The sequence below is a fragment of the Lynx canadensis genome, chromosome A2 (assembly GCF_007474595.2).
Source record: "Lynx canadensis isolate LIC74 chromosome A2, mLynCan4.pri.v2, whole genome shotgun sequence".
Classification (NCBI taxonomy): domain Eukaryota; kingdom Metazoa; phylum Chordata; class Mammalia; order Carnivora; family Felidae; genus Lynx; species Lynx canadensis.
The window spans coordinates 1045366-1167261 of record NC_044304.2 but is presented as its reverse complement, the minus strand read 5'-3'; the positions used below and the strand labels follow the sequence as shown (position 1 = coordinate 1167261).

The 121896-nt window shown below is 61.8% G+C and overlaps 5 protein-coding genes and 1 long non-coding RNA gene across 15 annotated transcripts in view; 4 read left to right on the top strand and 2 right to left on the bottom strand.

Moving 5' to 3' along the window:
• The first annotated feature begins 290 nt into the window (after positions 1-290).
• AP3D1 (adaptor related protein complex 3 subunit delta 1) lies at positions 291-33772 on the top strand. 4 transcript variants are annotated; one of them, XM_030335809.1, is made up of 30 exons: positions 292-427; positions 12417-12512; positions 13105-13185; positions 14569-14649; positions 16596-16703; positions 18147-18276; positions 19166-19305; positions 19452-19525; positions 20545-20594; positions 21786-21835; positions 22156-22204; positions 23157-23302; positions 23388-23536; positions 23608-23838; positions 24297-24528; positions 25617-25762; positions 26118-26259; positions 27767-27838; positions 28540-28615; positions 29052-29254; positions 29492-29565; positions 29648-29828; positions 30120-30185; positions 30520-30636; positions 31474-31617; positions 31998-32046; positions 32430-32617; positions 32829-32920; positions 33030-33115; positions 33652-33772. In XM_030335809.1, exons 1-30 carry the CDS (start codon positions 332-334, stop codon positions 33687-33689), a joined length of 3387 nt encoding a protein of 1128 aa, XP_030191669.1. In that variant the 5' UTR covers positions 292-331; the 3' UTR covers positions 33690-33772. The 4 variants fall into 4 exon arrangements, with proteins under 4 accessions (XP_030191673.1, XP_030191676.1, XP_030191669.1 ...); XM_030335807.1 differs by having other exon boundaries at positions 31471-31617; XM_030335813.1 differs by lacking the exons at positions 32829-32920; positions 33030-33115; positions 33652-33772 and having other exon boundaries at positions 291-427; positions 31471-31561; positions 32430-32522.
• A 5125-nt stretch (positions 33773-38897) lies between these two features.
• IZUMO4 (IZUMO family member 4) lies at positions 38898-41918 on the bottom strand. 6 transcript variants are annotated; one of them, XM_030336347.1, is made up of 10 exons: positions 41693-41918; positions 41498-41581; positions 41337-41408; positions 40696-40721; positions 40520-40596; positions 40289-40336; positions 40192-40206; positions 39817-39834; positions 39551-39565; positions 38898-39224 (listed from the first exon to the last, which is right to left on the bottom strand). In XM_030336347.1, the coding sequence occupies exons 1-10, from the start codon at positions 41901-41903 to the stop codon at positions 39134-39136; spliced, it is 657 nt and encodes a 218-aa protein (XP_030192207.1). In that variant the 5' UTR covers positions 41904-41918; the 3' UTR covers positions 38898-39133. The 6 variants fall into 6 exon arrangements, 3 of the variants coding, with proteins under 3 accessions (XP_030192207.1, XP_030192178.1, XP_030192186.1); XM_030336318.1 differs by having other exon boundaries at positions 40125-40336; positions 40520-40721; positions 41498-41578; positions 41689-41918; XM_030336326.1 differs by having other exon boundaries at positions 39132-39224; positions 40192-40336; positions 40520-40721; positions 41498-41578; positions 41689-41918.
• A 4538-nt stretch (positions 41919-46456) lies between these two features.
• Positions 46457-57594, top strand: MOB3A (MOB kinase activator 3A). Its single transcript, XM_030336713.2, is given in 6 exon segments — positions 46457-47177; positions 51707-51989; positions 51991-52022; positions 52025-52252; positions 54976-55178; positions 56442-57594. Coding segments are annotated over 5 exon segments (651 nt in total). The 5' UTR covers positions 46457-47177; positions 51707-51831; the 3' UTR covers positions 56472-57594.
• LOC115528553 lies at positions 53686-71327 on the bottom strand. The gene is made up of 3 exons (XR_003973294.1): positions 71318-71327; positions 70245-70252; positions 53686-53811 (listed from the first exon to the last, which is right to left on the bottom strand). It is a non-coding gene; the product is annotated as an uncharacterized LOC115528553 (long non-coding RNA).
• Positions 71328-73679: 2352 nt separating this feature from the next.
• On the top strand, positions 73680-85609 carry MKNK2 (MAPK interacting serine/threonine kinase 2). Of its 2 annotated transcripts, XM_030336160.1 has the most exons (13): positions 73680-73815; positions 77063-77150; positions 77257-77358; positions 77437-77534; positions 79520-79599; positions 79925-79998; positions 80278-80382; positions 80499-80554; positions 80658-80753; positions 81197-81391; positions 82084-82248; positions 83019-83062; positions 83383-85609. In XM_030336160.1, the coding sequence occupies exons 1-13, from the start codon at positions 73765-73767 to the stop codon at positions 83615-83617; spliced, it is 1389 nt and encodes a 462-aa protein (XP_030192020.1). In that variant the 5' UTR covers positions 73680-73764; the 3' UTR covers positions 83618-85609. The 2 variants fall into 2 exon arrangements, with proteins under 2 accessions (XP_030192020.1, XP_030192021.1); XM_030336161.1 differs by lacking the exon at positions 81197-81391.
• Positions 85610-104872: 19263 nt separating this feature from the next.
• Positions 104873-121896, top strand: part of BTBD2 (BTB domain containing 2) — a 19305-nt gene continuing 2281 nt past the window's right edge. Inside the window, 8 exon segments of the mRNA XM_030336065.1 lie at positions 104873-105131; positions 105134-105202; positions 105205-105319; positions 114633-114752; positions 118126-118282; positions 119403-119508; positions 119606-119803; positions 121679-121871. Of these exon segments, the coding sequence (XP_030191925.1) occupies positions 104888-105131; positions 105134-105202; positions 105205-105319; positions 114633-114752; positions 118126-118282; positions 119403-119508; positions 119606-119803; positions 121679-121871 (1202 nt within the window). The 5' untranslated portion in view covers positions 104873-104887.

Below are 121896 nucleotides of genomic sequence, written 5' to 3'. Positions count from 1 at the left end.
CGGGGCCCTTGGGGGAGGCGGGGCTTCCGGGGGCGGGTCGCCGGGCCTGGGCTCCTGTCGTCAGCTGACCCGCCGCCATCTTGTCCGCCATTTGCCAGCGGCGCGGCGCGGAGCCGGAGGGGAGCGGGAGTGCGAGCGCGGCCTGCGGAGCGGGTCGCCGCCGCCGCCGCCGCCGCCGCCCCGCGGACAGCCGCCGACCTGGCCTGGGAGCCCGCGCCACCGCGGCAGCCGGCAGCGCAGCGCTCCGCGGGCGGCAGGCGCGGCCCCCGGGCCCCCGCACGGTGCCCTGCCGCGGGCCTCCCGGGGCTCGAGCCCGGCGGCGTCCGCCGCGATGGCCCTCAAGATGGTCAAGGGCAGCATCGACCGCATGTTCGACAAGAACCTGCAGGACCTGGTGCGCGGCATCCGCAACCACAAAGAGGACGAGGTGAGCCGGCGCGCCGCACGGGGCCGGCCTGGCTCTGCCCGACCCCGACGCCAGTACCACCCGGGACCCCGACTCCGGCCTCCTGCTCGCCCCCGAGGCCTCGAGCCCCGCCTGCTTGCGACCCGGGCCGCCGCTCGCCTCTTTCTCCCTGAGCCTCAGTTTACCCCTGACAGACGCGAGCCGCGATTCTCAGGACCTCCCGTACCTCCCGTGTGTGTCGGATCACCTGGGGGCCCTGCCGCTGGGTGCCCCCCCCCCCCCCCCCCGTAGTCTCAGTTTACCCTCTGGGCGATGGAAGCCCGCCTCCCCGTCGCCGCAGGTGGCCCGGGAAGAGACTTTGGAGGGCTCTAACTCCGCTCCAGGCCTCTAGACTCCTGGTTGGGGGGCCCTCCTCTCCGCGGGTCGCTCCCGGAGGAACCCATAATGGGATTGGTACGCGTCCGGGTGGCCCTCTGGGGCCCGGTCCGGGAATCGGGCCTTGCCTCCTGGGCCCGCGTCCCCGGGAAGGTGGAGCCGCCCCTCTCAGGGAGGGAGGGGAGCCCGCGGGAGCCCTGACTCAAAATAAGGAAGCCGCTGGGGGGTCCTGGAATGGGGAAGCCGGCTTCAACCAGAAAGCCGAAAGTCGGGGCGAGGAAAAGGCTGTCCACAAGTAAAATCGTAACCGTGGGCCCCGTTTCCTTCCCTGCACCCCTCCCCCCAGCCAGTGACCTAGATTTGAGAGGAACGGGGACGGTCAGTGGCCACCAGGCCGCCGGCTTCCTTGAGGAGGTGTCAGCCCACACTTGGCACAGGGGGTCAGGAAGACGCACCCCGCTTTCCCAGGTGGAGGGGGAGGCTGCCCGGTGGCGGGCGGTTGTTGCGTGCGGTGCGGGTCCCACGGGTCCCACTGCCCGACGCCATCCGCCCTCCTCACAATGGCGCCGGGGAAGTCGGGCACGCCAGGGTGGGAAGTGCAGGGAAGGGAGGGAATTTGCCCGAGGCACCCGCAGCCCCCGGGCCGAGTTCCTGCCGCCGGTGCACTTTTTCAGAACGGGCGTGACCTCGCTGGGCAGTCATTTGCAGCCTCCTATCCTTCCTTGGCTATCCCTGGTTTTGCACCGTTAGCCGCTCCCGCTCGCAGGGGTGGTTCCGGTGCGCGTCTCACTGGGTGCTGGCCTTCAGGTTCGGTGACGGGAGAGGGGCCGGTTGGCCTGGGTTTTGTCCCTCCCAGCTGGGAGGGGCCGAGTGAATCTGCAACCTGTTCACCCCGCACGTTTCTTTTGTGCTCTGGTTCTCCTCCTGATTTCCCTGGGTTAGCGGATGTTGCTGGGCCGCCTGTTCTGGGATTGCGAGGAGGCACCGAGGCCGCTCCAGTTCGGGCGCCCGGTGTTTGGGGGAAGCACGCTGTCCCCGGGCAGTTCCCTGAGCCGTGGTTGATTCATTGAGAATCGCTGGCACCTTTCCGCGGGCTTGGAGCCCTTTCCACGGGGATGCTGGAGGGGGAAGAGTCTTCGAAGGCCGGTGTCTGTGTGGGTCCTGCCCTCCACCTGTGGGCGATTCCCAGAGGACGTGGTGTCTTGGCCCCCCCGGTTTCCTCGTCAACAGATCGGGGTGACCTGGAGGCTGGTTGCTGGGGCGTTCTCCAGTCGCCTCGCCGCTCGGCCGCTTCTGCACCCTCTGGCTGCGCTGGGTCCTCGCCTGCTTCCCCACCGCACCCCGGTGAGGACTCGACACTAGGCGCTTTCTCCGCGGCAGTTTAGCACACTCCAGAGTTGGCTTGATAATAGGTTTTAGCCGAAATCTTCGGTGCGGCATCCTACAAATGAGGCTCGACGGGGCCTTGAAAGGCCACGTGGAAACGCAGCGTGATCTGTGGTGATTCAGTCGTGTTGTTGGACATCGGGAGGCTTGCGTCCAAGTTCTCGGGCTTATTGACTGGGTGACGAGGGAAGTGCCTCTGATACAAAGTGGGGGTGACAGCGTCTGGGTGGCTCCGTCCGTTAAGCGTCCGACTTCGGCTAAGGTCGTGATCTCGAGGTCCATGGGTTCGAGCCCTGCATCGGGTCCAGCTCTGTGCTGACAGCTGGGAGCCTGGAGCCCGCTTCGGATCGTGTGTCTCCCTCTCTCTCTGCCCCTCTCCCGCTTGCACTCTGTGTCTCTCTCAAAACAAATAAGCATGAAAAAAACATTTTTGAGTCGGGTGACAGCCACCCCCTTCAAGTGCTTCTGAGGATGCCGTGGGTGACGTAATGCGGGTTTACACCGGGTCACCCATGAAGCTGTCTACTTGGCTATTTCCAGACCTCGGCCTCTGACCCCTTAGTGGGTTGTGAATTCAATTTAACGAGTTATGTTGAAAAAGAAGCTAGTGGGGCGCCTGGGTGGCGCAGTCGGTTAAGCGTCCGACTTCAGCCAGGTCACGATCTCGCGGTCCATGAGTTCGAGCCCCGCGTCAGGCTCTGGGCTGATGGCTCAGAGCCTGGAGCCTGTTTCCCATTCTGTGTCTCCCTCTCTGTCTGCCCCTCCCCCGTTCATGCTCTGTCTCTCTCTGTCCCAAAAATAAATAAACGTTGAAAAAAAAATTTAAAAAAAAAAAAAGAAAAAGAAAAAGAAGCTAGAAAATCCCAGTCCTGTGTGCACATAGAGTAACTGCTGTTCATTGAAGCCTATTTCAGCTAAGTGTGTGCATGCACGTGTATTGGGTTACTACGGAAACACGTTGCTCAAAATGAGTCCAAAAAGTTTGAAAACAATGGTCGAATTCATATGTGTCTGGGGTGCTTAGTTTATTTTTAATCCTTAAGATACAGCACGAATAATGTTGGCAGGGAGGGCAAAATCCACTTATGGATATCCTTGCTTCTAAACTTTGGATATGACGGGGGGGGGACCCCAAATGACTTCTAAAGTTTGTGTTTAAATTTTTTTTAATGTTGATTGTGAGAGAGAGAGAGCAGGAGTGGGCAGGGAGAGAGGGAGAGAAAAAAGCCTAAGGACTTAGGCTCTGCACTGTCGGTTCAAAGCCCGACGTGGGACTCAAACCTACAGTGAGGTCATGACCTGAGCCAAAGTTGGATGCTTAACCAAGTGAGCCACCCAGGCACCCCTAAGTTATTCTTCTGGGTACTCTTCATATTTGGGGGAAAGCTGCTTTTCAATCTTTTTAGGTTGTAAAATCACACCCATACTTTTAAAAATATACTCGATGTTTATTAAAGAAACGGGGGAATGCTCCTTCCCTGTAAATCAGTTTGGAGTATGTGTTTTGAGTGTTTTTTCTGTGCTGAGAAATGATGGGCATTTCCGAGTGTTGAGATTTCGTTCTGCATCCTGGGCGCCTGGCCACGCCCAGTGGTGGAGCGGTGACTCTTGATCTCAGAGTTGTGAGTTTGAGCCCCACTTGGGTGTAGAGATTACTTGAAAAAAAGGTTCTGTTGGGGGCGCCCGGGTGGCTCAGTTGGTTGAGTGTCTGACTTCGGCTTAGGTCATGATCTAACGGTTCATGAGTTCAAGCCCCACATCGGGCTCACTGCTGTCAGCACAGAGCCTGCTTTGGACCCTCTGTCCCCTCCCTCTCTCTGCCCCTCCCCTGCTCATTCCCTCTCCCTCCCTCTCTCTCAAAAATAAACAAACATTAAAAAAAAAAAAAGGTTCCGTGTGCATCTTGCTTGTAGTGTCGTGGTCCTTACTGACTGCTTCCCAGGATGTAGTATATGAAGACGCCCCACGGTATTTTTAACATCTCCCTAGTCTGGATGTGCTTTAGTTTATTTGCTTGCCCCCCCCCCCCCCATTGAAGTGGCTTCACATTGTTAGGCACAGGCCCTGATTGGATCCACTAGTATCTGAGTAGTAGTGTTCTGGCTTGGGTATAAACATTTCCAAACCATTTAACTGGTGTTTCAGAACTTCAAAAATTCAGTTTGTGTAGAGTAATATTTTGAAATGAGACGTAACCTAGGATTAAGATTGAGCTGTAGGGGCCTGGGGACTCCTGTCGGTTGAGCGTCTGACTTCAGCTCAGGTCGTGATCTCACAGTTTGTGGGTTCGAGCCCCGCGTCAGGCTCTGTGCTGACAGCTGGGAGCCTGGAGCCTGCTTCCAATTCTGTGTGTGTCTCTCTCTCTCTCTGCCCCTCCCCCGTTCACCCTGTGTCTCTCTCTCTCTCTCAAAAATAAATAAACATTAAAAAAAAAAAAGGCTGGGGCGCCTGGGTGGCTCAGTCGGTTAAGCGGCCGACTTGGGCCCAGGTCATGGTCTCACGGTCCGTGAGTTCGAGCCCCGCATCGGGCTCTGTGCTGACAGCTCAGAGTCCGGAGTCTGTTTCAGATTCTGTGTCTCCCGTTCTCTGACCCTCCCCCGTTCATGCTCTGTCTCTCTCTGTCTCAAAAATAAGTAAACGTTAAAAAAAAAAAAAAAAAAAAAAAGGCTGAACTGTATGCAAGAGCTCATATTCTGTTGTTTCTCATCTCAAAAATGGCAGTTTCCTGGGGTTCAGCCCAGGAGGTTTGTGGGACCCGTCAGGCTGTGAGGTGCATGTAGAACCAAGATGGGATCTGGTCTTGGGACTGTTGTTGAAGCACGTATCTCGTCTGACCCAGGGCAGGCACTCCGTTTGTGAGAAATCCTTTTGTTTTAATGACTTGTAGGGAGAATAAAGATACGAAGTTTGAACTGAGTTCTTTTCCTGTTCTTTCTTTAAAAAAAAATTTTTTTTTTGATGTTTGTTTATTTTGGGGGGGTGGGGGAGAGAACAAGTGGGAGAGGCCCAGAGAGCAAGGGAGACACAGAATCCAAAGCAGGGTCCGGGCTCTGAGCTGTCAGCACAGAGCCCGACACGGAGCTCGAACCGACAAGCCATGAGATCATGAACTGAGCTGCAGTTGGATGCGTAACCGACGGAGCCACCCAGGTGCCCCAGTTTTTTTCCTTTTCTTTAATAACATTGGTCATTACCCTAAATCAGGATCTCTCCCTCGGCACTGCTGACATTCAGGACTGGATCATTTTCTGGGGGGGCTGGCCCAGACTCTGTGGGGGTTGAGCAGCATCTCTGGCCCCGCCCACTCGAGGCCAGGAGCACCCTCAGTCTGACAACCACAGATGTCCCCAGACATTGCCCAGGAGAATCTCTGACCCAAACTGATAAGAAAAATCTCCCTGAATTCCCTAACGTTCTTCCCTTTTTCCGGGCACCCTGTGTTTCCCACATTGTCACCATGTTGTTGGACCTTGTGGTATTGTGATACAGGAGATCGGAGCTCCTGGGTGGCTCAGTCGGTTGAGCGTCCGACTTCAGCTCAGGTCATAATCTTGTGGTTTGTGGGTTCGAGCCCCGCGTTGGGTTCTGTGCTGACAGCTTGGAGCCTGGAGCCTGCTTCGGATTCTGTGTCTCCCCCCCTCTCTCTCTGCCCCTCCCCTGCTTGCATGCTGTGTGCAACTCTCTCTCTCTCTCAAAAATAAACGTTAAACAAAATTTAATTAAAAAAAAGGAAATATATATTTTGGTCCTCATCCCTGGCTCTAGGCAGAGCTTCTAAAATCTTTGTAATTTCGTAAGCAATAAAAGTACTGGGAACATCCTCGTTTATTTTTTGGTCTCTGACCCTGTTCCTGACCCTGAGCTCCTAGATCTCTCGGCATTTCCTGGGTGACAGGAGTGACTTTCGTCCTAATGAGATGACTTGGTGGCTCCTGGGTGGGCCATCTTCTGGGAGGGGAGATGGGCCAGGGATTGAATTAACGACCTATCCCGCCTGGGTGACGACGCCTCTGCAAACCTCTCCAGACTGTGTGTTGGGGGAGGGTCTTGGTGAAAGCATCCCCGTGCTGGGAGGGCGACGCGGCGGCTGGCCCACTCCTACACTCGGGACCCTCCTGGAGCCCTCCCTGTGTGTGTCTGTCGTTTGTCACACCCTCTGTTACGTACTCGACTGGTAGACGTGACCGTGACCCGGCCACGACCGGGTGCTTCCCTGGGTTCCCTGTGCCGCTTTGGCACCTTAGCCGGGCCCGAGAGGAAGGGGTCATTCAGAGCGCGGGTGACCACGTGGACGGGGTCTGTACTGACCAGGCGGTGTGGCCACCTGACGGCGTCACAGCCGGGTCCGGGTCGTGCGGGGACCCGCCCTGCGTGTGGCAGTAGAGGAAGACTGTTCGCGGGCAGACGCAGAGGGTGTGCTTTCCAGATTTGCTTTGCTCCTCATCCTCGTAAGTTGCGGGGTGATGGCACAGAGCACGTTACGCGGTTCAGTTAACGTAATTGCCTGAAGTTCTTTGAGTGAACTCTTTGCTGGTGAGTTATCACCTCAACTCGTATCCCTGCCCGGCGCTTGCTTCTGCCTGCACCGAGCTCCCTGCCGCCGGCTTCTGGCCGCTGCTCCGGCTGATCTCGGCTCAGGTCATGGTGTCGTGGTTGTGAGATCGAGCTCTGTGTCAGGCTCCACCCTGAGCGTGGATCCTGCTTGAGATTCTCTCTCTCCCTCTCTGCCTCTCTCTGTCTCTCTGTCGCCAAAAGAACGGTGCATAGCTGTCAGCACAATGTCACTTTGGGACATTTCCGTCACACCCAAAAGAAACCTGTGTGCATCTACAGGTACTTCCCCACCCCCTCCCCCAGCCTCCTGGATCTGCTTCTGTCTTCACGGATTTGCATCAAAGCGTTTTGAATAGCGTTCCTGCCCCTTAGGTGGACCTTGGTGCCCCTTGGTCGTCTGTCCTGTGTGAGAGCCGAGGGTGACGCGGGCCATGAAGGTGACAGGAATGACCATGATTGGCTGCCAGGCACCACCTGTTGTGTGTGCAGGGTTGGGGGGGGGGTGCTGGGGGCTGGCTGTGGGGGAGGGGAGAGGGGTGGGGCTGGGAGGCTGCCGGAGTCACACTGTCTCCAGCTACTGGGACTGAGTGGGTCTGGGGCGTCGCGGGAGGCCTTCCCCGAGGTTGCCGCGGCTCCTCTTGGCCGCAGGGGCGTTGGAGCCCGTCCAGGGCAGAACGCTAGCGTGGCGTCCTGAGTTGTTGCTGACACGCGAGTGTGGTCGGTAGAACAGCTTCCTTCGTTTCCCAACCGACTTTTCCTACGTTTTGGGGTTAAAACGTATCGAAATGATGGTGATGGTGGTCAGCACCCTGGTTGTTCTTCATAAGGCGGAGAAAGTCGTCCCCACCCTGTCCCAGTTGTCGTGAGGACTTGACATTTTCTGCTCTGAGAAACTCGAGTGGCTCGGAACACTGATTTACACTCCGGCGGAGCATCCCGTGCATGCCAGGCTCTGGGGGTCTCAGCCAGTAAGGGGCCCGGGGCTCACGCTCGTGGACAGGGTGGTGTGGGCTCCAAGACCCTGAGCCGGGGAGCCAGTGGGGCCCGCGGACAGAGCTGACGTGTTTGGGACAGTCCAGAGAACCTTGTGAAAACGTCAAGGGCTGGAGCAAGTGTGCTGCCCCCTCAGCAGGTGAACTGATGGACGAACTGGTCCACGCAGGTGACAGACAGACCGTGGCCCATCCGGCACTAAAAACGGGCCATCGAGCCGCACAGAGACACGGAGGAGCCTCAGACGCACAGCACTGGGTGACAGAAGCCAGGCTGAGGAGGCGACACACGGGGTGGTTCCAAGTCCAGGATGTTCTGGACAAGGCAGGACCACGGAGGCACGGCTGCCGGGGTGGGGGAGGGTGAATGGGAGGAGCACAGGAATTTCGGGGCCGTGGGTCTACTCCGGACGACACCGTGGTGGTGGGCAGGTGTCCGTGACATTCGTCCGAACCCACGGGGTGTGCCGCACCAGGAGTGACCTCGTGTCCGCTGTGGACCGTGGTTCGTCACGTTCGGTGCTGGGTGGGGATGTCGATAATGGGGCCAGCAGTGCGTTTATGGGGAGAAAGTGCTGCAGGGAATCCTGCTAGGTGGCCAGGGTCGAAATGGCTGCTTATAATAGACCTGAGGAGTCCTGTAGAAGGGAAGTTTGTGTCCTTTGTTCGAAATTAAATTCTCTGGCGAAGAAGGTGCAGAGAGGGCATCGTCCATTTCAGTGCTTGGTTTGCTGTTTGAGAGTCCGAATCATGCTCGCCCCTCCGATTTCTTTCTTTTTTTACTAAACGTCAAGGATACGTAGCTATTCGTACCTTAGGCTTTAAGCTCTTTCTAACGTATGTTTTTATTTATTATTATTTTTTTTTTAATTTTTTTTTTAACGTTTATTTATTTTTTGAGACAGAGAGAGACAGAGCATGAACGGGAGGGGCAGAGAGAGAGGGAGACACAGAACCTGAAACAGGCTCCAGGCTCCGAGCCGTCAGCACAGAGCCCGATGCGGGGCTCAAACCCATAGACGGCGAGATCATGACCTGAGCCGAAGTCCAACGCTTAACCGACCGAGCCACCCAGGCGCCCCTAACGTATGTTTTTAGTAGCGTTGTCTGGACGCAGATCCCGATCCGCCCGCCCACCCTGACCAGGCTGTTCCTTGTTAGTGATGTTGCGTGTGTGTAAATGAGAGATTAACGTGGCCACGGGGCTCCGCTTTCCTTCCTTCGGCTTGCCGCGACCCCGTTCGAGGTCAGTACTGAATCCTCCTGCGTGAGCACGTGCTCTCCGGTCCTTCGTCACCTCCCTGCCTTTCCCAGGTGCGCGGGCCGCGAGCCAGGCGCCTCCTCTGTACCCACAGCTCCAGTTCAAGCAGGCTCACGTGTCCCTCCCCCCGGGAGTGCCCCGAGGTGCGGGGACAGATGTCATCGGCCTGGCCGGTTCAGCCAGTGCAGCACGTGGCTCTTGATCTGCGAGTTGGAGCCCCACGTTGGGCGTGGAGATTACCTAAGTAAAGAAATAAATAAAGATGTTCTCCTCATTTTCAGCTTTTGGCCGTTTGACCTGGGGATGCGTGGGCGCGGTTTTCTTTCGGTTTCCTGTTGGTTGGTGCTGAACTTCTTGAACCTGTACGTGTACATCTCTCACTACGTGTGGGGGAGTTTCAGCCGTTCTCGTTTCAGATGTGTTCTCTGTCCCACCCTTCCTTTCCTGGGACACCGGTTACGTGCCTGTCCTGCCGCGCGCTCTCGTCCCACAGACCTGGGGCTCTGCCTCTCTTTTCTCGAACTTTTCTCCCCTTCAGACCGGACGGTTACTATTGTCGCACCTTCAAATGCGCTGACTTCTCTCTCCAGCTCCCGTTTGCCCTTCAGTCCGTTCCGTGCATTCTTTGTTTCAGAAATTATCTTTCTAGAACCTCCGCTGGCTTATTTTATACCACATGTGTTTGCTGAGATCTGTCCTCCTCCTCTTCTTTGTGAGCGCCTCCTTTTTTCTGGTTCCTGGGAGCACGGTCATAGTGGCCGAGTTGAAACCTTCGTGTGCTAATCCCATCCTTTGGGCTACCTCAAGGCCAGTGTGCGTGGATCGTCTCTTTTTCTTGGGTACGGGTAACATGGTCCTGTTTCTTGTTTTGAGTAGCTTCAGACCGAATCCTGGACGTTGTGACTGACACGTTTTTGGAGGCTCCAGACTGTGTTATCTTCTCTGAGGCGTGTTGATTGGGGGGCAGGGTTACTTTAAGGGGCAGTTAGCTTGTTGTCTGGGCTGAGACTCCAGCTCTGCCCTCCTCGCTGTGGGCAGGGGGCCGGTGCAGTGTGTTCGTTTCTTTTTGCTTTAGCTGGAACGTGCCGTGCGTGCCTAGCTCTGGGGTCAGCCTCGGATTTGGGCTGAGTTTCTATGTTAGCGTGTGGGCAGCGTCACCCCCCCCACCAGTCCCCCTCCCCCTGGGATTTCCTTCCTTGAGTGGCAGCTGCCCTGTGTTCTGGTTCTGGAAGCCAGGAGCCCCAGGCCTTGGCTGCTCTGTGGGGTGCTTGAGATAAAAGCCAGGAGAGACATTCCCCGGTGCTTTTGTCTCCAGATAGTCGTTTTAAAGCCGTACCTGGGGGAGCCTGGGACTGATGGGAGCTCCGTGGACGGCGGCAGAAGTGGACTCCGCCTGGCTCTCCCGAAAGCTGGGGCGGGGAGGTCCCTAGACTGTGTGCAAACGCGTCAGCAGCAGCAGAACATTGGAGTTCGTGCTTGGGGGCCGTCACGAGTCCTGCCACTGCACGGTCAGCCCCCCCCCGTTCTTGAGTGCGCACCTGGGAGCGCTGCCGGGCCATCACCTGGCCCTGTCTTTCGTGCGTAAGCGTGAGTCCCCCCACACTTGTCACTGTCTGCCTGTCCTTTCCATTTCGTTCATTTGTTCATTCAAAGTAGGCTCCGCACCCAGTGTGGGGCTTGATCTCTCGACCCTGGGATCAAGAGTTGGATGCCACCCATTCAGCCAGACAGCCCCCTATTTTTTCCCCTTTTAAATGGTTAACGGTCATGATCCAGGATGCAGGAAGGGCCATCTGCGTGCAGGGACAGCAAGTGAAGATTCCCAAGTGGGATTTAGTAACTGGAAGCCTGTTGGAAGGATACAGTGACACCTGCTCCATTGCACCAACTCTCTCGTGAAATATTCATGCTCTTCCCTGGCTGACAGAGGGCTCCGATGGCTCCTGTCCCCAGGAGCCCGTGCTTCAGGCAGAGGAGCGTCTCGGGGCCGAGCGGGGTGTGGCCTCGGGGGACGGGAGTGCAGGGTGCACGGCCAGCATACAGGACACTTGGAGCAGGAGTCCGCCATGGGCTTGCCACCCTGGTCTCTCGGGATGCGGTCACCCTGGGGACGGCATCCAGGGGCTGACCACTGAGTCCTGCCGGCAGGTGCCCAACTGGGCACATCCTAGCGGTGGTTGCTGTTGGCCATATAACAGACGGGAGGCTCCTCGTGCTACATGGAGTGCTGGGCACGTGCGGGGCTGGGGCACTGACCCGACAAACTCGTTCGGAGCCCTGCGGTGGCCACTCGCTTCGTGGCACCTCTCTGAGGCCTCTTCGGGGCAGGGGTGAAAGGAGCCTTGCACCCCCCCCCCCCCCCCGAGGGGCACGCCAGTGGCTCTTGACTTCGTGTGTCAGTACTGCTTCGGGTCAAGCCCGGTTGAGTGGTAGACGTGCTGAATCAGCAAGGAAACCCAAGGGAATCCTCAAACCATGTCCCTACAACCCCTGCGGCGTGACTCCTGGAGTTGAAAAAGTGGGCAATTTGCAAGTGTCCATCCTTCAAACACATAAACACGAGGTGGCCTACGTGTGTGGGGGGGAGACAGAGCAAGGCACAGACCCTGTGCTACCGTGGGCACGAGCCCCGACATGGTGCCCGTTGAGAGAAGCCAGCGGGCGCCACGGAGACGCCCAGACGAGCTCGCTGCCGCCAGGGCAGGACCGGACGGGAGAGCTGGGTGTCGAGCAGCCGGCGTCAGCGGGTGGACGGCGGGACCTGGGGGTTACTTCCGGGCCTTGTGCGAGTCTCAGTGCGAGCTGTTAAAACTAGAGGACCCCGTGTCTTAATGTTGTTCTGTGTTGAAGTTCTTTTTTAACTTTTAAAGCGTGGCGACACAGAAAACCACCGCTAGGGGGCGCCTGGACGGCTCAATGAGAAGAGGGCATAGGATTCTTGGTCTCGGGGCTGTGAGTTAAGCCCCGCGTTGAGTGCAGACAGTGCTTAAAAAGAAAGAGAAGGGAAACGTCAGCTGTGCACACAAGTTGCGAAAATGGAATAACGTGTTGCGGCACCTGCTTCCGTGGCAGGGAGTCCGGCTCTCACCGTCGTCCTGTCCTCTCAGGACTGAGGGACCCCCGGGCGTCTTGCCGAAGCGGCTTCTTTAAGTGCCAGCTCTATTAGACGCTCGCGTGCGGTCCGAGTCACCCGTGCGGTTTCTCGCCGGTGCGTTCAGGAGTCGGGCCGCCGTCACCGCAGTGAGCTTCAGAGCACTGTGTCAGCCCAGCCCCCCTCCCCAGCCCCCGACACCCACCAGCCTGCTTCCTGTGTGTGTGGATGTGCCTGCTCGGGGTGTTTCACGGCAGCGGAATCGCACGGCGGGCGGCCTCTTGCGTTTGCCTGCCTTCTTGACCGTTGTAGACGCTTGCGATTTTCCAACGCTGTCTGCTTCCCTCGTAGGCAAAGTATATCTCTCAGTGCATTGATGAAATCAAGCAAGAGCTGAAGCAAGACAACATTGCAGTAAAAGCCAACGCGGTCTGCAAGCTGACCTACGTAAGTACCGCGGACCGTTTGCTCGGGCGGAGCCCCCCCAACCCCGACGCCGTCAGGCTGGTTGTAGACTCCACCATCCCTCCATCCGTCCTTCTGTCCACCCGTTTATCCGTCCACCGTCCGCTTCTACCCGCCTGCCAGACATGGACACCGTCAGCTCCAGGGGCCGGCCTTGGCACAAAGCTGAGGGAAGGCACGCCGCGACGACCCTGGGGCTCGGGGCGTGGCGGGCCCCGCCTGGCCTGGGCCAGGCCCCCCTCTTCTGGCCCCTCTGCTGGTCAGAAGGGAGGTGGAAGGCTTGCCAGGGGCGCCTCGTCGCTTTGGGGGTGTGGGGAATTTTAACCAGTACTCCTGGACGCGAGTATTTCAACCACAGGCCCTCATCCTGTGTTTGTGATTAACGTGGTCCTGTGGTTTTCAATGGGAAGGCAAGCCCGTCAGAAGAAGAAATGAAATGCCCCGGGGTGTGTGCGTGGAGAGGCCCGCCTGTTCGGGAAGCGTGTGGCGGTCCTATAGGAGCTGAGACAATGTTGGACGTCGGGGCTCAAGCCTCGGCGTGTGAGTGAAAATCACTGCGCCTGTCTCTTAACAGTTACAAATGTTGGGCTATGACATCAGCTGGGCTGCCTTCAACATCATAGAAGTGATGAGCGCCTCCAAGTTCACGTTCAAGGTGAGGCGGGCGAGCTTGCTTTGAGACCCGAACCGCGTGGTGGCGGAGGGTGAGGGTGTCCGTGGCCGGGGGCCACGCAGAAACAGAGTGTGGGACACGAGCGGCCTGTTCCAATCACACCTCCACGCCTCAAACATGACCAGCTCACGTTTGTCACGTTATTTGTTAACGCCATTTGCGTGATTTCCTTTTTCAACTTTGAGGAATGTCAGTGAAATGATGGGTCCGTAGGATTATGTCTGCGTATCTTATTTTTAGTGTTTATTTTTGAGAGAAAGCGTGTGCACGGGGGAGGGGCGGGGGGGGCGGGGGGGGCGGGGGGGGGGGGGGGGGCGGGGGGGGGGGGGGGGGGCGGGCAGTGGATCCGAAGCAGGCTCTGAGCTGACAGCAGCCAGCCAGATGCGGGGCTCAAACCCATGACCGTGAGATCATGACCTCAGTTGAAGCCAGATGCTCGACTGACTCAGCCACCCCGGCGCCCTGTATTTTTTAACGCCAGTGAAGATAAACGTGTGACCGTCCAAAAAACGAGAAAGCGCTGACGGTCTTGCACAGAGGCCACCGCTTGTCACCTGGCCCCAGGGCCTCGTGGTCCTTTCTGAGCGTTTTCCTTCACCTCGCAGGGGTCCGGCTTGTGAGGGATCTGGAGCGCTGCCTCCTCACTCGATACCATAACTCGTAAATATTCTGAAAAACGATCGGCCGTCTGTGTGGCCCAGTTGAGGGCATTCCGTAGTTTTCCTGGGGTCTCACCAGCCGGGCAGCTGAGACCATTTCCAGGTCCCCCGGGCCTCGCGCCCGCCTAAGGGTCACTGCCTGGCTCAGCCCCGCGCTCCCTCTGAAGGACACCGTCATCCTGCCCACGGGTTACTCTCGGTGAAGAAACAAAATGTTGTGTTGCCAAAATCGGGAGGCGCCCTGCACGTGTTCGAGAGCATCTCGTCCGTGTGCCAGTGTGACGTAGGTGTCTGCGTCAGCCTGGCAGAGGGACCCGAGTGCTAGGAAAACCCAGTGCTTGTGATGACTTACGGATTCGAGCGTCAAGGGCGCTCCTGGCTGCCCAGGAGGCTGTCAGGACACGTGCTGGGGAGAGGACCGGCTGGTCTGGCCTGGTCTGGCGGACCTCATGAGAACTTGCATCTCAAAGGCCGGGTCTGGAACTCAGGAGCAGTTTCCTCCTCCCCCTCCTCCTCCTCCTCCTCCTCCTCCTCCTCCTAGAATGACTTTCTGGCACCCGCCCACCAGTGTTCCCGCGGCCAGCTGCAGGCTGTCACTGCCCGACCAGGGGGCTGCTTGGCACAGAGCTCGGGGGGCGGCCTGGGGGCTTCTGCCCAGGGCGCCCGGCCCCTGCCTCGTGTGTGACGCCCTGTGTCTGACTCACAGCGGATCGGCTACCTCGCTGCTTCCCAGTGCTTTCACGAGGGGACCGACGTCATCATGCTGACGACGAACCAGATCCGCAAGGTAGGCCGTCCTTGGCCCTCACCGAGTGCCCTCGAGTCACCCCGTCCCCGTAGTGTCCTCCACGCTGGCTTTTCTGCTGCTCCGAACGAGCGGCGAGTCGAAAGCAGCGAGGCCCACAAGCTCTCGCTGTCGTGACCCCCTTCGCAAGCCCACGGCTCGTGAATGTGGCCGCGGCATCGGCAGGAGACGCCCAGGAGTGGTGTGGCGGGCCCGTCTCCCTGCCCTCGGGCAGTGGCGAGGCTGGAGGTTGCCAGACGTCCCCCTTTCCTGCCCCAGTGGGGGGGGGGCCTCTGGGAGTTGGAGGGCTGTCTCAGGCCCCTGTCCCTCTGGGAGTGCTCCTCGGGGCTGCACGCCCTTCCCGCGGGGGCCTCCCTGCCCGCGGGCCCTTTTAGTCACACTGCGTACACATCTCAGTCGTGTGTAAGTTTTTGTGTCTTAGTCTCGAAGATCACCGAGTGGTAACTTTCTTCCTCGGCCTCAGAGCTTCGAGCGTCTTTTGTGCAGTAGTGAGGGGGTGTCAGGGAGAGGCAGAGCTCACCGGCGGTGGGGTTTGCGGGCCGGACCCCGTGAGTTGCGGTCGCCCTCGCGGGGGCACCCGGTGACCCGGGCCGGGCTTCTGGCCGGGGTGTGTGTGGGCGCTTGGCGTGGGCCAGGCCACTGGTCTGAGCACGCGAGCCCGTGGTCGTGAGGAGGTAGCGGTGGTCAGGTTGCATGGCGGAAGCGGACGCCACGGGGCCTCGAGGGGCAAGCCCAGCTGGGAGCGGCCACTGGGGGAGCCTACGGGGGGGGGGGGGGGCTCCGGCTGCTTGGAGCGCCAGGCGCCAGCCCGCCCGCCCGGCGAGAACGGTCTCTGGCCCAGTGCCAGGGCGCAGCCATGCCCCCACCCACCCCTTTGTAAGGACCTCCGATCAGACATCTCCGCGTGGACATGTGCTAGAGGCGGGTCGCTTAGGTCTCTGCTGTCAGCACAGAGCCCGACATGGGGCCTGATCTCACAAACCCATGAGATCACAACCTGGGCTGAAATGAAGAGTTGGACATTGAACCGACTGAGCCCCCCCATGTGTGTCATTTAAATAAACCCGTGACTTCTGAAACACGGCTTCCGCAGACCGGCCCCACCCCCGTCCCCTCGGCTGGGTCTCCTCCCACTTAATGGTGACGCAGGCGTCCTCCCCAGAAACTTCTATCTCTGAAAAGCCCCGCGTAAGTCTCGCTGAAGTAGGAGCCTGGCCGTCCAGGGCCTGGGCTCCCCCTTGGTTCCGTCCCGTCAGCCTGGGCTGGAGTGGGTTTCCGAAGTTGGCCTCTTCAGGTTGTCCCCACAGTCTGGAAGGTCAACTCCTAAAATGCTTCTTAGTCTGTTTTTACCACGTATAGATGGGGTTTGGGGGGTTCCTTAGGAAAGCATCCCCAGGGCAGGTTTCTGGCACAGACGATGCTTCCCTGGCGTGGAGGCCGGGCCCTTCTGCGCTGTGTAACCAGAGGCCTCTGGCGGCTGCCCGCCCGAAACACGAGCCTTGGGCCGTAGGTGCCGTGCCTTTGGGCGGGGCCGGAGGAGTGGCCCCTGGTTCTGCTCTGGGGACCCCCGCCGCAGGCCTGGGGGGCGGTTAGGGGCGGTCAGGGCCGGCCGGACGTGCCTTCCCCTCACGTCGGGGAACACGAACAGGCGGGCAGCTCGCGAGCCGGGCACTGGTACAGGCTCGGCCCCGCCTGTGGTCACGGCCCTGGGACGCCGGGCTGTGTCTGTGCGGAGGGCGGTGCCCGCCGTGGGCCTCTGTGCCCAGCGGGGCGGGGACGGCTCTCCCACCGTCCCAGCTCTTCGGGGACAGTCCCAGAATGGGCTGCTGCTTGCTACTCCTCAGACAGGCACAGCCCCAGACTGCGGGCCGGGAGCCCGTGATGCCCGGGTGGCACCTGCCCGCTGACCCTCCTCCTTCCCTTTCCAGGACCTGAGCAGCCCCAGCCAGTACGACACTGGCGTTGCACTGACTGGCCTGTCCTGTTTTGTTACCCCAGATCTTGCCAGAGACTTGGCCAACGACATCATGACACTGGTGAGTTTGCGAGAGTACCCGACCCCCCTTGGCCTTTGCCCCGTGACGTGACTTGGTCCGTCCAGGTGCCTGGAAAATGGAGGTTAACCGTCACACCAGGGACACTCGGGCACGTGGGAGTGGGCCGGGTTCCCCCGGAAGACACGGGGAACCGGGTTGCCGTGTCCCCCACCCCCTCACAGCCCCGGGCTCCGGCTGTGTCCACCCTCACATCCCTTCGTCACCTTCTTTCACCGGCCCTGCCCGGGGCCCGGGGCGAGCGCCCACGTCTTCCGGCGCGTCCCTGCCACTTAGCGCCTCCCTGCCCGGTGGTGGCCGTGGCGGTTGTGGCATCAGGCCCCGCACGTGGCTAGCGTGGTTCTTCCGGCTCCACCCCTGATGCCGTGTTCTCCTCTGGCCACAACTTGACTTCCGGTGGTTCGGTCCACCTGAAGGGCCAGGACCCCACCCAGGGCTCCTCTCTAGGCTGTCGGAGCATCTTTCCAAAACGCAGATGTCCTCTTAGAAATCGTGGTCCTCAGGGGCACCAGCCGTACACCTGAATCTTCAGCTAATTGGGAGGCCTTTTCCCATCCGGTTTTATCTGGGCAGAGCAGAAGGGCGGCTGCGTTCCCCCCGGACGGGTCCATCCGCCCAGGTCAGCCTGTTTGCCGTGTGGATGGATCAGTCTCAGCCTGTGGTCTCAGACTGTGTGTGCCAGCAGCTTCTAGAACGGGGGCCGGTGCGCCTCGGCCCTGCCCCATGCAGCTGGCCCGGTCGTAACTGACTTTGCCCACACTCGGCCCCGCCCACTCGTTCACATCGTGTCCCTGGTGGCTCTCGAGAGCCGGAGCAAGAGTTCTGCCCTTCCGGCCCAGACGGTGCTGGGTCGTGGGGCTGGGAGCTCTCTCGGGGCAAGGTCGCCAGGGCCCATGCGCGTCGCAGGCAGGAGGCCTTTCTGGCCAGAGCAGAGTCCCGAAAGGACGAGAGTCCGAGACGGTCACGTGTGGAGGGGGCCCTGCTGTGGGAACGGGCCTCGGCAGCTGGAGGCTCGTGAGGCAGAGGCTTGCTTTCCAGTTCAGGGCCCCGTCCCTCTGTCTGTCCCTCATCGGGTTCCAGCCAGTGTATGACAAGGGTCTCAGCCTCCGGAGGGCGGACCTGGGGTCACAGGCACAGGGAAGCAGGTTTCAGTTCTGTCCACGACACTATCATGTGACCCCTGGGCTGGGGGCAGTGGAGCAGGTGAGCAGGCCTGGCTTGGAGGCCAGAAACCAGATGAGCTGGAGAGAGGGCTTTCCTTCGGGTGATGGAGGGGAGACTCGGGCAGATGCAGGACAGGTGAGCAGGACAGGTGAGCTGGGTGGGTGCGGGGAGGGCGACAGGGGCAGCGGGGGAGGTGAGCAGGGCCGGCGCCGGGAGAGTAGCGGTGTGGCGGGGAGGCTGACCGGACCTGTGTCCCTGCAGATGTCGCACACCAAGCCGTACATTCGGAAGAAGGCTGTCCTGATCATGTACAAGGTGTTCCTGAAGTACCCCGAGTCCCTACGCCCCGCGTTCCCCCGCCTGAAGGAGAAGCTGGAGGACCCCGATCCCGGTTTGTCGAGTGGCGAGGGGGTGGCTGGGGGCGCAGGGCTCCGTGGCATCTGTGAGCCCCTGGTGCAGGAAGCTGCAGGGAAAGCGTTGAAGGGGCACTGGGTCCCGGTCTCGCGTCCTGGGATCTCTCCAGACAGCGCCTCCTTCCCTTCTGGCACCTGCTTCCCGCGCTCTGGCCTGGAACCCGCCATTTCTCCAAGGAGCCTGGCCCCGTTTGTTGGTGTGGGGTTTAGGCGCCGAGCTCTGGGTGCTGCGTGTCCCCTTGCCGCCGGGCTGCCCTTTTTCCAGCCTCTCAGTAGACCCCCGCCGTCCCCACACTGCGGAGTGCCCGCTGTCTGTTCACACCTTAGCGCTCATGACTTGATGCCGGTGTCTTGGCCCCGGTCCCCACCACGGGGCTCGTGCCTACTTGTCCTCTACAAATCCTTCCCTCGTTGAGGACTCCCCAGGCTGAGCGGTGTCAGGTGGCTTCTGTGACACAAGGCAGGTCCCAGCTTGTCTCTCGGGAGAGCCTGCCTTGTCTTCAGGAGAATCACAGGCCGTGGAAAGTTTTGTCAGGAAAGTAGGAGCGAGGCGGCAGGCGTGGTGGGTGTCCTGAGCCCGGAGTTCCTTGGGACCTGCAGGGGAGCAGCCCACAGACTCAGGCGACGGGCCGTGTCTGTTGCCTTGGCCTTGGCCGCTGGGAGCCTAACCCTGACGTGACTCGTACTTCAACCCGGCCCACAGGTGATGGGCAGTGTGCCAGGCACAGAGCAGGGCTCCCTGCGCTTGGGGGGACCAGCCTGAGGAGGACGCCCCTCCTCGAGAAGGCTGTACCTCCCCGTGTTGTTGAGACTCTTAACTGCTGCAGAGGGACTCCCTTGCTGATGGAACACCCCCTTATTTCACAGGGGTCCAGTCGGCCGCAGTCAACGTCATCTGTGAACTGGCCAGGCGTAACCCCAAAAACTACCTTTCCCTTGCCCCCCTGTTCTTCAAGCTGATGACCTCCTCAACCAACAACTGGGTCCTCATCAAGATTATCAAACTGGCAAGTATCCCTCCTGACCTTCCCTTCCTCGCCACACAAAACGGCCCCGGCGTGTCCTAGGAGTCCCCTGGGCATGTGGGCGCGGGTCGGAGTCCGCACGGTTCTGTTCCTGCCACGAGTGACCCCCCGGCTTCTGTCGTCCCTAGTTTGGTGCTCTGACCCCCTTGGAGCCACGGTTGGGCAAGAAGCTGATCGAGCCTCTCACCAACCTGATCCACAGGTGAGCCCTCGACCCCCACGTGACCTCGTCTGCGGTATGCAGCCCTGTGCCCCCTCTGGGCCCTCGGGGGGACCCGGGGAGAGTCTTGGTGGCAAGAAGCAAACACACGCCATGGGACTTGGCTCCGGACCGTGAGCTGTGCCACCGAGGCTCGTGCCGGCCCTCCCGGGACACTGGGGGCTGTGAATCCGTTTTGGAAACAGCACCAGTGAAAACAAAAGGAGGGAAGACCCCTAGCTCACCAGTAGGCCCTGGCCGTCTGGCTGGGTCTCTGGCTAGTTCCGGAATGTTGCAAGAGCTCCCACTCCACTCTGGGTGCCTGTGCTTGAATCACGGACACTGAGTGGCAGATGGCACCAGAGATCTCTCCAGGGGACCTGGGAGGATGGGCGGCGGGAGGAACGGGGGTTTTGCGGCCACGTCAGACCTAGCGCCACATGCCCTGCGTGAGGCCTTGGGCTCAGAGCATCTTTGGTTTTAAACGACAGGCATCTTTGCTTGTGGTGCGGCTCTGTGGTCTTCAGAGGGGATTAACAGGAAGCCATGAGTCTCGTGACGATGGTGTGGACGGGCTGATGGCCCCTGTTCTCTGGGACAGGTGGCGGCCACGCTGTCAGGTTTAGGTGACTCGGGATCAAGAGCATCACCTCGGAGGATGTCAGAGTGGAGTAGACGCACCTGGTGCCTGCCCTTGGGTGTCACCCTGGGCCGTACTGGACGCCCCCAGGGGTAGCACTGGGGCCACGGACGTCTGTGCTGTGCCCACCTGTGTGTGGGCCCCTGAGGCGGGGCAGGGGGCCGTCCCAGGTCCGGAGAGACATTTAGGGCAGGTGGCATTCCCTCACGGACATCACAAAACGGGCTCTGGGGACATCAGAGGTCACCGCCGGCGGTTAGAAAGGGAGGCTAGTGTCCCCCCGGGGACTGCCGCGGACCCAGGCGACGGGGGCGTGCGGGGCCACCAGGCCTGCCTCCGCCTCGGGCCTCCCAGTCCTCACCCTCTGCTCTTCCTCCGCCAGCACATCCGCCATGTCTCTTCTGTACGAGTGCGTGAACACCGTCATCGCAGGTGAGGGGCCCGCCCTCCCCCATCGGGACCCCCGGGGGCCACAACTGGCCGTGGGACACATGCGCCCCGGGCCCCTGCCCGCCTCCGGCCTCCAGTGCCGCGTCCTGCCGCCCTCGGCCATGCACCTCCCCTGCCAGCAAGACTCTCCTTCCTGAGTATTCTAGAGCGAGGCTCCGGCCCCGTGCCGTCCCCCGTGAACTCTCGAGCATAGAACCTACCACGGGAAGGTTTCACAGGGCGGGATCGGAAGGCGCTTCCCTGGCTGGAGTCCGGCTGCGGGCCACACAGAGCGCTGGGGGGTGCGTCTGCCCCTCCACCTGCTGTGTTTGGCGGAGCCAGAGTCGCCCCCAGGCCGGCTGGCCGTGTCCTAGTTTGCCGTCTGGGTCACTTGTTCCTGGATGTAGTGGCCCATGGGTTCACCTGCTCTCTGCCTGATTATCTGGCCAAAGCTTTTGGGAAGGCAGCCTTCCGGTCCCTCCTCACAGCCCCGGGGACAGCCTGAAATTCATTCACAGGAGGCTGGCCCGGGGTCCGCACTTTGTGATTGGAACTGCGTGGGCCGTGGGTGTTCAGAGGCTCAGTGACGCTAGTAGAAAGGGAGGGCGGGCGGGTGGGCATTGGGGCAGGCTGGCACCCAGAGGCAGCCAACGCAGAACGTGGAGAGGTTTCTCTGTGTCTGGAGGGGTCGATGGGGGAAACCGAGGTGTGGCAGGATCAGAGCTATCCTTGGTGACGGGCAGGAGATCGGGAAGGAGTAGGCCAGGGCGGGCCTGGCACGTTGCAGGGTCGTGGGTCTCAGGTGGGGGTGGAGCAGGCTCTGGAAATTTCCCTGGACGGGGGGTGCCTGCCTCGGGGCTCTCTGTGTTCTTCGCCACAGAGACCCAGCGCCCAGGTTCTCACCGGGGGTCGGTCAGCAGGCGCCTCTGCCGGGCTCGGGCGGAGACCCCAGACCCCAGGAGGGGAGGAGGTCCTTGGCGCAAACCTCGTGTCTGCACAGACAGCCCCGGGACACGAGCCCCCTGCGGGCAAGGGCGGCGGGAGCCCCGGAGTCAGGTTCCAAACGCGGTCTCATAAGTCGGCCTGTCCTGGGAGAGTGCCAGGCGTGCCCGTGCTGTGTGGCGCCCCGACAACGCCCCCAGAGGACGTGGGGTGAGGACCGGCGAGTCCCTGAGACGAGGTTTTCTGTTTCAGTGCTCATCTCCCTGTCCTCCGGCATGCCGAACCACAGCGCCAGCATCCAGGTACGCCCCCCCACCCCCCTGACTATCCCGACGCGTCGTGCCCTGCGCCAGGCCCTGTGCAGCGCGCGTCTATGGAGTTGACAAGGGAGCAAGGGGAACACACGTTCGTGCCCCTGGAGTGTGTACGTGGGCGGTCCCCAAACTATGTCCCTGTTGGAGCCCACAGGCCGCCCTCCTGCCGCGTGGAGTGGAGCCGGGTGTCCCCCTGCCCCTCCTGGTCCCAGGACCTGTGAGCGGGACCAGGGCGCGAGGCAGGCCTGGGGTCATGGGATTCACTGTTGTCTCAAGAGGCGTGACCACTGTCGCCTTCCCCTCTGCAGCTCTGTGTCCAGAAATTGAGGATATTGATAGAAGACTCCGACCAGAACTGTGAGTTCCTCTCTGTACCTGCACCCGGAGCCTGTGTGGCGCTGGGGCTCTCGATCCCGCACGAGCACAGGCGCTGGGACTCTTCCAGTGTGCGCGGGGTGCCGCGGGCTTCGGCAGCGTTTTAAAGAAGCCAGTCTTTCTCTGCTTGGCCGCAGCCCCTGCCCGCTGCCCTCGTGCGCCGCCGTCTCAGTGTGTGACTCAGTGGTGACGGCCCCTCCCGCGTTCAGCTGGCGGAGTTTGAGACTGTGGGTCGTGTGCCCACGCCCCTGGGGAGGTGCGACCCGGGCGAGGTCCCCGAGCCCCAGTTCCAGCGTGGAGCTGAGGGGGCTGCTGGGGAGACGCAGTCGGGGGGTCAGAGGAGAGCTGCAGGATGAGGCCCGGACGGCACTGATGTCTCCTGCCTGAGGCCTCCCCGGGACCGTCCAGGGGGGCTGGCTCCCCCGTTGGCCTTGCTCGTGCGCCTGCGTGTTCTGTAGACGTGCTCCATCAGGGCTTCTGGCCTGTCACGCGCCCCGGAGCCCGGACCGGAGCGTCAGGGGCTCCTGAGGGCCCGGGAGCACTGGCTCCACGTTTTCAGTCCAGATCTGTTGGCAGCAGGGGCTGCCGGACCTGTCCCGCGAAGGGCCAGACAGGGCCCGGTCGCCCCCACCGTCGTGACCATGGGCCACGTGCTCACGCGAGGCTTTTACAGAAACAGGCTCTGTTGGGACCTGGCCCGTGGAGGCCCGCGCTTCACTGCCCTGCTTCGGCGACCCCGTGTGTGGGTTGCTCAGGGGGAGACAGTGGCGCCCGGCGTGCGGGAGGTCACCTGGCCTGCAGCGCCCACTGTTGAGGACACCCGGGGGCCAGCGTGCGGCCCGTCCTGGCGGCGTCCACGTCGTCGCTGTCTCCGCACAGGCCCCGAGGGCTGTGAAGGTGCGTCCGTGCTAACGATGTCTCGCCGTCTCCGCAGTGAAATACCTGGGCCTGCTGGCCATGTCCAAGATCCTCAGGACGCACCCCAAGTCCGTGCAGGCCCACAAGGACCTCGTCCTGCAGTGTCTGGACGACAAGGACGAGTCCATCCGCCTGCGGGCCCTCGACCTCCTGTACGGAATGGTGTGTGCCCCGCCCCGGTCTGTGCTCCCCGCTCCCCACACCCGTCCCCGGGCTCCGCCCTCACCGGCTCCTCCCCTCCCCCCAGGTGTCCAAGAAGAACCTGGTGGAGATCGTCAAAAAGCTGATGAGCCACGTGGACAAGGCCGAGGGCACGACCTACCGCGACGAGCTGCTCACCAAGATCATCGACATCTGCAGCCAGTGCAACTATCAGCACATCACCAACTTCCAGTGGTCCGTGCCCCACAGCCCCGGGGGGGCGGGCGCCGGCGCGGGGCGCGCTCCTCAAGGGCTCCCTCCCGCAGGTACATCAGCGTCCTGGTGGAGCTGACCCGGCTGGAAGGCACCCGCCACGGCCACCTCATCGCCGCGCAGATGCTGGACGTGGCCATCCGCGTGAAGGCCATCCGCAAGTTCGCCGTGTCGCAGATGTCCGCGCTGCTCGACAGCGCCCACCTGGTGGCCAGCAGCACCCAGCGCAACGGCATCTGCGAGGTGCTCTACGCGGCCGCCTGGATCTGCGGGGAGTTCTCCGAGTGAGTGCGCTCCCCAGGGAGAGGCGTGCCGGTCGACCCGCGTCCCCGGTTCCCTGGCGGCTGCCCCAGGGCCCCCTTCCTGGGCCGCTGTCTCTGGGGACAGCGCGGCTTTAAGTGCACGTTTCCGACCACGAACCCCAGCGAGGAGCCGGTCACGGCGTGGCCCGGGGTGACGGGGTTTGTCTCCAGTGTCCTCTCCTCCCTGCCCATCGCAGCCGCGGATGTTCTGTCGCTGCAACGATGCTGTCGAGCTGGTTTTGTTTTCTTTTCGTTTTTTTTTTTGTTTTGTTTTTTTTGTTTTTTTTGTTTTTTTGTGCCGCTACTCCGTCGTCGTCCCGTCGTTGCTGTGGCTTCTTCCCTAGAGTCCTGTCCATCTGCCCTGGTGCCTGGGGATGGGGGAGCGCCCACGTGACCCCTGTGGCGGGGCGGCCCGCTCATCAGGCCCTTCTTGTCCGCAGGCACCTGCAGGAGCCCCAGCAGACCCTCGAGGCCATGCTGCGGCCTAAAGTCACTACCCTACCCGGCCACATCCAGGCCGTGTACGTGCAGAACGTGGTCAAGCTCTACGCGTCCATCCTGCAGCAGAAGGAGCAGGCGGCGGAGGCGGAGGCGGCCCAGGACGTCACCCAGCTCATGGTGGAGCGGCTGCCCCAGTTTGTGCAGAGCGCGGACCTGGAGGTCCAGGAGCGGGTGAGCGTTCCTCGGGGGTCTGCCTCCGGAAGAGCCTGTGTCTCTCGTTTGTGGCCGGCTTCGCCTTTCCCAGAGGGCATCTTGGGGAAATCTGCTTTCCGGGGCTCCCTCCCGGCCCCGGGGATGTGGGCGGGTTCTGGGCCCCCGCGGCGGGGGAGGCCCCGGTTGGTCCTCCGCGGGTGGAGTGCAGCGAGAAGGGGGCAGGTCGTGAGAGAAAGAACGAGTGGGAGGTGCCGGCCTGCAAGGGAAGTATCGGAATCAAGCCGGTTGGCAGCAGGTTCCTGGGTGGGGTGGCGGGTGGCCGGGGACCGGGCTGCTTGCTGCGGGGAGACTGGTCTGGCACGTGCTGCATACGGCAGGCGGGTGGGAGGGAGCTCGGGGTGGCCGTTTCTGGTGCCCCGGGGGCAGCGGAGGGCTCTCAGTTATCCAGACCTCACAGAAGCGTTCAGTGCCCCGGCCTCGAGCCCTGCGTCAGGCTGGGAGCCGCACTCGAGCCGAGTCCCAGGTCGGAGTCCGCAGAGGACGGGCAGCACGGCGGCGCCCGGTGCCTCCTGGAAGCTGCCGTTTCGGGTTGTGTGGGTCTCGGAGGACGGTGCTGTCTCTGCTTGTGACTCCGTCTTGTTTGGGGGCCCGTTTCAGTCTTTGTCTCCTGCAGACTGACATGGCGGCCAGGGCTGGTATCTTCCTCCCTGGGTGCTTCTTTGCGGCCCGTGGCTTCTCTCGGTGCCTTTGGTGTATACGTACGCACGTGTGTGTTTTCTTAACGTTTATTTGTTTTGAGAGAGCGCATGCGCACAGCAGAGGGGCGCAGAGAGAGAGGGGACAGAGGATGTAAAGCAGGCTCTATGTGGACAGCAGATAGCCCGATGTGGGGCTTGAACTCACCAGCCTTGAGATCAGGGCCTGAGCTGAAACTGGACACTTAACCGAGCCCACTCTTGTGCTGCTCTCGGTGCCTTCTAGACGTTCTCAGTAGGGTCAGACGAGAGGCAGCCACTCTCCTGGGCTGGGCAATGCATTAGGGTGCTAAGTGGCCTACAGGGCCAGTCCTCCGTGACCAAACTGTGACTCCCCTGTGGTCTCCTCAGGCGTCCTGCGTCTTGCAGCTGGTCAAGCACATCCAGAAGCTTCAGGCCAAGGACGTGCCGGTAGCAGAAGAAGTGAGTGCCCTCTTTGCTGGAGAGCTGAACCCAGTGGCTCCCAAGGCGCAGAAGAAGGTTCCAGTTCCTGAAGGGTGAGCTGCGCGGCCTGTCAGAGGACATGGGCCTGGATGGCAGGAAGAGCAGTGAGAGAACCACAGTGGGGTCTTGACTGGTGTCCCTGTCCCAGCTGCCGCCCCCCGGAAGTAGACGGGGCAGCCCTTGCCTACAGATACCGGGTATGATGAGCCGGCACGGGGTCCCCAGAACACAAGGAGGGTCACGAGGGGCCCGTAGACTTTCACTGGGCAGCCATGATCTCAAGTGGTGGCCTAGCTTTTGCGTCCTCGTCTCCGAGAGGACAGGGGTGTCCCTGTCTCATCTGCCCCATGAGCGTGCGAGGCTGGCACTCGGGCTGGAGCTGCCTTGTGACCTCCCTGCATCTTATAGCCTGGACCTGGACGCTTGGATCAATGAGCCACCCTCGGACAGCGAGTCTGAGGACGAGAAGCCCAAGGCCATCTTCCACGACGAGGAGCAGCGCCATGCCAAGCAGCGGCAGCCGGAGGCAGAGGAGGAGGAGCTGGCCCGGGTGAGCACCGGGTGCGGGGAGGCCGGGCTTTGTTCCCACTGGGGCCTCCGGGGCGGACGGCCTCGCTCAGAGCAGACCCTGGACCCTGAGCCCCCAGGTGGCTGAGCACGTTCCTGTCCTGTCCGATCTGAGCTTTGTCCCAGTACCCTCAGGGGAGCACTGAGCCAACCTGGGAGGTCTGGGTTGGGTTTTGTGTAAATGAGAAGTGGTTTCTCTTAAGACCTGAGCTTCTCAGAGAGAGTCATGGGGCCTGGTTTGGCATGCAGGGGGTTTCTCTCGTGCCTTCCGGGTAGAGGGTTTTATTGTCTTTTATTTAAAAAAAAACTTTTTTTAATGGTTATCTCGGGGGTAGAGAGAGAGCGAGTGCATGTGCTCATGTGCGTGAGCGGGGGAGGGCAGAGAGAAAGGGAGGCACAGACTCCGAAGCAGCTCCAGGCTCTGAGCTGTCAGCACAGAGCCCGACGTAGGGCTCGAACTCCCAGACCGTGATATCGTGAGCTGAGCCAAAGTTGGACGCTTAACCGACTGAGCCACCCAGGCCGTGCCCTTGGAAGATTTTATTTTACTTTAAAAAATGTTTTTTCTTGGGGCGCCTGGGTGGCTCAGTCGGTTAAACGTCCGACTTCGGCTCAGGTCACGATCTCGCGGTCCGTGAGTTCGAGCCCCGCATCAGGCTCTGGGCTGACGGCTCAGAACCTGGAGCCTGCTTCCGATTCAGTGTCTCCCTCACTCTCTGCCCCTCCCCCATTCACGCTCTGTCTCTCTCTCTGTCTCGAAAATAAATAAAGGTTAAAAAAAAAAAGTTTCTTCTTAATGTTTACCATCCAGCTGGGAGAGAGAGACTGGGACAGTGTGAGTGGGGGAGGGGCAGAGAGAGAGAGAGAGAGAGAGAGAGAGACAGAATCTGAAACAGGTTCCAGGCTCTGAGCTGTCAGCACAGAGCCTGACACGGGGCTCGAACTCATGAATTGTGAGATTGTGAGCTGAGCCGAAGTCAGATGCTCAATGCACTGAGCCCTGCAGGCGCCCCTCCGGTGGAGGGTTTTATAACAACACGCAGCATTCAGACAGCTCAGGAAAGTCCAGAGATACTGCATGCCCTCAGCTCCCACCACACCATGCCTTATCATCCTGAAATAAGGGGTCCCCTCGTGGCCTGTCCTGCTCTCCTCCTGCCCATCTGCAGGCTGAGCCTTCAGGCAGTGTGATCTGACCCCCAGCTCAGCTCTTCTTTGTGACTGAGCGACCTCAGACAGCTCACCCAACCTCTCTGAGCTCACATCCTTGAAACAGAAGGCCATCTCCACATCCAGGGGTCTTTTCTGAGCTCTTGCTGTCCCCCCACTTGTTCCTGCTGCGGTCTCCCTATTGGTCAAGGGCCACCAGTAAAGTACTGGGGCATTCCGGGCCCGCCTGGGGCCTGGAACATGGACGCGGTCCGTGCCTGGAAGGGAGGGTCTGTTCCACGTGCATTCACTGACTTGCGCTTCGAATCCTGTCCCTGCAGCGTCGAGAAGCCCGGAAGCAGGAACAGGCTAACAACCCTTTCTACATCAAAAGTTCCCCATCTCCCCAAAAGGTGAGGCTGGCCCCAAGTCGTCCTTGAGAGACACTCCCCTCCCCCCGAGCCCCACAGCGCCCCCATCCGCTCTCGGGAGGACACCAGGGGCCCCCAGCTCCAGGCCCGTGTTTGGTTGTCACAGTAGGTCCACGTGGCCCAACTGCCAGGTGGGTCTGAGCACCAAGGCCTGGGAGCAGGTGTGGATGTGGGGTGTTCCACATGACTAGAATGTTCTAGATCTTAATCCAGGTGGTGCCTGCTGCCTTCCTCCGTGTCCTCCCCCCGCTGGGCTCCCCCTGGTAGACGCGGCTCCATGCGGGTGCTCCGTTGCCCTCCACTGGGGATTGCCGGGTCACCTCGTGGCTCCGCTCAACTTTCTGAGGGGCCGAGGTGGCCCACACCCGGCGTGCACCCTCACCAGCGCCTGTGATGTCTGACTTTGATTTTAGCGCTCGCGGGGGGTTCGGGCTGCACTGCTTTTCTAACTCGAAGCAGGTGACCCAGACAGAAAGCCGTGCCTCGGCCCTGTGCCTGTTGGTGCTGACGGACCGTTCCCCAGTCTTTAGGGGGCTGTGCTCCCCAGGATGCCCCGTCGCATTTGCAGGGGTCCCGCACACCGCCGGCTGCGTGCGTGTGTCATCCTGGGCCGTGGCCCCACCTCAGGCGTCTCCGGCTGTCCGTGTGTCCTGCCCGGTAACGCTCACTGCTTGCTTCTCCAGCGGTACCAGGACATGCCCGGAGTGGAACATATCCCCGTGGTGCAGATAGACCTCTCGGTGCCCCTGAAAGTGCCAGGCAAGTATTTGCACAGGCGGCGTGAGCCCCGGGAACCCATGAGCGAGGGGGTGGGGGCCCGAGTCTGGGTCCCGAATGCTGCCGAGGGCCAGCCTTACCAGCCCCGGACCTGCCCCCTCCTGCGTCCTTGGCTGGAGTAGGTTCCAGGTTGGAGGGTGAGTGGTGGGGTACACGCCAAGGGCCCCAGCCTCTCCATGCTGGCGCCGCCTCGTTTCTCCCCGGACCCTGCCGCGCCCCCACCCCCCACCCCACCCCCGCGCCTCTGCCTGCTCCGGGCAGCCACGGTGGCAGCCCCTGTGAGCTCCCTCGCCCCCTTTTAGCGCAGACCACGGTGGGCCGTGGGCCGCTCGCCCTGCTGAGCCCCCAGGGGCCACCCTCCCGCACGTGGCTCTCGGGGCCAGGGCGGCGCTGAGCACCGTGGGGCGCACGCCTGCAGGGATGCCCGTGTCGGACCAGTACGTGAAGCTGCAGGAGGAGAGGGAGCACCGGCAGAGGCTGGAGAAGGACAGGAGGCGGAGGAAGAAGAAGGACAAGGACAAGAGGGGCAAGCCGCGGCGCCACAGCTCGCTGCACACAGAGAGCGACGAGGACATCGCCCCGGCGCAGCGGGTGGACATCGTCACCGAGGAGATGCCTGAGGTCGGCCCGCTGGGGCCACGACGGGCGGGGAGCGGGTTCCCTCCACGGGCAGGTATCCCGCGGGCACCACCGCCGCTCCGGGGCCACGCTCGGGCGGGCCTTCCCGTCACTGGTGTTCTCGGGGGGCCCCTGGCGTCCCGACCTCTTGCCTGCGGAGTGCCCGTGGGGGCGGGGGGCTTCGCAGACTCCGGGGGGCTCGGGCCAGACGGACTGGATGCGCTTTATCTCTCCCCTCAGAACGCTCTCCCCAGCGACGAGGACGACAAAGACCCCAACGACCCTTACAGGGCCCTGGACGTCGACCTGGACAGGTAAGCACGGGGGCGGAGCCGGGCCGTCCTGTTTCCTGTGACCCCGTCAAGTGCTCGCCATGACGCACCCACCTGCCCCCAGGCCCCTGGCCGACAGCGAGAGGCTGCCCGTCCAGAAACACAGAAACGCCGAGACTACCAAGTCCCCCGAAAAGGAGGACGTCCCTGTCGTGGAGAAGAAGATCAAAAAGCCCAGGAAGAAAGAGAAGAAGCACAGAGAGAAAGAGCGAGAGAAGAAGGAGAAGAGGAAGGAGGAGAAGGAGGTGGGCGCGGGCAGCCGGGTGCAGGGACCCCGCAGCCCCCCCACGCTGAACGCCACATCGCCCCGCGCCGGCCCGCGTGGCCACGGCGGGGCAGGTCCGGGGGTCGTGCCGGTGGGCGGCCGTCTGGGGCTGCCCGCCGTGGCGCCGGTAGGGCGGGAGGTGCCGCCGGTCTCCCCGTGCGCGGGTCCCCGCGGAGCCGGAGCAGCCGCGTCCGGTCAGGGCGGCGCCGCCCGTGCTCCTCTGGAGCCTGCGTTGCTGCCTCACCGAAGGCACGTCTTCCTGTGGTTCCAGGGCGAGGACTTCGATTTCTGGCTGTCCACCGCCCCGCTGCCCGCCGCGGCCCCGGCCCCGGCCCCGGTAAGAGCCCGGTGGCCTGTGCCGGCCCCACCCGGTCCTCCGCTGGAGACACGGGTGCACGTCCGGGCTGTCCGCCCCAAGGTTGCGTGGGCGCACAGACCGGCGAGGTTGGGGCCGGCCCAGCCGGTGGCTGGAGGAACGGCCCCCGGCCCCGCCTGCAGCCCCTCGGCCGGGCCCGGCCGCCTCTCCACCCTGGCGGCCTTGCGCTTCGGTGCCGACCGGATGCCCTGTGTGCTGAGGGAGGCCGGGCCGGGATGTGGGGCTGGGGGCGCAGAGGACACCCTGTCCCGGGTGCCAGTTGCCTCCTCGAGCCCCGCCGCCCGGCTTCCTGCAGGGAGAGCCTGGAGCGAACACTGTCACCGCTGCCCCTGAGGGAGGGGGCGAGGAGCCCAGGAGAGAGGAGCGAGGCGACGAGGACGAGGACGGAGACAATGAGCGGGACCCCGAGAAGGTGAGGGCGCGTGCCTTGGCTGCCCTCGTGGGGTGGCCGCGTGGCTGTGCAGGAGAGGGTCGTTCCCGAATCCCACGAACGGGGGTCATTGGGGTCCTGGTGGCGGCTTCTCGTTTTTGCGTCTTATTCGGTAGTAACTCACCTACGGGAAGTCGCACCTTTTCACAGTCTGTGGTTCAGGGGTGTTCACCATGTTGTGTTACCATCACCAGTACCTAATTCCAGAACATTCCCTCTCCCCAAAAGAAACCACGTCCCCACCCGCGGTCACCCCCCACCCCCCTCCCCAGCCCTGGCCCCCACGAGCTCCTTTCCTGTCCCCGGATGAAACTGTTCTGGACATTTCACACACGCGGACTCACATCCCGCGTGGCCCTCGTGTCTGGTCCCCTCCCTGAGCGTCGTGTGTTCGGGGTCCGTCCTCGGGCAGTGGGTGCGGACGCCTTGTTTCTGCTTGCGGCCGAGGGACGTGCGCGTGTGCGGTGGACAGGTGCGTGTCCGTTGACCCACTGAAGTTTTCACCTCTTGGCTGTCGTGAGTCGTGTTCCTGCGAGCGTGTGTGTGCGGGTTTTGGCGTGGACGTGTGTTCTCGTGCCTGCACTGAGGAGCTGCCGGGCCACGTGTCCACGTGTGGGTTCTGGCTGGTCTCCCTGTGCGTTTTCACCCGTCGGCGGTGAGCCGCTAGGTCCTCTCGCCTGCTCCCCGCGGACCCGGGGGTTGCTGGTCTGTGCGCTCTGCCGGGCGGGCTGCCGAGTGGCCTCGGTGCGTGTCGTGCCTCGCTGGGCGGCGGCGGCCAGAGAGCGCCGAGGGTTGAGCCTGGTGTCTCTGCTCCAGAAGCCTTCAAAGCACAAGAAGAAGAAGCCCAAGAAGGAGAAGGAGGAGAGAGCCAAGGACAAGAAGAAACCCAAGAAGCAGCAGCCTCCAGGTGAAGAGGCGGCAGAGCCCGTGGAGAACGGCGCGCTCGCTGACGAGCCTCTCCCGGTGAGGGGTACTTCACTTCGCCCCCCGCGGGCCGAGGCGCCCCCACGGCCCGCCGAGGCCATCGACGCAGGTACAGACCCGGGCCGAGTCTAGGAGCCCGCGTCTGCGGGCCGGCGGGCAGTGGGGCCTCGGTGGGCGCGGGCGGGTGACCCCGGGGCTGTGGGCGTCGGGGGTGGCGCTCTCGTGTGGCGGGACGTCCCCGAGGTGCAGGCGTGCGCTGCCCGGGACCCCCGGGGGCTCCCCGCACCCCGCTTCTCGTCGGTCCCGACGTTCCCACTGGAGCACTTGGCAGCTGGCGACGGGCCCGGCCCGGCCCGTGAGCCGCCGCCGCCGCCCTCGGGTTCTCGCCGGCCGAAGCTGAGCGTTTTCCTCTCTTCCAGCCCATGTCCAGCTTACTGCCTCCTGGCCGAGAACTCCTACATCAAGATGGTGAGTGCTGTGGGCGTTGCAGGGGGCTGGGGCGGCCTTGGGCTCCTTTTCTCCGGGGCGTGAGGAGGGACGCGGTAGGGCCTCGGGGGCAGTGAGCGAGCCTTTCTAGGGAGAGAGGCGCACGTGGGTGCTTGCCGCCACGCTGGGCCCGCGGGGCCGGCTGGCTGTGGGGGCCCCGAGGGCCGACGTGATGGCCAGCGGCTCTCAGAGAAAGGGCGGGGAGCGGCCCGGGACCACGGATGGACCCCGAGTGGTTTCCCTCGCGTGAGGGTTCGAGTACTTTCCCCTCTCGGACGCGTCGTACGTTCCCACGGCGGGGTTGCCGGCACTCCCGGGCCCCCTTGTGCGGGCCCCGGAGGCTGAGGCCGGGCCTTGCCCTGCAGACCTACGACATCCAGGGCAGCCTGCAGAAGGACGCCAGGTCACCGTGTCCATCGTCCTGGAGAATCAAGAGCAGCAGCTTCCTGAAGGGCATGGAGTTCAAACGTGCTGGACCTCGCTCAACACCAGCTGGCCACGGCCAGAGGGCTCCTCCGTCCACGACGGCGTCCCCGTGCCTTTCCAATTGCCCCCCAGGTACGTGGGCCGTCAGGCAGGGCCGTCGGGGCTCCCGCCGACCCAGGTCCTCTCGGTCCCAGGAGCCCCCTTTCCTCCCGTCACCTGCTTCCCGACCGGGGTGGGCAACGCTGAGGACAGGCCCCGTGGCGGGGGCAGTGCCGGACCCCAGCTGGGCAGCGCCCCGTGCCGCTCTCGGGACCCACTCTTTGTCCCCTTGTCCTCTTCCAGGCATCTCCAACGAGGCCCAGTTTGTATTCACCATTCAGAGTATCGTCATGGCCCAGAAGCTCAAGGGGACCCTGTCCTTCATTGCAAGGTAACGGGGCTGGAGGCGGGCCCAGAGCCCACGGACGCGTCCCACGCTCCGCGGGCCCAGAGCACCCGGCCCCCTGCGCCCTCCTCACCCCGTGCGCCCACTCCCACAGAAAGATGAAGGGTCGACCCACGAGAAGCTGGACTTCAAGCTGCACTTCAGCTGTACCTCGTACTTGGTCACGACGCCCTGCTACAGGTGCGTGGTGCCCACCTCCCTCCTGCTTCCGTTCGTCGCGCAGTTAGCCTGCAGACACCCTTGGTCTGCCATTGGCGCAGAAGGTTGGCTCCGGCGAGCGTCCGCCAGCCCGGGCCAGTGGCAGATACACGCCTCGTGACCCAGGCGGCAGACGGGTTCTCTCCTGGTGCCAGAGGCCAGAGGCCGCGACGGAGGGTCGGCAGGGCTAGCTGCTTTTGGTGCCACGCTTGTTGGCGTGCAGATGCCGTCTTCTCCGCGTGTCCTCACACGGTCGTCCCTCTGCGTGTCTGCGTCCTGGTCTCCTCTTTTTGGAAGGACGTTGGTCTTACTGGCTTAGGACCCTGTTTCCAAATACAGTCACGTCCTGAGGTCCAGGGGTCGGGAGTCACATAGGAATTTGGGGGGACGCGGGTCAGCCCGTGACATCGTACAGGGCCGTCAGAGACCTCGAGCCGCAGGCACACGAAGGGAGGTATCACGCCTGGGGCTGGGGGCCCACCGGTCATCAGCCTCCCTGTCCTGTGTCCTTCTCACAGTGACGCCTTTGCCAAGTTGCTGGAGTCTGGGGACCTGAGCATGAGCTCAATCAAAGTCGACGGCATTAGTATGTCCTTCCAGAACCTTCTAGCAAAGATCTGTTTTCATCATCATTTTTCCGGTAAGGCCTCCGACGTGGCCGGCGGATGGGGCGGCTTCACGCGTGCGCGGTCGGCCCTCTGCCCCCGGCGGGCCGGCCCGGGCCTCAGCCTGCGCCCTCTGTTGCAGTGGTGGAGAGAGTGGACTCGTGCGCCTCCATGTACAGCCGCTCCATCCAGGGCCACCACGTCTGCCTCCTGGTGAAGAAGGTGAGCCCCGGCCCCCCGTGCTCTCGAGGCCCCGGGGCTTCTTGGGTTTCGGCGTCTCGCTGAGCTCAGCCCGCCTGTTTCGCTGAGGGCTCGTGAGCCTGCCTCCGAGAGGAGGCCGGCCACCCGCTTCCCCGGCCTGGTCTTGGCGTCAGGCCTGGCAGCCCACCCGTCGGAGTCGGGAGGGGTGCCCAGTCCTGGGGCGCCTCCTCACCCGGTCCTCGGGCTCTCCAGGGGAGCCGTCTGGGCCTGGGGGCGGCCTCGGTGAAAGTTTCCATCGGGCGGCGTCGGGTCCTTTCCTCGGCAGCCGTGGGTCCTCGGTCCACGAGCCACGTCTCGGGACGGCCGCGGTGGCGTACGGTCCCTCTGCCCGAGGCGCCGAGTCCGCGTGGGTTGTCTTCCGTGGGTCTCTTCCGTGGCGCCCAGTGGGTCCCAGCGGCACCTTCCTTCGCTCCTGATGGTGACACTTTGTGTCTTTTCTCGTTATTCTTGGCCGTCCTGGCGGGAGGTTTATCGTTTTTCTTGATTTTTTTCAAAGGTAAATTTAAAAGCTACCCTTTTAGGAACTTTGTTTTTTTAAGGCAATGAATAAATTTTGTTCAGTTTTGTTCTGTCCCTCCTTTTTTCTGCCTGCTTTGGGCTTATTTTCTGTTTTGCATGTTTGTTCAGGTAGGAGCTGAGGTTTTCCTTCTTCGTGAAGACTTTAATGCTTCGTTTTCCTTGAAGCCGTGCTTTAGCTGAACGCCACGGGCGTTTAAATGTTTCGTGTTTATGTCTAAACGGTTCTAACGTTTTCTGATTCCTGCTCCCAGGTCCTGTAGAGTGCACGGGTCACTTAGAAGCGTGTTGTTTGGTTTCCCGTGTTTGGATGGCTTTTTGCTTCGGATTTGTAGCATGCTGCCACCGTGGTTGGGGGACACGCCGCTTCTGATTTCGGTCCTTTGAAAGCATTGAGATTTGCGTTCTGGCCCTGGACGTGGTCATTCGTGGCAGGGGTGGCACTCGCGGATGCGTGGAGGCAGGGAGTGTTCTGCCGGTGGAGCGGGCCCCGCTGGTGGTGGTCTCAGTTCTTCTGGGCCCTTGGAGTCTGTGTTGCCGGCGGCTGCCTGAGTGGGTGGTGTGAGGTTAGTGACAGTCAGGTTGTCTGTCCCCCCGGAGCTGTCGGGTTCGCTCTGTGTGTCTGCTGTTAGGTGTGTGGACCGAGAAAGTCGTGGCGTCTTGACATGTGCACCTGTTTGTTTATCCGCGTCGACCTCCTTCTTTATCTCGGGTTGTTTTCTCTGCTGCGAAGTTCTCCGGTCTGATGTTGGACAAAAAGCCACTCTCGCTTTCTCACGATGGGTGCTGACGCGTGTGTCTTCTTGAGCGCATCCTTCCTGTGTTGGAAGGCGTTCTCACGGGTGGGTGCCGTCATCCCACTGACGACCCCGGGTCTCCTCCTCCGTCTGGTCTTCCGCTTCTCCCCTGTCCTCCCTCTCCTGCACACGCCATGCCACCCGCTCCACACCTGCCTCCAGCCGCTTCTGGGACAGGCCTGGGGGCCGCGGAGCCTCGTCCAGAGCTAGTTTTGCTGGGCGCGTTAGCTTGGCGGATCTTTGTCTCAGTGCTTTAAAATCACGCCGCTTCTGGGGTGCCTTGGCGGGCTCAGTCAGTGGATGGTGTGGCTTGATCTCGGGGCTCTAGAGTTGAAGCCCCACGCTGGGTGTAGAGAGGACTCACTTTTTTTAATATTTATTTTTGAGAGAGAGAGACAGAGCGTGAACAGGGGAAGGGCAGAGAGAGGCAAAGAGAGACACGGAATCTCTCCAGGCTCCAGGCTCCAAGCTGTCAGCACAGAGCGTGACCAGGGGCTTGAACTTGTGAAGCACGAGATCCTGGCCTGAGCCAAAGTCGGACGCTTAACCAACTGAGCCACTCCGGTGCCTCGAGAGGACTTAAAAGTAAAATCTTCCAGAAGATCGTCACACTGCCTCGTTTCACAGTCACAGTTTCTGGACGAGAGCTGCACCCCGTTACTCTTGTCACAGGGAGGCGCTGTCTCCTCTCCAGGTTTTTCTTCGTTGTCAGCCTCCAGCAGGTCACAGCGTGTCTGGCGCGGACTTCTCCGGGTCTGTCAGGAGTGTGCTACGCCTCTTGAGTGTTTGCAAAATTCTGGAAGTTTCCCGCTGTTACTTAAGTCCTTTCTTAGCGCCGGGTTCTTCTTACAGCAGGGCCTGCCTGGCCCCGCCCTCTGCCGTGCTAGCCATTCTGCCCGTGGGCCCACCCGTGGGTGTCTTGTTTTGACGACTGTGTATTCCAGGTCTGGAACGTCCGCCGGGCGTTCTCGAGATCTTGCCTGTCTTGGCTGGGATGTTCCGTCTTCCTGTTGGGTTCAACAGTGCTCCTGACTGCGTGTTGGGGGGGTCTTACAGTAGGGACTTACAAGCCTGTGTCCTGTCGGAAGATGCCGCGTCCTCCTCGTCCTGGCCTGGCTGTTGGCTGCCTTTTCCACAGAGCTGAGCTGGGGTCTCCCGGGTCTCTGGGTGCTGAGTAACCGGGGCCTTGTTAGTCCCGCGGGGGACACGGCATGGGCTGCAGGTGCCTGACCTCTGGTCCCAGCGACCATCTGTCTCTGCGACCTTTGTCCCGCTTGTCGGAGCTGCCGCACGTGGCACCGACCCTGGGACCAGGGGGACAGCGGCTCGCGGACACGTTTACAGGCCGCTTTCCCCGAGGCCCCCCAGCCAGAAGGCGGACCGTCGCTCACGTACCCCACTTTGGCAAGCGGTTGCCCAGATTGGGGTTCTCCGGTCCCGGCCTCGGTGGGGGCGTTGGGGGGGGGGGCCTCCGGGGCACCTCCCTTGTCTGGATTCGCGAAGCACCAGCACCGAGGGAGGTGGTGACAGACACAAACGGCACATTCGGCCACGAGGCGGCCTCTGGGCGTCGCGTTCCACACCCTCCACAGTCCTGACGGCCATTCCCTTTTCCAGGGGAGAAGTCCGTGTCGGTGGACGGGAAGTGCAGCGACGCAACGCTGCTGAGCAACCTGCTGGCGGAGATGAAAGCGACGCTGGCCGAGTGCTGAGCCCGGCCCCCCGCCCCCACCCCGGCCCCCGCTCGCGTCGCGAGGTGACACGCTGTGCTGACGCGTCTTGTCGGCGTTCCTACTTTGCCTCTTCCCATCTCTTCAGCGAGGAGCCCCGAGGCTGCCCGAGGAGCCGGCTGCGGTGCCCGGTGGACCGTGCGGGGTGGCGCGCCCTGATCCCGCGAGGCCACCCGAGTGCCCCACGGCCCCCACACTCCCTGCCTGGGGGCGCCTGCTCACCCTCCTCCCTCGCGGCCGCGGGCCGGGACACCCGGTGGCCCCAGGGCCGTGCAGGCTGCTGTCGTGTTCCCCGCGTCCCACCCACGTGTTCATGCGTTGCAACGGCTGCCACCCGGGGTGGGGTCTAGTCGGGATCCCTGACGGAGTGGGGCCTGGACCTTGTTGGTTTACATTTCTTTCCTGTCCAGTGAAATGTGTCTCGGTCGGTGGTGTTTGGCGAGTGGTGGGGACTGTTTGGGATTCCAGGTCCCTCCTGTCGCCGAACGCTCCCCAGGCTTTGTCCCACACCGTGCCCGCAGCTGCGGGGAAGGCCCGGTCCTGGGGGGGGCCCCGGCCCCTGGAATGCACCTCACGGGGCGGGGCGGGGCAAGGGGACCCCGGACCACCCCGTCAGAGATGATGGTCCTCAATGACGTAACTTCCTTTTGACGAACACTGTCACTTTAGCATGTAGGGTAATCTATTACAGAATCCTGTGCAGTGATTCCAGAACCTCAGAACTGTATGATGTGTTCGATAAGAATTGATTTGCTATCGACATTCCCAGATAAAAGAGAGAGAGACATATCACGCTGCTGTAATGATTTTGTGTCGAGATGATCCAATAAACTTGTAACACAGACATTTGTCTGTTGCACCTCCTGTCTGTGCCGGTGTGCACAGCCGGTAACAAGAGGGACTCCGGACCATCCTCGAGCCGCCTGGGGCACCCTCGGGAGGTCACACAGCGTGCTGGGGATCCCTGTCCCCACCTGCGAGTGCGCCCTTTCCTTCGTGATGGAGGTGAGGTCATCCCCACACACGGGCCAAGCCCCAGCAGGGAGCCACGACCCCACCCACGGGAGGTCCACCAGCATCGCGGACCGCACCCTCCTTTCCCTTCCCAGGGAACCCCACTAGCGGCGGGTGTGTAGGCGAGCAGCAGAAGCAGGTGCTGGAAGGCAGGCCCTGCCCGTGCTTCAATTTGCCACGTTGCCACTGCCTTTACTGGCGCCACGTGGCCAAGGGACAATTCAGGACCAGTAAGGCTGGGTCAGCAGACAGAAAGCCGTCCGACCCCTACGTGGACCCGGTGCCGGGCAGCCCCCGCCTTCCACCAGCTTCTCTTCCCGATAATCACCCGCCCGAGCCAGACCCCTCGCGGGTCCCTCCGCTCCCTCACCAGCACTGGGGCAGCAGAGGCCACATTGACGCCTTGAGGCCATTGTTGCCCGGTAAGACCACCGGCCTGCACGGCCTGCCAGAGTGGTGTTCCCCGCCCACCCGGCCCTGCGGACTCTTCTGACCTCCGTGTACCTGCTCCTGGCAGGACTAGTCCCCGACTTCTCGTCTGCCAGGCCCATCAAGCCATTTACCGTGGGTCTCGTAACGCACACGAGTGTTTGCGAAAGGGAACGACGTGCTAGGGACGCTTCCTGTGCTCCTTCGGCTGAGGTTCAGCCCGGCGTGGCGAGTCGAGAGCACCCGCTCGCGCCAAAGGCTTGGGTCCGTCAAGCCTGCCCGGCTGTGTTGAGACGGGTTGCGGTACAATTCGTATGGAAATCCCGGGGCCGTCAGCCCTGCCCCGGTGCCCATGACCAGGATGTGCCTTTCCTGGGGACCCAGCCCTGGTTGCCCCAACACGGATACTCTGTGATGAGAAACAGGGACGTTTAATCATTGCCTCTAATAGCTCTGCGGCTCCGCCCAGCGGTGATGCACTCTATATACAAAGCCACGCGCCCTTCCCGGCCCCGGTCCCAGCCTCTGATGGCAGTGCAGGGACTCAAGGCAGCAGTGAGCCTGCTCCGTGGGGTCAGGCTGGGGCGGTCCAGCTGAGTCCTGGCTCCACCTCGAGGCTAGGGCCAGTCTGGCGATGGCCGGTGGCCGTCAGTGCTGTGTCAGGCACTCGGAAGCATTTTCCAGAGTCAAGTTGGCCAGGTGTGGGGGCTCAAGACATGTGAAGCTTGGTGACATCAGACTGTTGGGGAGACATGGGTGCCCTCAGCTCTTCTCTCCCTGCTCCACCTCCTCCCCCCCCCTCCCCCAAACCAAGGTCTTTGCTACGGGCCTGGGGCATGTGACAGGGCTGCAGACAACCCTCAGAGCTCAACTTGGAGGTCTTGTGGCCTGTACCCATCCCCTAAACAGCATCGGGGTGGAGCCCAACTCTCTTGCAAGGGGCTGCAAAAAGGGGGTGGGAGGCTGCGGCAAGCTGGCCATTGGGTTTTGATCTCTGGCTTAGGCTCAACCCTGCCTACAGAGTCCACCCGGGTCCTCAGAGCCTCCCTCCTTTGCGCCACTCACAAAGCTGGAGCGGTTCTGTGCGTCCAGGAGAGGGGAGGAAGGTCCGATGTTTATTCGAAGTGGTCACTTGGGTGTGGTTGCAGGGGTGACGTCCAGCTTGTCCCAGGTGCAGAGAGAGCCCTGCCGGCTGTGTCTCCCTAGCCAGCCCCTCCCCGTCCATCCCTGACTTAGAGGCCCCCATGCCACCCCTTTCCTGACTCCCTCGTGCTCCCCTCCAGAAGGCCAGGCCAGGGTTTTGGAGAGAACAGGCGGGGCGGGGGCCTTACCTTGTGTGGTCGTCCTGTCTGAAAGACATGACAGGGTCCCAGTTAGACCCAAGCTTTAGGGCTGTGCTGTGCCTGTGGCCCCCAAGTCCCTCCACTGGGGCACATCCATCATGGGCCGCCCCCCCCCCACCCCAGCTCTGACCACAGCCCTGCCAGCTGCTTAGGGCAGGGGTAGGACCAGACTCTATGGAAACCTTTAACTTGGGTGTTGCGCCCCCTGGTGCCAGCTGAGCGCAGAGGAAGGGCGGGCTGGGGTCCTGAGCACTGGAGCAGGTGCCGCCTCCCGTGGCCGCCCTCCGCATACTCACCCGCAAGGGCACATAAGCACACCGCCTCTGATACAAGTCATGCTGGGTTTGGGGACAGGGGACTTACTTGTGCCACTTATTTCTACAACGACAGCAGGATTGGAATCAGAACGGCAGGCGTGGAGGGGAAGGTCCCCTCCCTGAGCCCAGGGGCCCCAACTCACATGTACCGGAGGAGGCCCTGCACAGCTGTTTCCCACTGTGCCGATGACCTGTGGGCACACGGGGCGTGCAGACGGGGCGCCCCAAATCCAGAACTCAGGGCCTGCCGGGGGGCTACCACCCCACCCGACCCCGGTGGAGACAGGCCAGGGAGGAACAGGGAGGGTCCCAGGAGAGCCTCAGACCCATGGGCACAGGGCCCTTGCTGGTCACCACCCGAGCCTGAGCCCTACTCGCAGTTGTAGCCAAAGCAGACGACGTGCGAGTCCGTGCAGTTGGTACAGGAGATGGTCTCGTACTGGAAGATGCCTGCAACACAGGAGAGGCGGCCGCAGGCTCCCCCCGCCTCGGCCTCCAGGGCTGGCCGCCACCGCTGTGCCCCACGGACCGGGCAGGGGCTCGCTCACACACAGTGACGCTGACAGTCGATGCGGCCTGTGTGGGGACGAGGGCACTGACGGCACTTGTCCCCCGCCCCCACATACCCTTTTTATTATTTTTAATTTTTTTTTAGTGTTTGTTTTTGAGAGAGAGAGAGAGAGAGAGAGAGAGAGCACAAGTAGGGGAGGGACAGAGAGAGACGGAGACACAGAACCCGAAGCAGGCTCCAGGCTCCGAGCTGTCAGCACAGAGCCGGACGCGGGGCTCGAACTCACGAACCGTGAGATCATGGCCTGAGCCGAAGTCGACACCTAACCGACTGAGCCCCCCCAAGCGACCCCCGACCCAGCCTTCTTGCCCTAACAGAGGCTCACCTAGGGTTAGCTGGCTCTCAGCCTGGGAGGAGGGTAGCGGCCCTACTCAGCCGCTTCTCCAGGGACTGGCTGGGGGAGGGCTGGGGTTTATCCAGGCCGCCCTGCTGGTGCCACGGGAAGGAAGGGCCCCTGCCTCGGGGAGCTGCCCTTCTTTCTCTCTGTTGGGAGCCGGCTGCACTGAGCCAGAAGCCCCAGTCCTGTCACGCCAGCCTCTGCCACCCCTGGCCGGGGCCCCTGGCTCCGGAGGGACTTCTGAAATACCCCCGCGGCGCTCCCCAAGCCCTTCCTTTGCTCCTTTCGATGATTGCATTCTGGATGAGGTGCACCTGCTCCCGAAAGATGGCTCGCAGCTCGTTGGGGAAGTACCCTGGTGGGGTAGGCAGGAGGGAGGTCAGCCTCCGCGCCGGGCGGAGGGGAGCTGTCTCGGTTCCGCCGCGCGCGGCGCCCGCCCCTTACCGGGGAAATACATCTTCCCCTGGTACAGCTGATCCATCTTCTGGTACACGGCGTTCGCCACTTGGTTCAGCTTCTCCCGGGCTGGAGGCCGGAGAGGGAGGCCGGTGAGCTGCGCGGGTCGGGGTCAGGCCCGGGGTCTGGCGGGAGTCTGGCCGGGCCGGTGGGCGCGCCCGGGCGGGACCCGCACTCACTGATCGTCCGCGGGGATGGCCAGGTGCAGCTCCTTCATCGTGTCCTGGCTCCAGTCGCTGAGCAGCAAGCCCGACACGGGGATGTCGCCCACCCACCAGGACTTGAGATTCACGTGATGGCGGTAGAAGGAGAACTTCTCCGAGAAGTTGCCGTGACAGTGCAGGCAGCCGCGGGCCAGCGCCGCGGTCAGGCCGAGGCACAGCAGCAGAGCCATGGCCCGCCCCCGCCCGCCGCCCGCCAACCAACCAACGGCGCCTCCGCGCCACGCCTCCAGCGCCGGCCTCGCCCGCGCACGGACAACGGCTGCACCGGCCCCGCTCCGCCCCCGCCCCCACGCCGCGCCCCCATGCCCGCGCGCACGGCACGCGCACTCGCACGCTCTTCCTTCTGGGCTGGCCCTGTCTCGCGGACCCGCTCGCGCTCCTGGCACTGCGCCAGCTCCACCGTCGGCCTTGAGCCCCTGGCCCGGGCCATGACTGTCACCGCCCGTTTCCGGTTGCCGGCAACAGAGAGCGCAGCGGCGGGGAGCATTCCCCTCCCCCCGCTCTAGGGCCGCGCCCCGCCTTCGCTACCGCTTCCGGGGAGGCCTAGGCCGGTAGCGTGGAAGTGGGCCTGGCTGGGCGTGGCGGCGGGGGCGGGCCGTGGGCGCTGTTCCTCCTGGGCGCGGAGGGGACCGTGACGGAAGACGGCCGGACGCGGGGCAGGCGCGAGACCCGCCCGACCGGTGGGACGTGAGACCGCGGTGGGTCCTCCGCGGGACGGACGCGGGCGGCGGGGAGGCCGGGTCCCCTGGGGAGCGGCGGACGCGGGCGGTGGGGAGGGCCGGGTCCCTGGAGCGGCGGACGCGGGCGGCGGGGAGGCCGGGTCCCCGGGGAGCGGCGGATGGGAGAGGTACGATGGGCGTGAACTTTTGCCTATCGCACACCCCGCGAGTCCACTTGCACTTTCTGGTTGTGGACTTGATTCTGGACACATGGTCCCAGCCAGCTGCTTCCTCATTCCTGCCTTCTTCCACCCCACAAAAGTTCGGGGGCTCCTGTTGGCCCGGTTACAGGTTCAGCGGGGAGTGGTAACAAAGGTCCCAGGCCTGGCCACGTCAGGACAGGCCCTGCAGTCTCCCCCAGGTCCTGACCCCCGTGCTTCCGAGTTGACACGCTCAAGACTGCTCAACCCCTGCGTGGTTTGGGGTCGCCTGGGGGTGGTCTGTAATCTACAGATTCCCAGTGGGGGTGCAGCAAGTGGAAGTGCCCGCTGCCCCTGCCCCTGCCCCATTCGGGCGCCCGCCTCCTCCCTCCCTGCTGTGGGCACCCACCTCAGACAACAGCCCATGCATCACTCCAGTCTCTCCCCACACGTGGCTTCCTCTCTCATTCACCCCTCCAGAGCTGAGCTGTCCCGTGCCACAGCCGCTGGCCATGTGTGGGCCAGTGTGCACTTGGAACGTACCTCGTGCAAACTGGGGTGTGCCGCACGTGCCAAATACAAGTCTTGGAGAACAAAGTCTGTTTAACAACAAAAAGCAAATGGGTCTGTGACGTTTTGTGTCCGTTAGGTGTCGAGATGGTATTTGGCATTTGGGGCTAAATGCCATACGGTATTAACAGCGACTTCACCTGCTTCCTTTCACTTTATCGCTTTTCACTGAGGCTCCTGGAAAATTTGAAACTATGCCTGTGGCAGATGTCACATTTCTAGTGCTTTTTCTGACATCCTGTCCGCGGATGTGTATCCAACTCCTGTTTCCCAGGATTCGTTGTCCTCTGCGTCTTTAGGTGTTTCCTAATAGAGTAAACTATTGGAAGGTTTAACCAAATGCTTGGTGGATCGTATTGAATCAACCTTACTCACAATTTTAAGTCGAGTTTATTTTTTAGAGCAGCTCTAGGCTCACAACAAAACTGAGTGGAAGGTACAGGAAATTCCCATAGACTCCCTTTCCCCATACCACGCACTGCTGGCCCCATTATCGACATCCCCACCCAGCACCGAACGTGACGAACACGGTCCACAGCGGACCCGAGGTCACTCCTGGTGCGGCACACCCCGTGGGTTCGGACGAATGTCACGGACACCTGCCCACCACCACGGTGTCCGTCCGGAGTAGACCCACGGCCCCGAATTCCTGTGCTCCTCCCATTCACCCTCCCCCACCCCGGCAGCCGTGCCTCCGTGGTCCTGCCTTGTCCAGACATCCTGGACTTGGAACCACCCCGTGTGTCGCCTCCTCAGCCTGGCTTCTGTCACCCAGTGCTGTGCGTCTGAGGCTCCTCTGTGTCCTCTGTGCGGCTCGCTGGCTTACTTTTTACTTGAACTTTCGTAAAGGAGAGAGCGCCGTTACCATCTTTACCCCGCACACCGTTGAGCATGGTGTTCGAGTACCAGACGCCCTTAGTAACCTGATGGGTTGAATTCTAGGTACGCCCCCCTCTGTCTCAGCAGAAGCAAAGTGGTTATTTTAGTCCCTCAGGGGCTTCTCAGAAATGCCAGTGCAGTTCCCGAATCTTTTCTTAACAGTTTTAAGTTTCTTTGTTTCGTACGTACAAATGCCCCAAAGCCAAGACAGCTCAGCGAAAAGTCAGCCTTAATCATGTTTCCGGGCGCTGTTCTCCCTTCCCCAGCACTTCATAAAGTGGGGGTTTACAAAAATTCCCCAGGCAGCCGGCTTAGAAGTTGGGCTTTTACTCTGGTAAGTTTTAGACACGCCCCAGCTGGAGGGCCCCTTTCCTGATTTCCTAGAATTTCGAGGTCCGGATTGCTTAAGCGAAAAAGGGGAATCCAACGTCAGAAACCCGATTCTGGGAAGGAGACGGGCGTTTCTGTGTCTCCTGAGTTCAAAATAAGACATCTGTGACTGGGTCACTCTGGGGGTGCGCCGGCGCCGTGGGGGCTGAGCACCGTCCCAGGCCCCCGTGCTCGATGCCAGGAACACCCCAGTCGTGACGGCCACAGACGTCTCCAGACATGGCCCGCTGTCCCTGGAGACGGAGCGGCCCCAGGCGAGACCCTGGCACAGCTGGGAGCTAGGCACAGCACCCTGGGGAGGGCGCCGTCTGTGAACGGATGGGCCTGGCCTGCTGTGGCCGCACCGTGTCCCGTTTCAGACCAGGGTCTTCTCAGAGTCCAGTCCACATCCTGAGCATCCTGACGTTAAAAGGAAGCTGGGTCAGCCAGCTAGTGGAGTCTGCGTCGGGACGGGAGCGGAGCGGCTTCCCCTGCTGACCTGCGGGACTCTGCTCAATCGAAAGGGCCCCTTGAAACCTCAGGCGGAGGCCTAGAAGGAAGAGGCGCGGCTCCTGAGCAGACAGCCACCCCTGGTCTCTGTCACACGGTGCTTTCTGTCCCCGGGGGACACGGTTTCGTCCACAGTCCTTGTATATCTGCCTCTGTGGCGGGAGGGGCCCGGCGTCCGCGGGCGGCCCCAGTGCACCCAGCAACCCCCTTGAAGCCCAGGCAGTGGGTGCGGGAGTCCTGGGCTCACATCCCCGGCCCGCCCCCTGCTTGCCCTACGATCTGCCCTCAAAGCTCCAGGGAGGGCCCTTCCTGCCTCTCCAGCTCCTGGGGGTCACAGGCCATCCCGGGCATCCCTACGGCTTGCGACGCATCCACGGTCACATGGCCGACCTCTCCGAGTGTTTGTCCGGATTTTCCCGGTTCTCGTAAAGATGTGTGTCCTTGGATTTAGGGCCCACCCTCTCCGGTATGACTTCATCTTGACATCTGCAAAGATTCCAGTTTCCCACAAGGGCTCACTCACAGGTGCCAGTGGTTAGGGCTCGAACATCCGTTGGGGGGGACACGATTCCACCCGTGGTAGACGGATGGGGAGTGACTGCTGATGGGCAGTCTTTGAGGTGATGAGAACGTTCTGGAATTAGTGGTGATGATTGCACTGTTCTACGATCTTACTAAAAACCGTTGAATTGTACCTTAAGTTACTCACGTGTGACTGTATCTCAATTGGTTAAAACATAAAAGAACTACCAGGAGGGCGGGAGTATATAGAAACCCCTCGATGGCACCCGGCCTGGAGTTGATCTCTGCAAACCACTTCCTGCAGGACAAGTTGGGGAACTTGCCCCGAAAACAAGACATAGAGGGCTGGATGCCAGCAAAGCCGCGCACCCTGGGGGGGGCTGGGGGCTGGGGCCACCTTTGTGTGAGTCCCGCGGACGGCAGGTGCCTTCCCACTCAGCCAGCGGTGGGGACACTGAGAAGACAGCGCCGGGGGTGGTGCCTTTGACAGGACAGAGCCTGGGCTTCCAGCACCTTCCAGCCGAACCTCAGCGCTAGGGCCAGGAGCCGGGGTTTGCTGATCTGGAACATACGGGACCGCCTCTGAGGCTGGGGCTTGTTTGTCTGGAGCCCAGCTCCAGGGCAGGGTCCCCTTAGCGCAGCATGTCAGGGCCAGGGCCAGGGCAGGGTGTGGGGGCACCGGAAGGAAGCGGCAGGCCGCCGGCACTCTGGGCCTCTCGGGGGGGGGGGGGGGAGGGGGTGCTTAGAGGGACTGTGTTGTGTTTGGTTTTCCAGAAAAAAACGGGGGGGTGAGGAGGGTGTGGGTAGGGCGGGGAGTTTGTCGGCTTACCTTCCTCAGTCTAGAAGTTTCTGAGCGCCGCCACATCTCGTCTGTGGGAAGCACCAGGACAGCCCCCCGTAGCCCTTAGCACCGAATCCCCTGCCCCACCCTCCCCTGCGCCAACCGCGGAGGTGTTCCGGGAAGAGCTGGTAATGGGACCAGGGGCGGCGGTGGGGGGGCTTCCCGGGCACCCTGGGGGGCTGCCGCCCCTCGTCCGGGGGTCGGGAGGGGGGTGGCATGTGTTCCTGAGAGAAAGCTGTTTGCTTTTGAGGGGAATTCTACCATCAGGGAAGTTTTTTAGGAAATCATTGCTTCCACTTAAAAAACCTTCCCACTTCCTGAGAAGAGACCGAAAGCAGGCAGGGAAGCCCTGTAAGCCCCCCCACTGCCCTGTCCCGCCCCACCTTCCAGAACCATCCCCGTGTGCGTCTGGTCCGTGGCACGAAGGCGTGCAGACAGACCACCGCCCTGCGGTACCCCTGAGGCCGCGCTCCCATGTCACACGGCGTGCTTCTGTCCTGTGTCCCCAGGTGACAGGGTCTCAGCTTAAACTCCCAGAGCCATCCCCGGGAGGCCCCAGGTAAAAAGCGACAGCAGGGCACTGGCGGGCTGTGTTTCTCCTCGCCCCGGGATTGCTGTCCGGGGCGTAGCCTTAGCCGCGGGTGAATAAGGAGCCGGGGAAATCAGGCGACCCACAGGAGGGGCTGCGGTGGCCCCCGTCTGGCTGGACATAACCCCCACCCTGTCTCCTCAAGCGGAAGGGAGTCTGCAGGTTGAAGACAGACCTCGAACGAGGAAGTATCTAAGCCGCGTCGTCGGAGGAGCAGAAGGTGGCCCACAGGGGATTCTTGTCCCTTGACCTGTCCCCAGAGGGGCCTGAGAGCGGCCAGGTTTGCAGCGCGACCCCCCGGGCAGGTGTGCAGGCCGCTTGGGCGTTACTGGGCGTAGGCGGGGAGCGGGTTCCGCACCGGTGTGTCCAGCACGGGCCCACCAGGGGCGCACGGCCGTCTGACAGAGGGTCGGGGTGGGTGTGGCTGCGCCCGTCCTCTGAGGCGCCACCTTCCCACCGCCCCCTCCCGCTGGAACCAGGGAGGGTCGGCTGCCCCGGCCACACCGGTTCTTGTGCAGGCTTCACAGGGCCGCAGGGGGGACCGGCCCCGCCCGGAGGGGGCTGGCACTGGCTTTGGTTAGGCCGGCAGAGGGCCGAATAACGGAGAGGGGGCCCGCCGTGGCGGCACGCGGCCGGGCAGAAAGGGTGGTGGCTTCACCCACAGCCCAGGGGTCCCGCTCTGGCCCCTCCCCCTACCCGCCGCCAGGATGGAAACTCCGATCTAAGTAATCGTTAACCAGGCAGTACGGAGACATGGTCTTCTAATCCAGGGTCTCGCCCGAGGTGACTCGGCCCCCAGGGGACCCTGGTCACGACGGGGGCGGGGATGCCACCCACAGTGCCCCGGGGAGACCCGGTCGCCCCTGTTGGTGCCGCACTGCTTGGGGGTGACCGTAAAGCCGAATCCACCAAGGCGGCCGGGAGCGTCGATGGTGCCAGAGCCCCCGGGCCGCCCTGGGGAGGGAAGCAGACGCGCTTCTCGCTGTTGTCGCTCCGTGTCCTCATCAGAGCACAGGCGCCTCGAGCCACCGGCTGGGGGTCATCACGGGACCTCCCTCCTTCCAGTCGTCCCGGCACCGTCTACTCTCTGCGCCTCTCGGTGGCTGCTCCAGGCCCCGTGAGCGGGGTGACAAGCCGTGCCGGCCTCGGTGCGAGCGAACAGGGACGCTTCAGCCGTTTAGGGCCCCGGATAGAGGCCTGCCCGTGCCCCCCCCTTTCTCAGATAACATCCGCGTGCCTTACGCCCACTCATCGACAGCGCACAGCCCTGTGTCTTCAGTTCACAAGGCTGTGCAGTCACCTCCTCTGGTTCCAGAACATTCCATCACCCCATAGGAAACCCGGTCCCATCAGCCGTCACCCCCACTCCTCCCCCAGCCCCCACGAGTCCCCTCCCTGTCCCTGGATGGGCCTGTTCTGGATGTTTCACACCCCGGACTCACACCCCGTGTGGCCTCTCGTGTCGGGTTCCCTCCCTGAGCGTCGTGTGTTCGGGGTCCGTCCGCGGGGGGGGTGGGCGCCTCGCTCCTGCTCGCGGCCGAGGACTGTGCGTGTGCGGCGGACCCAGCTGGTTCACATGGTCACCTGTTGATGGACGTTTGGGTTGTTTCCACTTTTTGGTGAACATTATGAATTGCGCTGCCGCGAACACGCGTGTATGTTTCGCGTGCACGTGTGTTGTCGCCTCTTGCCTGTGGATCTGAGAGGCATCGCTAGGCTCCGGGGTAGCCCCGTGCTGGGCTGTTGTCCCCAGTGGTCGCTGCTTTACGCGCACACTGGCCAGGCCCGAGGGTTCCGGACTGCCTGTCCTCGCTGGCGCTGGTGACAGGCTTTGTGGTGATGGCTGTTGTCGTGGGAGTGCTGGTTTTTCCGTCCCTCTGACCCCGCCGTCTCCGGTCAGCTCTTCCGACCCTGATGCTCACCTTCTGTGTTTTGCGCGGTTCCTGTGCCTTGAGCGCGGCTCAGCTGGGCCCAGAGGAGTGGTGGGGCTTTGCCTGTCCACGCAGAGGGTGGGAGGCCTCGCCAGCCACGCCGCAGACAGGAAGGGCCTGGGCCCACGGTAGCCAGGCTGGGCTGCCGCAGTGTCGTCCGCAGCGAGTCACTGTGCCCAGGTCGTTATGAAACTCCGCAGGGCCTGTTAACTGGTGGCTCCTGAGTCTCCTGGGGCCCCTGCGGCAAGTGACCACAGATTCCGTGGCCTGGAGCCACACACCTCTGTCACCTCACAGTTCTGGAGGTCGTGAGTTCAAGTGGAGTGGGCAGGCTGGGCTGGAAAGTCCCTAACACCCAGGCGTGGGCAGGGGTGCCCCCCCCCGGGGCCCCAGGGAGCCCCCTTTCCCCCTTTTCTGGCTTTCAGAGGCCCCGCATCCTGGGCCGCGGCCCCTCCTCATCCTCCCGGCCAGCAGCACGGGGTCTGCCCATCTCTCTGCCTCCCTCTCATGAGGACCTCGCCAGGACGCTGGGCCCCTGGGGCACCCAGGGTCACCCCGCCTCAGGGGCCTTGACAGGGTCCTCTCTGCCACATGAAGTGACAGGTTCCCGGTCACAGAACCAGGACGGGGACGCTTTTGGAGGCCCTTATCCTTCCCACCGCCTCCTGCCCACTCACCAGGGCAGGGAGCCTGCTTCACACTCTTGCACGTCAGGTGCTGCCTCAGCCCCGGGAGCAGGCCCTGGGGACACACCGAGGACCAGGCCGACGCTGGCCGGGTGGGGCAGCTGTGAGCAGGCGGGAGGGTGGCAGCGGGGTCCCTCCATGTCTGCGCCGCCACCTCCCATCTGGCCCCCGGTGGCCGCAGAAGGACCAGCTCTCGAGGCTCTGCTTGGGTGCTGGTGCCCTTCAGCCGCGAGCCATCTCTCTTTAAGTCTCGTGGCCGAGAGTCCACACGGCCCACACCGCTCAGCTGGGGCTCCCAGCTCGGCCACAGCGGGCGCAGAGTCGGCCCAGTTCTGGCGAGGCAGGTGCGCAGGCCGCACGTGGCCCCAGAAATGCAATCGCCGGCTCTGGGGGCGCCTTGTCAGGGCCCAGGGTCCCGGGAGGCCTCTTCTTCCCACGTCCCGGCAACAGAGGGCCACAGGCGGGGTGGAGCCATGACAGCTCTAAGTGTTTGCTGGAGCCCAGGTGCCCCCATTGCCAGCCCGCCGTCTGGGTCACCCTCCCTGCATCCCGGGCCGCCGTGTGCACTCATCTCCAAGAGTCTGGGGACCCCTGCACCCGGACAGGTAGCGCCTGTGGTGCACGTTCTCTGCGGGGGCCGCCGTGGGGGCTGGGGGGTGAGTGGGGTCCCTGCAGAAGGGGGCTTGATGAGGGAAGCAGAGGCCAGAGCCATGTGGGCTGATGGCCAAAGATGTGACGCCCTGGAAGCCGGGAAAGGCGAGGACTCCCAGGAGGGCCGTCTCGGAGCTGGAGCCTCTAGAACTTTCTGATACCACGGTTGGGCTGTTAGGAGCCCTGATCTGTGGTACTTTCCTAGAGCCACGTGCTGGGTCTTGAGGGTGGAGTCAGAGGAATGAGCCCCCCCCCCCACAGTTTAAGTAAGGAGAGCTGGCGGGGGTGGGCATTTGCGGTGAAGTCGTAAACGGTTACTTGTTGTAGGCAGCAAATGGGAGGGATACGGGGGGCCGCAGGGCGGGGCCGCAGGGCGGGGCCGCAGGGGGGCCGCAGGGCGGGGCCGCAGGGCGGGGCCGCAGGGCGGGGCCGCAGGGCGGGGCCGCAGGGCGGGGCCGCAGGGCGGGGCGCAGGCGGGGCCGCAGGGCGGCCGCAGGGCGGGGCAGCAGGCGGGGCCGCAGGGCGGGGCCGCAGGCGGGGCCGCAGGCGGGCCGCGGGCGGGCCTGCACTTCCGCGTCTCCCCGTGCTTCCCCTTCTGCGCCTTCTGTCTGTGAACTCCGGCCCCGCCTGCCACTCTGGCACCCGGCCCCTCCCATCGCAGCCCGGCCTTCGCTCCCGCGACAGTGTGGGGTGATGGGCAGTGCCAGGCACAGCATGGTGACTGTGTCCCGCCTGAGCACCCGGCCTCACGTGCTCCATTGCGCTCTCTCCCACTCCCTGACGTGGGGCGTGTCCTGTCCCAGGTAACAGGACACGGAGCACAGAGAGAGGCTGGAAGAGTAGGGGGAGATAGGGCCCTCACCGCCCTGGGCAGGGCCGCGTCCCCAGAAGCCAGTGGCGCCCATCCTGGTCCCAGCTTGGACAGACAGGACCCAGACGGGCTCGTCGGGCCTCTTAGGCAGGCCCCGTGGGGCAGCTGTCCCCCCAGAATTCCCGTCCATCCATTGGGAGCGCGGTTTCTGCGCATGTCCTCAGGGTGGTGAGGTCTGCTCCCGGCCCTCTCCTGGCCCTGGCGGTGCTGGCCATCCTTGGTGCCCCCCCCTTGACCTCCATCCTCATGCAGCCTTCTCCCGTGTGTCTGCGTGTCCTTCTGCGAGGACAGCCGTCATCGGACCAGGGACACCTGGATAATCCGGGAGGAGCGCGTCCCGAGATGCTCAGTCACCTCCGCCAAGCACCTTTTTCCAAATAAGGTCCATTTGCAGGTCCCAGGGATGGAGACCTCCCTTCGCCCTTGGCCGCCACTGACCTGCTGCGGTCGCCGTTGGCCGCTGCGCGGCTTTGCACACGACCCCTCCCGCTGTACAGCGGGGGCTCCGCCAGCTCTGGCTCGTCGGGGGCTTTGCCTCAGCGCCTTCTGCCGAGGTGGCGGACCGTTGTGTCCACCGGCGCCCTCTCCGTGAAACTGAAAGCCACGAGTCTCGGGGGCCTCCCGATCCAGCCCCGTGTGCTTCCGAAAGAGGGTTTCCAGAAACAGATGACCCTTCTCCCCTTTCTGTGTTCCAGATCTCGGGGGAGGCCGGGGACGCCGCGAATCTCCGGTCCCCCGTCCCCGCGGCTGACCGCAGCGCCCTGCCCGGGGCCACTCTGCAGAGGCCTCTCCGGGGAGCACGGGCCAGGCACGGGCCACCATGTCCAACCCCTTCCTGAAGCAAGTTTTCAACAAGGACAAGACTTTCCGGCCCAAGCGCAAGTTCGAGCCGGGCACCCAGCGGTTCGAGCTGCACAAGAAGGCGCAGGCGTCGCTGAACGCGGGGCTCGACCTGAAGCTGGCCGTGCAGCTGCCCCCCCGAGGAGCTCAGCGACTGGGTGGCCGTGCACGTGGTGACTTCTTCAACCGCGTCAACCTCATCTACGGCACCATCGGCGACGAGTGCACGGAGCAGTCCTGCCCGGTCATGTCCGGCGGCCCCAAGTACGAGTACCGCTGGCAAGACGAGCACCAGTTCCGCAAGCCCACGGCGCTGTCGGCCCCCCGCTACATGGACCTGCTCATGGACTGGATCGAGGTGCAGATCAACAACGAGGAGCTCTTTCCACCCACGTGGGTGAGTCGGGCGGCCGGGCCGGGCGGGTAGGACTCGGCGTTCGTACGGTCGGCCCGTCTCGAGCGGGCAGTTCAGGGGCGTTTAGCAATATGTTCACAGATTTATGCAAGTGCCACAACTGGTTCTGGAACATTCCACCACCCTGAAAGAAGCCCCCTCCCCCAGCACCCCCTCCCCCATCACCCATGAGCCCCCTTCCTGTCCGTGGATGAGCCTGTTCTGGACGTTTCACACTCGTGGCCTCTCGTGTCTGGTTCCCACCCTGAGCGTCGTGTTCAGGGTCCGTCCGCGGGGCAGCGGGGGTGGGCGCCTCGCTCCTGCTCGCGGCCGAGGGATGTGCACGTGCACGGGGGACATGGTCGTCTGTGGACGTGCGCGTGCGCGGTGGGCACATTGTCTTTAAGTTGAGGACCCTGAGATGGGAGATGACTCTGGATCGTCCTGCTGCGGCCTGAGTGTCGTCACAAGGGCCCTTGTGAGAAGGAGGCAGAGTGAGATCCGACCTGAGAGACAAGGTGGCGCAGCAGCCGGGAAGGGGGGAGGGGTCGTGGGCTTCCAGAGGCAGCAAGGACACGGACTGACCCCGGAGCCTCCAGAGGGAACAGTGCCTCCAGCACCTTGACCAACAGCAGGCCAGCGACAGACTCGGAACTTGTGGCTTCCGGCATTTAAGCCGCCAGGCCGGTGATAGTTTATTACAGTGGCACCGGGAGACTCCCTGGGACACGGCTTCGACTGTCCCTACCAGTGTTGACACGGCATCCCCGAGCAGCAGCAGGGCAGACAGGTCTCAGGCCCGGCCTCCGGGACCCCCTCCGCGTGTGCACTCCGTCCGTCACTGTGGCCGCCAGCCCTGCTGGGACCCCAACAGGTTCCACCCGCTCCTTGGGGGGGGGGGGGGCGGCACCCTAGAGCTTGAGGCCCCAAGCCTGCCCCTCACCACGGAAGGTGACTCCTAAGCTTACCGAACAGGACACCGACGAGAGGCAGAGAAAAGTAACTTGGCAGGTGCCTCGCAGCCGTCCAGTGGGACCCTGAGGCCTCACGCAGGCCCTTGTGCTTCAGGCTCTCGGGGCCCCAGGCCCGTCCCACACGGTCACATCGGGTGGGGGTTCCGGCCTGGCCAGCGTCACCCTGAGGCTTGCAGGGTCCTGGCCAGGCAGGCAGAGGAAATGCTTCACGCAGAGTGGGGTCCCGTGTGCCGGGCTACCCCTGGGGCTGGGTTTGTGGCTTCGCAAGGGAAGGACGAGGTCCACCCTTCATCCCGGCTCCCGTGTGGGTTCCGTTCACGCTTGTGCGTCCGCTTGGGTCTCGAGCCACCAGCCTGTGCTCTTAATGTCGGACCAGGGGTTGCGCACTTTTCCTCGTGGGGACCAGTTGGTAAATCTCTCCGGCTTGGCCGGCCACACGGTATGTGTCTTGACGGCTCACATCTGCGTCATGGACCGAAAGCGGCTGTAGGCGGTCCATAAACAAACGGGTGCACCTGTGTCCCAGTGTCACTTTATTTCTAAGAGCAGACGGGGCCGGGTTTGCACCCCGCGGGAGAGTCCTCAGGAGATTCTGTGTCAGGCGCCCCCAGACCAGGCTACTTTAAACTGCCCCCTTCACCCAGGAGCGCCCTTGGCGGCTCCCGTCCTAGGACAGAGGCGCAGCGGGGGCCGGGGCGGCCTCACACCGGGCCCCGTGTGGGTTCAGTGCCGAGCCGGGCTCCCGGGGCTCCGTTTGTCCGCTTGCTGTGGGCCTCATGTTCCTTCTGAGCTTAAAGCCTCTTTCCACTACGAGGGGCCCCAGCACGTGGGGACTGCCAGCCCTCGAGGTGACCGTCCCACCGAGTGGCTTCCAGGGGCTTTCGAGGAAAGCATCTGCTCCGCAGGGACCCACAGACCGTCCGGTTTCACGTCCAGAGTCGAGGGACGGGGAACGTGCACAGGCCTCGGTGAGCCCGAGCAAAGCCTCCACAGAGTCGGCCGGGAACGGCCCGTTCACCACGCTCGGGCGCTTGCCCATGACCGAGGCCCATCGTTCCCCTGTCCCGAGAGGTCACCTGGGCCCAGATACAGGGGAGGGAGCAGGGCGGCACCCGGGACGCGCAGGGTCAGGCTGCACCGGTCACAGTCCGCTCGTAGAGAGCCTTCTCCCTCCCACTTGCCTCCGGGTAGAGGACAGACAGCCCCGTGGGCCCTGCGCGTGGGGCGCTGGCTGGCCGTCCCGCTCTCGCTGCGGCGCCGTCCTGAGAGCTTTCCCGCACCCGCATCCCGCACGCGCCGGTGTGTCCACCTGGGGACGTGCGCCCGGCACACGGGGCTTCCCGCAGGGCGCGGCGTCTCTGTGCGTCCTCTCCCTGGGCTGCTAGCCCCTCACGTCGGGGACGGGGGCCCCTCGCTCTTTCCGGTCCCGGGCACCCACCTGCCCGTGCTTGCTGCGCCCCGTCCGGGCCGCGGGAGGGAGGGGCGTGAACGGATGGGGGTGGAAGGGGCACGCGGGGGCGCCTGACGCGACCCACCGTGGCCCAAGGAAGCGTCGGTGACGGCAAGCGAGAGGAAGTGGTAAAGACGAACCGGGGTGGGGGCAGGAGGACCGGGAGCCCATCAGAGAGTCTGCTAAGGACAAGAGCCTCACCGGAAACTGCGGAAACTGCGCGGCGCCCACGGGCCGGAACCCAAGTGGGGTCGGGAAGGGGGAAGTGGGCCCCCGGCCCCCCTGAGCCTCTCGCCCCGCCCACAGGCACGCCGTTCCCCAAGAACTTCCTGCAGGTAGTGAGGAAGATCCTGTCGCGACTGTTCCGCGTGTTCGTGCACGTCTACATCCACCACTTCGACCGCATCGCGCAGATGGGCTCCGAGGCGCACGTCAACACCTGCTACAAGCACTTTTACTACTTCGTCAAGGAGTTCGGCCTCATCGACACCAAGGAGCTCGAGCCGCTGGTGAGCGGGCCGGGACTGGTGGGCGGGGGGACGCTGGGGTCCCGGGCTGGTCCGCAGGGCCCAGACCCCCGGCTTGGCGGCGGCCCCCGCGGCTCCACGGCCCGAAGTCAGCGGAGGGGAGCGGAGGGGGGTTCTCTGGGCTTGGGCCCAAATTTGTGACGCAGTGACACTCGAGTGGGCCGTTCGGGTTCCTGGCAGGCACACGGGACACCCCCCCCCACCCCCCCGGTCTTACTTTTGGTTCTGGCTGTTCCGTTCCCCTCACTGGTGGGCATGGCGGGGATGCGGCTGCCATGCCCTCGGGGACCCTGGGGAGGTGACCCTGCAAACACCAGCGGCCCGGTGGCCGGGCCCGGACATCCCAGTGTCCCCCACCCTTGTCCTCACTGCCTGGCTGGAGACCAAGCAATGATTTCTTTCTTTCTTTTTTTTTTTTAAATGTTTATTCATTTTGAGTTCGAGGCAGAGCTGGAACGGGGGAGGGGCAGAGAGAGAGGGAGACACAGAATCCAAAACAGGCTCCAGGCTCCGAGCCGTCAGCACGGAGCCTGACATGGGGCTCGAACCCACAGACCGTGAGATCGTGACCTGGGGTGAAGTCAGACGCTTAAAGGAGGCTCAGTTTGTTTGTTTGCTTGTTCATTTTAATGTTTACATATTTATTTTGAGAGAGAGAGGAACTGGGGGAGGGGCAGACAGAGGATCCCAAGTAGGCTCTGCCCGGTCAGCCCAGAGCCCAGTGTGGGGTTCGATTTCACGACCACGAGACGCTCACGACCTGAGCTGAAATCAAGAGTCGGATGCTCAACCGAGTGAGCCACCCAGGTGCCCCGATTTTTTTTTTTTTAGCTTCGTGCCCCGATACCCTCATCATTTCTCCCGTATCCATGCTTCCAGTTCTTTCTGGGGCCAGCGAGACTTCCCCAGGCTGTGTGCAAAGGACGTGGGCTGGTGCTGATCTGCCCGCCGCTCCTGCACACCGAGGCTCCCGGGGTCTTGCCGTGGTGCAGAACGTGGCAAGATGTCTTCGTGCCTTAGCGTGCACGCGTTGCCGCAGCCGCTCTCCCTCGACAACACTGCCTTTTTGGCCCTTCACAGAATGGCTTGGGCCGCCCCCCCCCCCAACCCGGTTATCTGTTCCGTTGTTCGTAAGGTTTGGTGTGAGATGAAGCCCGCGGGTCCCTTGAGACCGGATCTGCTTTTCTGGGGTGTGGTTTCTGTCCTTCTCGTCTCGATACCTGACGTCCCTCTCGTTCTTAACAGAAAGAAATGACTGCACGGATGTGCCACTGAGCGCCGCTCGGCCCTGCGGCCACCGAGGCAGTGCCCAGGGGACACTCTAGCCTGAGGGCCACGTCTCCGGAACATGGGCCCGTGCTTTCTAGAAAGCCCAGCAAGTGATCGGAGCTCCATGCTGTCGCGGCTACGCTGAGCGCCGGGGTCGAGTCCTCCCCGGTCCCAGATGCAGCAGCCGTGGGTCTGGCCACCCTGAGCCCGTCTCCCCTCGGCCGGCATTGAACTCGGACTCCGTGGCTGTATGTGTCGGGCACCTGGGAAAACCCACTGTGTTTGTAAAGCACTTGCGTTTGCCCAGTGGGCCCGCACGGACCTGTGCCCTGCGGGCAGCCGGCGCCTGGGAGCCCCGTGTCTGCTTCACGACAGGTACGACAGGGACCCCACAGCCTGCCTCCCGGCCCCCCCGGGCCCCTTCGTGGATCATGAAAGATACGATTTTTCTTTTCCTACACGTGAGGCTGCCTTCCCCTTTAGAAGAATATCCCCTCTCCCGTGTGGACAACACAGGATGAGTCCCCTGGAACCGCTCTCCTGGGCGGGATCTTTGAGTCTTGCCAGATGTTAGCTGTGGCCCTGTGTGGCTGTGGGATCCGAATCCCACCACTGTCTCCCACGGGCCCTGGGAGGGGTGGCCAGGGCCCCGTCGGGGGCTGCACCGAAGTGACCACGGGAAGCCCCGTTCTGCCCCGAGTTCGTGCCTCTGCTGCCCTACACATCCTCCGTGGCCTCTCGCCGTGGCTGCCCTTCCAGTGTGGACCGTGCCAACTCAGTACCTCTGGGTGTCTGGGATGCTCGTAGACGTGAGGGGCACCGTCACCCAACACCGAACAAGTGCAATTAACATGAGCTCGGGCCTCGGTCCTTCCGGAAGCCTCCGGGGCCCGGCTCAGGGGGGGGGGCCTGGCAAGACAGCCTCCCAGGACGAGGAAACTGTCCAGTCGAATGTCGCCCCTTCACATGCAAGACCACAGCCCAAACCGCAGAACCACTGTGCGCCCCAGGGTTTCCCAGCTGCTCCCGCCGTGCGGCCAGGCCGGGGACGGTGGCAGGGACCCTCTGCATCCTCCCGACCACGGGTGTTCCCACCCGAAGCATCAGAATAAATTGTGCACATTTTGTACCCGCGGCTGCTGGTGGTCATTTCCATTTCCTGGCGGGGGGGGGATGGAAGCCGGTTGTTGGACACATTCACGGCCACTGTCCCCAGGGTGCCCTCATCCCCAAGGGGCGAGGGATCCTAGATGTCACGATGGCCGGTGGCCCGCCAGAGTGCCCCAGATAGGTAAACAGACGCACAGGCTATGGGTGAAGTTAGGATTTCGTGGGGTGGTGAGGATGGAAGTCCCCGGAAAGCAGGCTGAGAACCGTGGGGAAGGCACGTGCTCTGTCCCCTGTTTCTGTTTCGTCAGTTGTCGCCAGTGCTTAGGCACAATTTTAACTCGCCTTTCTGTGCGGGAGAAGGAGCCAGAAAATGTTTGAACCCGCTGCAGCGTGATAGGGCAGAACCAGCCAGGAGTTTTCTGGGCAGCCAGCTCTGAGCAGACACCTGAGTCATTCACCCCAACTGCTCTTTCTCCTGTGCAAGATGGGGTCCCTCTCCAATGCACGTGCCCCGGTTCCGGGGGCCCCCAGGCGTGGGTCTCTGGCAAGTGGGAGCGGACGAAGGGGCGGTGGGTGGGGCTGCGCAGGAACCAGGGCAGGGCTGGCTTCTCGCCCCTAGAGGGCGTGCTGTCTCCGTGGGAATTGAGCGGCTTCTCGGGAATCACGTTATCTGGAAACCCCTTCTAAAGGAGCCATGGTCTCCTTACCCGTTGACTTTGCAAATGCGCCACAATTTCCAGAAACAGCTGAAAATTTGGGAGCTGCTATTGTCATTTGTAATCACCCCCAAAGATGTCCCCTTCCTGGTCCTGGGACCTGTCGCCTCATGGCACAGAGGGGACCTTGTCAAGGTCCCTGAGGTGGGATGACCCTGGGGTTCTGGGGGAACTGGCCCTGCCCACACCTGGGTGTAAGGACTTCTGAGCCCAGAACCGTCAGAGAACCATCGTGTGTGGCCTTAAGACCCCCCCTGCCTCGGGCTGCTGGGAATGCAGGGATCTGAGGCCAAACAGCGTGCGTGGTTCACGTCAAAACCCCAGAAGCTGTCCAGCCGGGAGAGGTAATGGGGGGCCAGGCGTTGGCATGGAAATCTGGTCAGACGGAGGGGAGGACGAGGGAGGGCACGGCGGGGCTGCTCGGACAAGACCGCTGGCCGAGCCCCCGCCTGGCCAGCGGGGACTCCTAGGAGTGGCGGGAATCTACATCATTCCCGCGGAAACGACGCAGGAGGCAGCCTCTGGTGTTCGTGAAGGACGTTCTGGTAATTCGGGAACAGCTGGGCGAGGCCACCCTCAGAAGATCAGGAGCCCCTGTCACTGGAAGTCGCCCCGGGGCGGGCTCTACCCCTCAGAACCCCCTCCTTAGTTGCACCAGCCCTCGCCAGAGGCCTCCCCAGGCCTGTTGCTTTGCAGCGATTTCCTGAGGTGGAAGCAAAGTCAAGGTGGGAATGACTTGGATCCTTTCTTCGTCCTAAAAGCCGACCGCGAAGTACCGGACCGAGATGCTGGTTCTGGTCTTGACCACCAAGTGGAGAGGCAGGTGGGGGCCACGGAGCGGGGGCAGGCCCAGGGTGATGCAGGCGGACAGGCGGTGTGGACAAGCCCAGGCACCCACCGTGCAGGTGCCCCATCAGTTAACCGATGCCTCCTGGTTGTTGCCGTGACTTTGGCGACAATAAATTCTCTAGTCAGATCTTTATAAATATCCCCGATTGTGGATACAGGTAAAATGCCAGGGTTGGTGTCTGTGTGTGTCAGAGGGCATTACCCTGGGGGACATTTTGATGAGTTGGGGAGTACCCTGCAGAAAGGGGGCACTAATTTACATCCTCATCTACACAGGTTCAGGGATCCCACTTCCTTACATCCTCCCAAAACTGGGTGTTAGGCCATGTGTCATTACCTATTTGATAGGAAAACACTCTCACTGCACGTTGACCATTTATATTGCCAATGTATATCCTTTGTCCTTTTTTCCATCGGAAAGTGGTCTTTTCTTATTGGTTTCTAAAAACTCTTTACATGTTGGGTGTAGAGACCCTTTAATAATACTTGCTTATAAAAGCTTTTTTGCATATAATTTGTCATATATGTTACACAAATTTCTCCTGGTTTCTTGTTTAACTTTGTTTATGATCGTTTCAACATATTTTTTTTTCTTCTCTTTACCAGCTTTCACATTTTCGGTCATTCTTTTTCCTCGACGTTTTCTGCCCTTAGTGACAAGCTTACAAACTTGGGCTGGGGAGGCCTTATGTAAATATTCACCTCTGTTTTCTCCTGGTTCTCATGGTTTTTCCTCTTTTTTTATTTTGTAGATGTTTATTTATTTATTATTTGTTCGGGGGCGGGGGGGCGGGCAGAGAGAGACAGAGAGAGAATCCCAAGCAGGCTCCGAGCTGCTGGCACAGAGCCTGATCGGGGCTTGATCTCACAAACTGAACCGTGAAATCATGACCTAAGCCAAAATCAAAAGTCAGACGCTTAATCCACTGAGCCACCCGGGCGTGCCGGAATTTTTATTTTTTAAATAACAAGGAACCCCTACTGCGGCACAGCGTGGCCCTTCCGCACAGATCAGGAGTGCTGTGTATTTACACGGGGCTCTTTCTGGGTCTTCTGGCAGCTGCCTCCAGCTCCAAATTTAATGTACCTTGTAAAGTTACAGTAATGGTTGTATCTGCCAATATAAATTCCTCGTTGTTGTTTTTTAATATTTTCTGGACCATTCTAAGTATAGATTGCCGATGGACTTTAAAATTCCTTTCAGTTCCAGAAAACTTGCTTCTGTGATTCTGGTGAAAATGGTTAATTTGCATAATAATGTGGTTCCAGGTTCATTCTGGAACATAGGTCGATCCCTGCGGTCCCGCGTATCTCTCCGTTTACCCCGGCCACACGCGTCCCTCTGTCATTTCCAGCACTCGGCACCTCTGCACACTGCATTTTCCTTTCTCTTTTCTTCATATGATTTTAAAAATTGAGGGGCGCCTGCGTGGCTCAGTCAGTTACGCATCCGACTCTTGATCTCGGCTCAGGTCATGGTCTCACGGTTCGTGAGGGTCAAGCCGCGTGTCGGGCTCCACAATGAGCATGGTGCCTACTGAAAAAAAATGACACACGTGACATACTCTAAAATTCGCCATTTTGGGGAATGCAAGCTGGTGCAGCCACTCTGGAAAACAGTGTGGAGGTTCCCCAAAAAACTAAAAAGAGAACTACCTACCCTACGACCCAGCCATTGCACTACGAGGCATTTACCCACGGGATACAGGTGTGCTGTTTTGAAGGGACACATGCATCCCCGTGTTTATAGCAGCACTATCGACAATAGCCAAAGTATGGAAAGAGCCCGAATGTCCATCGGCGGACGAATGGATAAAGAAAATGTGGTGTATATATATATACAATGGAGTATTACTCGGCAATCAAAAAGAATGAAATCTTGCCATTTGCAACTACAGGGATGGAAAGACAAATCATATGACTTCACTCATGTGAGGACTTTAAGAGACAAGACAGATGAACATAAGGGAAGGGAAGCAAAAATACTATAAAAACCGGGAGGGGGACAAAACGTAAGAGACTCATAAATATGGAGAACAAACTGAGGGTTACTGGAGAGGGTGTGGGAGGGGGATGGGCTAAATGGGGGAGGGGCATTCAGGAATCTATTCCTGAAATCATTGCTGTACTATTGCTAACTAACTGGGATGTAAATTTAAAAAAATTAAAAATAAAATTTAAAAAAACTTAAAAAAAAGAAAAAAGAAAAATTCGCCATTTTAAAGTACGCAATTCAGTAGTTGTTAGTGCACTCAGAGTTGTGCGACCATTAACATCAAATTCTTGAATATTCCATCACCCTAAAAAAAAACAAAACTGTCCCTATGAGCTGTGACCCCCATCCCACTCCACAGCCCCTGGCAACCATGATCCACTTTCCGTCTCTGTGGATTTGCTTGTTCTGGACATTTCATATCTGCACGTTTCTTTTAAAGTTAATTCCCAGTTATTTTTGGTTGTTACTATGAATGTTTTTCCATGACGTCCTTTTTCCCATTGTACTTTCTAAATGATTATGTCTGACATATATAGGAAGCCTCTTGTTTTTGGAACTGATTTAGTAACTGGCTTCTTAAATTTTAAGTTGATTCTCCTGCAATTTCCAGAGATTCACATCTGCAGACGATGTTAATTGGATCTATTCTTTTTTTTTTTTTTTTTTTTAAAGACTTTATTTTTAAGTAATCTCTACACCCGACACGGGGCTCAAACTCATAGCCCCAAGATCAAGTCACATGCTCCACCGAATGAGCCAGCCCGGTGTCCCTGAATATATTCATGTTTTTAAGGCCAGAATCCGTAGATACTATTTCACAGATGATGATATTGGCAAAATTAAGTTCAATATGCTTATACGTACACACATACGTTTGTATACGTACACGCACATAGTTAGCCACTAATAAAATGAAAACTAATATATATCCTTTCAGATTAGAGAGACAAAGACAGGATAAACATCATCTACAAAAGAACGAAAATTCGGAAAACAGCAAGGATGAATACTTTAAAGCAAGGGCCCAAGACTAGCTCACGACAAAATTAAACACATCAGTCACCGATCAGGATTGGCTACATGGAGCCCGCTGTCCGTTTTTGTAGATAAAGTTTTATCGGCACACGGCTCCGCTCATTCATTTGCCTGTGACCTAGGGGGCTCCTGCGCTACGGTGGCAAAGCCAAGCGGCTGCACAGGGACCCCTAGCCCCACAGAGCTGAAAATAGCCACTACCGGCTCGAACGGAAGTTTGCCATCGCCCGATGCCACAAGAGACACAGACTGATTCTCCCGCGAACACAGAAGAACCTCACGTCAGACTCAAACCAAAATCTTCACACTTTGTTCTTTCGAAATGGACACACAGTGATGATGGGGGCACAACTCTGAGCATCCGACAGCCCCGAGCTGCGCACTTGAAATGGGAGGAATCTCGGGGCGCCTGCGTGGCCCGGTTGGTTGAGCGTCCGACTTGGGCTCAGGTCGTGATCTCGCGGTCCGTGAGTTCGGGCCCCGCGTCGGGCTCTGGGCTGACAGCTCGGGGCCTGGAGCCTGCTTCGGATTCTGCGTCTCCCTCTCTCTCTGCCCCTCCCCTGCTCACGCTCTGTCTCTCTCTCTCTCTCTCAAAAATAAGTAAACATTAAAAATTTTTTTGTTTTAAATAAAGTTACTTTTCTTTTAAGTGTTTTCACCCGGAGGCTCACCTGGGGATGCACCTGCTTGAGGTCCCGTGGTTGTCGGCAGAATTCGGCTCCCGGCAGTTACAGGACTGAGGGCTTCGGTCTCTTGCTGGCTGTGGGTCAGAGGCCACCCTCCGCTCCCTGCCCCATGGGCCACTTCAACACGGCCTCATGCTTCATCAGAGCCAGCAAGAGAGAGACTGGGCCCGACGAGTAGTTGCAGCCGTTCGTCCCAAGAGACAGTACTGCTGGAACATTCTAGATGCTTCCTCCTGCACCCACCTGGGGCGAGTCTCTCTAGACGGGGGGCTGCCTTCCCCTCCCCCACCCCCACCCCCAACGACGTTCAGGGCTGGATCCTTCTCTGGAGGGCGTCCTGGGCAGTGTGCGGTCAAGCAGCATTTCTGCCCCCGCCCCTTCGATGCCAGGAGCCCCCAGTGCGATGACCACAGAGGTGCAGACGTGGCCCCTGCCTGGACAAGGTCCCCTGGGGCAGAACCACCGCCAGATACAAAGGCTGTAGGGGACGTTCCTGACCCGGGGTGCCGGTGCCTGCCGCGTCGCTGGGGAGCCCGGAGACCGCAGTCGACGTCACACCCTCCCAGCCATGTCTCTGCGCACACGATCCGACGTTTCTTGTGAGCGAGGCGTTTTCTCGAATGCCTGGTCTCCTGTTGCCAATCGTGTTCAAAAGCGCGGTCCGGTGCTCAGCTCTCGATCTGCAACGTGGCAGCCTCTCACGCGCCCGCTGGCCTCTTCCGCGTTCACGCAGATCCTTGCCTGCGGTGACCCGCCGCGGCCAGGAAACGTGCCAGGCGCTGGCCGGCACTTGTGGTCATCTGCTGTGCGTCCCATCCGGGTTAGCAGGGCAGCAGGCGGCCCTTCGCGCCCGCCCAGTGCTGTCAACCCCTCGTCCCCGGTCACCACGCGCCATCACAAACCACCACCGCGCTGGCTTCTGTCGTGGTCAAACATCTCTACTGAGGTGTCACTGACATGCCATACAAGTCACCCAGTCGAGGTCAACGGTTCGGTGGCATTTGGCACATTTGCGAAGTTGTGCAATCATCACCTCTATCTAGCTCCCGAACATTCTCACCTAACAGAAACCTCATCACCACCCGCCGGCACCCCCGCCCCCGGCCCCGGGCCCCCACGAGTCCCCTTCCCGTCCGTGGATGGGTCTGTTCTGCACGTTTCACACACGTGGACTCACACCCCGTGTGGCCTCTCGTGTGTGGTTCCCTCCCTGAGCGTCTCGGGTCCGGGTTCCGTCCTCGGGGCGGCGGGGGTGGGCGACTCTCGCGCCTGCTCGCGGCCGAGGGACGTGCGCGTGCGCGGTGGAGGCACCTGAGGGGCGTGCGCGTGCACGGTGGACACGTCACGTGCAACTGTCAGACGTTGGGGCTGTTGTCACCTCTGCTGTCCCCAGCCACAGCAGAGTTTTGTGCAGGTCTGCTGTTTTGAAGCCACTGTTTACACTACACTCTGCTGACCTTCCGATGGCACTGCCGGTCACCACCCAGGGAGGGGGGTGCGTTCCTAGATATTTCTGGAGCCATCTGCCCTTCTTTCCAAAGACAGTGGATGAAAAACAAAACCAGCTGCTCGGCTCTGCCCCTCCCTGCTGTGGGCCTCCCGTCCCTAGATGGGGATGCCGTCCGCAGGAAGGCCACCAGGGACGACAGCCTGGAGACAGCTCTGTCTGTCCCTGGAGGGGGGGGGGCTGGTCCCCGCCACCTTGCCGCCCAGCCCCAGGCCTGTCTGAGCTTCCGTCAGATGCCGGGTTGACCTGGATTTCACACTGGTGACACTTGGCACTCTCCAGCACTTTGCTGGAAAGTGGCGATATAGTCAGGTGGCCACCCTGTGTCCCCCGCCCCGGGACCTCCACCCGGGACTTACCAGCTTGCTGATTTTCCCTCTCACTGGGCACCGGACCCCCAATCCTGACCTCAGTGGGGGATGGGTACAGGGCTGGCTGGGACCCCACAGCAAGGTCCCTGGTCCGTCACGACACAGGAGGTGGCCATGAGCCCGGGGTCCCGGCAGACACCCTGCATCTGCTCGCCCCGCGGCCCTTTCTCCGCCGTCCAGCCCATTTCCTCTCTTTGTGTGAGCAGATCTTCCTGACTGTTCTCTGCTCGGCTCTGGGAACAGCTGTGAGTTCCAGCCACCTGGCCAGGCCAAGGCCAGAACAGGCATTTTGGAGGGAGTCCTGGAGGAGTCCAGAGCAGGGGGACCCCACCGCACCCTCTGTCGAATGAACGTACTCTGTCAGTCCAGTCTCCAGAAGCTTCCAGGGAAGATGTGCTGCTTTGTCACAGCAGCAAGGGGAGGCTGGTGCAGGCTCATCCCTAAGGATCAGCCTGGGGGGAGGGCACGGTGCCCTGGGCCCCTGTAACATACCACCAAAACTTGGTGCCTTAAAACCACACACATTCTGGGGCACCTGGGTGGCTCAGTCGGTTGAGTGTCCGACTTCGGCTCAGGTCATGATCTCACGATCCGTGAGTTTGAGCCCCGCGTTGGGCTCTGTGCTGATGGCTCAGAGCCTGGAGCCTGCTTGGGATTCTGTGTCTCCCTCTCTCTCTGCCCCTCCCCAGCTCACGTTGTGTCTCAAAAATAAATAAACTTAAAAAAAAAAGAAATTACTTAATAATAGTGGTGTGCTGGGGCGCCTGGGTGGCGCAGTTGGTTAAGCGTCCGACTTCAGCCAGGTCACGATCTCGCGGTCCGTGAGTTCGAGCCCCGCGTCGGGCTCTGGGCTGATGGCTCAGAGCCTGGAGCCTGTTTCCGATTCTGTGTCTCCCTCTCTCTCTGCCCCTCCCCTGTTCATGCTCTGTCTCTCTCTGTCCCAAAAATAAATAAACGTTGAAAAAAAAAATTTTTTTTTAAATAAAAAAAAAATAATAGTGGTGTGCTTTCTTTTTTAAATTTTACTTCATTTTGAACTAGTTCTAAACAAAATTTGCAAAACTGAGGGTTTCCAGGTACCCCCACCCAGTTTCCCCTAAAGCTGACATCTTACATGGCCAGGGAACCAGGCTCAAAGCAGGTCATCCCAGGTAGTGGTGTCCAAGGGGGCTGAGGTGAGGGTGATGCAGGGACAGGAAGGAAGGCCACCAGGGGGGGACTGGGTCCACCCCCCAAAGCCTGACATGCACCAGGGCTCTGCCGTGTTGTCCTTCTCCCCAAATCTGTGGGTCCTGCCACCTCTCCAGATGCCAGTCCCAGTGTTTGAGAGCAGCCTCGGCAGGGGCCCTGGCCGCAGACATCTCCAATCCCTGAAGGCCACCTCGGGGGACACTCCAAGCTGGGGACACAGAGGCTGGTGAGTGGTTTGGGGTAACACTTCAGCGGCTGTCTGCACCCAGGATCAGCCAATGTCACTGCTTACCCCTGATTTGTATTTTCATTGACCTGGACCAGTTGAGAGAAAGGAGGGCCGGTCCAGGGTGGAGGGACACTGTGGCCATGGACACCGGCCCTCAGAGCCCATGGGGACCAGATGTTCACCACCACCCCTTTGTTTTCCGCTGTCGGATACAGGGCTGGAGGGGATACTGTCGGAGACCTAAAGCCCAGGGGAACCAACCTCCCGAACCCTGCAGGTCAGGAAGGGGTCCTTGTAAAGGCAGTTTCCTGGCCCCAGGATTAGAAGGGTGGGCGCAGGGGCCCAAGCCTGGGGACAAATAAGGTTCCCAACTGCGGTGTGGCTTTCTGAGGGCGTGCTTGCCCTAAAGCCGAGGAGCTTGGGTGATCCTCATGCCGGAGGTGCCTGAGGTCTAGGTGCACACCGTGGCGCCGCATAAATGCGGGGGTTCCCTTCCAGGGAGCAGCGGACTCTGGACGCTCCGTTCACGTGCCTCTGATATGCGCACCTGAGGAAACTGAGGCACAAGGAGACACCCCCCCACACACACACCCCGGGGCCGGCCCTCCGACCCTCACCTTGGGGTCGCGCCCTCGGGGCAAGCAAAGCGGGAGAGATGTGTGCGGTCCCTTTAAAAGGAGCGCGGCCCTTCGTGCGCGACCCTGAGGAGAACAATCCCATTGGCTGAATTGTGGGGCTCAGCCACGCCCCCCGCGCTCAGTCCTTGGAATCCTATTGGCCCAGCTCCAGGGCCCATCTTCCACACCCAGGGAGCCTGGGCACCGCGCCAGGCTCGGTGACGCAAACCCGTTGCCCGGCAACCGCTCCCGCCTCGGGGCAGAGGGGCCCAGCGCCGGAACCAGGGCGCAGGCGCGGCCGCAGCGAGTTCCCCTGGCGAGCGGCCTGGACTCCGGAGTCCACCCCGCCCGCCCCTGTCGGCGCCCTCGCCCCCCCCCCCCCGCCACCCCGGGGTCCCGACGTGCGGATGAGCAGGAGGAGGGACCCTGGGGGCGGCAAGCCCGGCGGGGGTCACGGCGTGGGAACGGGCTGGGCGCCGCGGGCGTCAGGCTGCAGAGGGCGAGGAGGGTCCAGAGGCGCCGGGTCACAAGTCCCGCAGCGGATACGCTCGAGCTTTTAGCAGCATTAGCAAATCCAACCCTGGGGGAGGGCATTCCCGGAGGCTGGAGCCGGGTCCCTGCACCAGCCGCTTTCGGCCACAGGCACTGGCCCGGAGTCCAGACTTCCAGGCCCCTCCTGCCTCCTGGACACATCGCCACTGTCCTCCGCCCTCTCGGCCAGGTTTGCCTCCTGCGGGCCTGGCTGGACCTGCCTCACTGTGCTCATCTGCAGAATGGCAACGCCAGGCGTCAATGCCTGTGTGAGCCTCCCAGGACTACTGTAAGAATTACCAGATCCAGGGGCTTAAAATGGCAGAAATCTATTCTGTGACACTTGTGGAGGTCGGGAATCCCACACAGGACTCGGGCTAAAAGCCAGGTGAGGGCTGTTTCCTCCCGAAGGCCCAGGAAGACACGTCTCCCCGCCCCCCCCCTCCCCGGCAGCTTCTCCCTCCGTCACCGCCAGCAGCAGCGTGGGGTCTGCCCACCTCTGCCTCTGACCCTCTGCCTCCCTCTCGGGAGGACCTCGTGAGGACTCTGGGCCTCCTGGGAACCCAGGGTCACCCCCACCTCAGGGGCCTTAATCTCATTTCGCAAAGTGCCTTCTGCCGCTAGGGTTCACGGCCACAGACAGGTTGCTGGCAGTCGGGCAGGACGTGTTTGTGCTGTCACTCCGCTGACCCCAGGGCGTGACTGAGCTTTCTGAGGCATGGAGCCAGCTCTGCCTTCTGCCTGGCCCTAGGAAGAGGGGAACCTGTGTGTCACTAGGACATGCAGAACTCAGTGCCCCCCCCCCCCGCCTCCCCAGGCCTGGGACCCAGACTGGCCAGGAGCAGCCCCAAGGAAGCAGCCTCCAGATGGTGTCTGGGGTCAACCGGCAGGGAGAGGCCCTGGGCTGCAAGAGGGTTTGGGGCAGGTGACCTGAGTGGTGTGGCCTGGCCGGGCATGCGATGTCCCCCTGCATCTGCTGCCCTCTCCCTCCCTAACCTACCACCCTTTTTGTGCTCCCGTGGCCTGGCTTCCCAGGACCTGCACACACGCCCGAAAGCTCCCCACCCTCCTCAAAACCGGGGGCTCTCGTACATGATGCCCCAGGTTATCGTCGGAGAGGTCAGCTGGGAGTGGGGGCCCCGGATTCCCCAAGAGCCACCTCCAGTGCCTTGGAGGACGGGGCGGAGAGGAAACAAGATGACAAGCCAAGGGCCCCATCGTGGGTCACTAGGGCAGAGTGGTGGCCTTTGGCCATCTGCTGGGCCTGCCCTGCCAGCCCCCAGTCCCCACCTTGGGGACTTTCAATGACTGACCCCCCAAGACACCACACGCGCCGCCCGTGGCTCCCGGAAAGACGCCCTCGGCCAGAGACACCCACAGTCAGGCCGGCAGCCCAGAACTCCTGGCCACGCCCACCCCTGCTTTCCCTCCTCCCCGCCCTTCCCCCACCCTCACCGAGGCCGGCGGCCCTGGCTCGGTCCCCAGGACTGCTGAGCCACCGGAATGGAGCGGGCCGTGAGTCAGTCAGCAGGAAGGGACACTTACAGCCACTTGCATCAGATGTTCCTGCCGCGTGGTCCCACAACCTTCTAGAAGCCCCAGCTCGTGACCCTCGCTTTTCTGGGGATCTCCTCGGGCTTGGGGTTCCCGTCCATGGGGGACCAGACAGATGGGAATGGGTGGAGAGGGTACAGGCTAGGCTGGGCACCAGCCTGGGACTCTAATTCCACGAGTCCCCTACCCCCACTGCCATACTTACCCCAACTCTCAATCCTGATCCCAGCACCCTGGTCCTCCTTTGAGGCTGCACTGGGACCCAGGTGTCCCACACCAGCTCAGGGCTTTAAGGCAGCCCTCTGTCCCCTCTGAGTCTCAGGGGGCCCAGCTCTGAGCAGGAGAGGGAGAGGCCGGGGCCGTCCCCCAAAGGCACTGCTTGTGAGCACACTGGAGCCATCCCAGACATGCCCCACGCCACCCGGCCCCGGACACAGGCCCCGTCTTCTCTCCGGCGTGTGCACACCAGCAGGTGCATGGGCCACGCACCTCCACCCGGCTCCCACGCCCCACACAGACCCAGGCTCGTTGCTTCTCTAAACGTGCACAGACAGACCTACACACCCCAATCTGGTCACACTCACACATGCTCACACCAGACCCGCGCCTTGTTTGTAATGCCGGGGGGGGGGGGGGGGGGAGAAAGGTCTTTGCCGTTGCCCCCTGGTAGGGTTGTCAGGTAAGCTACAGGACCCCACCGTTACCAAGTTCAATTTGAATTTCAGAGAAGTGATGAATAAGGTTTGGGATATCTGTATGCGCGGGACTCTCTCTGAAAAGTATTCATTGTCTCTCCGAAATCCACATTTAACTGGGTGTTCTGTAATTTATTGGCTAAATCTGGGAGCTCTGCCTGCTGGGATGTGGAGGCCCTGAGTTCCCGGGGCTCCCCCAGGCACTGCCCAGGAGGTGAGCACCCAAGCCCCCGCAGGGGCCCAGGGCTCAGGCCAAGGAGGGGGTGGTCAGAGGGGAGACCACTGAGCACAGAAGCTTGCCTCCTGGCTCAGAGGAGGCTGGCCGAAGCAGAGACCCCAAGGATGGAAGTCAGGACCTGCCTGCTGTCTCCTCTGTGGTGTGGGGGAGAGCCCACATACGGCGTAGGCTGAGAGTCACCCCGCAGAAGCGAGGGGCTTCTCAGGGGCCTGGCTGGGTGTAGACTCTTAGAAAGAGCAGAGTCCCTGCACCTTTGGTCTAAGCTTTGCCAAGCCAGCTTCATGACTGCGGCGGGAAAGGGGGTCAGCACCCCCCTCCTTGAGCCCCTAGGGAGCCACAGGGGTGGCTGGAATAAAAAAAAAAACTGCATGGGGAGGTGGGGGCGGGGAGGGGAGGGGGAGGCCCAGGAACCAGGGAATCATTTCCCGCTTGTCCTCCTTTTTCAGGCCGGTACCTGCGGCTCTGGGAGCCTCAAAGTAGCCCCTGGGCCCCCAGGGCTGTCCTGAGCCCCCCTCCCAGGCTCTGGCAACCCCCTCGGCATCTGGCATCGGAGGGGTGGGAAGCGGTGTTGCCCTGGGCCCTCCCTGTCCTGCCCACCAGCTGTGTCTGTCCTTTGCCTCGGCTGGGACTGCACCCTCCCCCGCGCACCAGTGACAGTCACCAGGAGCTGGGCAGGTGTGAGGAGCAGGGGCCAGGACATCGTCTTCCTGCCCTCACCTGCCTGGCAGATTCCTTCCACCCCCAGAGGAGGTCAGAGGCGGGGAGCGGGACCCCTGGGGGTCCAAGAGGAGGGAGGCAGGGTGGCTGGCAGGTACCTCCCAGCCCTCTCTCTCCCTCGCTCCCTGGCCCCCGGGCACCCGGCACCTCTGGGACCTCAGCCCATAAACAGGGCCTCCTCCAGGAAGATGGTAGGCTTTGGCTGTGGGGATCTGTGGGGCTGGCCCACAGCAGGACAGGGCCTAGCCCGAGAGCCTGCAGGCTGGGCACAGGCGCCCCTCCCCTTCCTACATTCCCCCTGCCCATCCCTATGGCCACCAGTGCAGGCCAGGCTAGGGCCTGCATAGCACAGGCACCCACAGGCACCTGTACCGACGAGGTTAGGCCCGGCTCTCAGACCCAGGGGCTCCGGCATCTCTGCGGGGGGGAGGGCGGGCGTCTCTGACCTGACCTGCTCAGGGTATGTGCGTGAACTGATTGAACATACCCCTATGCAGCCCGGGGTGCGCACAGAAGCCTGCACGTGTGTGCGCGTCACGCATGGCCCCCACCCGCTTAGGGGGCCCACCGTGTGCATCGCGGCCCTTCCCAGCGTTCACACAAGTGTGTGCTCCCCTCGCGGTCCCCACCTTCTCACACACGGGGCAAGGGACTGCAGGACTCAGCAGGGGACACTGGTGATGTCTGGGGACACTTGTGGCTGTCATAACTCGGGGCATGCTCTACATCAAGTGGGAGGGCATGGACGCTGCTCAACACCCCGCAGTGCCTAGGACGGCCCCCACGAAGAATGACCTGCCACTACGTCACTAGTACTGGGGAGACCTGCTGGAAAGACCCCAGAGGCAGGGCCATCGTCCTGTCTGCCCACCTACAGCCTGGGGCCCACAAAGGGACCACCTGTCTGGGCTGTGTGACGCTGAGGCAGCTTGTCTGAACGGTGCCCAGTGCTGGGCCTGGCTGCTGGCTGTGGGAACAAGTCTGTCCCCACTGGCCAGGCTCCAGGATCGGCCACCAGGCCCTGAGCGTGGCTGCACCTGGGAAGATGGCCCCGGGGCGAGGCCTTCGTTCATTTCCGTTCCCCGAGGTCAGTGTGAACGGCAACCCCACACAGGTGCACACGTGAGGGAGGACGCAGCTAAACACCCACACTGGGGTATAGACCGACTTTCCTGTCCTGGGCTGAACCACGTTCCCCAGAAAGATACGTCCACGACTCAACCCCTGGAACCCGTGAATGTGACATCTGGCGACAGGGTCTTGGCAGGTATAACTGGACAAGATGAGGGGTGCTGGAGTAGGGTGGGCCTGGTGCCACGAAGCAAAGAGCAGACGCAGAGGAGACGGCCACCTGAAGGTGGAGGCGGGGAGCAGGGGGAGGCGTCTACAAGCCTGAGGGACTCCAACCCCGGAAGCTGGGAGAAGCAGGAAGCATCCTCCCCTGGAGCCTTCCGAGAGGGTGTGGCCCTGCGGAGACCTTGATTTCAGACTCCTCGTCTGCGGAATGGGAGAGCATACATTTCTGTTTCAGGCCTCCCCAGTGTGCGACGCCGTGTTACAGAAGCCACAGAGGCTAACACACTTACACGAGCCCCGTAGGCACAAACACACAACCATGCACACACAGACGCTCAGACACACCTATTCCTTCCAGCAATATTCGGCGAGCACTCCCCGTGCGCCGGGCCCGGTGTGCTGGGCTCTGGACGGGCAGTGGACAGGGCTGTGCTCTTATGGAGCTGACCTGAGGAGGGGCAGTGACCCATCTGTACCCCCCTGAGCCACCCGAAGCGCATGAAAACCTGCAGGTAACCATGTACACACAGAGAGGGCCCCTGTGGAGGCAGAGGTGGGAGGGGACAGCCAAGAAAGGAGGGAGGGAGGAGGAGGAGGCAGCTTCGAGGTGGCCTCTCCGGGGCAGGCAGGTCTAACAGCCCCACCCCAGGCACTTGAAGCCAAAGTGTGTGTCTACACAAACACACACACACACACACACATGCACACACACGCACGGGACAGAGGACTTGGGGCCGACTGAAGTCAGGTGTGGCCTGAGCTGTGGCCTTGGCAGGCGGCACATAGAGGCAGCCCCCTGGAAGGGGACAATTCAGTTTCAGGTCAGCGGGGCCCGGTTGGGGGACAGTTGGGTTTGGGTGGTGGCAGGGCGAGCTGAGGTCTGGAGGAGACGGAGGTGGGTTCACCCCACAGGCTTGCACTTCCATGCGCCCAGGGCTTGGAGTCTGAGGACTTTGCACCACAGTGCTTCAGGGACAGGGAGCTGGCCCAGCTCCGGAAGGGCCGATTCTACCGAGCCTGGGTGGTGGGGGCGCCGGCCCAAATGGGATGGCATTTTATCTCCTGTCCTGGCTGCCCCCCACCCCCGGGGCTCTTTCTTGGTCCAGGGTCCCAGGTTGTGGCTTTAATCAAGAGAGAGCCACAGCACGCTCTTCCGGGATTGGGGAGCTGCAAGAGGGAGCCATGGTGTATTCTAGGGCAGGGAAGTCGCCCAAAGGAGTCAGTGTGTCCCAGGCCCTGGCCGGCATCCCGGGGGAGTTGCCAGAGCGTAGGGCCCGGCTTCAGCTCGGTGCCGGGGATCCGCGGGCCTCCCAGGGCCTCAGGCGGCCAGTCCAGCACCCACACCCCTGCCCACCACCGCCAACATCCCTCCCAGGTCCTTCCCCTGTTGCCCCGCGCACCTCACTGCGCAGGCGCGCGGAAACCCCTCCAGGCCCGAGTGCGCAGCCGCACGCGGCCCGGAGAGCTCTCCAGCCCCGCCCCCGTTGTGCGCTTGTGGGCGGGATTGGCGGAGGCGGGGCATGCGTATTGGGCGGGGCGAAGCCTGGCCTATAAAGGCGGCGGCGGGGCGGTGCGCCCGGCTCCTCTCGGCGGCGGCGGCGGCCCAGGCAGAGGAGTCCGCGGTGGTGGCGGCGGCAGCGGCGGCGCTGTTCCCCGCGCGGTCCGCGCAGTGGGGTCCGGGCTGCGTGTCTCGGGCGGCGGCGGCGGTGGCACTGCGGCCCCGGCCCGAGTCCGACCCCGGTGAGTGCGGCCCGGCGACGCTGGCCTGGCCCCGACCCGGTCTCGGGGATCGGGCCCCGCGGAGCCTCGGCGTCCGGGGCTCACGGCGCGCTGGCCGCAGCCACTCACGTTCTCCTTTGTCTGCTCCCGCCTGCAGGGTCCCCTACCCGGCCGCCCCCCGCCCACGGGCCGCTCCCCCGGGCCCGCCGTCCCCTCCCCCGCTGGCGGGGCCCGGACAGAAGATGGTGCAGAAGAAAACAGCCGAACTTCAGGGCTTCCACCGTTCGTTCAAGGTGAGGGCCGGGTGGGTTTGGGGTCGCCTGGGGCTGGACCACTCGAGTGGCCGGTGGGGGGCGCGTAGCCCCCACCCCCGAGATCCACCCGTGGCTGCTGCCCGCCCTCCCCGCCCCCCCGCCGTGTGTCTGGGGCTGCCCCAGCCGGGAGTGCGCTGGTGGGGGTGGTCAGCGGGCCACAGTCCAGTCCCCAGCGCCCTGGGGACTGTGGGGTCTTTCCTCTAGGAACCCCAAGCGCGGTCAGGGCTCCCAGGCCCTTGGGAGCACCTGGTTGTGTGTCCCCTGCAAACCCCTGTGCACTGCTAGGGAGCTCAGGCCACAGTCCAGTCCTCAGCGCCTTGGACCTGTGGGTCTGTGGGGTCTTTCCTCCAGGAATCCGAGGTAGGACTGCAGGTCCCAGAATAGGTGGTCCTTGGAATAAGGGAGTGAATTGGATGCCCCTCAGCCCTGCGCCTCCCAGACAGTCCGGGCCCAAGTGCTATTTCCTGTGGGAGCAGGAAGTTTCTGCGGTGGCCCCACGGCTGCAGTCTTGGTCTCAGATGAGCGAGTCTGGGGGGGGGCGGGCAGGTGCTGGGGAGGGGCCCCACGGGGCTGGCTCAGGGGATGCAGTGATGTCAACGGCCTCCCCACCCCACCAGCCGCGTTATGTAATGGCTTCCCTGGGCCTTCTTGGGCAGGGACCTGTTGCCCTGTAAAGAAGGCAGGACCTGGGTGTGTGTGGGCACGCGCACGCGTGTGTGTGTGTGTGTGTGTGTGTGTGTGTGCGCGCGCGCGCGCGCGCGGCGCACTTTCATGTGTGTGTGTGTGTGTGTGTGTGTGTGTGTACACAGGCACTCCCAGAACCGGGGTGGGAGGAGCAAGCTGAGACTGTTTGGGTTAGAATTCCCAGGCCTGTCCAGCCACATCTTGGGCCAGCGTGCCCCACCCCTGCCCACACGCCTGTCATCCTCGCTTTACCCCCTGCCAGGGGAGCAACAGCCTTGGCAAGTCCAAGTGTCCGGGGCCGGGCTGAAGCGGGGGGGTGGACCCGAGACGTCACCGGCAGTGGTCTATTCCCTCCTGGGGCTGGGCATGAGCTAGGACAGGGTCAGTGTGAGGGGCCAGCACGGCAGCCAAAGCAAACTCGAACTTTCTGGATGATTCCAGCCGCCTCCTGCCAAGGCCTGCTGACTGGAGGCCTGAGGCCAGCCCCAGGCCCAGCCCGCCCACATTGCTTGGGACTGGAGGCTGCTCCCAGGTGGGACCGTGGGAGTCCCGAGGAGTGGGAAGGACCCTGGCCAGGGAGCCTCAGCTATGAGAAGGTCCTCTCAGCCATTCTGGGACTCCCCTCCCGCCATGCTGAGCTTGCCTCTTGGGCTGGGCCTCGCCCTCCCGCCCCAGTCCAGCAGCGGCACTGCCGGGACCCTTTCTGCTGGGCGTCTCCCAACACACTTTCCCCATTTTCAGTTGGGAAATCGGAGCCTTGGAAAGAGATGTTTGCCCCGAGTCTCCCTGCAGGTGGAGACAAGGACACAGGAGCTGCTTTCACCAGGGGTGGTCAAGCCACCAAGGTGGAGGCTGGGACAGGCTTGTGGGGGTGGCGAGGGGACCCATAGGCCCCCTTGAGGGTCCTCGCACTGTTCCTCGGTCCGAGGAGCTACAGGCAGCTTCCTTCCATCACCCAGCCACAGACGTGGGTCAGGCCTGGGGCCGAGGTCACTAGACGGAGGTGAGCGGCTGCTGGCTGCTGGCCCTGAGCGTCCCCCCCCCCACCCCCGCCGCTGTCCACCCCTATGTGGTTACCCTGGGGCCCCTCCTCCCAGGTAGAAGTAGTGAGACCTCTGGAGGAGCCCAAGGCAGGGTGCTGGTTTCTGGCGTTGGTGACTGTGTGCCTGCCTCCCCACGGAGGCCAGACTCCCACCGGGCAGGGCCAAGGGCCGGAGCACTCCCTTCTCCCGTCTGCCTGGCCTGCCCGGCCCAGGCCTCCTCACAGCCCTGCACAGGGGGGTGGGGAGGCCGAGAGGCCTGCGCCTGTGTTTTCAGCCGCTCCCTCTGACCTCCGCCTGCCCCCTCTGCTGCCGGCCTGGCTTCCGGGCCTCCCGTGTGTAGGAATCTGGCCCAGCTCCTTCTGCCCTGGGCCCCGCGGTGTTTCTCTGGGGCTTTCCTGGAGCTCCTTCTTTGGATGATCCTCCTGCTGGAGCCCCGTCCCCAGTTGTCCTGAGGCCCCAGGGAGGGGCAGTGACCTGGCTCGGGTCACCCGGCATCAGCAGCACCACCGTGCACAGAGGCCCCGTCACCCACCTGAGGCCCCGGCCACCTAGTCGGCCAGGGTGCAGGGAGCTAAATTAGAGCTATCTCCTGAAGGCCTCTGCTGGGCCTCAGTGTCCTGGCCTCAAAGGCCTCACATCTCAAGCCAGGGGCCGTCCGTCCTCACTGTGGCCCATCTGCTCTGCAGAAGATTATTCCAGCAGCAGCTCTCTGGGGGGGCGGGTAAGACAAGGTTTCTCCAAGCCCCAGCTGCCTTCCTTCCCTGCTCAGGGTCTAGCACCCTTCCCCCGGTCCTGGGGACTAGCGGGTGACCTCCAGTGGGCCTCTCCCTGCAAGGCTGGTTTCTTAGCTGGGCACGGGGGCCTGTGAGGAGCTCTGTCCCGGTGGCAAAACGGGACCGTGCTGGCTGTGGCCCGGGCAGGGCTGGGCAGAGGGCGGTCCGGTGTCTACACTGTTGCAGCCGGAGGCCTTGGAGGCCCGTCCTATGAGCCACGGTCGGGCGACAGCGGGACCTCAGAGGGAGCAGCGCGTGACCAGGAGGGCAGTGGCTCCCCGTTTCACAGAGGGAAGACTGAGGCCAGAAATTCAGGGCCTGGTGCTGGAGGTTGTGGGAAAGCAGGCAGGGCCACCCCTGCTGGGAACCCCGCCTAGAAGCCAGAAGCCGGTGACTCACCCCCTCCCACTGACCGCCTCGCTGTCTTTGATCCTCTGCAGCCCAGGGGGCCAGTTGGGCTGCGGAGGTTGTCCCGGGTGAGCCGCGAGGCCTGGCCTGGGCACCATAGTGACGCACGCCAGGCCCTCTTGCCTGCTCGGGGCCCCTCCCCGCAGCGCATCCCTTTCCTGGACACCCCGAGGGCCCTGGGGTTCGGGGGAAGAAGGACCGTTTCCTTACAGTCAGGCAAAGCCAGGCTTTTGTCCCCCTGGACTTGTGGATGCAGACGCGGGGGCTGGGTCACTCTCTGGGCAGGCCCTGAGAGCCCTCCTGTCCTGTCCCCTGCAGGGGCAGAACCCTTTCGAGCTGGCCTTCTCCCTAGACCAGACCCACCTCGGGGAGACCGACTTCAGCCTGGAGCATCCCGCCCGCCCTGGTGAGGGCCGGAGAGGAAGGTGGCGGTGCGGGAGGGCCGGTGCGGGAGGGCAGCAGGGGCTGCCTGCTGAGCAGGGCGGGCCTCACCTCCGGGTCTCCTAGTGCAGATATGCCCGCCAGCCAGCCCATCGACATCCCAGACGCCAAGAAGAGGGGCAAGAAGAAAAAGCGGTGCCGGGCCACCGACAGCTTCTCGGGCCGGTTCGAAGGTCAGTGAGGACTACAGGTGGGGGTGTAGGGAGACGTGGCCAGCCCGGGGCGGCTCTCACCGCACCCCTGCTCCCCAGATGTCTACCAGCTGCAAGAAGACGTGCTCGGGGAGGGTGCCCACGCCCGAGTGCAGACCTGCGTCAACCTCATCACAAACCAGGAATACGCCGTCAAGGTGAGCACCAGCGCCCGGCCAGCTCCCCGCACCTCTCCCTGCAGCGCCTGGGCTCTCGCACTGGCCGCGGGTGGCGGGAGGGGGGAGCTGGCCTTTGAGCTCCCGGACCAGCAGCTGGGGGAAAACTAGTATCTAAAAATGGCCCCAGGGCCAGTGACTCAGGCCACCCCTGGGAATCTAGGTCAGCCTGCTCTGAGCCCCTGAGTCTGGGCAGGAAGTGACCATAAGGAGCCGCTCCCTACACAGGTGGCTGAGGACCTGGTGCCAGGGCGCCTGAGAGCTGGGGCCTTCGGTCAGATTTGGCTCTTGCCTGCTGGGTCACCCCAGGCCACTCCTCAGCGACAAGCGGTTCTCCGTGTTGGTTACAAGGGTTAAGAGGCAATGCCGTACTTGGGGCCCAGGGAGGCTTGGCATCTGGGGAGACCAGGGTGTGGCCTCGAAACCTGTATCTCTTGGCCAGGCAGTACGACCCTGTGCTCCGAGAAACCGTCCAGTCTTCCCTGGTGACCCTGCATCCGGGTGGGGTGGGGTCACAGGAGGCTGGCAGACCAGGAATGAGGACCGGTGCTCCCCGGTGAGCGAGGCTGGCCAGAGCCCAGCGCTTTGGTAGAAGTCTGATGGCAAAAGTGGCCATCGTCCCTGCCCCGTGAGTTCCAGGTCGGGCGGCATGACGGTGCCAGAGAACTGGATGCTTAGCTTTGAGCGCTTTCTGCAAGACAGGCCACGCGCTGAGTGTTTTCCCCTTAAGGACCGTCGGGCAGCCTGGCCTCCTCTGCCCCTTCGACAGTTCGGAACGAGGCTCTGAGGGGTTAGACAGCCTGAGTCAGACCCTGTTGGGCCTCCTGTAAGGTCATCCCTCTGCCCCGAGGGACTGCAGTTTCCTCCATGAGGTGGGGTCCTGGCCAGATTCCCAAGGGGTAGGATGAGGTTCTTCAGGAGGGCATGGCTGCTGGCATTGTGTCACGAGGCCCCGACATCTGGTTGGTCTGCCTCTCTGAGGCACGGGTGCGTTTGTCACCAGACAGGTGGGACAGCACGTAGGCTGGGCCCCGGCAGCACGCGGACACCATGCCTGCCTGTTGGAGGGGCGAGCTGGTGGCACACCGTGTTCCCCTCCTCCAGGCCGGCGCGCTGGGCAGGGAACCCCGGGCCTGCCCCGCCTGCCCGGTGAGAGGGGCCTAACATCCAACCTGGGAAGACGTTCCCAGTGGGTGCCCGGGGGCCGAGGTGGCCCGGAGAGAGCCAGCTGGCACCTTCTGCCCCCACTTCTGTGGGCGAAGGTGTCTCGGGGAGAATCCGGGAGGCAGGTGGGCCCAGAGCTGCCAGGTGCCGGCGGGATCAGGGGCATAAGCTGGCTTCCGGAGGCTCTGGAGTCGCGGGGAGACTGTCCCTGTTGGTTGACGGGAGGGCCAATCTGGGCTGGCATGAAACGGGCCTGGGCTGAGGGGCCCGTGGCAGCTGCCCAGACTGTCACAGAACAGGGGAGGTGGGACTTGGCACCAAAGTGGGCAGGGACGGCTTGGCTGGCAGCCAGGCACCCCAAGACCGCTCTAGTCCCCCGTGTGGTGTGGGAGTCCACAGTGGCCACCGGTCTCCCAGGCAGGGAGGGGATGCTGACACCCTGAAGGGGCATTTTGCAGGCGTCTCAGGCCCCAGACATGCCCCCGAGGCCTGTGGGGTCAGGAGCGGAACAGGCCCGCCTCCTCTTTCTGCCATTCTTGTCCAGCTTGTCTCTCCCCTGATGCCACTTGGGAAACATGTTGCAACCCCCCCCTCCCCCCAGCCTGTGCTGACGCCATAGTTCTGACTTCTAGCAAATTCTGGGCCGCAAGAGGAGAGCTCTGCTTAGAACTTAAGGTCTAAGCTCGAATGGGGTCTCAGCTGTGGCGCAGGGCAGGTCTCTGGTGGGAGCCCCTTGGGCTTTGGGAGGGGCTTTGGCTGACCCACTGCTCTGTCTCCTGCCCGCGCCCCCCCCCCCCCCTTAGATCATCGAGAAGCAGCCTGGCCACATTCGGAGCAGGGTTTTCCGGGAGGTGGAGATGCTGTATCAGTGCCAGGGACACAGGTAATGTGACCCACCTTGCCACAGAACCGGGCCCTGAGCCATCTTTCCGTGTGTGAATGGGCCTGAATGCCTCCTCACCCCCAGCAAGCATTTGGGGAGCATCCAGTGTGCAGCAGAGGCCGTGCAGGGTGCACTGGGGAAGACCCAGCGTCAGGCAGGCAACCCAGAGTGGGCAAGGTGGAAGCAGGCCCGTGGCCCCGGTCCCAGTCTTCCTGTGCACAGGTGGGGGTGGAAAGGGTGGGCCCCTCCTGGGCTGGGCTGTGGCTGCACAGGGGCCTTAGGAAGCCTCCCTCCTCTCCTGCCTCTCCAACCCCCCACACCTCAGGAATGTTCTAGAGCTGATAGAGTTCTTTGAGGAGGAGGATCGCTTCTACCTGGTGTTTGAGAAGATGCGGGGCGGTATGTGGGGCCTGGGGGACGTTTGCAGCTGTGTCCTAATGGGCTGTGGGCTCGGCCACCAGGGAGGACTTTTCAGATGTGCTTGTCCTGCACATCAGAGGGGGCTTGTGGGGTCCGAGCTTCCTGTCCCCATGGCAGCTCAGGGTTGAAGGCTCTGAACCCAGGGAGGCCAGAGTGGGCACTTCCCTGTCGGGTGGAAGTGGGCACTAGGCACTGGGCGGTGGCCTGGAGACACGGAAGTGACGCGTATGTTTTTCCTCCACCATGGCCTGGCCCCAGGCTCCATCCTGAGCCACATTCACAAGCGGCGGCACTTTAACGAGCTGGAGGCCAGCGTGGTCGTGCAGGACGTGGCCAGTGCCCTGGACTTCCTGCACAACAAAGGTGGGTGGTGGGGCTCCCTTGTTCCCTGGGATGTCCAGCCTCGCGCCCTGTCCAGCTGCCTGAGACTCCTAGAAAATGCCTCCACTCCCTCCACTGAGTCCCGGTTCTCACCGCAGGCATCGCCCACAGGGACCTAAAGCCAGAAAACATCCTCTGCGAGCATCCCAACCAGGTGAGGGGCGCCGGGGAACCGCCTTCCCTGCGCCAGGGCCCGGGCTGGGTTGGCCTGGACCGCCGTCCCCCCCTCCCTTACCGCCTTTTCCCACCCTTCCTAGGTGTCCCCTGTGAAGATCTGCGACTTCGATCTGGGCAGCGGCATCAAACTCAACGGGGACTGCTCCCCGATCTCCACTCCGGAGCTGCTCACCCCGGTGAGGCGCCCAGGCAGCAGGCACGCAGCGACCCGCTCGGTCCTGCTCTGGGGCTGCGCGGCCCGCTGCCCCTGCCGTTGCGTAACCTCGAGGTGCTGGCTGCTCTGCTGCCTAGCCCGTGGAACTGGTGCTTTTGCTTAGCAACAGCCACTGATTGGCCCGCGGAAAGTGGCGGGCGGGGCCACGGGCGGGAGGGGAGGGGCGGGCTCCCAGCACCTGTCGCTGATTGGGTGGCTGGGCGGGTGGGCACCTGCCACCTGTTGATTGGGCGGGTGTGAGGGCGGGGCCTGCCCCCAGCCCGTCTCTGATTGGCCAGGCTGGGCATCGGGCACCGCAGGCTCAGGTGACCCAGTGTTGGGGCCTTCACGTGATGCCGGGAAGTCCCGGCCTGCTGCAGTCCCCTCCTCCCCTCCACGGGTCCTGACGCCTCGTCCCGCCCGCAGTGCGGCTCAGCGGAGTACATGGCCCCCGAGGTGGTGGAGGCCTTCAGCGAGGAGGCCAGCATCTACGACAAACGCTGCGACCTCTGGAGCCTGGGTGTCATCCTCTACATCCTGCTCAGCGGCTACCCGCCTTTCGTGGGCCACTGCGGCAGCGACTGCGGCTGGGACCGCGGCGAGGCCTGCCCGGCCTGCCAGGTGCGCGCGTGCGCCGCGTCCGTCCCCTGTGCGCCCGGTGCATCGCAGGCCTGGTCTGTGCGCGCGTGCGCCCGTCCCCTCTTGTGCCAGTCTCTGAGCGTGTGCGTCCCCCACCCCCAGCACCCCTCTGTGCCCTCCCCCAGGGCCTGCTTGCTGCCGAGATCCTGGCCTGTGATGCCTGATCCATCCACGGGGCAGTGCTGGCCTGGTGCTCCTGGGGTTACACAGACTCCTTGGTTTTATGGTCTAGGAGAGGAAGCATTTGGAGGTCAGGAATCTGCCGTCCGGCGGGACTAGGATTTAGGGTTTGGGATGATCACGTTTCAGCCTGGTGGCCTTCTGCTCCCACGAGCCCGGCTGCCCAGAGTTGCCTTTCTGCTGCTTGGCTTCTCTTGGGCAGAGTTCACTGAGCGCTCTCCTGAGGCCCGGTCTCTAGTCCAGCCTGCTTTCCTCTCAGGCATTTGGCCCCCCAGAGCCCCCGGTCCCGCCAGCTGACCTCAGGGCCCCCACTGCAGCCCCTGCCACCCCCCCTTGCGGTCTGGGGGCCAGGGTTAGGCTGCATGGCTGGGCCTGGGGCCTACGGCAGCTTGTTACCGAGCAGCGTCATGATGTACCCCGTTGCGTCCAGGCCGGTGTGGATGTTGGGGTAAGTTGGCTGCGGCTGATTTCACCCCCTTGCCCCTCTCCCTCAGAATATGCTGTTTGAGAGCATCCAGGAGGGCAAGTATGAGTTTCCCGAGAAGGATTGGGCCCACATCTCCTTTGCTGCCAAAGACCTCATCTCAAAGCTCCTCGTCCGCGACGCCAAGCAGAGGCTGAGCGCCGCCCAAGTCCTGCAGCACCCCTGGGTGCAGGGGGTGAGTGAGCCCTGCTGGGGACCTCCTGCCTCTGGCCCGCCTCCGATGGGCAAGGGAGGGACTTGGAGCAGGGATATGAGCATCCCCGGGGAGGCCAGCATCGACACCCCCAGGTGCAGCGTGGGTCTGGGGCCCAGCCTTGGGGTCTGCAGGGGCCCCAGGCGCAGCAGTCAGACCCACCACCTGCTTCCAGCCGGACGCCAGGACTGCAGAAACTGCTTGAGCTTGTGCCCCGGAGGCATCGGGGCCTCCTCCCGCCTGGCACAGGGAGCAGGCTGAGGTCGTGCAGGTGTTAGGCAGGTGGCAAACCCCGGGCAGGGCCCGCCAACCCCAGTCCTGCTCCCTGTCCCCCCACCCCCAAGCCGGGAAGAGCCTGGCGTTTCTCTGGCCAGCAGTGCCCCGAGCCAGGCTGCCTGCCCAGAGCAGGGAGGGCCCACGGGCAGGAGTCTTAACCAGACGTTGGCACCGGGAGTCCACAGGAAGCAAAGGCTGGGGCCCTGGTGTTAAGGAAGGCCAGCCGGTGGAGGGGCTCCCAGCCGGTGGAGGGGCTCCCAGCCCCTTCTGGGGCACCGGGAGACCTGTGGGGGCGGGGGGGGGGGGGGGGTGCGGGTCTAGAGAACCGCTTTGGGCTTCTGCCTTGCCCTCCCCCTGGCCTGGCTGGGTTCCAGCAGAGACACCCCCCCCCCCCCCCCCCCCCGGTTGCTGCCAGCGGGGCCCCGGGAAGGCAGCTGGGCTCTGCTTTCAGCTCCGCCTCTCCCCTGTCCTTACAGTACGCTCCAGAGAACACCCTGCCCACACCCATGGTCCTGCAGAGGTGAGACCCACGGGGGGGTGGGGGGTCTCGGGCCCGAGAGCGGGGGGGGACCCCGAGTCGGTGGTTAATGTTAAGATGGTTAAAGTGACAAGCCGTCTTTAAATCGGGGGGCTGGGAAAGCCATCTATGCGCTTGGGTGTCCTCGTACCAGTGATGGTGATGGATTGGGCCCCTGGCGGGGGTCTTGGTCCCCCAGGGAGGCTGGGCATGCCTGGGGCCTGCAGCCCCTCCCCCCGAGGTACTGCACAGACTCTAGGGGTCCCAAGGGGATCGGGCCCCAAAGCTACCTTTCACCTCCTTGGTGACCGCCCCGTCTCCAGGAACAGCTGTGCCAAAGAGCTCACGTCATTTGCGGCTGAGGCCATCGCCATGAACCGGCAGCTGGCCCAGCGGGAGGAGGACGCGGCCGAGGAGGCGGAGCAGGGCCAGCCCGTGGTCGTCCGAGCTGCGCGCTGTCTGCGGCTGTCGCCGCCCTCCCAGAGCAGGCTGGCCCAGAGGCGACAGCGAGCCAGCCTGTCCGCGGCCCCCGTGGTCCTGGTGGGAGACCACGCGTGACCCCTCCCTCCCTCTGTACATAGGTCACTCCCCCCCTACCCCCCCATGAAATCTAAAAAGTTTTTTAAGCTATTGCCAGCCGGTGACCAGCAGGCTGCCCTCCCCTGGCTGGACTTCGAGGCGCTAAGCTCAGTTGGGGGGGCTCTTTTTATATGAGGTTTTTGCTGTTGGCTTTTTTTCTTTTTTCTGTCTCACCCCCGTTTTTTTTTTCCTTTTAAAGGTGTTAAAAGCAAAGCAGGCACCTGGGGAGGAGGTTGGAGGGTGTGTCGCCGGGCTTGTCCCGTCCCAGCCCCAGATACGCACCTCTACTGTGAAGGGTCCCCACGCCCCACGCCCGCCCTGCCCAGATGTGACTCAGGAGAGGAGGGCACTTGTCGCCTTCCAGAGCTGGGGGCACAGAAGCGCACCCCTTCCCCAGCCCTCACAGTATTTGCAGGGACGGGCCACCCCCACGTCTCCCCGGGGTGACACAGCACCTCTTTAATCCCTCACCCTGAAGCACCCTGGTCGCTTGGTGGGGTGGGGGCTTCTCAGGTCTCCCTTGTGGCTGGAGGGGGCTTGGGTGCGGGCAGGTGGGAATCACGGCTGCCTGCCGGGCCCCGCCTCTGACTGACAATCGGGGCTCCCTCAAACCTTGACCTTAAGCTCTCGCCGCCCCCTCCCCTGCCCTCTCCAAGGGGGACCCTGCCCACCCAGGAGGGCAGTGCCAGAGGAAGTGGGAGGGGTTGGACAGGCGCCCGTCAGCCAACGTGGGGGTCCCTCAGGCCCCCACCCTGGGCACCGGAGTGCCCTTTCTCAGGGCTCAGTCTGACCATGGCCACGTCCTGCCCCTCACCGTCACCCCTGGGTCTGGTGAGGAAGCTCTGTCACCACCCCCCCCTTACTCCTCCTCAGAGCCAGGGCCCAGCCAGGGGTCCTGCTAAAGCCCCCCACCCCCAAGGGCAGCGTTTCTGCGTGCCCACCTTCAGGAACACGGCTACAGCTGCCACGGCCTCCTCCCGGGCACCCAGGAACCTCCGTGCCCGCCTCTACCCACCTTGGCGCCGGGGTCAGATGTTGAGTGACCGCCGGGCTTGGGGCGACTGACCCCCCTCTTCCCTCGGGTGGGAAACACTATGCAATACAGGCTTCCCTTTTCTCCATGTTCGTGTGCTTCTGCCGGGGGTGGGGGGGGGTCTCTGCAGCCCCCCCCCCCACCAGGGCAGCCTGGCCCTGGGGTCTGGGCGAGACTCCGCGGCAGGCCGGGCCTGGATCGCCCCCCCCCCCCCCCCCCCCCCCCCGGCTTCTAGTTGTTCGTCCTGTTTTGTTCGTTTTTTAAAGACATCGGTTGACTTCCCTTCCCTGTTCTTGAATACTTGAATGTTGGGGGGCCTTGTGGGTTGGGGGAGCTCACGTGCCGTTTCTGTGGCAGTCTCTGGTGGCCGGTGGGGACTGACTGCCCCTCCCGTCCCCCGCCCGCCTGGATCTGTGGACTGGCCTTTCCAAAGACCCCGGGGGGGGGTGGGGGGGAGAAGGCCGCCCCGCCCCCTGCTTCTCGCCCATCAGTGATTCTACGTTTTGCAACTGGGGATTCTGCCTTTTTGTAAAAAAAAGAAATGCACCCCCCGCCTGCCGCGGGTGCCGTGGCCGTTTTAACTCTGGAAAGCTGAGCTGTGAGGAGCTTTTTTTTTTTTTTTTCCCAAAGGTGGGGCAGCCACTTCCTCCCCGTCACACGGACAGTGTGGCCCAGAGGACTGTCAGAACCGCTACTGTGAATGGGCGCCCGGCCCCTGGCCCTGGGGGAGGGGAACGGCAACGTTTCAATGTTCAGATGTATAAAAAAGACAAAAAAAAAAAAAAGAAACTCAAGTTTTTTAGAAGTGGGGGGGAAACATCAAGCACTTTAACTGCACCGCACCAGGTGAACCGATACAGCTCATTTTCCTTACACCAACGTCAATGCCGGACTTTTGTATTGTTTTGTAAGGATTTAATAAAAGTCATAAAAACTTGGGGGTCCTCGTCCTGGTTTTCTGTTGAGTGACGAGCAGCCCCAAACCATTTCTCGATCGTCGATCTCACTGGAGTCCGGTGTTTGGACGGGCGCCAAGGGGGTTGGCCTGGGCCCTCGTCTGTCCGCGGCGGCTGCGGGCCCGGCTTCCTCCCGACGTGTGGGTGGCTCTGCCACACTGAGAGGACAGCCAGAGTTGCCCGGGACCGAAGCGGGAGCGGCCAGGCTGGCCTGCTCTTGGACGCCATCACGTCCCCGCATCCAAGGCCCGGCCCTCTGCTGTCCCGGAGCCGAGGGTGCGCAGAGGCGAGCAGCTCGGGGTGGTGGGGCTGCTACCTTTGGCCGATGCAGCCCAACGAAACCTGGTAATTCCAGCCTATCCCGTGTGGCTGGCCCTCGGCCATCATGAAATTCTTGCTGCAAGCGGGCTTTTGTGCTGGATAGCCGGGGCTGACCAGATCCCGGCAGGGAGGCGGTGGACCGGGGAGGGCTTCCCGGAGGCAGGAGCCAGTGGGGGGAGGGGCGGTGAAGTCGGCGGTTAGGGGGCGTCAGCCTGGGCTGCCCCGTGCTCCAGCTCATCTGAGAAGCCAGGCGAGGTGATGAGCTAGCAGGGCGCATGAGCCCCCCGGGGGAGCTGCAGGTGACCTGGGCTCTGTGGGGCGGGGGGCCGGTCCTCGAGTGTGCCCGGCCCAGTCCCTGGAGCTCCCGTGTCTGCTTCCCTCCCCGAGCGTCCTGTGTTCAGGATCCAGCCAGGGGGCAGGCGCTAGGATCGCCTGGGCCAGCGGAGGCTGGTGGGTCACCCCTCCTGCCCGGGACCCGGGGCTCAGAAACACGGCCTGCCCCACCTGGCATCCCCGAGCCTGGCCCCACCCCTGCTTTTGTTCAGCTCCCTCCTAGCCCTCCCCCGAGACCCCATGGCTGCCCTGCCCAGCACTGGACCGCCACCAGCCCCCTCCAGGGCCACCCCCCACCAAGTCCCTCTCACGGCGCCTCTGGGCCCCTTCCCTGGCTCTGGCCCAGCCTGACGTGGGTGGGCCGGAGCCCTGCCGACCCTCACCGAGGCCCTCTCCCTGCCCCCTCCTGCCCCCTCCCTGCCAGGCCGGCATAGGTACAGCCTGTTCTACGAGTTGAGTTGCCTTTTCTTCCCAGCTGATCCCGCCCCTTCCACGTCTCTCTCTCTCTCTCTCCCTCTCTCGCTCATGGAGCGGCAGGAAAATCCTGAAGCTGGAGGACCCAGGAGCCTTTCCCAGGCTGATGACTGTGGCGCCCCACCCGCCTCCACCTGAGAAAGAGGAGGTGCCAGCCACGTCCGAGGCGCCAGGGAGGTGACGTCGGTGACCAGGGTCTCTGCGCCGCACGAGATGGTGGCTCGCGTTGGAGCTACGTGCGCGCAATGGGGGCTGGGCGGGCGCACGGAGACCCTCATCTGCACAGTTTTTCTGTAAAGCTAAAGCTTTTTTAAAAAATAAATTTTACTTAAAAAAAAAAAAAGTAGTGGGTGCCTGGGAGGCTCAGGTGGTTAAGCGTCTGGTTAAGCGGCTCAGGTAATGATCTCACGGTTTGGGGTTCAAATCCCGCGTCGGGCTCTGCGCTGACAGCTCAGAGCCTGCTTAGGACTCGCGCGCTCTCTCTGCCCCTCCCCTGCTCATTCTCTCTTTCTCTCAAAATAAATACATAAAACCTGAAAAAAAATAAGCCAGGCGTAAAAGGCCACGTGGTGTGCGAGGCCACGCGTGTGAAACGTCCAGAACAGGCTCATCCACGGACAGGAAGGGGGCTCGTGGGGGCCGGGGCTGGGGACGGAGAGAGGGTGACTGCTGATGGGGACAGTGTTTCCTTTTGGGGCAATGGAACTTTCTGGAATTGGGCAGCGGTGATGGTTGCACAACACGGTGAATGTACTACACAGCACCGATTTGTTCTGGAAACTTCACCTCAATTTAAGTTAAAAAGATGAGCAGAGCAAGTCTGTGTAGGGTGGGTTACATCGGGGAGTAATTTAGCTCTCCAAGGTGGGGGGCACACAGGCACCTCCCTCAGAGCTGGGGACTCCTGCAGGTTTTGTCCCTGTCGTTGTCACCAGTGCCCATGCCGAGCCCTCCATGTGCCCCCACCCCACCCCACCCCACCCCACCCCCAGCTCGCCAGTCCTGCTGTCGGGCAAGGCCAGAAGGGAACATTATGGAATCGAGTCAGACGTAAGGAAGAACCTGCCTGGATGGGGTAAGTCAGGGGGAGGGGGGCGGGGCACTGCGTTCCCAGGGCCTGGGACACCCCGCGAGGTGGGCCATCGGCCTTGCCCGTTTCCAGCACGCGGCTGCCTGCACACATGCCCTCGGTCACCCGGGCCTTTCACTCCTCCCCACGCGGGGCTCGGGGTTTATGGCAACCTCGGGAAGATGCTGTAGGCTTTCTGTCACGTCCATCATTTCCCCCACGAGGACTCAGTTTCCCCAAATGGAACGTGACGGTAATGGCTCCAGCTCCCCCCGACTCAGTTTCCCTTTTGCGACCCCCTGTGAAGCAGCAGGAGGCGGGACACCAACAAGGGTGGGGGAGGACGGGGTTCTTGCCCAGCGCCGCAGCCTTGGCTCGGGGGTCGGGACGCTCGAGCCCGAGGCCCTCGGGGAGAGCACCTGGCCTGAGGCTGGCAAGTCCCCAGAACAGAGTCACAGACACACGGGCGGAGCACGGGTCTGTCAGTGTTCTATCAGCACGTTCCTGGCGGCACCTGAAGGTGCCAGGGCGGCCGAAGCTTGTGGGTCTAAGCCCTGGTCGCTCCTCACCCAAGGTCATCAGCTCGGTGACTCAACCCTGCAAGTAGGAGCCAGGACCAAGGACAGGTGAGCGAGAGTCTCTCCTGGGCACAAAACCTTAGGGGCTCCAAACACGGGGTCCCCAGGATCTTCCCGAGACAATTGTAGATTCTGGCGTTCAGGCAGCGCCGGGTTCCCCCAGTGGTAACATTTTGCAAAACTGTGTTACAATGTCGCAACCAAGACCGACTTTGCTACAGCGCAGCTGGCCGCTGAGTCCCGATTTCCAGGTGTCTCCGCGGGCTCCTGCCCTCCGCCCCGGGCTGCAGCAAGAGCGCCCTGATTAGCTCCAGGAACTCCCTCCCCTCTCTTCTCCTTTGGAAATAGAAATGCATCAGACTGGACTGTCGAGCTGGGGGCCTCTGACGGAACTTTCTGGAATGACGGACACGTTCTCCCTCTGAGCTGCCCAAGACAGCAGCCACCAGCCACGCGTGGCCACTGAGTGAAATGCGGTCAATACGCATGAGGAACTAAATGCTTTCATGTGTTTCTTCTTCTTTGGTTTCAATGTATGGAGCCTGGCAGGGCTGGTGGGTCTCCAGCTAGAAACCCTCCAGCGGGCCAAACCCTCCCTTTTCAGGCCTCTGCACTGTCTGGGGTTGGTCCCCAGTTCCTGCGTCCTCAGTCCGTACATCCTGAGCCCTGGGTACACAGTCGGCACTCGATAAATGCTGGTGGAGGGAGAGGCTGAATGAGTGAGGTCTCTGGACCGCCCCCCCCATCTAAACTGGGGCGCCTCCGTGTGAAGGTTGGCTTGCCCTCCGGGGCCTCACTTTGCCCCATCTGGATAGTGGGGCAGGGGTGTCACGGACCAGGGCAGGGTGTGACCTGTCTTCCATACCTTTATCCCTCGCTGGTGCGGTTCCTTGGGGGTTCACACCCTGTGATGGCCACCCAGGGTAACACACCCCACAGCAATGGGTGACATCCGGGGGTGTCCCCTGGACCCCCACCCTAGAGTGAAGGGCAGAGCAGGGGACAAAGACCCAGTGGGAACGGAGAGCTCCTGGCCCTGTATTTGGGGCCAGAGTGGGTATGCTAGGCACTGCAAGCAGGGAGGAGGACGCAGTTTTCGGATGGGGAAACTGAGGCACGGAGAGGTCAAGTCACTTGCCTCCGTGCAAACAAGCAGCATGCACAGCTGGGGCCGCAGAGCCCTGAGAGCACACACTCCTTCCTGCAGGAAATAAATATATTTGTTTAAAAAATGTGTTAAGTGGGGGTGCCTGGCTGGCTCAGTCTGTTAAGCGTCCGACTCTTGGTTTCGGCTCAGGTCATGATCTCACAGTGAGTTCGAGCCCCGCATCAGGCTCTGTGCTGACAGCGCGGAGCCTGCTTGGGATTCTCTCTCTCTCCCTCCCCCTCTGCCCCTCCCCTGCTCGCTCTCTTTCGATCTCTCTCAAAATAAACACTTAAAACATTGTTTAAAGAAGTTTTAAGTTGGGGCGCCTGGGTGGCGCAGTCGGTTAAGCGTCCGACTTCAGCCAGGTCACGATCTCGCGGTCCGTGGGTTCGAGCCCCGTGTCGGGCTCTGGGCTGATGGCTCAGAGCCTGGAGCCTGTTTCCGATTCTGTGTCTCCCTCTCTCTCGGCCCCTCCCCCGTTCATGCTCTGTCTCTCTCTGTCCCAAAAATAAATAAACGTTGAAAAAAAAAAATTAAAAAAAAAAAAAAAAAAAAGAAGTTTTAAGTTAACTAAATGTAGACATTTATGGTGCCTGCCCTGGGGGGTGGTGATAACGGTTTTCCTGACGCTTGGGGGGGTCGGGTGGGGGGAGGTCTCTGCCTGCAGCGAGTTCTCCCGACCGCTCTCCAGCCTGTCCAGCAGCGTCCTTCTGTCACCCGATGTCACCTGCAGGGCTGTCTCCCGGGCTTCTGCTGCTTCTGTCGGGTGGGTCCTGACCGGGTTGGGGGGCAGGAGCCCGGGAGGGCTGGGGTTTCTCTGTGCATCCGGCAAGGAGAGTTTGGGAATCTAGAGCCATCTGGGCGGGGGCAGGAGGTGAGAGCTTGAAGACAGGGAAGCGGCGGAGGATGGCGGCGTTTAGATGGGGTGCCCTGTGTCCCCGTGTTCGCCAGAACACATGCAATCGATCGCGTGGGGTTTCCCCGGAGGGCTGATAGGGGCTGGGTGATGCAGCTGGGTGCGTGTCGGGGAGAAAAGACCAGACTGGGGACCCACAGGGGCGTGTCCAAGACGGGACGACGCCCTCCCCCCCCCCCCCCCCCCGCCCCGGGGCTGCTGTGGGGACCGTCCAAAACCAAGACAGGGCAAAGGGACGTGCTCCAGCTCACGGCTGCATGACAAAGAATCCCAAAGCTCACGGCTCAAAACAACCATTTAATTTCCTCATGATTCTGTGGGCCGGGAATCAGGGAAGGGCTCAGCTGGACGGCTTGTCCCGGACCCAGAGGGACCGCCTCCAAGACGGCTCTTCGCTCACCTGTCTGGCTGCACCACCGTTGTGGCCTGTCTCTGTAGAGTGCTCGCCTTCCAGCACTTTCCGTGCACGGCACACATCTCTGGCATGGCTTCCGGAAGCCCAGGTGAGCCCAGGGAAGGGAAGCAGAAACTGCTAGGCTCGCGCCGGCACATCCTCTTGGGCAAAGACAGGTCGGGTCCCAGGGACGGAGGGAAGAGGTCCCCAGGCCCTCCCCCAGGTCAGGACCAAAGTCAACAGGTGCGTGTCTGCAGCCTCTGCCCCGCGGACGGACCCCGAACACACGACGCTCAGGGAGGGACCCAGACACTAGAGGCCGCACGGGGTGGGTCCACGTGTGTGAAACGTCCAGAACAGGCTCATCCGGGGACAGGAAGGGAGCTCGCGGGGGGGGGGGGGGGGGGGGGGCTGGGGGAGGGGGTGGGGGCGGTGACTGATGGAGACGGGGCTGCTTTAGGGGTGATGGAAGGTTCTGGAATTGATTGTGGTGATGGGTATACACTATGTGGATATACTAAAAACCCTGAGTTGTGCACCTAAAATGGGTGAATTGTAGATCAACAAAGCCACGGCGGGGGGGGGGGGGGGCATAGGCACAGCGGCCACACGGTGGACACGACCTAAGCGTCCGTCCGTGGCTGAAGGACAAACACAATGTGTCCATCCACACGCTGGAATGTGACCCAGCCTCAGGAAGGACATTTCTGGCCGGTGGGGCCTCTGACCCTTTCTCCCCACCCCTCCCCCAGGCTCTCCCCTCCCCCCCCCCATTTCCAGCGGGCAGAGGGGGAGGGGACAGGATCGGGAGCATCTCACCCGTGGAGTCACCCGCCTGGCGCTGGGCTCTCGGGGCCAGCCGGGTCTGGGGCGGGTGGTCTGCGGCGGGGGGAGGGGCCAGGACTGGGCGGGGCGGGGGCGGGGCCAGCAGGCGGGACCCCCACCCTGCCGTCTCCTTCGGGCCGGCAGCTGGGGGCGGGCGGGGGGAGGCCCCCTTCTGGCCGCTTCGTACTCAGTTTGCTAACCTCTCCTCCATCCACCCCCGGCCCTACTGTGGAGACCTCCTCGTCTAAGACGCCGTCCCCGCCTCGCCCTCTGCGGTGAAGGTCTGCGGAGCTCGCGGACTTGGCCTCCCGCTCGCTCCCGTGACCCGGGCCCCGCGTGGGACCCTCCCAGATGCTGCCCTGGGGAAAGGGACACTACAACCCTCAGGCCTCTGGTGCCTCGGCTGTTAACTGGGGGAGGGACGGGGAGGGACGCAAACCCCAGTGCCAGGTGTCACCAGTAAAGACTCGTGATGCAGGGGACTTTGGATTTTCCGCGTCTTGGGAGAGATACGTCAAGGGGAGGGGGGTGGAGGGAAGGAGTAGGATCCCAGTCACTGTGGTTCCTGAGGGCACCTCCTTCCTGAGAAGGGCGGAGTGCTTCCAGAACATTCCAGAATATTCCCGCTTGCATCCTCCTCCCTGGTCAACATTCCCGGAGTGCAACAGTCAGCCTGGAAGCTTGTAAAACGTGAGGTGGGCCGGCCTCTGGAGCGCGTGTGGCGTAGGGGACAGACTTTGCTCTGCAGTGTGGTCAACAAGTCGGTGCGTTTATCAGACCCGTCTCACTGAATCTCAGATGCCCTTCTGCTTATTCGGAAAGCGCAGGCCCCAAACCTGGTTGTCCCCCTCACTGCCTCTCCCGGGCCAGGTTTCCCAGAAGCACACAGCGAGACAGGCATGGGGGGAAGGCTTTCTTTGTTAGGGTTCCCTGGGAAGTAGGGCGACGATTCTCAACAGGGGTAACCGCCCCCCACCCTGGACACTGGGCCACGTCTGGGGGCATCTCGGGGGTGTCACACTGGGGTGCTCCTGGCATGGAGCATGTGCTCGGCCCCCACAGCGACCAGGACGCTCCACAACTGAGAACCGTCCAGGCTCCTGTCTTAGCAGTGCCTGGGGGGGGGGGGGGGCAGGAGCCAGAGGGGAAGGCAGGCGAGCAAAGCGGGGACAGCACAGGTGGCCCGAGGGGAGACAGGAGACCTATTTATTCATTTTAAAAAAAAATTTTAGCGTTTATTTATTTTGGAGACAGAGAGACACAGAGCATGAACGGGGGAGGGGCAGAGAGAGCGGGAGACAGACTCGGAAGCAGCTCCAGGCTCCAAGCTGTCGGCACAGAGCCCGACGCGGGGCTCAAACTCACAGACCGCGTGATCGTGACCTGAGCCGAAGTCGGACGCTTAACCGACTGAGCCCCCCAGGCGCCCCAACAGGAGACCTATTTAAAACCCTGCCCTCCCTGTTGGGATGAGCACTGGGTGCTGTATGGAAACCGATTTGACAATAAATTTCATAAAAAAAACCAAACGAACCCCTGCCTTCGAGGTCCCACCCAGGCCGCCTGCCGTGACTTGGGGGCCTGTTTGGTCCCTTTGCTCCAGGTGGGTCACAGGCCCCCAGGATAGCTCCCCACCACGCTCACGCTCTCATGTGGCCCCCACCCACGCAGAGGCAGGACAGGCCCGGGTGAGCCAGGCTCCGGGGGCGGCCAAGGAGTGGGGCTTCTGAGGCCCGGTGGCCTCCGTCTGGCGCCTCTGGGGCCACTGGCTGGAGGGAGCTCAGGCATCTCTGTGCAGGTGCCCACGTGCAGGACCCATCAGTCCCCCTCCTGTCCCGACTTCCTGCAGAGACTAAACCCCTGGTCCCGCAAACACCGCCTCCTGGCAGGTCCCCTGGGCTTCCGAGAGGAGTCGCTCAGCTTGTTTTCTGACCCGCTGAACTTCCCGTAGGCGGGAGGCTAGACCCAAAGCCTCGATTCGAATCCAGTTAGCACTTTGGGCTGGAAACCTTCGTTCAGAGCTGGTGCGCCCGCCCGGCGAAATCTGGTGGTTTCCACGCGCTCGGGCCCATCCTTGGACCGGGGCGCTGGGAGCCCCATGGGCGTGAATGGCCGCTGTCATTTGAGATGGGACTCTGTGCGCATACAACGCCCCACGCCCCTTCCCTTGACGCACCTATGGCCTCAACACCACTGCCCACCGCTGCTGGACTCCAGAGTTCCATAACAAGCTGCTGGTCTCGGTCCAAGGTGTCCCCTTCCTTTCCCCAAACCCAGCCACATACTCAGTTTGTGACCTAGGGAAGCCACCTTCTCCCCGTGGGTGAACAGTCCGTTCTTTGCCCAGGCAGATCCCGTAGTCTGACTTGGCATGAGACTATGGCCCAGAGATTAAAGCCAAACAGAACCCACTGGCACCCGACTGGGCTGGGCCTCACCCATTCAGGGTCACTGACCCACTTTGAGGAGGTGCCTTCCCGGGTCGGGATGTCAAGGAGAAGGCTGGGCTGGCTGGTTGGAAATGTTTCCACCTTCAGCCCAGGCTAATGTGAGCCAAGTGGAACCAGGAAGCATCGACCCACAGCTGATATTACTGACAAACAGCAGTTGTGTGGGGGAGGGAAACCTCTTCCTCTACCCTCTTAGGTTCTGTACCCGGGGACTTGTGAATTAAACTGGTGAAAGACATTAAAAAAGATTTTTTTTTAATGTTTTATTTTTGAGAGAGAGAGAGAGAGAGAGAGCAAGCACAGGAGGGGCAGAGAAAGGGAGACAGAAGATCCGAAGCAGGCTCTGGCCTGACAGCACAGAGCCTGACGTGGGGCTCAAACTCACAAACCGTTGAGATCGTGACCTGAGCCGCAGTCGGAGGCTTAACCGAGTGAGCCGCCCAGACGCCCCATGAAAGACATTTTAACAGGAACCATACGAAGTTGCTTATTTTTAGTTTTACGCGCTCAGGCATCACGGAAAGTAGTAAGTGTGCTAAGGAAGCGTGGGGTCTGAGGCTCACACACCGCCGTAACAGGAAAAAGGAGGTGACAAAGGCCACTTGCGGGAGAGCAAACGAATTTTAGGAAAAATAAACAGGCCGTTAGGAGACTGGACAGGAGGTTTGATGGTCTGTGACAAAGTCTGGGGAGGGTGCTAGCATCCCTTCTCCGAGAAGAGGGTTTGCTCCCTGGAAGGGATTCATGACAAATGAGTTCTTTGGGGAGCCTCTGGTTTTCGGCAGATGAGGGACTGCGGGAGCTCAGACGCCCTCAGCTCAAAGTAATTCTTACACCAAAGTGGCGGCGTTTGGGGTAGCATGCCTTGGTCCCCTTCGTAGTTCCCCCTAGATCTTCTGCTAACCCTCCATTTTTTTTCTGTTCAGCGTCAGGCGTTTTTGGTGTGATGATATTATCCCTGTGTGAGATCCAGGCCCTAGAGACAGGGCAGAAGGGTGCGGGGGACGACACCCGCCCTGCTCCCCAATGATGGCTTCATAGAAAGAGTGTGCCCCCTTGGGGCACCTGGGTGGCTCAGTCGGTAAGCGTCTGACTTCGGCTCAGGTCGTGATCTCACGGTCTGTGAGTTCAAGCCCTGCATCGGGCTCTGTGCTGACAGCTCAGAGCCTGGAGCCTGCTTTGGATTCTGTGTCTCCCTCTCTCTCTGCTCCTCCCCCGCTCACACTCTGTCTCTCTCTCAAAGATAAATAAACATTAAAACAATTAAAAAAAAAAAGAAAGAAAGAAAGAAAGAGTGTCCCCCCCCCCCCCCAAACGAATCCCCATTCCTGGAATTAGCTTGTCAGCAGCGCCCCCTAGAGGCCACCACCAGCTTGAACAGGGCTGGGCGCCAGCCAAAGACCCCTGGATGCAAAATTCAGACACCTTCTCACCTCCTCAAGGACACTGCAAGGGACCGGGGACAGGTGTTTGGTCAGCAAGCAGCGTAAAGTGTCAATCAGATGAGACAAAATGGCCTGCTGTCCTTCCCTCGTCACCCCTGGGGCTGGTGTGTCCTCACAGCTAATGTCTGTGTCTTCTAAAGGACACCAGAGCACAGGTAAACATGTCATATTTTCACATCAGCTGAACTTAACTGAGATATAGTTTACTCACAGTGACGTACGCAGATCCTAAACACATCTGGATGGGTTTAGGCAACTGAGGAGGGTATGTCACCCACACCCCCATCGAGATCTAGAACATTCTGGCCCCTGGAAAGTTCCCTCCACTCCCCAGACAACCATTTTCCTGATTTCTGTCTCCATAGAAGTTATACCTGTTCTGGAATTTGATCTAACTGGGACCAAACGGGATGTCCTCACCATCTGGCTATAGAGCTGGGACTTTGCAAATGTATGGCATGAGGTAAGAAAGTTCGTGTTTGGATATACCTAAAACTTTTTGTTGTCGATGTCTTCACTTGAAACATAAAACCCTTTAATGATAGATGCATTGCTCTCTTCTCTGGCCAGGCATGGACACACAAGATGTTTAAAAAATAAATAGAGATCAGGGCGTCCGGGGGGCTCAGTCGGTTAGGCATCAGACTTCAGCTCAGGTCATGATCTCACGGTTCATGAGTTCGAGCCCCGTGTCGGGATCTGTGCTGACAGCTCGGAGCCTGGAGCCTGCTTCGGATTCTGTGTCTCCCTCTCTCTCTGCTCCTCCCCCACTCACACTCTGACTCTCTCTCTCTCTCGCTCTCTCCCCCCCCCAAACATTAAAAAACTTGAAAAAATAAGTGATTATAGCCAACATATGACCCCTATCCAGACTGTTGCCCGCCTCACACTCCACACATGGGTCATCTCCTTAAGCGTCTCCATAAGCGTCTCTTATGAGACGCTTCCCCGCGAACTCATAAAGGAGAAGAACTTTCAGGACGTACAAGTATCCTACGCAGTGTCCCTACATACGAGACCGTGATGCTGCCTCACGCCTCACAGACCAAACTTAAGTCCTTTGTGCTGTCTGGTTTCTTATTATTGATTGATTGATTGATTGATTGAGACAAGTGGAAGCGGGACAGAGAGAGAGGGACACAGAGGATCCCAAACAGGCTCTGTACTGGTAGCAGAGAGCCCCGGAGACAGCCGGATATGGGGCTCAAACCCACGAACTGTGAGATCACGACCTGAGCTGAAGTCAGACGCTTAACCGACTGAGCCGCCCAGGCGCCCAGAGTGTATTTATTTTCATGACTGTGTATATTCCATTGTATGAATACACTATCAGGCTATTTACCCATTTGACTTGGGTTGTTTTTGGTTTGGGGCGATTACCAAACATTTAAAAAATGCTGCTGTGACTATGTCTGGGCTCTGTGTTTGCATGTGATTCACGAGGGTACGGCGTAAGAATGGAATTACCGGGCTGTAGCAGTTGTGTGCATTCAAACTCCATAATGTGAACTCTTCCTCAAAATTGTGGCCTGGTTTATCACTTCCCAGCATGACAACAGTTCCTGCTGCCCCACACCTCTGCCATCGTTTCTTATTAGCACATCTGAATTTCTTTTCCCAGCCTGTGGGGTCTGTAGTGCTATCTCACCGTGATTTCGAGTTCTGTTTCCCTACTCACTAATAAGGCCGAACACCTTTTCATAATTCGTTGCCCATTTGGGGTTCCCCCTCTGTGGCTTATCTAGTCAAGTGTAGCTCAGCGTTCAACCTGGTTTCCTAATGTTCTCTTAACGATTTCCAGGAGCTCTTTGTAGATCCCAGAGACAAACCACTTGGTGCACATAGAACGGACACCTCCCGCTGTGTGTCCTGCCTTTTCGCTCTCTGGATGGGCTGCCTCTGTAACAGTTCTTAATTTTAATATAATCCAATACACCATTCTTGTCCTTTATTGTTACGTGACCTGTTTCAGAAATTCTCACCACAGAAGCATTATCTTACATCATCTTCTAAAACGTTATTGTTCTGGGGTGCGCCTGGGTGGCTCAGTCGGTTACGCGTCCGACTTTGGCTCAGGGCGTGATCTCGTGGTCCGTGGGTTCGAGCCCCGCGTCGGGCTCTGTGCCGACAGCTCGGAGCCCGGAGCCCGCTTCGGGTTCTGTGTCTCCCTCTCTCTCTGCCCCTCCCCCGCTCATGCTCTGTCTCTCTCAAGCTAAATGAATAAACATTAAAAACAGTTTTCAAGGTTATCGTTTTATCTTTCCTATTTACATCTGCAGTCTCACCCAAATTGACTTTGAGTACGGTGTGAGGTAGGGGTCACGTTGTGTTTTCCCGTGGTGACACCCAGTTGTCCCAGCGTGATCTGTGGAGGACGTCGTTTTTTCTGCGCTGCCCTGCAGCCTCAATCAGCCCCCTGGATGCTGACGGCGTCTGTCTTGGGCTCCAGATCTCTCTGTCCATCTCCAGATCCCCTGTCTTCGTGATTGTAGCTGTTCGAGAAGTCCTGATCAGCAGTGCGAGGCTGTGCTGTGAGTGAGGGGAACCCAGCACGTTTGCTCACCCCCCTTCAGCAACGCACCTAACTCAGCCCCGTCAGCTGTGCCCGTCAGCTTTACCAGCCTTTGCCTGAATCACACTCTCAGGAAGAGTCGCAGACTCTTGGGAGTATCAGCCCACAAGCCCTTCGGCGTCAACGTGGGTGTGATGAGATCGGGTGCGGCCTGAGCAGGCTGCGTGCACTTGAATCTTCACTTACCACCCCGCACAAATTCCACTGCAGGTGGGCATTTGCAAGGCTCTTCGTGAAACCTTCGGGCATTGAATGGCTCCCACTGTCTCCCCTCTGCTTCCTAGGGTGAGCTGCTCAGAGCTGACCTCCCCGACCCTCCAGGAGCAAAATGCCACTGGCAGACAAGAATTGATGGCCTGAGTAAGAAGTGTCAGGAGTCACAACAGTTTCTGTCTGAACCTGCACTTGAAGCAACCGGACTAACTTGGGTGGACTGCACAACCACCACAAAGCCCTCCCATTTCTATGTGCTCCCTTTGCGAGGAGATGGTGTTCCTCCTGTCCAGAGGGGGTTCTGTTTCCCCATCCCATTAGCATTTGTTTATTTTTGGGAGAGAGAGACAGAGAGAGAGAGAGAGAAGTGGGGGAGGGGCAGAGAGGGAGGGAGACACAGAATCCGAAGCAGGCTCCAGGCTCCGAGATGTCAGCACAGAGCCCGAGCGGGGCTCGAACTCCCGAACCGTGAGATCATGACCTGAGCCAAAGTCGGACGCTCAACCGACTGAGCCACCCAGGCGCCCCAAGGACTTCAAATTATTATAAAAGAACATGAAGATTATACAGCTATACTTTCTGAATTTCTCAAACTCATTCCATTTCAAAAGCTGCAGGCTAAGTTTACACGTTAGAATATTCATGAGGCCATTCCTCCTTTGTATGCACCTATAAAAATCAAAAACGAAACCACGCTTCCCTAAAGACATAGCTATTTCTAGACTCCATTAGTGTCATCATAAAAGCCACTGGAACTAAATTCTCACTTTAATGTTAACGCTTTTCACAATACATCTTTCCTAAAAAGACAAAAAAAAAAAAATCGGGGAAATGTGGATTTCCCATACTGAAGTTAACGTACTAGAATCTCCTACTTTCTGACTTGAATAAGCTTCAACTCTCCCCACCCCCCCCCATGGAAACTATCCACACAGCACTGTGCTACATGTAATTAATTATTCCAGGGAGATGTCTATTTAGATTTACAATCGGATCAACACGAGAGTGCCATACAGTTTTTCTGCAGGCGCAAATGCTAAGCAAAGGCCCTGTGGACACTTCCCAACACCATGGGTACAGTAGATTATGGGGAGCACAGAGGTTCAGAGGAGACCGCACGTTTCAAATTTTTTTCTGCAGTGGAAAAAGAAAAAACGTTTAGAGAAAGCAAGAGCACAAATATGTATGTATAACGCCACTGTCAACAACATCACTTTTCAGAGACCACTTCCACCCAGGCCGGCTAGCTGAACTTTGACAAAGTGAGCAGGATGGAAAGGTGAAGGAGGTTCCTCGTTTTCTCACCAAAGGGATGACGCAGATTAGCAGCAGGATCGCTCGGCGTCCTGTTTGCCTGTAGGTCGCCAAACACCCAGGATCTGCAAAGCCGAAGAAGCCGCCAAGGCTCCCGGCAAATCTCAAAACCTCTCCGGCCTAGAAGAGGTTCCAGGCACCTCTGGAACCGTCTGGAACACGCAGACAGCCTGGGTGGCTGCTTTCCACGCAGCTGGCCAGGCAGGTGTCCCTTGGGCTAAAAAAAACTCTGAAACTCACAGCAGACTGAATCTCTCTGGATGTCACCTCCAGCACTGGCGGTACTGTCCCAGCTGACTTCCAGAAGCTAACCCTGTCGCTCCTGGTTCGGGGCGGAGCAAGGACATGGGGAATACAGAAGAAGAAACTCGGGTAAGAGAAGAATCATGTAAAAAAAGAAACAGTGAAGGCAACACCTGATGTGCCTTCAGCCCCACCAACGCGATCGGGAACGGAAAGACCCCACTGCAAGGACCAGGCCGGCCCCACCCTGCCCCCAAACCAGTGCCCCAGCAGCGATTCCGACCAGACCGGCGACAGACCGTGCGGTGGTTGGGCGGACGGCGCATGCGCGGTTCTTGCAACACGCGAGGCCCCGCAGACGACCTTGGGGCCTGTGGTTCCCGCCGCCGCAGGTAAACCTGGCTCCCGCAGAGCCTCGGGGACACCTCCTTGTCCTTGCCTTCGGAGCCTGAGCCCCAAATGGTGAAAAATAATGTTATTTTCCCCCCACCAACATTTGATTTTGAAAATGTGCAAACATCTAGCAAAGTTGGAATAATTACGCCACCTCTCGGTAATCTCTGCACCCAGTGTGGGGCTCAAACTCACGAATCTGAGATCAAAAGTTGCACCCCGAGCCAGCCAGGCACCCCTGAATTTTTTTCCTTTGAAGTAAAATGTACACACAGTGACTTTCATAAATCTTAAGTGTACATTTGCTGAGTTTTAAATAGATTTTTTAAATATTTATTTATTTTGGAAAGAAAGAGAGACAGAGCATGAGCAGGGGAGGGGCAGAGAGAGGGAGACACAGAATCCGAAGCAAGCCCCAGGCTTAGAGTTGTCAGCACAGAGCCCGATGCGGGGCTCGAGCTCACAGTCCGTGAGATCATGACCTGAGCCGAAGTCGGACGCCCAACCAGCTGAGCCCCCCAGGCACCCCCACATTTGCTGAGTTCTAACAAAGGCACACCTCAATGGGAATGGAGCCTCTATTAAAATAGAGAGCCTTCGGTTCACCCTGTGGCGGGCCAAAGAGCAGCCCCCGGACATGTCCGCCTCCTAATTCCTAGATATTTACCTCACATGGCAAAAGGGACCTTGCAGACGGGATTATGTTAAGGACCCCGCCATGGGGGTGACCCTGGATTCCCCCAGAGGGCCCAATGACGGGACAAGCGTCCTATAAAAGGGGGTGTTGGAGTCAGAGCTGTGACGGTGGAGGTCACAGTGAGGCAATCACAAACCCATGGGTAGCGTGGCCTTTGGAAGCTGAAAAAGGCAGGAATAGATTCTCCCTTGGAGCCTCCAGAAGGAGCCAGCCCTGCCCCCATGTTGGAGGTCACGGGGGGGGAGGGTCACTGGGTGGATGTGATGCTGGCGGACCTGTGAGCTGGATCCCGGCATCTGGAGGCTCCACCCCCCTCCCCTGTCCCGGGAAAGTGGTCCCCCTCGCTTCCTTGCTTTGAAGCTGCCCAAGGACACAGCCTGGAGACAGGGAGGTGGTGTTGACCCTCTGGATGGTCTGTGCCTGAGCCTCTATATAGGCTTTAAGATTCTGGCAGGTGGGTGCAGAGCACGCTCGTTTTACAGGGCGCTGGACAAGCCTCGTAAGGAAGGTCCCTTGCTCATGAAGCCTGCCGTCTCCAGTCTGGAACACTCTGCCCCCTCCGTCAGTTCCTCCTGGGGCAGCGCGCACAGGCGCCCGTTGGCAAACCAACACCTTCATTTCAGCCCCTGCGACCGCGTCGGGCTCCCCACCTCCAGAAGTGGGTCCTGCGATACCGGGTTGGTCTGAAGGCCTCGCTAGGAAACGCGTGGCACCCATTGGCCAGGGCTGGTCACGTGCCCCCTCCCTGACCCAATCAGCTGGCGAGGCATTCACAGCCACCGCAACAGCGCCTGCGATCTTAGATGTTCATTTGCCAGCGGCGGTATTTCAGGGGCTGCGGCCGTTACCCTCAGGGTCTGTGCATGTATTTGATGTTGGCAGATAAAATGAATATGAAATTACCCAAGTTACAACCAGGATCTTCAGATACTTACCATGGTTCGCCAAATGATAAAAGAAAAAGATAACATTATATTTTGGGGGAGGGGCTAAAAGTTTAGGGAGGCGTTCGAGCAGCGTCTTCAAATGTTTTCTGGAAAGGGTTTTTGCCCGCCACCTGGTCTCTGTGGCGAATACTCCACTTTGCCCCGGAAGCCAGGAAGCGGGCATAGATAACATGCAAATAAATGGGCATGACTGTGTGCCAATAAAACTTTATTTACAGCAGGTGGCCGGCGGCGTCTAGCGCCCAGGCAGGCCATATCTGCTGAGGACAGTTGCTGCAGAGTATTGTGAGAGCTAAGTTGGAAATAGCAGTATGAGCTCACACTCTCCAAAGGTTATCATTTCTACCTGATCACCGAAGTAGCCCTGAAGCAGTTTTCCACCAAAACTAGTGTGCAGTAATTGAATGTCCACAATACCCAAAATGCAGTCACGAGACCCCCTTCCCCCCCTCCCCCCAAATGTAGTCACACATAACTCTTTTCCACCCCAGGGAACGAGGGATCTCTGGAGAATAGTTGGTTTTGTGTCTGGGGGCAGGGAAGGTGGGCCTGGACTATGTCGTTGCTAGAAGGGAAGGAGACTTCTCCAAATTCTAAGGGGTGTCGAGGGCACACAGGGGCCCACGTAGAGGTATCCTTCATAAATAATGATTCCAATCAATTAAAACTACCTGAATCTGAATGCCATGAATCCATAATTATCTTCAAAAGGCAAGAGTAAGGATTTTCATTCCTTATCGCCTCACTAGGACTGTATCCAGGGCTGATTTATTGGGATGAATCACCATTCAGCATCCTCACAAAAAGCCTGGGAACCTGGTATCCCCTTACCACCTGAGACAGATTCAGGGTGATCCCAATTATACAGAAAGATTCTACTCTTTGTAAAACACAAAGCAAAACAAAAGGCAAGGAAAAAAAAAAAGAGGCCAATAAAGAAATGCACTAAAGTGTTATCACTGGTATTATTTTTGGATAGTAATGTTCTTTTCTGTGTTTTTCTGGCATTTCCAAGGTCCCTCCTTTATTTTTATTTTATTTTATTTATTTTTAAAGATTTTACTTTTAAGTAGCCTCCACACCAAACACGGGACTCAAACTCACAACCCCGGGATCAATAGTCACACACTCCGCCAACTGAACCAGCCAGGCGCCCCTCCTTTTATTTCCATACATTTTTAGTTACTTTTTTAAACATTTTCTTAATGTTTATTTTTATTTTTGAGAGAGAGAGAGAGGAGACAGAGCATGAGCAGGGGAAGGGCAGAGAGAGGAGACACAGAATCCGAAGCAGGCTCCAGGCTCCGAGCTGTCAGCACAGAGCCCGACGTGGTGCTCGAACCCATGAACCGTGAGATCATGACCTGAGACCAAGTCGGACGCTTAACCGGCTGAGGCACCCCCATACATGACTTTTAGAATGAAAAACAAATTTCCAGGATTGGGATGCTTTTGCCCATGGTTATAACATTGCATGATTTGGCCTTGGGTAAATTTTTCATCCTAAAAGAGCAGAGGCAGTGAGCTCAAAAGGTGGCATTTTTTTGAAATCCAGTGGGCAAGGCTACCGATGGGAGCACATTCTGCGGTGGGTTGGAAGGTGTGGAGCTACAGGATGCCAGTGGCCTGGCCTCCCCAGAGGGAGAGGTGGTCCCCAGGGCGAGGGGATTGGCTGTCAATGCAGGGAAGCCCCTGAAGGGCTTGAGGCAAAGGCTCCAAGACACCAGATTAAGTCTGGAAGAGACCGGGTTCCAAAGAGTAAAGAAGGGTAAGTCGTTGAAGCAGGGGACGGTGCAAATGAACACGTGGGTCCCTTGTTCCAGAATTATCACACATCTCAAGATGGTGACAGCAGAGTATTACATCAAGCATGGGGCCCTGGGTGAGCCCTTGGGCTGCAGGCCAGGAAGGTGACCGGGGTGGGGATCCAGGAACAAGGGCGCATTCAAGGTCTGCTCTGCTTTGGAGGTGAAGAGCTCATGGAGTTCGGGGGCAGAGCCTGGACGCTGAGGGGGGCTGCCTTTCCTGTGGCTCTCCTAGTGTCACTGGGCCGTGAACCCCCAAGAAAAATCCCTCCACCATGGAAATGACCAGCCCTGAGACCCGGCGTGGAGGGTGGGGGTCTCCCAGTCGCTTATTAGGTGCTGAATTGTCGCGGATGTTATGGAAGTGGGTCTTGAAGCCCTGTGAACAGATGAGGGGCCGTGAGAGGGCCTCGCGCCCACCAATGGGGGCTGCTGGGCCCTGACTCTCTACCCAGCTTTCCGGGCCCACCTTGACCAGGCTCAGGACCTGGAAGAGGCTCGCCCCCGCTTCTTCATCTTGACCCTTGGTCGCTGGTCAGCATCCTTCCCTCCAGAACCCCTCCCCCAGGCTGAAGCTCTGGTTTTGACCCCCTGCCCCAGGTCGCCCAAGGACTTCCCGGTGTCCTCCTTCAGGGCACTCGGCAGTCTGACATATGGGTGTGGTTAGCAGTTTGGGGTTCCAGTCCAGTCCGCACTGCCTATCGGGTACCCGGGTTCTTTCTTCCTCCCCTTCCGCCCCCTCCATCCATCCCCGCTCCCCCTCGGCCCGCAGCTCCCTCCTTCTCCTCCTCCTCCCTTCCCTCCTCCTTCCTCCTCCTCCCGCCCCCCCTCCCCTCCCATCGCCCCGCCTTCGCCTCCCCCTCCACTCCCCTCCCCCTCCCCCATGCCTCCTCCACCCGCCCCGCCTTCCTCTCCCCCTCCCCTCCCAGCTCCCTGCTCACCCCTCCCCTTTCCTCCCTCTCCCTCCGGGCTCCCCGCCCCTCCCCTCTCCTCCCCTCCCGCTCCCCGCCCCTCCCCTCCCGTCTCCTCCCCTCCCGGCTTCCCCGCCCTCCCCTCCCCCCCTCCCCTCCGGACTCCCCGCCCTCCTCCGCCCGCCCCGCCCCCGCGGCCGCCGCACCGACAAGATGGCGGCGGGTGGGAGCGGCGGGCGCGCGTCGTGCCCGCCGGGGGTCGGCCCGGGTGCGGGGGGCGGCCCCGGGCCCAGCGCCAACGCCGCCGCCGCCCCGGCAACGCGGCCGCCGCCGCTGCACGCCGCACGCCGCCGCACGCCGCCGCCGCCAGCCGCGCACAGGCCCCCAGCCGCCCCCGGGCCGCCCCCCGCTCCGGGACCGGGACCGGGACCCGGGTCGGGGCCGGGCGCGCAGGCCGCGGCGGGGGGGAGCGGGCGGCCGAGGAGCCGGGGGCGGCGGCGCTGCTGCGCGAGCCCGTCTACAACTGGCAGGCACCAAGCCCACGCTGAAGGAGCGCTTCGCCTTCCTCTTCAACAACGAGGTGCTCTGCGACGTGCACTTCCTGGTGGGCAAGGGGCTCGGCGCGCAGCGCATCCCCGCGCACAGGTGGGCCCCGCCGTCCTCGGGCCCCGGGCCCCGCCGCCCCCCGGGCCCCGCCCCCCCCCGGCCCCCCCCGGCCCGGGCCCCCGCCACCCCCGGCCCCGCCACCCCAGGACCCAACCGCTCCAGGGACCGACCGTCCTCCGGACCCTCCTGCGCCCTGCCCCCCCCCCCCCCCCCAGGTCCCCTGGGACCCCTTTGCCAGAGCCCCGTGACCCTGCCGGGCCCCCATCTACCCTTCAGCCCTCTGATGCTAGCTACACCCTGGCCCTGGGACCCCCCACCTCTCCACTCCCAGCAGAGGCTCCTGGCTTTAGGATGCCGGACCCTGCCACCCAGGCCAGGATCTCCAGGCACGGCCACCCAGCCACCCCCACCAGCTCCTGCCACCTCTAGGCCCCTCCGTCCTGCCCCAGTGACCTCCTGCACCTAATGTCCCGTGCTTCCCCTGTGGTGACCCCCAGGCCCCCGCCAGACTCCTGCCTCCTGAACCCACATAAGCCCCTCAGTGACACCCCAGTCCCCGGCCTCTCTGAAAAAGGGGACATTGTTGACCTGTGCTTCTAGCCAGTCTCCAGGATCCAGCCCCCAGACCCCCGGGCAGGGCGGGGCTGACGTCAGACTCCCAGTCCACTGCCGGTGTTCCTGACTCTGCTCCCTGACTCTGCTCCCCAGGGGCGGGGGGGGCGGGGGGGGGGGCTCGCTGATGGGGGAGGGGGTGTGTGTGACATCAGAGGAGGGGGGCCGGGGGCGTTTCTTGCACTCGCCTGGAGTGTTCCCCAGCCTGCTGCGAGGGGTTCTCCCTGCCTTTCTGGCCTGTGGCCTTTATTTAACCTGTGCCTTCGAGATTTTTCTTTCCGGCTTTTTCCTGGTTATTTATGTACAACTGGATCTAGATTCCTGTCTGCAGAACGTTCCAGGCCTGTGGTTGGGTCCCCAGGACCTCCCGTGGCTCCTCCCTCCCCTGTGTGCGAGCAGGGCCTCACCCCCACCCAAGCTGTGTGCTGCCCGTGAGCCCCCCCCCCCCCCCCCCGCCCCCAGGCGTCCCTGAGGCCCGTCATGCTCCTACATAACTGGCCAGCCAGGCCTGGTCTCCTTCACCACCTTCGGGGAGCAGAATAAGTAAGGCGAGGCTGCACGAGCTCCCACCTGCCTGACCCAAGCCCTTTGGGGACCGGGTCAGGTGGATGTGGCTGGAAACCCCACAGGCAGGTGGGGGTGCAACCTCAGGGGGAGCCAGGGGCCCCCAGGCGCCAGTGACCTTAGCGCCTGCCCTCGGCCTGTCCTCGATTGAGCTCGTGAAGTAGGGCTGAGGCAGTGGGCGTGGGGCCCCCAGAGGCGTGAAGGGTGTGGCCCCGCCGGGGCTCCGGAGAAGCGGGAGGGCAGCCAGTGGCCCAGGCCTGGAGCGAGGGGTGTGGTAGGAAATGGCCGGAGAGTAAGGTCAGCTGGGCGTGGTCTCTAGTGAGACTTAATGAGAACCGGAGACCCGGCGTCTGGGGGGTGGTGACTGGAATCGGTACCTGAGCCGCTGTGCTGAGCAGGGCGAGGGGAGGGGCCGTCTGGAGTCCAGATGGGCACTCGGGAGCCACGGCAGGGGCACCGTGGGCCTGAGTGAGCGCATCTGCTTTGAAGGGTGGACCGGCTGGGAGTGGAGGCCGCAGGTGCTTGGCGGGAGGGTAGAAATGGGAGGCAGAGGGTTCGGCTTCCCTTGGGAGGAGGTGCCTCTCCCTGGTGCGGTGGGGGGCCGCGGCTGTGGCCCCCCCAGACCCTGGCCCCAGCATCCTAGAGAAGGGCAGGTGTGGCAGGGATGCACGTGGAGGGCTGATGCACTTGGCAGAGAGCCGGCCAGAGGCCACATGTGGGTCTGGGGTCTGTGGCTCGCAAGGGTTGAGTGATGCAGGGAGGGGGGGGGGGGCGATGGTGGCCTAGGGGTGCCGTGTGGATGGGGATGGAGGGGTGGTGCTGAGGAAGGGCTGCAGGGAGCCACCCTGAAAGTGGGGTCTGGGCACGGAGGGTACGTGCCTACATGCTGACCTTTGCCCCCACGCCCGCCTGCCCACTGGGCCTGTGGCTTCTCCCGCCAGCGGCCTGGCTCCCTGGCTCACCTTGCTGGTCCCTGCAGGTGTCAGTCGTCGCCTGGGCCCTGCAGACTCCCTGGCCCTGTGTTTGACGTCCAGAGGGGGTCTGGGTCAGGCCGATGGCATTTGTCCCCATTGTCCTGGCGGTAATGCCCCACGGTTTGGTCTTCAACCGTAGAAGGTTTCTGCCTTTGGGTTGTTATTTCCTACACATTGGTGACGTTTTCCCTGCAGCGACCAGGTGGGTGCTGCCCACGGGTGACCCTGGGCTTCCTGTGCCTCAGTTTCCCCACCGGTGAACTGGGATTGACTGCTCAGATGCCTCCATCCCAGGACCTCTGGGAGGATCGACTCAGTGACCCAAGCAAGTGCTTATGACGGTGGTCCAGGGCGAGCTTCAGTAGAGGCGGGGACGTAATCCGGAGCTTGAAAAGACGCGGGGGGCCGCTTGCCACGCCGCTCCTGGGGGCTGCACTCGGGACTTGCTTGTAAAGAAGTGAGTGGAAAGCGGACGAGGGTAACCTGACCGTGGAGAAACCCGGCAGACCCCCACCTTAGCCAGGGGTCAAGGTCACCTTCTGAGAGATGTTGAGTGGCTGCGGGGTCCCCTGGTAGGATGGGACCAGAAGGGCCCCTCACCTCCAGGTGTAGGTGTGTCCCCGTCCTAGCCTGTGATACCTATGAGCGTGACCTTACGTGGAAAAAGTCTTTGTAGGTATGATCAAGTTAAGGGTCTGGGGATGAGCTCATCCTGGATTCTCGGGGGGAGGGGGGGCTCTAAACCCAATGACAAGGGTCTTCCATAAGAGACCCAGAGGAGAAGCCACGTGATGACCACGGGGGGCAGGCGCTGGAGGGACGAGGCCAAGGAATGCCTGGAGCCCCCCAGAGCTGGGAGAGGAAGGAAGGACCCTTCCCTGGAGCCCCCCAGAGGAGGAGGTCACACCTTGACCTGGAGGGCTCGGAGCCTCCGGGCCTGGGAGAGGATGAAATCTTGTTTAGATTTGCCCAGCCCTGGGAAACCAGACTGACTGCAGGAAAACATCCCACAATCGGGGACACACCGCGGGCCAGCTGGCGGCTCATCCTGGAGGCTCTCAAGGTCGTGAAAGCTGTCACAGCCTAGCAGAGCCCAAGGGGGTGACCAAATGCCACCTGGGGCCCTGGGTGGCGTCCTGGGGCAGGGAGAGGATGTGGTGGCAGGGGAGCCGCGTCTGGGGTTCAGGCCACAAAGCGGCGTGGGGGAGGGGCTCTCACGGACTTCGAGAAAGGCGCCTCGGTGTGGCCCCGCCGGGGCCCGGGTTCGGGGAGCGGCACGGGCCAGGGCTCAGAGTGGCCGTGGGCTCTGTGGCGCAGGCTGACCCGGGGCGGGGGACACGAGTGCTGACCGGCCCTGGCCCCTCGTCCCGTCCCAAGGCTCTGGGCAGCCCTCAGCTTGAACTGCTTTTTCCGTCACTTTTTCCTTCTAATCTGATGCCCGGTGCCTCCATCGCGGCTGTTGGCGGCTTTGTGTGAGCAGGCGTTAGCTTCTCTCTCTTCCCCTGCTGCACCCCAAGCCCCGGGAGCAGGCCGGGCACACGGGTGCTCGGTGACTGTGGCACCCCGGCCGGCCTGAATCAAATGTCCGCGTTCTCTTGCTGGTCTGGCTCCGAGGAAACACCGAGTCTCCTCAGGGTGGGGAAGCTTCTGTGGGAGTTGGGTAGACCCACAAACCAGCACCTAGAGGTTGTTTGTGTTCCTCTCTTCTTAACATGTTATTTTATTTTTGAGAGAGAGAGAGAGACACAGAATCCGAAGGCAGGTCCAGGCTCCGAGCTGTCAGCACAGAGCACGACGCGGGGCTCGGACCCACGAACCGTGAGATGGTGACCTGAGCCCAAGCAGGCTCAGCTGACATGAGCCCCCCAGCGCCCCTCAGATGTCTTTTATTCCTTCAGCCTGGAAAGTGCAGCCACCGCGGAGAAGCCTGGCGGGTGGAACAGCCCGTCTGGGGTTTCTCATTTCAATGGCTCTGTTTGTGTTCTCCGTGTGACAGCACAGCTTCTGGTGACTGTGGCTTTCTGTTCTGAGAACTGCCGGACCCTTGTTCCCAATTTCCTTCTCTGTCGAGACTTTTTCACCGGTCTCACACAGTGACCCCTCCAGTACGATCACCCTCCCGTCCCCGCCCTCCCCCTTCCCTCAAACCGTCATTGAAACGTGGTGCCGGCAGAGGACATCCCTTTCCCCGCGGGACGGCCGCTCTAGCACAGCGTCAGCAAGCACAGGTAAATGGCCAGACAGCGGACGATTTCTTCAGGCCGCACAGTCTGTCCCACTTCCTGAATCCTGTCTTAGCAGCACGGAAGTGCTGTAGACAACGCGAGTGAATGATCATGGATGCGTTCCAATAAAACTTTATTTGCAAAAGCACGCGGTTGGCCAGTTTGCCGGCCCCAGGCATCCCGTGGTCCCTATGACCTTTAGAGTCTGTTTGTCAAGTAAGTGCTCAAGGGATTTATTGGGGGGCGGTGGGGGTTGGTCCCCCACTGATACCAGGCTGGGGAGAACAGGCAGGTTAGCACACAGAGTATCTGGGGGCACGGTCTTTCTCGATTTGTTTAGGGCATTTGTGTTCTTAGGATAGCTTTGTAGCTTTCTTCATATAGTTTTCTTGCACATTTATGCTGATTTTGCTCCTGTATTTTTTTCCTCTGTTGTGAATAATCTTTAAACAATTTTTTGAGTTTATTTATCTTTGAGAGAGAGAGACCTACACAGTGAGCAGCGGGGAGGCCGAGAGAGAGGGAGAGAGAATCCCAGGCAGGCTCTGCAACGTCAGCACGGAGCCCGATGCAGGGCCTGAACTCACAAACCGTGAGATCATGACCTGAGGCGAAACCGAGAGTGGGGCGCTCAACCCACTGAGCCACCCAGGCGCCCCGAATCTTTAATCTGATTTTAATTTCGATTTAAATAGCCCTGTGTGGGGGCCCCTGGGTGGCTCAGTCGGTGAAGCGTCCCACTTTGGCTTGGGTCATGATCTCACGGTTTGTGGGTTCAGGCCCCGCATCGGGCTCTGTGCTGACAGCTCAGAGCCTGGAGCCTGCTTCGGATTCTGTGTCTCCCTCTCCCTCTGCCGCTCCCCAACTTGTGTGCGCCGTGCGTGCCCTCTCTCTCTCTCTCTCTCTCTCTCTCCTCTTTCTCCATCTCTTTCAAAAATAAGTAAAATGTAAAAAAGAAAAAAAATTTAAATAGCCCTGCATGGCCAGGAGCAACCACATTGGGCAGTGCAGTCCTAGAATTTTCAAATTCGAAAACCATGTCGTGGGCAGATTATTTCTCTCCGTCCCTCCTGTTTGTGCCGCTTAATGCTTTTCTTAGTGCATTTCTGGCCACGGGGCATTGCCCCCTGACGGGGGTGGAAGCAAGCCACCTTTGCGCTCAGTGGGACAGCTTCGCTGAAGTTCCTCTCTGTTCCCTGCCTGAGAGGTGTCCTGAGGTGTGGGTGCGGGGTGTTACTGGAGTCTGGTCTGTTTGACCCGACGGCTGTCTGTGCAGATGTGCAAGCCTTGTGCCCTGGCGGCCGCCACCCCCGAGGTCCCCCCCCGCCCCCACCCGGAACGCCAGGCCTCCCCGTATTTAGCCCGCTGTCTGTATCATCTGCGGTATCCTTCGTTATTGCGTGTGAGCGGCCCCTGCACACTCGAGCCCGTGTTGTTCAAGGTCAGCTACAGCTCTCTTCTTTTCATTGGCAAGTAATTCGCGCGATTGCTGAATTCAGTGGTACGAATGGACCTCCGTCTGTCCCTTTGCCAGCCAGTGGGTGTATGGGCTCTGTCTGGTTTTTTCACTGTCACGAATCATGCTGTGTGAACGCTGGTGTGCAAATCTGGTCCTGTGGTCTTGGGTCAGCACCTCGGAGCGGACTGTTGGGATTCTAGGGTAACTCAGGTGACATTTTCAGAAAGTGCCGGACTGTTTTCCGACGCGGCCGCGGCATCTGCGCCCAGCCGTGCTCGGGGGCGTCTCCGTTTTCTGGTAGAGTCTGCCTGCGGTCGCTGTCACTTCCGGCGTGATTGGGAGGGGTCCCCCGTGAAGCCGTCTGGGGACAGGCTTTGCCGTGGGGTGAGATCGTGTTCCTTACGTTCCTGAACGATGTCCCCACCCTTGCTCCTGATATCGGTACCTCGCGGCCCTCCCGTTTCCAGTGGTTTCTCTGCACCCCCTGCCATCCCCATGCCAGATTTCACGAGGTCCTGTTCCCACCTTGGCTGTTCCCTTCTCTCCGTGGGTTTGGTTTACTCTCCATTTTCTGGACTCCTGATGCGGAAGCTCGCCTCGCGGATTCCTGGGCCCTTAATAGATGCGCGACGTGTCCTTCGAGCTGCGACCCTCAGGTCGGCCTGTCGCACTGTGGTCTCCTCTGCAGCCAAGATCTTTCCTCACTTCCTCGTGTTCCTTCTCGGACCCGTGGCTGCTCCCCAGTGGGTTCATTTGCAAGCGTTTGAGGATGTCTCAGACTTCCTCTGGTTGCGGCTTGGTAATCGAACTCGGCTGTGTTTGGAGACCACGCTCTGGCCGACGCCGGCGCTGCCCGGCGCACCTGTTGGCCCCGAAGGACATCCCACGTGTGCGGGCAGGGTCCCCAGAAGGTCGGTTGGGTCCTGCTGGCGGCCGGGGGCGGCCGGGCTATGGGGCCTGGGCTGTGTGCGGACGTTCTGGTCTGCCCGCCACTCTGCCGGCATCCGGAAACGTTCCGGAAGCTCCAGCGTGGTTGTCCAGTGGCCTCGTTCTCCCGGTGCCACTCAGCTTTCTGCGTCGTGTATTTAGGGACTCTGGTGCCAAGGCGCGTGTGTGTGTTTGTAACTGTTACCGATCCCGGGCGTGCTGGGCTCCAGACGTCCGCAGGGTGCACGTTCTAGCAACAGCCTCCTCGACGGCCGTGGGGTGCGATGTGCACGCGGCTCCGTGTGCGGCCGTGGCCTCCTCTCCGGCTCCCGTCCCTGCCCCTGCCGCGTGTGTGGATATAGAGCAGTGATGTGCGCCCTCCCCGGTGGCCTGTGAGCGCTGTCCCCGCGGGACGCTGTGGGGCTGGGCAGACCCCCTGTGTCTCCTCCGCTTTGCCCGCTGGCTGCCGGGCGGAGGGCTGAGGATCCGCCCCGGAAACGGTTGGCTACTCCGTGTCCGCTGTGGGGCCGTTTTCTGCGCTTCATTGGCTGGAGTCTGATGGTGGGGGGGGGGGGGGGCTGGCACCCGCTCACTCGGTTCAGTCCCTGCGGATCCCCCGGCCGTTGCTCTGTCCCCAGCTCGGCCGCGAGCTCGCCGGGTGGGCGCCGCGTCCGCGTTTCCCCAGCACGTTGGGAGCAGCCCTTCCTTCTGGCCCCGCAAGATACTCCGAGCCCGTTGGGCCCCTTCCCCCCCCGCCCCAGAATCCGCCGTTTCTCCAAGGAGCCTGGACCCTCTGTGGCTGTGGGATTTGGACACCAAGCTCCGGGCCCTGGGTGTCCCCTCGCTGCTGAGCCGTCCTCGATCGGAGCCCCGTGTTCGTTTCTGTGGCTTGATGCCACACTCAGCTCTCAGACTCCTTGCCCGCTGGCGGGGACACCGGGTGCGTGAGGTCCGTGCCCGTCCACCCCGCGTCGGGTGGCTCGGCCCTGACGCGCCGGGTACAGTCAGCAGCCTCTTCTGTGTTTGGATCGTTTTCCAGCAGGAGATTGAGGTGCTTCTGGGAAGGCACTTTATCTAGGGGACCGTGTGCAGGAGGACAGCGGGGCCTGGGGACCTGCCGCGGTGGCGGTGAGAGCCCAGGGCCTCCGAAGACGTGGGTGAGGCTGGCCACGGCAGGGACAGGAGCCGCCCGGTGCGGCCGGAACCTACAGCTCGGGGGCGCGAGAGCACACGGGGTCTCCTGCCCCAGCTCGGGGCTAGGCGTCCGAGGTCACGGTGTCAGCAGGGCTGCGCTCCCTCGGAGGCCCTGGAGGCCCCCCCTGCCTCCTCCAGCTCCTGGGGTCCGGGCGTCCCCTCCAGTCTCTGCCTCTGTCCTCACGTGTCCTTTCCCGTGTCCATGTCCAAATTCCCCTCTTGCAGAGACACCAGCATGGGGTTAGGGCCACCCTCCATGCCCTCGCCCGAACCAGTCACATTCTACAGGACTGTTCCCAAGCGAGGTCCCGTTCTGCCTTTCCGGGCGGACGGGATTTTGGGGGGACGCCGTTCGCCCCACTGCACTCGGGTTCCCGTCCGTCTCGGGTATGGTCCTCGGATGGGAATCCAGCCGCCGTGCAGCACTGTGGCCAAAGGAGAGCCGGGAGACGCCGAGGGAGGGGGAGGGAGGGGCCGGGGGAAGGGGTGCTCTGCCCGTCAAGGGTGGGGGGCTGCTCAGCTTGGGGCAGGCAGAGGCTGGGGAGCAGGACGTGGGGGCTGGCTGCGCCCCGCCTGCCGATGCGTGCCAGACCCGGAGGGCTCTGAGCCGGGGTGGCCGCTCGGAGCCTGTGTTTGTCCCCACGGGACCGGGAGTGGGTGGGTGTCCCGGGGGACGGTGCCTGGGCCACGTGGGGTGGGCCCCCGGAGGCTGTGCGTGCACAGCACAAAGCACAGGGTGGGCGGCGCCTCCCTGAGCTCGGCCACCGCGGAGGCCCCCCCACGTCGTGGTCCAGCTGGAGGGTCCCCGGCTGGCTTGGGGGGCCCCGAGTGGCCACACCGCACGCGACAGAGCCCGCAGGCCTCCTCGCGGCCACCGCCTCCCCAGGCTGCCCCGGGGATTCGGCCCCGCTCAGGTGCCCCTGCCAAGCCTTCCCTGACCCTCGCTCCTGTCGCGGCCTTGGGTTCTTCCTGCCCCACAGTCAGGCTGTCCCTGCACTTACTGTGTCTGCCCCGCTGCAGGATGGCCGGGACCCTCGTGCCCACGACCTGAGCGCGGGATGTGCGTGCAGAGCGGGGGGGTGGACGGACGCGCGGACGGGGCTGCGGGGGCATGAGGCCATCCTGCCGTGGGGCCGGTGACCTCACTCGTCCCGCCCAGTGTTACCACTGAACCTTCTGAGCAGCCTTGCTCCAGAGTGCGGCCTTCTAGAGCCATCTGCCAGCAGGACCTGCTGGGCCGGGGTCTGCCGGGGTGCTAGCCGGGGTCGCTCCCTCAGCATCTCCTATGGGGACCGCCGCCCCCCCCCCCCACTCCCCGCCGACAGCCTCCGGGGGTCAGTTGACGGGAGCAGTCAAGGCCACGTGGAGGGTAACCTCGGTCTTCTCTGACACGCCAGGTTCGTGCTGGCCGTGGGCAGTGCTGTCTTCGACGCCATGTTCAACGGGGGGATGGCCACCACGTCCACCGAGATCGAGCTGCCCGACGTGGAGCCCGCCGCCTTCCTGGCCCTGCTCAAGTAAGACTTTCTAGATCTTTCACACTGTGGGGTGGGACGGACCAGGCTGACGTTCTAGAAAGTACACAGAGTTCAGGAAGAAGGTACAGAGACCCCCAGGGACAGCACCTCCGGAGCCCCTGAAGATCTCCAGAATTGCCTCTGAAGTGAGGGGTGGGCTCTAGGGGCCCCCACCCCATTTTCACTTTCGCAGACTTTTCATTGAGATGTGATTCGCACACCGTACAATTCACCCGTTGACAGTGTGCTGTTGAGCGCTTTGCGGGCATTCGCGGGGGTCGTGTGCCCCTCACCACTGCCTCATTCTACCTTCTCATCGCCCCAAAGAGCAGCCCCGTCCCCATCGGCCGTCACCCCCTCCCCCGGCCCCCACGAGCCCCCTTCCCGTCCGTGGATGGGTCTGTTCTGGACGTTTCACACACGCGGACTCACACCCCGCGTGGCCTCTCGTGTCGGGTTCCCTCCCTGAGCGTCGCGTGTTGAGGCCCGGCCACGTTGCCGTGCGCGTGAGTCCCCGTTTTCATCCTTTGGAGTCGACACGAGTTTTGGAGGAAGTAAGACGTTGCAAGAATGTTAAATGCCACCTCTAGCTTTTCCTTTTTTGAGCCTCAGAATTTCTCCTCAAGTACTTTATTTTTTTTTTTTAATTTTTTTTTCAATGTTTTTTATTTTATTTTTTTATTTTTGGGACAGAGAGAGACAGAGCATGAACGGGGGAGGGGCAGAGAGAGAGGGAGACACAGAATCGGAAACAGGCTCCAGGCTCTGAGCCATCAGCCCAGAGCCCGACGCGGGGCTCGAACTCACGGACCGCGAGATCGTGACCTGGCTGAAGTCGGATGCTTAACCGACTGCGCCACCCAGGCGCCCCTCTCCTCAAGTACTTTAAATAAACGCGGTGGATGCCCAGGGTGGGGGCCGCAGGCAGCCGGCAGCCGGAGGCCACAGGTGAGGCCTGGCCGCTGGCTCTCCCGAGCTTCCAGACTGTCCTCCTTGCTCAGCCGAGCACAATTCTCTTGCTTCCAGAAGCGCTCGGTGTGAATCACGGTGGGTAACTTTAAAGATTACCCCGAACAGTTAAAACATCTCTGTAAAAGCAGTTTATTTTTTCTCTATTATAATGATAAAGACGGCACAGGTTCACAAGAGAGAGAGGAAGGGAGGGAGGGAAAAGGGAAAAAAAAGAAGGTTCCAGAAGAGCATAAAGGACAGAACAGACCTGCCTCCCATCTGCCGTGTCCGAGGCCATGTGCTTCCTGGCTGTGCCCCCCAGCTGGTGTCCCTGCACCCCCCTGCCCCCTGGGTAGAATTTTGTTCCGGTTGGTTCCGTCTGTGGATGCCCCTTAGTCCTTGACGCTCACGTGGTCGGTCCTGTGCGCTGCCCCCAGCGTCTTCCCGGTGACAGGGAGCGCTTTTGGGAACAATCTCATGGCTGCGTCTCTATGTAGCTTCTCAGACCGCTAAGGCCAGGGGCGGCCCGACTGCCCGTTTGGGGCCAGACGGGCTCCCGTCACACACCGCTCACACTGCCGCGGTTCCCGGAAAAGCAGACACGGCCTATTCGTAAGCTATGGGTGGGGCTGTGTGCCGATAAAACTTTATTGACAAAACAGGTGACAAAACCATAAGCTATCACTTCGTACCCACCAGGGCACCTAGTATTAAAAAAACCAAAAGCCGGAAAAGCCAAAGGAAGTAACAACAATCAGAAGTGAAGACATCGGGGGCCCTCGTGGCCTCCGCGGAAACAGTCTGGAGGCCCCCTCAAAGGCGTAAACGTAGAGTCACCCTGTGACCCGGCTGTTCCACTCCCGGATGTCTGTGCGGGTAACCGGAAGCCGGGGCGCAGACGGACGCTTGCCCCCCGGTTTCACAGCGGCAGCGTCCGTGAAAGGTGGACACACTGTCTGCTGGCATGTAACAGACAAGCACGGGGTGTCCATTCACCCCCGGAGGATGACCCAGCCTCGGGGAGGAAGGACGTCCCGCCGCCTGCCGCCGCGTGGACGGGCCCGGAGGTCGCTGTGCGCGGTGACCGGAGCCGGACACAGAAGGACGCGTCCCGCGCGACCCCACTCACAGGGGGTCCCCGGAGGAGTCCCGTCCACAGGGACAGAGAGCGGACGGTGGGAGCCAGGGGTGGGGAGTCCGTGCTTCGTGGGGACAGGGTCTCAGTCTGGGGAGATGGAAGGTTCTGGGGGCGGATGGCGGGGGCGGGTGCAGGACAGTGTGAGTGCGCCCGATGCTGCTGAAGTGTATGCGTAAAAATGCTTACGATGGTTTAGTTAAAGTATTTTTTAAGTTTATTTAATCTCTACACCCCATGGGGGCTCGAACTCACGACCCCAAGGTCAAGATTTGCGTGTTCTTCTGACTGAGCCAGCCAGGTGCCCCTGTGTTGTATTTTATTGTAACGAATAGAAGAAAAGTGATAGCCATGAGAACACACGCACACACACACCAGTAGGGGACAGGTTTAGATTGAAGTCTGGTGACATGCGGGTTCCGGCTACAATCTCCCTGCTCTGTCTCTCCCGCCGTCCCCCCCCCCCCCCACCTCCCCGGGCTTGGGTCAGTTTTGCTGGGCTGCCCCCAAGAGGGTGGACACTGTCATGACTGGTGTGTGAAAGGCCCAGCCGTCTCCTGGCACCGATCCTGGCTGTCCCCCCCACCCCCACCCCTGCACTGCTGACTTCCGGGTTCGGTCCCGGGTCCTGTGGGGGGTCCGGCAGCATCCCCGGTCTCCTCAGGTCCAGGGTCTCCCGGACCCCCCAGGATCGTAGCTGTTGATATGTGGAGCTGCGTTTGGCTTCCGGCACATTCTGCGGGGGTGGGGGGGGGTGGGGGGGCGGTAGGAGGGCAGGCACATCCTTCCAGGTGTTTGCCCTTGTGGCTGCATCCTGAACCCCCTGCCAGCTCTGCACGAGGGTCCTGGTACCTCCACTGCCTCGTTTTTCAATTGAGCCCAAGTTCACATCGCGGGAGGGGCGGTCATCGTGTCTGATTCAGGCGGCGTTTCTGGTCCTCTGCTCGCCCAGAACTCGCTGAGCTCTGCAGCCAGGCCTGCCGTCCAGGCCCGGAGGTGTGGCAGGCTCTCCCCAGGGCAGCCGATCCCATGCAGGTGCCTCTGGGGGAGTCTTGGTGGCCCTGGTGCCCCCGCATCGGGGTGTCACCGGGAAGGAAGCCGGTCGCTGCACGGCCCCGCGTTCTGGTGTCCGAGTGCGGGTGGCTTAGCCTCTGGCCGGTTTCGAGGCAGATGGTCTTTGCCGGGTCACGTCGGTAGGCTACAGCGCGAAAGACACCGGCTCTGGAAGGTTCCTCGGGGTCGGGCTGATGGGGCGGGGTCTGAGCGAGCGAGCCGTCTGTCTTGCAGGTTTCTCTACTCGGATGAGGTTCAGATCGGGCCCGAGACAGTCATGACCACGCTGTACACCGCCAAGAAGTACGCGGTGCCGGCGCTCGAGGCCCACTGCGTGGAGTTCCTGAAGAAGAACCTGCGGGCGGACAACGCGTTCATGCTGCTGACGCAGGTGCGCGGGGGCGGGGCCGGGCCGGGGGGGGGGGGGGGGGGGGGGGGGGGGGGGCAGGGGAGGGCAGTGCGACCCGGCGGGGTGCTCGTGCTCCAGAGAGGGTGCGGGTGCGCCGGGGCCGGGCAAAGGCGTGGGGGGGGGGGGACCAGGTGAGGATGAAGGGGTGGGGAGATGGGGAGGACGCGGGGGCGGGGCCAGGCCGAGGGCTCGCGAGGCTACGGGCGCGGCCGCGCCGCCCACAGAGGGCGCAGGTGTGCTGCGGGGAGGGCCGGTGAGGGCGCTGGGACCTGGCGAGGACGTGGGTGGGAGGACGCTGGGACGCGGCGGAGACTAAGGTGCGTGAGGTGGGGGAGGCGGCGGAGACGAGGGTTTGGGGGGGCGCCGGGGGGCGGGCGAGAACGCGGGTGGGCTGGGCGAAGGCGCAGGGTTGGGGGCCCGGGGAGGAGGTGCGCGCGGACTTGGGTTGAGGAGGAAGGTGTGGGGGAGGGGAAGGGCCAGGCGCGAGCACGCAGGTGCGGATAGGTTGTGGGGTGGTGGGGGGGGGGGCAAGGACGAGGACCTGAGATGGGGATGGATCCCTGAATTTTTGATGTCCCTTAAATTTTGCTCCCCCCCATCCTGACCTGGTGCCCTCGCAGGCCCTACGCGGGCGGGCACCTGGCACTTGTTGACTGAAGATTTTCCGCCTGCGTTTTTCCCTTTTCCAGGGGGCCGGGCGTGGCCAGGTGGGGCTGGTCAGGCCCAGAGCGGCTGCGCAGGGGTTGGGGGGGGGTCCCGGACCCCTCACTGAGTTGCCCTGACAAGCTGGAGCTGGGCCCGCGGGGCTCAGAGCTGCGGCCACGCCGGCCCCAGGCTGTAGGGGTCGTGCTGGGTGGAAGGGGCCGGAATCTTCTGGGCTCCTGGTTCCCCCACCCTTCGGGCAGGTTCCCGGTGGCGCGGTCTCCGGTGCTGGGTGCTGGGAAGTGCGCCGGCCGTTCAGGGCCCCTCCCCCCCCCCACCCCCAGGGGCGTGTCCTGTCCACCCACCTCGCGACACTGGGAGACTGCGACAGGGTCAGAGCGGCAGCGGGGTGGGGGGGGGGCGTGCCTCCCACCGCGGCTGACGCGCTCCCTCTTTCCAGGCACGACTCTTCGACGAGCCGCAGCTGGCCAGCCTGTGCCTGGAGAACATCGACAAGAACACGGCCGACGCCATCACCGCTGAGGGCTTCACGGACATCGACCTGGGTGAGGCGTGAGGCGTGAGGCGCGCCGGCGTGGATAGGGGGGCGGGGCGGGGCCGCGAGGGGGAGGGGCATCCGCGCTGAGCCGGCCCCTCCCACAGACACGCTGGTGGCCGTGCTGGAGCGGGACACGCTGGGCATCCGGGAGGTGCGCCTGTTCAACGCGGTCGTGCGCTGGGCCGAGGCGGAGTGCCAGCGGCAGCAGCTGCAGGTGACGCCCGAGAACAAGCGCAAGGTGCTGGGCAAGGCGCTCGCGCTCATCCGCTTCCCGCTCATGACCATCGAGGAGTTCGCTGCAGGTAACTGTCAGGGGGCGGGGGCCGCTCGGCGGGAGCCTGACCCCCGGGGACCCCAGGTGTGACCCGCCCCGAGAGCTGGACGGCGAGGGTCCACGTGTGAGGACGGAAGGCCCCGCGGATGCCGCCAGATCGGCGCCTGGGTTCCCTTCCTTCTGCGTCGCGTGTCTGCGTTTGCGCGCTGGTCCCCCCGGGGCTGGGGCCGGCGTCCCAGGGGCCAGGCTCTGGCATCGGCATCCTTGACGAGCCTGTGGGGGGTGGGGTGGGGGCCTCGGCGCCGGGCGGACGCGGGGGCAGCCGGCCGTGCCTCCTGTCCCGTGTGGATGCGGCTCCCGCAGCGGTGCCTGACCTAGAGCCAGCCCTCCCCCGCGGGGCTGGAGGGTCCTGGGTGAGGCCACGTCACCGCCGGTGGCCTGGCCGGTGCATCCCCGTCCCCGGTTAGGGCTGTTTGGGACCATGTAGCATGAGTTTCTTGTCTGTGCTCCCTGGGACAGATTCACCCCCGAGATCAGCTCTCTTTGATCTGAAATTTGGATGTGACAGGGTCCCCTGCGTCGCGTCTGTTCGTCCATAGTGTTGTCAGTGCTGGGGTGAGGCTCTGTGTTCCGGGATCGCTTGCTCATCACCTAGTGCCTCCCGTGTGCCAGGCTCTGGCAGTAGGTGGTGACTGTGGTGGCCTGGCCACTTCCCACCGGGGCTGGGTCGTTCTCCAGGATGGACGGGGGGCTGTCACCGGGGCCAGGAGCACCCCGGTCATGAGGGTCCCAGATGTTACCTGGACGTGGCTCAGGGGGCCAGGCTCCAGGCTGCACCGTCCCATCCTAAGACCCCCTCCCTGTGTGAACCTAGCTGGACCCCTCCCCCGCCACCAGACGGGTGCCCCCAGCACTCTCCTGGAGGCCCCCCCCCCGGCCCACCTGGCAGCCAAACCCAGTGGGGTCCCAGGCCCCTGTGACCCGGCCCGCCCCCTCACCCTGGGAGGGGAGTGTTTGCTGCTTCCTGCCGCCACCCCCTGTGCGGGCCCCCTCCTGTGTCCACCTCGCCCCCGCCCCCCCGGACCGTGTGGGTCCCCCAGGCTGAGGTAGCCCAGTCCTGGCCCCTGCTCTGCCGAAATCTCGGGGAAGGACACTGTGTGTGTCCTCTTGGATTGAGCCAGCTTTCCTGTTCCGTTCCTCCGTGACGGGTGTCCCTTGTCACTCAGCATGTTTTAGAGAAGTGTCCTGCTTCTCAGGTACCCCTAAATACAAGAGACCTAGAGGGAAGTCTGAAAAAAACCCTCCGAAGACCGCCCCCCCCCCCCCAGCTAAGTGTGCCCCAGCCGCGGCCTCCTGTAGCTCCTTCTGCGTTTTCTGTGCAGAGATTAAAAAGCCCTGGTTACCGTTCTGTCTCCCCGTTGTATCCTCCTTACTCACGTAGAGGCCCCGGGGCCAGGGCACAGGAGCGGGGGCCCGAGCAGCACTGGGGCAGCCTGCAGAAACCGGCTCAGAGCCGAAGCATTCTCGTGAGCCTGCGGGGAGGGGGGGGCCGAGGGGAGTCCCCCCACGCCGCCTGTCCTGTGCTTCCACCTCCCGGAGCCCCTCCGGCTCGGGGCCTGTCCGGGGAGTCACGCCCTGGCAGCGGGCGGCCCCACGTGCGCAGGGCAGGGGTGGCCGCGCGCTAGGTGGGCAACCTGGGCGGCGGGGTTGCCGAGTGAGGCCGTGAACCGGACTCCCTCCCCCCTCCCCCATGCAGGGAGGGGCCATCCTGCCCCAGGGCTGCCCGCCCCCGGCATCTTCACTCTGGTGCCCTTGGAGGCTCACCGCCACTCACCCTGCCCGCCCTCCCCAGCCGCCGGGCGGGGCCCCGCCGCAGCCCGACCTCCGCCCCCTGTGCCCGCAGGGCCCGCGCAGTCGGGCATCCTCGTGGACCGCGAGGCGGTCAGCCTCTTCCTGCACTTCACCGTCAACCCCAAGCCGCGCGTCGACTTCATCGACCGGCCTCGCTGCTGCCTCCGCGGGAAGGAGTGCAGCATCAACCGCTTCCAGCAGGTGGAGAGCCGCTGGGGCTACAGCGGCACGAGCGACCGCATCAGGTGGGCCAGGCGCGGCCGGGGTCCC

Bases quoted from the DNA above. Each gene is read 5' to 3' on its own strand.
- MKNK2 (XM_030336160.1), top strand. From the start codon at position 73,765: ATGGTGCAGAAGAAAACAGCCGAACTTCAGGGCTTCCACCGTTCGTTC. The intron at 77,359-77,436 runs GTCAGTGAGGAC...CCTGCTCCCCAG, and splicing joins CTTCTCGGGCCGGTTCGAAG to ATGTCTACCAGCTGCAAGAA. The intron at 80,754-81,196 runs GTGAGGCGCCCA...TCCCGCCCGCAG, and splicing joins CTCCGGAGCTGCTCACCCCG to TGCGGCTCAGCGGAGTACAT.
- IZUMO4 (XM_030336318.1), bottom strand. From the start codon at position 41,903: ATGGCTCTGCTGCTGTGCCTCGGCCTGACCGCGGCGCTGGCCCGCGGC. The intron at 41,409-41,497 runs GTAAGGGGCGGG...CTACCCCACCAG, and splicing joins GGGGAAGATGTATTTCCCCG to GGTACTTCCCCAACGAGCTG. The intron at 40,722-41,336 runs GGAGCAAAGGAA...GTCCCCACACAG, and splicing joins CCAGAATGCAATCATCGAAA to GCCGCATCGACTGTCAGCGT.
- AP3D1 (XM_030335807.1), top strand. From the start codon at position 332: ATGGCCCTCAAGATGGTCAAGGGCAGCATCGACCGCATGTTCGACAAG. The intron at 21,836-22,155 runs GTACGCCCCCCC...TCCCCTCTGCAG, and splicing joins ACCACAGCGCCAGCATCCAG to CTCTGTGTCCAGAAATTGAG. The intron at 26,260-27,766 runs GTGAGCACCGGG...CTGTCCCTGCAG, and splicing joins AGGAGGAGGAGCTGGCCCGG to CGTCGAGAAGCCCGGAAGCA.